This window comes from Mesocricetus auratus, unplaced genomic scaffold (genome assembly GCF_017639785.1).
Source record: "Mesocricetus auratus isolate SY011 unplaced genomic scaffold, BCM_Maur_2.0 Super-Scaffold_100006, whole genome shotgun sequence".
Lineage (NCBI taxonomy): Eukaryota > Metazoa > Chordata > Mammalia > Rodentia > Cricetidae > Mesocricetus > Mesocricetus auratus.
In genome coordinates, this window is record NW_024429190.1 from 32,040,293 (window position 1) to 32,184,471 (window position 144,179).

General features: G+C 46.0%; 2 protein-coding genes across 7 annotated transcripts; one reads left to right on the top strand and one right to left on the bottom strand.

Annotated features, from left to right (window-relative positions):
- Window positions 1-4,646: 4,646 nt before the first annotated feature.
- Window positions 4,647-9,894, top strand: Sod3 (superoxide dismutase 3). Of its 2 annotated transcripts, none has more exons than XM_040746569.1 (2): window positions 4,647-4,858; window positions 8,341-9,894. In XM_040746569.1, the coding sequence occupies exon 2, from the start codon at window positions 8,351-8,353 to the stop codon at window positions 9,086-9,088; it is 738 nt and encodes a 245-aa protein (XP_040602503.1). In that variant the 5' UTR covers window positions 4,647-4,858; window positions 8,341-8,350; the 3' UTR covers window positions 9,089-9,894.
- Window positions 9,895-15,017: 5,123 nt separating this feature from the next.
- Ccdc149 (coiled-coil domain containing 149) lies at window positions 15,018-107,099 on the bottom strand. 5 transcript variants are annotated; one of them, XM_040747071.1, is made up of 13 exons: window positions 106,664-107,099; window positions 74,258-74,419; window positions 71,464-71,502; window positions 57,766-57,873; window positions 44,038-44,154; window positions 43,157-43,329; window positions 42,423-42,495; window positions 41,024-41,108; window positions 37,651-37,795; window positions 31,058-31,134; window positions 29,532-29,564; window positions 25,724-25,840; window positions 15,018-17,308 (listed from the first exon to the last, which is right to left on the bottom strand). In XM_040747071.1, the coding sequence occupies exons 1-13, from the start codon at window positions 106,709-106,711 to the stop codon at window positions 16,875-16,877; spliced, it is 1,611 nt and encodes a 536-aa protein (XP_040603005.1). In that variant the 5' UTR covers window positions 106,712-107,099; the 3' UTR covers window positions 15,018-16,874. The 5 variants fall into 5 exon arrangements, with proteins under 5 accessions (XP_040603005.1, XP_040603003.1, XP_040603004.1 ...); XM_040747069.1 differs by lacking the exon at window positions 106,664-107,099 and adding an exon at window positions 85,361-85,380; XM_040747072.1 differs by lacking the exons at window positions 15,018-17,308; window positions 106,664-107,099 and adding exons at window positions 17,335-18,646; window positions 85,361-85,496.
- Window positions 107,100-144,179: the final 37,080 nt, after the last annotated feature.

Consider the following 144,179-nt stretch of genomic DNA (forward strand, 5'->3'; position numbering starts at 1 on the left):
ACTACTAAAAGCTTTTTTAATGTCCAATTCTGATTTTGGATTTTGACCTGTCTTTAGTTTTACAGGTTTTCATTTAACATATTCTAAGATTCATCATTGGGTATTTAAAATTTTGAGTGTTACAATGACTGCCTAGTGACCTTGCCTTTTTATCATTGTGCAATGTTTGGTTGTGGCCACAGCATTGTCTTGGCACTTATTTTGACCGATATCAATCTGTTAATACACACAGCCTCGTTACACAGTGAAGCTTTCTTTTATTCCATTACTGCCAACCTGTGTCTTTACAGTTGATGTTTCTCTCTAAAAAGCAGCCAAGAATTGGGTCTTGCTTTGTTTTCCAAGCTCAGAATGGGTCACCTGACCACTGCCAGTTGAAAGGGGTTCTGGGAAAGCAAGTCTTGGCTTTCCAGCTTGATAGGAGGCAGCAAGAAGATGGATAAATATAGCTGCTGTGTCCAACAAATGTTTATTAAATAAATATGAAACATGTAAGCTGAAGACTGTTTCTCTTTTCCCAAGCGGAGTGTTCTGTGCAATTATTTTGAGGAAACAAGCACAGAGTTAGACATGCGCATACTTTCCCACCCCATACTGCTCTATTGTTTACAACTGGGCAGAGCACAAAGAGATAAAGCTCTCTGTGGCTGCTCAGAACCCATGGGGAACTCTACTTGGAGGGATTTTGATCTCATGTTCCCTGGAAGAGTATTCCATATTCACTGTTCTTCTGGTCAAGAAAGGCCTTTCATTTCTGTTCTCCTATGCATAGAGTGTTTCTCCTCACAAGGTGGAGGGATAGGCGACATGCTCACAGCTTAAAGGGAACTTGCCAGGGTATCACATGCACCAGACTGCAAGCCACTCTTTACCCACAGGCAGTGGCACTAAGGTGGCCACCAAGTGTTGCTTAGCCAGCACCTGGCACTCAAAGGGCCGCTAATAAACGTTAGCTAGCGTTTTACCTCTATTCAGAAGAGTGGGGCTTGCTCTTCAACAATGAGCCTCTTTCCCCTCGGTTATCCAAATACGGTTAGACCAAATGACAGTTCCAGGACCGATGTGCAGAATTTCTGTTCAGCTTCTATTCCTCAGTGGGGGTTCTGGAAAAACTCCAGGCAGGCAAGAATCACTTGAGGTTTTCTCTTGTGTCTGAAGTATGCTGGTTGGGTAAACTGTCACTGCATACCACCTGGCCTTGGAGGGAGGTGGTCTGATCTCTCTGGCTTCCAAGGTTACTGAAACACCACTTCTTGATGAAACTTAGCTCCTAGAGATGCCATTTATAACTGGCATTCCAGAACGAAAGTGCAAAGGTCCCGAGCCGAGCGCTCTTCTCCAGGTGTGTGTGTGGGGGTGCTTCCTGATGTTTTTAATTCTGAGCCCTACAGCCTGCACCGGATCTGTCCTATTACACATTAACAGCCTGAGGGGTCAGAAATGGTTCGGTGTCACCCCTGCAAAGCTCCCTGCTCTTGAAGAGAACTACAGAATTCACAGCATTTGTCGCCTCTATGTACCGTCTTTCGTCTCTGCATCAGGCTGGTGGTAGTCAAATGTAATGATTAACAGGCCAGGATTTTTTTTCTATCTAAAAAATGATTTTTAATTTTGCAGTGCTGGAATCTGAACATAGGCCTCATGCATGCAAGTCAAGCATGCTTTCTCTGTTCTATCTCCCAACCCTTAAGAAAATTGCTTTTTGAGAGCTGTGTGACCCAGATTGGCTTATGTTTGTGATTCATCTGTCTCAGTCTCTTGAGTGACTGGGATCACAGGTGAATGTCACTGGGCCTATTTTATAAATTTAAATCCTGACTTGGCTATTTTCTAGCTTTGGATCTTGAACCCATAGTTTTTCCTTTTCTTAACTACACATCCTTATCTGTAGAGAAGACAGATTAATATCCACATTACAAAATTATTGCAAGCATTAGCCATGATACCCATGAGACTCTCACATAATGAAAGCAGAGCTCCAGGAATGGCTAGATGCAGGGACTCCACCAAGTCCCTGCTTCACTGGACTTTCATTGTATTTCCTTTGGCGTGGGCCTTGTCCTTAGACAGGCTCTCCCTTGATGGAGTACAGTGGCCCATATATCTTTCCATTTTCAAGTCGGGAAGGAGAGGAGATATCTCTTTTGATCCAGGCCCACACCTTTAAACCAGAGGCAGAGGCAGACTGAACTCTATGAGTTCTAGGCCAGCCTGATCTACAAGACTGTTATACAGGGAAACCCTGTCTCGGGGGAGTCTCATCGTCCCAGAATGCATCATGCCTTGACCATGACAAGTGGTGCCTAAGCCACCAGCCTAGCTTTGCATCTAGGAGTAAAGTTGACTTCTAAGGAGGAAATGAGATCATGATATCCAAGCGAAGGGGATGAATATTACAAGGATGGAGTAAGAAAAGGCAATTTTCTCCTAGAGTGCATAAAAATGAAAGTGACTTGGGGCTTTACACTAATCCTAGAATCCCAGAATGAAGGAATGCTTTCTCGGGTCTTGAAAGAAATAAAATGAGGTGCATGGAAGATAGTGCCACTTGAAACAGTAGCTAGGAGCTTATGCAAGAATTGTTTCAAGGACTGAATGAAAATAAGGACTTAACAAAATGAATGAAAAAGTCATGAAAGGAAGCTAGGATCTGGTAGGGTGGCTTGGGTGGTGAGTGGTAGTGGTGAGTGACTGGGTGGTGGGTGGCTGGGAGTGGTTGGTGGCTGTGGGTGATAGGTGGCTGTGGGTGAATGGTGACTGTGAGTGGTGGCTGGTTATGGGTGACTGTGGGTGACTGAGCGGTAGGTGGCTGGCTGTGGGTGATAGGTGGCTGTGAGTGAATGGTGGCTGTGAGTGGTGGCTGGTTATGGGTGACTGTGAGTGGTGGCTGGTTATGGGTGACTGTGAGTGGTGGCTGGTTATGGGTGACTGTGAGTGGTGGCTGGTTATGGGTGACTGACTGTGAGTGGTAGGTGGTTGTGGGTGGTGGGTGGCTGAAGGTAGCTGGTGGCTGTGGGTGGTGGGTAGCATCTGGTACTCTGTAAGATCATTGGTGGAGGACAACTACTCCCAAAAGCAGATGCAGAGCTCAGGACTGAACTTCTGTTTCCAGAGCTGTCTGCCCTCAAAAGTAGATGAGGTCGGATAGGCCAGAGTCCTCCAGCGCCAAGGAGCCCCCTTCGCATCTTTTAGAGTAGCTACCTCTGGACAAAGGCTTTCCTCTGGGTCTTTCAGCAGCGCCGTGATCTGGAAACATAGTGGTTCATCTGTGTTTAATTAAACACAGTGCTTTTAGGAGCCTCCACCTGAAGTAGATTCAATAAGCTCTGGGTGGAGCCCAGATGACAGGTTAGTAAACAACTCCCTCCCTGTCAGGCTTGGCGACTGGAGGTGTGGCAGCAGTGGGGGAGGGGTGCGGGAGGGTGGACCCTGTCCCTCTGTCTCTAGCTGTACCACTGCCACCTCTGTTTTCTTCCTAAGATGTGAACCACAAAGACAGGACTTGTGCAGCTTTGAGTCTCCGGTGTGCAGCCTGGTGCCGGGTAAAGGTAGGCACCAACAGCCATTTGTTGAAGGAATTCAGGGAGACAAGTGGCAGCAAGCTGACTTTTCCCACGGTGGGGAAGGACTTTTCTGGGAAAGAGAACCTTCTGTTTCTGGAAAGAGCTTCTGTAAAGGAAGAAAGTTCATGATAACAAAAGAAATAATGACCGTGGGGTGAAAGGCTCATGACAGATCCAGTCTGTGTACTGTTTTCAAAGGCTCTTCCTGGGCTGGGGCTCAGTTGGCAGAGTGTTTGCCTAGCCTGCATGAAGGCCTGTGTTTGGTCCCCAACAACACAGAAATATGGTGGTGCATGCCAGTAATCCCAGCATTTGGGAGCTGAAAACAGGGGGATTAAGAGATTCTATGTCATCCTCGGAATTAAGGCTAGCCTGGGACACATGTGACCCTGTTTCAAAAACAAACCCACCTCAGTCACTTTAATACAACAGTGACAGCAGTCATGTCACTGTCATGGTCATTATTTGACTCATTAATGTCATTATGAGCGTTAGACACTGGGTTTACTCTTTTGATTATCATGGGGATGGGCTATCCACATCCCATGCTTATTTCACAGATGCCAAAAGGGAGGGAAAGGGAGCTCATGGATGGGAAATGGCACACTACCATGCCTACCCCACACCTTGTGCGGTAGCACACTTCTGAAGAGAGCATCACACTCAGCTGCCAAGTACCCATGTCTGTCTTAAACACACACCAGCATCCAGCAGAAGAAGTCAATAGCTGAGGGAGTCAGGGGAAACAAAAAGGCCCTTCAATAAAGAGACCATTGTACACCTCTCCAAACAAGCTCTTTTCTTTCTCATTTCTGCTCCCCTGCTGCGTTCTGAAGGTCACTGCCTGCGTCTGCACAAGCCAGGGAAAGTCACCAAAGGCATACTTGGCAAGGGGAAGTAGCAGCGGGAAAGGATCTGGGAGTAGGGACAAGGAGGAGTGGGGGAGGAGGAGATAGGATGGGGAAGAGGAGCAGGAGAAGGAGAGGAGGAGGAGGAGGAAGAGGAGGAGGAGGAGGAGGAGACAGAAGGAAAAAGAGGAAGAAAAAGAGGAGGAGGAGGAAAAGGAGGAGGCAGCAATTTTATCACAAGGGACAACCAGGCTGACTTTTCTTCCCCTGGCCAGCCCAATGACATTCTTCCCTTTTGCTAACCACTCCCCGAGGCTGGCCTGGCTGCTCACAAACAGCCAGTCAGCCAGCTCTGGAGAGGCAGCCCACAGGCTCTTCCTCAGGCCCCAAGCTGGGTGCTGCTCCCCACTTCATCGGAGGGAAAGTGCTCTTTGAAGAGTTTGACAGGTGCGTGCCAAACTGAACTTAATTTCATTCTTTTAGGAGTGTGCTTTTTAAGAGCTGGAAACTAGGCTGGGGTAGCTGGCACTTGGAAAAGGTTCAGCCATGTTCTTGGGAGAGAAACCCACTTTAGTGATCAGCCTGCCTGCTCTAGAGTGGGGAGTAGGGCTATGGGAAGAGGGGGAGGAAGGTGACAGGGACAAAGCTTTCTGCAATAGCTGGTCCAAGAGGCCTTTAGTGCTATAAATGGCATGTAATGAAGACTGCCTTTGGACTCTGGGTGACTTGGGGATTGGAGTTATGGAGGGTGTGGATGAGCAGGTACCCTCAAAAATCACCTGCTTTGGAAAGTCATAAGCCCCAAGGTTTTGTCAGCTCCAGTTGACAGCAAAGCCTCCTTCTAAAGGAGAGGAGAGGTCACAAACGAGGAGTCCAGGTTTACCTGGGGTAAGGAAGCATGTTCTTTTTGAAAAGAAAATGTCTTTTAAAAATCTTCATTCCTAGAAAAGCCCAGAGACACTCTAGTTGGATTTTGCTCTGGGCTTTGAAGGGAGGGTTCTTGAAGTGAAGCATAAGCACAGAGCATGCCGGGAGTGACAGGCTGCCTCAGAACAGGGTCCCTGTCTAGGGAGAGCTAAGCCAGATGCACAAGGCTGCTCCTAGACTTCTCCACCCATTCCCCAGTGCTTCAATAGCAGCATCACACCAGGCCACGTCAAAGAGGGGGACCTCTAGATGTCACTTTTTCAATGTCCACTTAGGCCTTCCCCAGCTTCTCCCTCTCAAGTCTTTTCTGGGTGCCTCCTCCTTCCTTGGCCTCCACAGCTGATGGTCCTCAGGCTCAGAAAGGGGGCAGGCCCCGTTCAGCACACTGCTACACACTGAGCATAGGAAGGGCAACGGCAGACACCCTTAGAGCGTAAGTGGTAGTCAAGTTTTAGATTCATGGGGAGAGTTCCTGAATCCATTCTTATAATCACCATACTAAATTGTCCTTCGGTAACAGCAATGGAAAAGAACTCACACTCCATTCATTTTCAATGGCACCTATTCAGGGGTTGTAGAAGGCCCTGAAAGCACAGATGACCTTCAACAGCCCCTTGGAGGGATCATTAATCCCGTAGGGCAGGTTTTAAAATGGGAAAGTATCTCCTTTATAAATATCTGCCTTGACCCTCACCATGGCCTTCTGGAGCCGTACTGGCCTTATTGTACAGGTAAGGAGCCCAGGTTATGGACTGTAGCCCTACAAAGTCACAGTACAGTCACTCTCTGTGTCCTTGGGCTATGTACCTCAGACAACCTCAGACAGAAATTACAAAACCCAAACAGACAAAAGCTCACCCTACGACTGTACTGAACATAGACAGACCTTTCTCCTTACAATGGCTGTTTACACAGCATTGGCCCTGGTAGCAGTAAGGCATACAGGCAGGTTTTAAAGTGCACAGGGCCATCTGAGCTGTTTCTGCACACACATCTTGCTATCTTATGCAAGGGACTTGGGCATCCGTGGATTCTGGAACCCATGAGGCATCCTGGAATCTATCACCCACATATTGAGTGAGCCAGCTATGTTGTAACTGAGATTGAATTCTGTACCTTTCCATTATTTTGGGGCACCAGAATAGTTGAACTTTTTTTTTTTTTTTTTTTTTAGCAAAAACAAGTTGAGCCCTTGTGAATTAGAATCTCTTGGGTGAGGGATGCCTGGGTATATTAGTTTTAGAAACCAGAATCCAGGATGAGGGCCTAGCCCAGAGTTAAGCAAAGATGGGCAGTTTGGATCCCCAGAAACTATGTAAGAAGCCGATGGGAGTGGTGGTCCACCTGTAATCTCAGTGACAGGGAGGAGATGGGAATCCACATCCAGCTAGCCAGATAAGTCAGAAGAACAACAGCAAGCCTCAGGTTCATTGAGAGACTGTCTCAATATATAAGGTAGAGTGCCATTGAGGACAAAGTCTGATGTCAACCTTGGGCCCCTACACACACACACACACACACACACACACACACACACACACACACACACAGAGGGGAGAGAGAGAGAGAGAGAGAGAGAGAGAGAGAGAGAGAGAGAGAGAGAGAGAGAGAGAGAGAGAGACCTGATGTGCACTCAACACTAAACCAGTCTCCTGGCCTCTTCCAAGTGCCAGACAGACCTGAGCTTCCAAACTTCTGTCCAGATGACCCCACCATTGCACGCACCCTAGCCTGCTTCCTCTTGCGTCTGTTACCTGCAGGCACCCACATGTTCTCTTTGGGGCACCTCAGCCTCTGGGAACTCCTCCTCCTCTTTCTCCCTCTTGCCACAGCTGGCACACCCACGCCATTCTCTGCTGGCCAATTCCATTTAGTACTAGCTTTCATAGTTTCTGCCTTTGCTTCCTGCCATGGCCCTGGAACTAGTCCCAAGGCTGTGTCTCTCTGGCTTTGGGTTTGTACCTAGACTCTACCCATTGCCTTTTCCCAGTCTTTGGTTTCCAAAACCCAGCCCTCATCCTTTCTCATGTCAGATTAGAACTTAAACTTTTTGAAACTGATATGTATTTGTACATATTTATGGGATGGATGTGATATTTTAGGCCTGTACACTAGCCCCACCCCCACCAGGAGATGGACATGGCTTCTCCAGTGTCCCCAGACTTCAACCTTAGAATTGTGTTGGGAAGGCTTGAGGACCTGCTTGTCTTCACCCTTGTTTGCATTCAACAATTAGGTATCCTGCTGCCTGGTTGGGACCTAGGAGCTGGACAGGACTAGAAAGGCGGTAGGGACAGTTTAGGGACAGTCAGAAACATAGAGACTCAGAGACAGACATAGGTTGAGGACCGGTTAGGAGACTATGGCTGGAACTCAAGGGAGAAGCCACGAAGAAAAATGAATTGCTACTACCAGAAGCTCCAAGTCAGCTGGTGAGTGGTGGGGATCAGGGTGCAAACACTCCAGAGAGGGGGTTCAGTACCAACAAAAACCAAGATGGTAGGGACAGTCCCATGCTTGCCTGCCAGAAAGACCTGGGGAGAGCCTGCAGGAGATCAGGCAGGGAGCTGGAAAGGGAAAACTGGATCTGGAAGGGCAGTGTGATATCCCTGGCTCCCCACACTCACCCCTACTCACACCCTTCCTCACTCTTGGTCCCTAAGACTCCTATCAGCTATTGGCTGTGGAGACAGGACTTGGAGGACTATCATTTTGTGTGACTCAGATCTCCGAGTTTCTGAATGTAGAGGTGTGGCACGTCTGTAAACACAGCCCATGACTCTGTGCCTGGCACCCAGCAAGTCCTGGAGACACATTTGCTAAACAAACAAACAAATAAATAAATATGGGAGATGGCCCCAGAGAAACATTGGCTAAATAAATAAACCAATAAATAAGCAAGCATGGAAGATGGGTTTAGGATGTGAGAGTGAGGTCCCCGAGACTGAACATTTCAAGTCTTGCTTTCCTCCCACGTGTATGGGGACTTTTGGCAGGTGCAGGACCCCAGCCATGGTGGCCTTCCTGTTCTGTGGCATGCTTCTGGCAGCCCTTGGCTCTGTCACCTGGACCTTGCCGAATCCTGCGGAGTCCAGCTTTGACTTAGCAGAGATGGGGCCTGACCTGGCTGAGAAGATAAACGAAACTCATGCCAAAGTGTTGGAGATCTGGAAGGAGTTGAGACGGCTGAGGGAGGCGGAAGCCACGGAGATGCACGCAATCTGCCAGGTGCAGCCATCAGCCTCGCTGGCGTCCGATCAGCCGCGGGTCACCGGCCTGGTCCTCTTCAAGCAGCTGTCACCCAGCTCCAGGCTTGAGGCCTTCTTCGATCTGGAGGGCTTCCCCGCCGAGCCAAACGCCTCCAGCCGTGCCATCCACGTGCATCAGTTCGGGGACCTGAGCCAGGGCTGCGAGTCCACCGGGCCTCACTACAACCCGACGGCGGTGCAGCACCCGCGCCACCCGGGCGACTTCGGCAACTTCATGGTGCGCGACGGCCGCCTCTGGAAGCACCGCACCGGCTTGAACGCTTCACTGGCCGGCCCGCACTCGATCTTGGGCCGCGCGGTGGTGGTCCACGCCGGCGAGGATGACATGGGCCGCGGCGGTAACCAGGCCAGCCTGGAGAACGGTAACGCCGGCCGTCGGCTCGCCTGCTGCGTGGTGGGCACCAGCAGCTCCGCCGCCTGGGAGCGTCAGGTACTGGAGCGCAAGAAGCGGCGGCAGGAGAGAGAGTGCAAGACCTCTTAAGCGTCACTCCCGGCAGCAGAGCCCAGCCGTGCCATGCAGAGATGCCTCCACGACCCCCAGTCACCTCTGCGAGCCCCACACGCTTCCTCGCACCCCTGACACCTCTGTATGGCCCCAGGTCTCTTCCTTCCTCCCCCACCGTCACCTCCGCGCTCCCCAGATGTTCCCCACGTGGACCAGACACCGTTCCTCTGTGTCCTAGGACACCTCGAGTGACCCAAGAATCTTTTCGTGCCCTAGGCACTTCTAGAGATGAAGAGCTCCTTCGTGCACCAGATAACTCCCTATGATGGAGGTTCCCTCCGTTCTTGACACTCCACTTTAAGGGCCCTCTGTGTCCCGATAACCACACAAGCCCTTAGCATCCCCTTTGAAACAGTCTTTGAGTCTGTTTGCTTCCCGAGGAAATTCCCCTCCCCCCTGCCGAGATCGCAAATGCTCCGCCACTTTCCTTTCACTCTGATGATCTCCAAGCCAGAACCTTTGAGGGCCCCCAACCCCCCCTACACGGAAATACTCCTCACCCCACTTCCGCTTGCCTTCCTTTTCTTTCCTACCCCCCCTAACACAAGAGACTTCTGTCTTCCCTAGCGACCTCTTCTTTCTTCCTTTTGTTCCTCCTAGGCGCCCTGAGACCACCCTGCACACAAGCCTAGGGTGCCAGGTCTCAGCGCTCCTCCTGCGGTGCCCTGGGTTCTGTTTTCAGCTATTTCCCATAGGGCGCCTGCCCCCCATGGAGAGCAGCTCCTGCGACGGTATTTGGCAACCTTTGTGTTGCACATTAAAAACACAGCAATTCAATCCTACATTGGCCTCGGGTACTTTTTGGAGACTTCTCAGCTCTCTTCTCCTCTCCCCCTAAATATTCCTGGGTCTTTACAGGCCTTCTCCTGCCTCGCTAGTCTTTTAGGGAGAAGGTTCCATCATCAATTGTTATGCCCTTTGGAGGACTGAAGAGTAACAGCCATTCAAGGACATTTAAATGTACTTGTGTGGCTTCTTTACAAAATGATGGAGACACAACCCAGACCCAGAGACTAGGACGGGGAGAAAAAAACCCATCTGCTGTGAAATGAGTCCCAGGCTGGAGGTCCTAGCCTAGAGTGAGGTAAGTGTTGAAGTACCCAGGCATGCCCCGCCCAGATATTAGAGAACAGTCTGTGTACGTCTTCTATCTTTACAGACCCAATCTGAGTATCAGCCCACCTCCCGGCAGGGGCTTCCCAACCTGGCTCAGCAAGGCAGCCTCCACGTCTCCCAGACCTCAGCTGTGAGACATATTGAACCACAGACAGAAACCCTTCCCCGGGGCTGTTTCCCCCAGTCTCCAAAGTTGAAAGTTGTGCAAATGAGATGTCAGTGACATGGGAATCCATGATGGAGGGGAAGAAAGTCCATCTCCAGCCACAACCTCTCCTTTGCTGTCTTGTGACAGCCAACTCAGAACCCTGGGGGAAGCTAGGCTGGGGACCAGCGGGTGCTTCTCATGGCTTGCCTTCTGTTCTCCTTGGGCCCCCGGAACACGCTAGCAGACCCACTCCATAATTATTCTGTCCATTCATGGAATTAGCAAGTATCCTGAACTCCCAGAGCTAAGAAACACTGGGAAAAAACAAGAGTGCACGTTTCAGGTTACTGAAAGAGCCAAGGAATTCTAGTCGGCGTTTTGGACTCATACTGAAAACCTGAGTGAAGCCCAGCTCGGCACATGCTTCCAAGCTGTATGACTTGAACAAATCACAGAACCCACATAAAATCTGGTCGTCACACAGGGTTGTTTTGAAGCCTAATTGGGTGTTTGTGAGGGGTGCTTAGCAGAATATGCATTTTTAATACAGACCCAATTAGTCCATTAACAGCTGCTGCTAAAGGCAGACAAAGCTATCCCTAACAATGGATCCAGACACCTTGTAAGGTATCGAGTGTCTTGCAACTACAAGGATTTCAGTAAAGGAGGGGTTGCCACCTGAGGTTTCTAGGAAACATTTCCACAGCCAATCAACCAGAGGCCATGGGAGATAGCTCTGCCCTTTCAGCTTTAGCGGGGAGGGGACTGAAGGAGAAGATTGGGAGCCATAAGGCAGACATCTGGTTCTTGGCACAAAACCTTGTGTGCCACCAAGACCACCCACTGGACTCTACTTGATCCCTGGCTTCTATTTTTATTTCCTTCATCTTACAGATCTGGCTTATGGATCTGTATATCTTATACAGATCTTATATTTGCTGTTTTGACTTCCTGGCCGGCTTGCTAATCAGTTTGCTGGTTTGACTCACTGGGTTTGCGTTCATTGCCGGGACTTAAACCCACACTTGTTTTGATTTCTTTCTGTAAAATTAGAAGCATTTGATGTAATGGCTGCACCTACCCACAGCTGGTAAGGCAAGAATAATGCTCGATCCCTCATAGCTTACACACAATGAAGACAATAATTAGGGATGCTATCTTTAGATGTTAGGATAAGCTGTTTTTCAGAATGGCAGGGATGTTTTTAATTTTTTTTCTGAGTGGGGCTTATTAATGCATATACATAAAAATACTAAAAAACTTAAGAAAATGGAGCAAATCAGTGAGTGCTTTAGCCAACTTTAAAGCCTGCAGGAAATAAACCGAGTTTAGATCTGCTGTTTAAACAAAATGCATGAAATCTTTACATTCTCCATAGCTTTCACTACTGCTATATGATTAAAGAATTTCAGGTGACAGATTGCAAGGGAGACGTTGCTACAGTATGCTAGAAGCAATGCCCAGCCTGGGCTTGGCCTTGGTAAAGACTGGGGAAGGGTGACACAGATAATGCAGACCATTACTCCTCCAGTCAGCAAAGTTAACACTTTAAAAAAATCATTGCATGTTTGTGAATGATGTGGAGATGAGGGCATGCACTTGCCATGATGCATATGTGGAGCTCAGAGAACAACTTTGTGGGATCCATTACACAGGTTCTGGGCCTTGAACTCTGGTTGCCAGGCTTGTATAGCAATCACCTTTGCTCACTGAGCCATAGAGTCCACCCTCTTTTCCTTTTTCTCCTCCTCCTTCTCTACACGTGCGTGCGTGCGTGTGTGCGTGCGTGCGTGCGTGCGTGTGTGTGTGTGTGTGTGTGTGTGTCTGTGTTTCATACTCTCAAATACCCTGGCTCTGGAGCTCACTGTTTTGGCTAGTCTAGATACCTGACTCCTGAGAGTCTGTCTCTGCCTCCCAGAGGCTTGTATTGCAGGAGGCTGCCACACCCACCCAAATTTCACCTGGATTCGGGAATCCAAACTTTGATCCTCAGCTGCACAGGCAGCTCACAAGCAGCACTGGACCATCTTCCCATCCTCCAGGCTTCTTTACTTCAGGTCACAGTGGCACAAGACCAAGTTCTATGTGACACACGATGATGAAGGAACCCAGTTCACTTCTTTCATTAGACTAAACTACAAAACAGCAAGTATTTTTTTTTTTTATGAGACAGGGTTTCTCTGTATTGTTTTGGAGGCTGTCGGTCCAGCCTGGCCTCGAACTCACAGAGATCCGCCTGCCTCTGCCTCCCTAGTGCTGGGATTAAAGGCGTGCACCACCACTGCCCAGCAACAGCAAGTATTTTTAAAAAGCAGTACCACGTACTTCAGGTAACTTAATGTTGAATGTGTGTGTCCAAGCATGTGTGTGGAGGTCAGAAGACAATCTGAAGTGTTACTCCTCAGGCACAGTCTATTATTTTTGCTGTTTTGAGACAGGGTCTCTCATAGCCCTGGAATTCACTAACTAATTGGGATGCCCATGTCCATTTTGTCTCAATAAACTGGGCTTACAAGCGTGTGCCAGGACCCCTGGATTTTTGTGGTTTTGTTTGTTTTTCCCACTTCAGTACTGGAGCTCAGACTCAATTCCTGCTTAACAAGCAAGCCCTGCACCAAGGGAGCCAAACTGGTCTCAGCTGAGATTTCTTCCCCACACATTCCCAAACTCACACAGACTGGCCAACGTGAAACTTTTCAGTGTTGTGTGGACTTGCCCTACCCAGCCAAAAGAACACATTTAGTGAGAGGTGTAAATTACCCCCATGCTGCGTCATGGTGTTTTGTTTTTGTGCAGCCATACTCTGGAGAGCCCAGGCCTTCTTACTTTCCTTGCTCTTCCCTCTAATTAGATCCTCTCCCGCATTCCTGTTGGCTCTCCCTGATCTTACACTGCTCTCTGTTCAGCTGCCTAGGGGAAAGGACTGCATTAAAGTGTGATTTCGTGGCCACCCTTTGACTTTTGGACAGCCTACCTGCTGCCTCCGGAGGGAGTGTTCAGAATTAGGAAGGAAGGATGCTTCCAAACACACCTTCCAGAATGCTCCAGCAGAGACCTCCAAAGAGGAGGGCAGTACCCAGGCATTCACTGGGCTACACAATGAAGCCAGGGAAGTACCTGGATTTGAGAGGGGAGTTATAGGAAAACAAGAAGAACAATAGCAAGTTGACATTGGAAAGTGACAGACGGGGAAGAATTATATTCATGAGCAAATAAAATGACTTTTTCATGCCAGATAGTAAAGCTGTAGCAGGTAATAAGAATCCACTGTGTGGAATGCCACCAGCGGGGCCCTTTCCAGAGCCTGGCATTGCGATGGATGATGGAGAGTGTTATGGAGTCAAGAAGGAACCTAAAGTAGTTTGGTTGACTTAGGTTAACTGTGGGGAGGAGGCTCTAGCAGGGACCTCCTGGCCAGTGGGGCTCAGAGAGATGCTGAAGAGGGTGACCTGGAGGGGTCATCAAAAGGAGACAGGCAGGGCTTGGGAATGGAGGAAGAAAGGATGGAAAAGGCTGGTTTCTCAAGCACCAATTCATTTCCACACCTAAGGACTAACAGCACAGAAAATGCAGAGTGCAAGCATGTGCTCTTTAAGGACTATCATCTCGGCCTCACCTCTCTACCCTGCGCTCTGTAATCTGCTGGTCAGTTAAGTAATGTGGAAAACTAACAGGACAGACACACGTATGGAGGAAACAAGGGTGGAAGGCAACATGGTAGACCACAGTCAGGGAGGTGAGAGGACATGGTCTTTTCCTAACAACAGATGCTCTCCAGCTTCAGATCCACCGACGTGGTGGACCACAGTCAGGGAGGTGAGAGGACATGGTCTTTTCCTAACAACAGATGCTCTCCAGCTTCAGATCCACCAACGTGGTGGACCACAATCAGGGAGGTGAGAGGACATGGTCTTTTCCTAACAACAGATGCTCTCCAGCTTCAGATCCACCGACGTGGTGGACCACAGTCAGGGAGGTGAGAGGACATGGTCTTTTCCTAACAACAGACGCTCTCCAGCTTCAGATCCACCAGCAGCATAATACCGTGCATTATTAAGGAAGAACAGAAAGATATGTAGGGGTCAAGCCTATTTAATTTCTCATTCTGCTACCTAAGACATGATTTTGTTTTTGTTAGATTCTCTTTCAATGTCTTCATATCTAGGGACAACCCAGAGGGTATACCTTCATGAACCTTTACCCTGTCACAGCAATAATACTTCCTAGCTAGGTGCTTAGACATAGCTGTGTGATATTGTGTGATGAGAAAGTATGACAGAAACCCATTTTCCTTCCCCTTTGCCAGTTAAAACATGTTTATACATACATGGGAGAAATATCCTTGTGTTTTTGAACATGATGTGACAATAGGTGATGTTGGAAACTGTTGCAACCATGAATGCAACTGACTTAAAACAAGCAAAGACCGGAGATGGACACTCAGACCCCTGGAAAATCTTGAATGAAGTAGTACCAAGACACTCAACTTCAGAAGTTCTGGCCATAAAATAGAATTCATTACACTATTGTTTAAGTTTCTCTGACTATGAGCTTTTGCTGGGAATAAAATGACGGAGCAGGATGGTAGAGTTGGGGAGAGGATGCAACAACTAACTCTTAAAAAACCAGAGGAATCCATAATTAGTTGCTGAAACGCTCTTTATTGTCTACAGAGTGAAGAACCATGTTGGGTGGGCACAGCAGAAGTGGGGATGTATGTTGTCATGGTTACGTATGCAACAACATCAACTTATTGGCTCTAATTCCATCTAATAACACAGGTCCCTCCCAGACTGCACACAATGAGCTTGTTATGCAGCCCTCTTATCCTGGCTCCCTAAGGCAGAGACCCTAGGGCTCACTGCAGTTTCTTGCCCTATTAGATTGTGCCAGAGTTTACTATAAACCCCACTCTCCTGAAAGTGATGAATGGCCCCGATGATGTGTACCTGTTGGATGTGTATCCAAACCAGAGTTCTAGGGGGTACAAGTGCTTCATCTGGCTGGTTTTCGCTTGGGACACCTTGTTTCTGGTGTCCTATGGAGCAATACTGACTATATGTAGCCAAACACATACAGCCAGCTGAGGCCCCCAACCAGCAAAAAAGGCACCTTCAAGATTATTGGTCTGTGTTGAACTTGCAACTTCAGGGCCTCCTCCTTTATGGGGCTGGCCTTCATGAGGAGGGGACAAAGGGATAAACAGAGTATTGGGGCCATGTCTGAAGGTATGTCCTTGTCCCCAGGAGTCCCAGGGCACAGACAGGTTTTAGGGTAAATGGGAACACGTGCTATCCCTGAGCTTCCCTTTCTAGCTGAAGTTTCCGAGATCAATCCTGGCTTTCACAGGTGGTATGAGCGTGGGGATCCCAGCCACCCCACACACCTAGGTACATAAACTGAACTCAGTGGCCTGTGAATCTCTGTAGCTCATCTTCACTCTGAGGAAGCAGCAGGCAGGCGGGCTACTCCCTCTTGGACCTTACACTTGGTGTATAGTTCCTTCGTGGTCAAGGCTGTAATGAATTCATCTTTTCTCCTTCCCTATTAGGCCACAACTTCAGAATCCCATGTTCAAACTCCAGTCCCTGGTGGCCCAGACACAACATTCTGTTGATGGAGTGAGTGGTTCAGGGTTTCAGGTGGTATAGGAAAATGGGATGAGGCTAAGCAGCCAGCTTTGCCCAGACCCCAAATACCCACATCATCAGCTACTGTTTCTGATATCATCTAAACAACAATAAGAACAGCCACAAAAACAAAAGGTCAGAATACCACTAGAAAGTCCCTCCTCCGGGCAGCTCCCTGTTATCCGTCCCTCCAGGCCAGCGAAAGCTCCAGACCATTCTAGAACACTCAGATCTGTACTCAGTCAGCAAACAGCCTCTTTAACCTACAGCCCAACTTTCCCAGCCTGCTCTGGTCCCTCCCACCTGCCACTGTGAAACACTGGGTGCCAAGAACACCCATTTCTGAGGGATCTTCAGACAAAGTGCAGCCATGGCCCCATGAAGACATTTCATCCAATTACATCTTTCTTTCTAGCCATCCAGTTACTTCCAAGACTGAGATCTAGGGCAAAACCCCCAAAAACAAAAAACAAAACCCTTCCTTTCTCAGCTTGTCCCATCATTTTGATGGACAACATTAAATGCTAATAGAAAAACATCTTCTCTCTAATAAAACAAATGCTGACAGCCAGAGGATGTGGAAAGGCAGCCATATGGCAACTCGGATTCCTGTGCCCGGCCATGTTCACAGCGGCATGTCTTCGGCAGACAGAGGTGACACCGAGAGGCTCACAGACCAGCATTTAATAAATCAGACAGAGTCAGCACCATTGGGTGCTCCCAGCTTGTAGCAGGATCGGAGCATTTTCTCATTTGCAGACAGGAAGGTGTTTTAGCGGAAAGGGGTTGGATGCCTGTCCCGAAGCTTCAGCCTTTCCTCACTGTCCCTGGTGCCTTCATTGTGTCACCGTGTCAGTCTCTCTTCCCCTCAGGTTTGCACCCTGCTTCTCATGTCTCCGCTCTCCGAGATCCCGCTGTCAGCTTCCACACTAGATGCTTTGGCTTCTGGCTGCATGGAAGACAAGTGTTCCTGGACCTGAGTTGTGGTACACTCTTCCTGGGAGGCCAGGCTAGGTGGGGACAGGCCCGGCTCACATCTCTGTTCTTCCATGGGAGGCTCCCTTGGGATCTCCTCCAGGTGTGTAGCCTCCTGTCCATCGGTCAGTTGAACAGTCCCCTTTCCCATGGTGTTTGCTTCCTCTGAAGGGAGCTGGGGTAACGGAGGGTGATGAAAGTGCGAGCACTGGTTCCTATTGCTCGGCTGTGTTGGGGAGCTGACAGCAGGCTTCCCCGCATCCTCGGGCACTGTCAACGCCTCGGCAGCTGCACAGCTTTCATCGGGCTCCTGCTTCTGAATCTCCCCTGAAAACGACAAGGGACAGCATCAACCCTCTGGCAGCAGGTTGGCCGCACCTTTCTCTCCTGTCAACTCCCACCCAGCCACCTGCCCATGGCCTTTAAGAACCAATGACTAATTACTCTGCCCTCTTCCAGGCAGGGCACTGGAGCTCAGGGGATGAAGGACCCATGTTTAGAAGCCAAGAAAGCACCTTTTTCAAGCGTCTCCCTTATTGTCAAGGGGCCTCCTAATGTCCATGGAAGACTAAGTCTGAGGACAACAGTGTTCCTTTGGAAGTTGTAGGGATACCTAAGCACTTAGAGGCAGAGATTCCAGCTGCCTTCAGAGCAGGAGGAGAGTTTGGGGAGAGTTGGTGTCATTCCCACTCTCATTCTCCCTGTCTAAGGGAAATACACCATGTTTGCCCAGCTTCAGATAAAAGGCTATGTGCAAACAGTTTCTATCTCCCTCCTCAGCGCTGGACTCTTAGCCTTAAATACCTCTATCAATCAGAAACTCTAGAGGTGCAAAGCAGGAGGGATGAGCACTGGGGATGAGCACCGGATGCTGTCACCTTGTCCCCATTTCCCTATTCACTTGCTTTATGATCACAACTTGTCTGGCTCAGTTTCTTAGGTAAGTGAAAGAGAGGACTCTAATGCCCCTCCCTAACTTAGTAATGATGGCATTGTGTGACCAGGGAAGAGTAAACAGCTCCTAGTACCAGGACATGTGCATTTAATACTAGGCTGTGAGTTTCCCATAAGACAGTGTGCTCTAGGACCTAGGAAAAACAGTGATGAAGGAAGGACAGGGCAGATGCAAATCTGGGTGAGTCTAGATTGAGCATAGGTGTGGGTGTAAACCCGAAGATCTTAGGAATACTACCTGGTACTCCTGATTGGAACCGCAGTAAAACAACAAACAATATAGTCAGGCCTGCCACCAGTCACGTACAGGGATGCTCTTGGGCTGACTGCTGGTTGGGGGATTTAGACTGTGGAAGATTGGCAGGTGGCAGAACACATATTCCTTCCATTTTCCCACATCACACCTTTTGAGGGAGCCTTGCTGATTCCAGGTCAGTTCTGACACTGTTCAGTTTTGTTCTGTTTGCTTGTTTTAAGGTCCTACTCGTCAGGTCCTGATGACCCATTATGCTGTCTTAGTTTCCGAGGTTGGCTCACATACATGTAACCTTCCAGCTGTGTGACATACCTGTGATAGGTTTATTGTCAACTTGTCTGGGACTTGGAAGATACACCATCCATGTGCTTGTGGGGCCTCTTCAGAGAGGACTGACGTGTGGGATAGTGACTGGAAAGGCGAGACCTGACCGGAACGTAGGAGGCACCTTCCAGCTGCCAGACCAGATAATAATCAGAGTCTGAGGAAGGCATTCTGGTGGGAGTTGCAGCTTACATCAGCTGATAGCAGGCTCTCCAGCACAGAGTAAACACCAGCAACTCTCTGGAAACTTCCAGGCATTTCAGCTCCGGGCTGGGACTACTTGGTGCACTCTGCACCAAGAACCTGGTCCTCTGCCTGTCTGCTGTTGGACTACCAGTTCCTATAGTCTAGTAAAGCCTATCCAATAATCCCTCTATCGTTTACATATGGATCTTTTCTTGGTTCTGCTCCCTAGAAAACCCTTCCTAACACTATACCCCTTAGTTCTCTGCACAAACAATTCTGTTTCCTCCAGCTCTAAAGTGCTGGCCAGCTAGGACTTACTGTGTACGCCTTACTGCTAGGAGCTAGCTGCTCTACAGACATGACGTACTTCATCTTGTCAAACTTTGGTCCATGAGATCGGGAGCCTCAACTGACTCATCAACAGTGTCTGAACATTCAAGAACATTTTAAAACAGAATTCAACTTTTATTTTGAGTAGAAATACAACATATGTGGGGAGGACTGGAGAGGCCTGTCATTACTATAACAGACACTGAGGAAATCAACTTAAAAAACGAGGCATGACATGTGTTGGGGTGGGGTGTTAGTGAGGATTGAACCTAGGCTCTTACACAAGCTAGGCAATCTCTCTACCGCTGAGCCACATCCCCAGCTCTTGGATTTTGGCTCACAGTGCCCTAAGGGCACTAGCCCATGATAAGCTGTCATTGCTTTGTGCCAGGCAGCATGGTGTAGTAGAAACACAGGATGAAACAAACAAGTTCACCTGGGACCAGGAAGGAATATAAAACAGTGATGGGGATCGGTCCCACCAGCCTCTTCGAGGTGTGCCCAAATGCTTGATGACATTGTTCTAGACCCCACCTCATAATCGTTCCACCGTTTCCCTTTCCCGATTTTATTAATGTCCTGGGTCTGTCTCCAACTCCTCCTTTGTGAGGTCTGTAGGCTCAGATCCTACCTTCTCCGTTCAGCCCCCCTCTGTCTCCTCTGTGGCGGGTGTTTCCACCAGACACAGCCTTCCCCCTGCCTGCCTCTGCTTGCGGTTTCTGGAATAGCAGTTTCCTTCTGTTTCCAGGCTACTACTGGGTGCACACAGATTAATGTCATGTTTTGTGTCTTGTAAAGAATGACCACCAACTTAGTGGCTTTAAAACACACATGTATTTTCTTCCAGAAAGTCAGATGTCCTCAGTCTGTCTCCTGGGCAGATCAGGAGCACAGTCCCTGGGCGACTCTAGGGCACATTTCATTCTTCACTTTCTCCAGATTTTGGTGACTTCTTGGTTTGTGGCAAAATTCTTCCAATGCCCCTCTCCTCAGACACATCACCTGGCTTATCTATGGGGGCCATGCCTCTCTTTTGCCTCCATCTTGTGAGGTGATCTATTTAGGATCCATCTGTATAATCCAGGATCTTCTCACCTTACTACCCATAGATGAATCCCATCTTCAAAGTACGTTCATCATGGGGATAAGGCCAATGGGTCCATTGGAAACCCCTGAGAACATCCTTTAGTCCTCTACATAATATACCCTCTGTATGTTCTTTGTTGACCTGTTGTCTATTCCTGCCTCTCTGAGGATACCTTCCTAGGCATCTCTCTTTCTTCTTCTTTCTTCATTCCATTCAGTTATTGGCAATCTAACTCCTGCCCATGAGGACATCCCTCATGCCTGCTCATCATGTTTCCCATAGGAGATGTAGACTCAGGATTCTAGAGTCCAGTTGGACCCACCCAAGCCCAGCCCTACTACCTGCCTGGAGACTGCTGTTACATTCTAGAAATGCTTCCCCCCACCACACACACATACACACGTACACACGCATGCACGCACACATGCACTCACACACCCACACACACATGCACTCACACACCCACACACACATGCACTCACACACGCGCGCCTCCTCTCATTAGCCATATCTGCACTTCTTTGTGATCACACGGACTTCAGGACTTCAGACTTCATAGCCACATGAGTGTGTGTCCTTATCTTTTTCACCATTTGAGAAGTGTAAAGTCCCAGCTCTGTCCTTTAGCACTGCAGATGGAATCCTGTGTCTCTCCAGATTTGTGGGTTGAATCCACCTCCCCAATTCCAAAGGGAGCATTTGGAGGTGAGACTTTGGGAGAGGTTATGGATATGGCTAACTCATCTCATAGGAAGAGGAGATCAGAGCCTTCTCTTTTTCCAGCATGTGAGCACACAGCCAAGAGGGAAAAGAGCCCCCATCAGACACAGAGTGTACTGACACCATGACCCTCACAGCCTTCAAAACTGTACTCACTACACAATGCGGCCGGATTGCTCAGCTCTGTTCTACAAACCCATGATGACGGAGACTCAGGGAGATGCCTCTGGCAGCTCTCACACTCATCCTTCCCTGGCATCAGTTGTGCCTTGGCTGTCTAAAGCCTCTCTGCACCAACCTTTCTGGGTTCAGGGACATGTGTCCCTTGCATCTCAACAAACAGGTAAGTGACACAGGAAACAAGGGTACCCAGCCCTGGATTTCAGACAGGTGCCAGATATGTTAACTGTGTATGAGGATAAAACACAGGTCTGAGAGGATTCCTTCTTCACATTAGACATGTTATATATTTTAAAACACAAACTACATAGTTGGAAATGTTAGGTAAGCTATATCATGAAAAGTAGGTATAGTCTGATAAGACTGAGCTAAAAATGCAGCTTAGAATTTCATTTTAACACAATGCATGAAAGTATTGATGGATATGAGTGGTAAGGGGTAGGAATTTTGAATACATCTATTTAATTAAATACATATTTATTTGGGGGCATTTAGTTACCCAGTATGCATTTAAAGGTTTAAGAAACTTTGAAGTAGCTGTAAGGTTGACAGAATCTATTTGTAGATTTCAAAACAGTTGGTAGAGAGGCTTTTTCTTGTCCCTAACACCTAAAGCATGGCAATATCTGAGGTGGTGAATATACCAACTGCTCTGATTTGGTCTTTATGCATTATATCCAAGTGTGACATGTCACATGGCATCCCATAAGTCATAACTAAGTACAGTCATTATGTGTCAGTTTAAAATATTTTTTAAATGCCTGAACCCTAGCTAAAGCAGAACTGAAGAGCCCCAGAAAGAAAACTGAGTCAGGCACTCTTCAAGGCTTAAGTGATACCACCAAGATGAAGAGGATGGCTGGCATAGAAGGAAATGATGCTGTGGGGGGTAAACACACTAGAGTCACCAGGAGGGGATGATGGGCTTCACCTGAGCAGGGCAAGCATTGCCTCTTGTCCCCAAACTTCTTCCATCTAGTTCTCCTGATACCAATTTGATTTTTTTTTTCACATTAAAGAAGCCATCTCATTTTCCTCAGCCTTTTGGATAACCACAGAGGACTCTAAAGACAGACTCTTCACCAATTTTTTTCCTCTCTCATTTTCAAGTCTATGTATTCAGTCATGGACACCTTGGGTCACTCTTCTCTGCAAGTCTCATCCTGGAAAACAAACCCAGAACTTGTCCTTACAGTGAAATGCATGAACATATATATGGGTAAAGCAAGCCTGGACTTGAAAAAAAATGCCTGCTGTGATCTGTTCAACAGAGGTAACAGTGTGTGCTATCATCCCCAAGAGAGTCATGCTCCAATCCACCTGCCACACCAGGGTCCTCCCTACATCTTTGCCATTCTGATTGGGTCTATGGACTTGCACCTGGGAGCTTGTCAGAGCCGCAGGGTCTTAGGCTCCACCCCGCATCTACTGGTTTCAGAATGCCTACTCATAAGGTCCCAGGTGATGGGGGTTCCCATTATAGTGTGAGAAGCACTGGGACCTTGATGCACAAATCTCTCCGTGTCTTCCTCCACATGGAAAACCTTCAAAGGCTTCAGATTCTGGGGAACACAGCCCAAGCTTGCAACCGAGTGTTCGTGCATTTATGAGCCAATACCCATTTCTCTTTGTATCTGACATCCCAGCTCCACTCCTTGTATTCCTCCATCCAGCTACATCCGCCCCTTTTAGTACTTTAGTCTTCCTCGGGGCCTTTGTTGATTCCCCTTGTCCCTGGAGCTCTCATCCCCTTCTCCATTCCAAAGGGAGCCTTAGGGGGCAGCCAAGCCCCCACCTTCTCCATGACAATTAAATCTGGCCACAAGCTCTATTCTTAGTTATGGCTTCCCACGAGGCGGCCTAGACCTCCTTTTTTCCCCACCTCAGATTGTTACTTATAACTAACTACCTTAAGTACAAAGTCTTGCCTGATTAATTTTTTAACTTTGCCAATGTTCTATGGCAAAGACTCAATAAATAACTTACTAAGTGCTTGAATATATGGACTTATACATGTATTCATGAAAAAGTGAATCTATTAGCATACATCCTAAATACCATGCATCACTTTGTGAAGGAAACTTAAATTTATAGTATTCATTTTAGGGTATATTCAGGTAACTACCCTAAAACTTCTCAAAATGGTACTTTCTGAGAAGCGATAGAGATATCTAACTCCTACAAATATTTGGCTACATCCAAGGCAGCTCGGGGAAGTGATCACATCAATTTCCAACTAACAAATGAAAATTCTTACAGTGGTTGTAGAGGGACGCGTGAAACACTGAGTCAACACTGATCACGCTCCCAGCAGAGAGGGGAAGCGTTATTCAAAGGGAGCGAATTATGGTGTTTCCTACAGCTACATTTTTCACCAGTGTGAGATGAATAAACTCCTTCTGGAAATTACTCTCATGAAATTACTTCTCCTGAGACAGTTAATAGTAGATTCTGGTGCCCCCGAAAAATTAATTAACCTTCCTCAGAACAACCTCACCCCTAAACCATTGGCAGTGTGTCTTTACCGTGGGTCAGCTGAGACCTTTGCCTCCCTCATTTACATCTAAGGGAAGCTGGTCTAAATTATGCCAGGGTCTTTTGGTTGCTGGTGCTATTTCCTCGTATGATATTCCAATTCCGTCTCGATGTGTGAATCTTGTCACCATCCATCTCTCCCCTCCTCACCCCTTCTCCTCCTCTTCTCCCTTCTCCTTCTCTACCCCCTCCTATTGTAATGAAAAGCCTTTGAGGTTACCAGGGAAACATTTTTATTTTAAACTTTTGCTCAGGGGATGACAGGAGGTCCCACTGTCATCAGAGCAGCCACAGCAAGGAGATAATGGACACCCAAAAAGGATGAGGGACTCCAGGAGAAGAAGACGATGGACACTAGTTGTGGTTCTGCTGTCTGCTCCTATTTACTTTGCTGGACAGCACATATTGGGACCAGAAACAATATAGGTTCTAGAAACAGACATTGTAGGTACAGCAGGATTTTGTGTTTATCTAGAGGGCACTCAAGCAGCATGCTTAAGTCAATTATCAGTACACACAGAAAACTTCTTAAACATGTGACAGCTGTCATGTCTTCACTAGGATCTCTGATCCTTTGCTATGGGAACCAAACCTCTTTGAATGCTAAGATTCAGGGTGTTAACTCTTAAGCCAGCCATGGGAAGCTTTGCTTTTACTTTAATTACAGACTCACAACACTGACATTTCCATAAAAGACTTATGAATTAGCCAAAAGTTGGGAAATATTATTGCAAATAATAGTAATTATTCTGGGCTGCTGTCACAAACAGAATTAATATCATTAATACTAATTAGTCACAATACACATATCAATAAGGACGAGGCAAATGCTTCATGACACAGTGGGAAGAAAAATATTGTTTCTTTTTCTCTAAAAGATGAAAAAGAAATAGTGTTGTAGAAAATATTGTTAGTCCCCCAAAAATGTATCCCCCACTCTCAGGCCCAAGAGGGACATTTGTCATCTTTTGTTGGCTGGCTGGCTTTGTTGTCCTCCCGCATGTGGCAGCTTTCAGTTGGAATTAATCAGGCCACAGCAGTGATGAGGCCATTGGGACACTGACAGCCTCTCAGAGAGCATGTCCTTGTTCCCACCCAGAGCTGGCTCAGGATAGACAGGAACAATGCGCGCTGATGAAGGAACTCTGGAAGCTATCATTCTGAATCAGTCCCTCACCCATGCTGCCCTTGTGAAGATCAAGACAGCTCCTTCCAGTACAGTAGGCCCAGGCCACCCAGAATAGTCAGAGGCTTTGGCGCCCCACCAGGACACAGGCTGCCAGCATGCCATGACCACTAGCCACAATACAAGGCCACAATGTACTGGAGGCCGGCATTGCAAAGAGCACATGCTACAGGCTATGACGATCCAGTTTTGCTTTCTGGCCAGTGTGGATTCACCAGGCTAATAATGCTCTGAGTTCTAAGTTGTGAGCTGGCCGGCTTCACAGTACAAGCTAATGATAGAGCTGGTCAGCCCATCTTGCTAAAGGGTTGTTCAGTCATCAGGGGAGGAGGGTGGGCTAGATCACACGGTAGAGCTGAGATGTTAAGTCAAGACAGCTAAGTGTAACTTGGAAACTCTGAGCAGGGTGAAAATGGGACAGCAAGGTATCACTGTGGGTTGATCCTACAGCTGATGCATGAGGATGGGAACTGAGCAAGGACAGGTCACATGGTGGGGACCTTCAAATGACACAGTGAGCGCCCAGATTGAGCCACAAGTGGGAGGCCCAAGAAACCCCCGAAGAAGGACTTTGGCTGTGTGGATAGGGAAGAAATACTGACAGGAGTCAATGACTATAAGGTTTCAAGCCTGAGTCACAAAAGAAAAGAAAAAAAAAGAAAGAGGAAGCAGGAAGAACTGGTGATGTCACGCCAAAGAAGCCCACAGACTGCTGGGAAAGTTCAGGATCTAAAATAAATTGTAGCTGCAAATATAAATAGAAGTATGTGAGTGGGTGTGTAGGTATGTTTATGTGTGGTGTGGTGTGTGTGTGTGTGTGTGTGTGTGTGTGTGTGTGTGTGTGTGTGTGTGTGTATGTAGGTATGGGGTGAGGATGTCTTTATGGAATCGCACAGTAGTTGTAGAATGAGGTGTTGCTGGCATTGACATTCACTCTGTAGAGAGTGCTGACAGAAAGAGAGAGCAGACCTGAGAGACACTTACCGTCCCTGGTGCTCTCCTTGTTCTCAGTGGGCTGTTCCACAAACTTCAACAGTGGGGACCTTGACCTCTGTATGGTGGGAAGAGTCTGGTCAGTGAACAGTATAGTGTCCTTGCCCCCTATGAGGAAGATGGAAAAGTTGGCTTGTCAGTCACTGGTTTAGCTGGGTAACATTTACAACCTACCACAGTTTTCATTGTTAACTCGATACACTGCGAAATTGCCTGGGAAGAGTCTCAATGAGCTGTTGCCTTGATCAGGCTGGCCTCTGAGGTATTGTTTTGACTACACTAATTGAGGTGGGAAGACCAGCCCATTGTGGGTGGCATCACTCCCTAGTCAGGGGATTTGGACCATGTAAAAGAAAATGAGCTGAGCATAAGCATGCACACAGCCTTCCTCTGCCCTTAAATGGGGATATGACTAGATGGCTTGAAGTTCCTGCCATCTTGGCTTCCCCACAATCTAGAATTGTAAGCACCCTTACTCTCCTAAAATGAAACTACGACACTCTTGCACAATGAGCCAGCTATTTGGTTAAGGAAACTCCTTCAGTTGTAGGCAGTACAAGTAACATGGTCAGCAGATCTTTCTCTAGTGTGTGGATAGAGCACGGATCTTCCATCCACGATAGAAGACCTTTACTCATTCCCCAGTGGCTGCTCTGAAACAGCTGTCCACAAGTGCTGCCAGTAAAGGGAAGCCTGCATGGTTTCGAAGAACTGAGCAGTTGGCTGGGACAACAGTAGCGGTAGCAGCAGGAAGCTTGGGAGGGACACTACATTAGTGGTGCTCTGGACATAATCACCTGCTCACTGGGTGACAGCGAGGGTGTCACTTTCCCTCTCTAAACGTTGAATTTCTCATCGTGGGCAGTTGTAAAGAAGAAATGAAATGGTCAGGAAAAGGCCTTGGGTGTTTAGAAAGTATTCAGCAAACGTTATGTGCTGAAATCATCAGCACAGGCTCCCACTCACCTGATAAATGTCCCAGTTGCATCTGGTCATGTTAACTATGGGACTGTCACAAAGCAGGTGGTGTCAGGTCCTCCACATTACCTTAGCTGTATTACCATTTAGAACATACACTCAGCTTAACCTACGACCTATCAGTGTGAGCTCCCCTAAGAGGGTAGAGAGGTGTGGAGCGGATGAGAAGGCGGGAGAAAGGGCACCACATCTGCATTGCACAAGGCAGAATGGGTCATACAGATGAGCAGCAGTGGGGAGCAGCTTCACACGTAAGCATGACAAACAGACACACTGGCACCAAATGCATGGACGAACAGTGCCATTATGAGGTTGCAAGAGTCCATAGGCATGCTATGATGCCAAGTCTGGGCTTGAAAGGCTTAAGGGTTCTCTGGGTGGAAACCATTGGGCCGGAAACAAAAACTGCAAGGTCATGAGACCAGGTTGGATTCCACTCTGGCCTCGAGTAAGATTTTCACTGAAAGTCCACGATTTTACTTGTTCTCCCATTCATCAGAGCCCAGAAGGCCACTTGGGTAAAAATAGATATCTTCACCTCCTTTGGAGAACCAAATAAAGTCAAGTACTGTGCTCCTTTGTCCCTCCTGCTTTTCAGAAAACTATCTTATTAATTTGTGTTAGAGAGTCCTCCACACAGCAGGTACTTGCTAAATGCCTGATAAGGTCTGTGTTGCCAACTGAAGTGTCTAATGGATCCTGGAATCTGGCATGCTTGGCACCTGCTGCCATCTTGGGCAAACGGCAAGTGATTGGTTCAATAGTCTTTGGATTCTCTGTCTCCTGAGTGTCAGGCCAGCTGAGAAACTGCTTGGAACTGACCCTGAGGTTCTGCTAGACACATCCACTGTCTCTGGTGGAATAAATCTAGAAACTTCGGTGCTACCATCTAGAAAGGTTTCCCAAAGAGCACTGTGGCTTTCTGGTTCAGGGTAATATGGGATGTCCTCAGAATGACATCCACAGTTGGTCCCCTTCTAGAGTGCAATCTGGAAATGCCTTCATGAATTCCTGGTTACTGGCTTTAGGAACCCTAACAGGCAATAGGAGTCTTGTGGTAGACTTCTTTCCCTTATCTCCACAGCAGCACAGTCCATCCACAAGCCAAGGTCAGGACTGCATCTCATGCCCATCTATCTCCAGCATGTAAACTGTCAAATACGTTTACTCTCCAGAAAGATCACAAATTGACTCCAAGTCTAGCAACCACTGTTAAAATCTCTATAATGGGAGTGGTATATCTAACTTATTGGTAGCAAGCTTGTCTAGCTGTATGTGTTCTTGGATTCAATCCACAGCACTAATGAACACGGTGTGATAGTGAGTGCCTGCGATGCTAACACTTGGAGATAGAGGGAGGAGGATCAGAAGTTCAAGGTCATCCAAAGCTACCACAACAAGTCCAAGGCCAGACTGGGCTCCATGAGACTGACTCACAAAAATAAAACAAAGTGAAACTAGATGGTTCTGGTCAGGAGAGGGAAAAGGGGAAAGAGGAGACTCACAAAGCCTTCTGCCCTATGAATTCTTTCCCACAGCCCACAGATGTTTTTCTGCCTTCTGGATTCCTCCTCTCTGGTCTAGAACCCAGTATCCACTTACATCATTTGCCTATGCATCTTGGCTCAGAACTGTGGTCACTCAGCATCCATAAAAGATGCATGAAACTCACGAACCTAATACCATCTTCTATGACCTATGTGTCATCTAACTTCCCCCTCCCCCATTTCCTGTTCTAAAATGAGTATATCAGACTAGCTTAGGAAAGGGGAAAGTGTTCTTCCACATGTCAGCTCTAACGACACGTCCATATTGGATGTTGGCCAACATATTGGAAGACTGCTGCCACATCAGCAAGGGAAAATGCTGTGATAGATTAGCAATGTCTGTCACTAGCGTGAGAATGGAGTACATAATACACACCGAGTATTTGTTACCCTGAAGTTTTTTGTTCTTAACTGTTTCGAACGCTACCCATCATCTCCCTAGTGCTTCTATCTTGGTCACCTGTGCAGCACTAAACCCTCAATACTTTGTCTTCTGCGTCACTGCTTAATGGAGATTCTTCTTACTTCCTTAGGTAGACTATAGGTTCATGGGGAGCGGGGGCACATTGGCTTGCCATGGTATTCATAAAGCTGAAGCTCAAAATAGGTACCGGCCCATGGATAAAGTGACTTATATTGGAGAAGACTTCGCTTGTTCCCTTTGAGATGCTGGCAAATAAGACAATTCTCTGAAGCCAATAGGACTCAGCACCTTCCATCGTGATTTAGCTACTGCCTGGGGAGAGGATGAGAAAGAAGAACGGAGGAGGGAGAACACATTGCTTCTTGCTCAGCCCTGTGGTAGGTTAAATGGAGACATGTAAAATCAGGAGGAAGGGCACTGCTGTGACTCAGACAGGAAGAGCCACCCCACTCCCTGTCCTTTCTCTCCAGGACTGCAAACACCCAAGTCGAAGCTACATCCACACATCCCTTCGCTCATGCCCCAAAGCAAGGCTGTTGCAATGACAAAAACTATATCCAAAGGGGAAAGTGCCACCCCCTGTCCTGTGGCCCCATTTGCATCCGTGTGGTGGCCAGAAACTAGAACCCCTATGCCCACAGCATTAAACCCACTGAGGCTAGTCCTTCAAGCAAACAGCACTCACAAATGTTTGCTTTACACTAACTGGGTTCCCTATTTCAGTAAGCTATTTTATCTAGAAAGTTCACAGAAAGGTAGACAGCAAATTTCTACAATTCACATACACAGATGGTAGAATGTGTTCCCAATTTAGCCACAAGAAGCCCCAAATATTTGAAAATGAACATACTCCCAAATCCAACTGAAACATTGTAGCTCAGGCCTTCGGCAGCAAAAAGAAGGAAAAAACAGTCATTATTGCAGAACAGCCATTTGAAGTCCCACCTGACCAAACAAATACCAGACACAGGAAATTCCCAGCATTGATTCACCCATTCAGCTGCCATCTTTTTACATAAATCACACAAATGAAACAGTGAGAAAATTCACAAAGTCATTCTGAGCGAGGGGGGAAAAAAAAAACCAAAGCTTTGGTACATGCACAAAAACAGCAATTTGACTGCACAAATAAATGACAAATTTGTCTGTCTGCGCTGAAATTCAATGCAGTGAAAGAAAGGCCTCCACAGAAGCTGAGGTTTGAACATTATCAAAAGTGGCTGATGCAAAAGGACCATTCAAATCCCCAGGACGGCACTCGCCACTAATTAGTTCTGTGAGGTCTTTTGACATCCAGTTCAAGGAATCTCTGTGAAAAATTCCAATTTATGAAACACACTCGCAGGCAACCTAAGGCAGCTATTCAGATTTCCACCAAGGAAAACGTGATGTTGTCCACCTCCTCTCCCGGGGCAATTTTCATTTCTCATCCGTACAGGAATGCAGCCCACAGGAGCCGAGGGAAGAGACTGCTCCGCACTGAAAGGGTAAGGCACTAAAAATACCCGGACAATGTTCCTTCCAGGGAACCAGGAGGCGGCAGAAAATGATAAATATAAGTTTCCAAACAGCGTAAAGACAAGGCGAAGAACTGACGGGGTCTCCTGAGAGGGGTATTTTACTGGGATAAACGGGATAAGTATAGCTCATTAGAAAGAATCACCACGGCTTCTCTCACATTGGACAAACGTGGGGAGAAAAATCTCCTCAGGAAATTTTTGTTTTCAAGCTACATAAAACTGCTGGGAGGGGGAAGGCAGGAGAAGGTGGTTGTGAAGTACATCTGGGTTGGAGAAATTGTTGGCGCTTCAGTTTTAGTACTGGTGATTACACTGAACAAATCTTTGTGTGGTTTTACATTCCATTTTAGGGCTGATGATTAAATTGCACAAATCTTTGTAAGATCTGATATCCGGTTTTTAGGACTGGTGATTACACTGAGCAAATCTTTGTATATTCTCCCATTCGTTTTAGGAGGGAAGGTTACATGGAACAAATATTGATGACTACTGATAAGAAATGAAACAACTCATGGGCTTTTGCACACACACACACACACACACACACACACACACACACACACACACATACACACACTGGTTTGAGAAGTTAGGCTACCTAAACTTCAGTGCCCCACTGATGAGATTTTGAAAATTTATTGTCTATTTCTCAATTTTTCCCTTCCATGGACCTGCCATTGTGTGATTTCTCAATTTGAAACATTTGTGAGTTGTTTCTTAATGGTCTCCAATCAAAGGGCCTCAAACAGGCAGAATATTGTTGCAAATTGTGTGAGAGAGGTCTTTTAAAAAGTGAACAAAATTCTAAATAAGAAGAAAGACAAGAAAAAAGCCACACCGTTCAGTTTCTGCTTACCTGGAAGACTCCACAGACCAGACACTTCCAGAGTTCTTAGCTTTTTCTCCAGCTCTGACACTCGATTCCCTAGGATCCTGGAAAAGGCAGGAAGAGGAGACTGCGTTACCTGTCAGTGCTTAGGCCCGGGTGGTAGCTAATGGGGGAGTTGATAGATTTAAGAAAGGTGCTAAAAATAGATGAGTGGGTACACGTGAACACGATACACAATGTATTGGAAGTTCATGTGGAACTTGAAAATCAATGGGAAATGAAGTGAAACACACACACACAGACACACAGACATACAAAGACACACAGACGTACAAAGACACACAGACATACAGACACACACACACACAGACATACAAAGACACACACACACAGACACACACACACACACAGACACACACACACACACACACACACACACACACACACACACTGACTATTCAGTTGAGTTCTGTTCCACAAGGCAATTCCCTGGATGTTAAACAATTATTTAGCACTGCCCAAAACATCATAAGGAATTCTCATTTGAGAACTGTTCATTGCTAAAGATGACAATTGATTTCGAATGTCCTTAGTAGCAGCAGACCCTCATTCTGGAACCAGTAGGTAAGATAGAGGGGCAGACTTGGAAATGTTTCTTCCGAGGCACTAAAGTAAAAAGATCAGCTTCTGAAGACCAACACTACCTCTTCTGATGCTGATGCCCTAGATATCAAGAACAATGTCTAATGCAGCGTAGGTGGCCAAAAAAAAAGAAGTGTGTGATTAAACACAGGCTTTTTCTTTTTTCACAATCTGCAATCGTCTATGGAAAAGGTGAATGATAAGAATTTCAAAAGAGTTTTCAGTGGGACTATGAGATAGCTCTGCAGGTGAAGGCATCTGCTGGCAAGCTTGACAATCTAAGTTCGAACCCCAGGACCCACACAATGGAAGGCGAGAACCAACTTTTGCCAGTTTTCCTCTGCTCTCCACACACCAGACATGGCACATGTGCACCCTACTCCCAATGCACGTAAGTAAATAATCTTAAAATGAATTTTCAGTGATTTGGGAACCACTACGATAATGAGGTTGTTTTCCAAATGACCGTTCGCCTCACTGAAATGTGTAGTAGAAAAGATCAGACAGTGTGCTTAAAAGGCAGGCTTTGTGTAGATGCATAGGTAAACATCCATTTGTTCTCCCCAGACTTTAAACATAGCTGAGACATGATTAACTCTCATCTAAAACCTTGCTTTCCAGTGGTCTGGAATTGGAAACCAGTCTTTTATTTTTATTTGGGGGATTTTCTTGGCACTGCTGTGCTGAAATGACATGAAAATCTCCTTAATAGCAAATTCTCAATTCCTTTCAGTGGGGAAAAATTAGAGCAGCAAAATTATTCTCCTACGTCTCTTTCTATTCCAGAGATAGCTGCACACACCCACATACATTCAGAGCCATGAATATGCATATAGCTGCACACATATACAGCTCGGTTCATCCAGATTTTACCTGAATCGACCTGCAGCATCTTAATCCTCCCCTGGAGTTCACAGGGGAACTGGCATTGATCTACATGACTTCCTACACCTAGTCACTACAGCCCGTCTCTCCCTCTTTTCCTCATGTCTTGCACTCTGCATGGTGCTCATCAACTACTTCAATCTCGCACCATCTGTTGGGTCTGTTTTGCTTTCACGCCCTTGACCTTCCATAAACGCCCTTGTTCCTCATCTGCTTTTCAATATTTCGCCCAGAGCTTCTGATCCCAGCTCTCTTCCTCACAGTTGATGGGTCTGACAGGCAATCACAACAGTGCTTTCGCTTGTTTCTTAATGAGATCACATGTCTGCAGCTGCCTCTTAGGACAAAGGCTAAGGCTTCATTCCTCAGTGATGCTGAGGGAGGCCCTGAGCTGGGTTTACAGGCAGAATGCAGGCTTTTCTCATGCGGTTTCTGGATAACCCAGCCATTTCTCATAGAAATGGAAGGCGTGAAGTGGCTGGTACCCGCCTACATTCTACTCCCATGGATCCTGCCTGAGTTTTTCAGTGGTAGCTGTGTTCTTTGGTCTGATACCAGCATCTGGATGCAGGGCTAAGGGTAGTCGAAGATCTGGAGAGAAGTTGTGGGTATGGCAACAGCAGCCATAGAACCATTAGTAATTGTGACTGCAACTCTTTAAAAGTCTATGCTCATGGAACTATGGATGAACAAAGGTAATGTTCAAAATACAACCTCAGATGCTTTATATGACCAGAAGGGATCTCATGCCTGACTCCATACATCGACTTAGGGAAGGGTTATGGGAGCTGGTATAAGAGGCTGTGAGAGCCACAGTGGTTGGCAGCTCTTAGGATGGAGAGAAGGGTAAGAACAAATATAGCTGAAGAAGGTTGACCAATACAAAACCAGCTCCTGGGATCCACCTCTGTGCTACAGACTGGAGGGGAAGCTGAAAAGAGAGGACCCTGTCCCTATTCCTAGACACCAACAGTCTGTTAGCAGACACACATGGACAATGTGTTGGGGAATCTAAGGACAGCTGATGTGTACCCAGAATTTGTTCCAAGTCAGGTGTTATGCCCTTGAACATCACATACACTACCCTAGTTTTTTGTTTGTTTTGTTTTTTTGTTTTTCTGCAACATCTGGGTAGGTGGTCCTTGATTTATAGATGAGAAACTTGAGGCTCATAAGACAATGACTTACTCAGGGTCTCACAGCTGGTAATCGGAGGGACTAGAGAAAAACGAGGGCTGCAAGTATACAAGTCTAGTAAAAGCTGAGAGAAAAACTGATACTCTAAGAGAAAGGCAGAATCAGAGAGGCTGGCAGGGCCTCTGATGGAGAAGGAGCCTACGGTCATGCTGAGAGCACTCTGACTTTTCATCACAAGCTCTGGGGAGCTACCAAGGTCTTCTAAGCAGCAGAGAGTTTAGGAAGTGGTCCTCTCATGAAGTTGAGAACAGACAAGGATTAGAAGCAGAGGCCAAAGATCACTTGGTTGGAAATCATCCAGGAAGATGAAGATGTGCCCAGCAACCAGGGGGCATGCAGGAGAGCCAAAAGACAGGGAAGAGGTGGAGCGGAGACTGAGTTAGAGAGCACAGCCACAGGGCAACTCTTGGAAGAGATAATCATCACCTGCTCATAGTGCCAGGGAGGAGACCCACTCTTGCCAGTGGGGTGAGGCAAGACCCAGAGAGTGGCAGGGAAAGGAACAGGGGCAAGGCAGAGCCTGGAAGTCACTGGGAGAGAAATGCCAATGGGAAGGGTCTGCTTCTTCCACGAAGTATGTGGGAGATGTGGCCTACCCCCGGAAGGGCAGGGACAGGAAGATGAAGGGCTCGGTTCCCAAGTGAGAAGCTAAGACAGACTAACAGATCAGCAGACAGAAAGGAGATGGGTCTGCTGGGAAGACAGCCAGGAACACAGAGATACAGCCAGGGCAGGAGCTGAAGGCATACCCAGGCCTGGGAGAGGGGATTTATGGTATGGATAGGATGGGAGATTTTGTTTTGTTTTTAAGGTAGTTACAGATTGCTTTAACATATAGTAGAGATTTTGGTATATGTCCCCCACCTTGTGACCCTTAGTCCAAGAAAATCCTCCAGATATCAGATCCCATAGTGACTTTGTAGCATGGCTTCTGATAACATTCCTGGGGATAAGGTTAAAAATCAGCAAAGAGATCCCAGCAGCTGGCTAGTCTGGTAGAACTCTTAGGTGAGGGTCCAGACGATCTACAACCTGAATGGGAAGCTGTGGCTCTCTGCACTACCTGTCATGCCCCACCTAGGCCCTTTGAAACTCTGCTGTGATCCAGGACATCGCTGTTACATGAGGTTTAGAAAATTCAGTTCACTTGCCACCAGCTAGGGAAGCATGAAAGATGCTACTGAATTAACCACCTGGCAAGGACAGGCAGGTACATTGATAACCATCCCCTCTGCTATGGCACCAGCACCAGCGTGTTAGGGACGGGAGCCTCCTCCCTTCTTTAGTGATAACCAGGTAATGGCTAATGCATCATCAAGAAGCACAGCCAACAAACAGCCAGCCTTTGAGCATCACTCAAACGTAAAGTCCCATGGTACTTAGCAGTCATCAAGATGGTTCCCACAGGACCCTCCGCCTGAAGGGGGCCATTGTCAAAGCCAGGAGGCAGAGCAGGAGCTTCCAGAAGGGAAGGTGTTTAGTTAAGCACTACCTCACCTTAATAAAGCCTTTTTTCCCCTCCCTCCCTCCCTCCCTCCCTCCCTCCCTCCCTCCCTCCCTCCCTCCCTCCCTCCCTGCCTCCCTCCCTCCCTCCCTCTCCCCTTCTCGTTCGTTATAAGGCTAAATCATGAAGGGTACTAGTGAGCCGACCAAATTCACCTTCTGCACTCAGTCCTTCATTTATAATCCAGTTAACTTCTTTATACACCTATGGGAAGTATTGAACGGAAGGCCTTCAAAGCACCACAACCTGGCACATTTAGCATTCCTTTGTGTACCAATATGATGCTACCTACAAGGTCTGCTGTTACAGGGGAGAACAGCAAGCCAAAGAACAAAGGCACAAAGGGTGCCCCTCCCTTTTCTGTGATTAACAACAAAGGCACAAAGGGTGCCCCTCCCTTTTCTGTGATTAACAACAAAGGCACAAAGGGTGCCCCTCCCTTTTCTGTGATTAAGAATAGCTGCTTTTTCGTTTTGTAAAAAAAAAATCCATAAATATGTGAATACTTAGGTGTGTTTCCATGTACTGTGCCTTTGTTTGCACGATTTGAAGGTCATGAGAAACACGAGACAGCTGATGTGTGTGGAGACCCATGGTTATTTAACCACGACTCAAAAAATTATTTTAAAATGGGTAAATATGCAAAGGTATGCTAAAAAACAAAACAAAACAACGACAAAAAACCCTGTGATGAATGGAAATGTCAGCCTTCATACAGGGAGAAAGTGGTTTGCATCTGGGGCCTATGCCTGTTGCAGTGGGGTTCAAAGGAGCCCAGAGTCCCTGGCCAGGGGCTTCCCAGGAGGGAGGAGCAGGCTCACTGCTGGCTTCAGGGGATCCCCAAAGACAGCCTGCCCCTACCAGATTCCCGTTCCTGCTTCCTGAGAAGTAGCTGCAGCTCAGCATGGCTGTTTCATTTTGCAAGGCTGTTGCAAACATCTCCTGTCAATAAATTACCCTGTCACCCAGGGAGATTGCCGGCCTCCCTTTGATGCTCTTGCTTTCTCCCACATACATCTTCATCTCTGGTACGGTCTTCTCCACACTCCATCATTTCCCTTTTCTCTTTTGTTTTCAGAACACTTTCAATCATTTTCTTGTGGCCTCTTCCCTGGGTGTCCCTGCCTTTGGCAGCCCCAACTCTCAGGCCCCTCCCCTCTAAGTCTAACATCTGTTCTTGCTCAATTCTTCTGCAGTGTCATTGTGACTCCGAGTGTGAGTCTTAGGAGCAGGACCACCTATAATTTATCTGTGTGAGATAAAAATGTGGGAAACCCCCGTGGGAAAATATTATCATGAAATTCAAGATGGCGGTAGTAGAATCTGGCCAAATGCCAAAGCCTTCTCAGGGTAGATTACATGCCACAAAGCTGGCCCTGCTGGGATTCAAGTGTGCTCCTGTGTTAGGAGCTGAATTTCCAAGCTCATAGGTCAATGCTAATCGCCTTTAGGAGGTGTTTAGAACGAGACGCTGTCAGGAGGGTAGAGGTCCCCACCACAGCACCAGTGGTTTAAGAGAAGCCTACCTAGGTGAGCATGCTTGTCATGTCTCACCAGGCGGTACCTGGGTCATGTTCAGATGATGGCATGAAGACCATCACCAGACACAGCGGCATGCTCTTGAATTCAGCCCCCTGAATTTATGAATATTACCTAGTCTTAGGTACTCAGTTATAGGAACAGAAGTGTGGACAGTGTAAACAATATTTATTGCTTTCATTTCCTGTTCTTACCATTCTCAGGACATTTTCATCTTTGCTGTCTTGCTTCCGTCCACTATTTTAACCTACTTTAACTTGCTCAATTTGACACGACATAATCCACACTCACTAAAAATCACACGGGGTGCTCCACCTTGCTGACTTTTAAACATCTTTCCTCAATTATCTGACAGAGTGATAGGAAGTTCCCCTCAGGGACAGCAGCCCACAGATGTTAACTATTGCTTTCCTGGTCATCAGAGACCCTCAGAGTCAAGTCATGGGGTTGCAGGGACACTGAGGTAACTCCCACCTCAAAAGGAGAGCAAAGGAAGAGGAGAGAGAGCTGGCACTGTCCTGTGGAAACTACCAAGAAACTGCTGTTAATAGCGCACAGCTCACTAAGAAATCAAGATTCCTGCTTCGTTGACTCTGGTGGATAACCCGGATGCCAGTGCAAAGTAGAAGCATAGTTCTGGTTTCATGGGGTTCCCCCGCCACACACACACACACACACACACACACACACAGAGAGAGAGAGAGAGAGAGAGAGAGAGAGAGAGAGAGAGAGAGAGAGAGAGAGAGAGAGAGAGATTTCAGGGATGCTACCTTCTTCCCAGAGTGCCTGTGTTTTACCTCTGGGAGTCTCATCCCCACTCCACTACCCCCCTGTCTGAGGACCCACTGTGCACCTGTTGGTTTGCCTCTGGTGCTGAATGACCATGTTTTTCTCATGGATCGTCTCCAGCAGGGCTGTGGCCAGAGACTTCAGGTCAGCGATGGACTGTGGAGTAGCTGGGAGGCTGCACCCGTGATCTTCAGAGAGCAGATCCTGGACTAGGGAAAACACAATGTTGACAGCTCAGTCATGGAGTCTGCAACATGGGACTGCAAACCCATGTCAGTTCTTCCTGGACAGTGGGGTGTCCCAAGATTTGACACGACACTGTGTTTTCCTGAGAGCCTATGTCAACTACCATGAATAAAACAACACAAAAGTCAGTGTCAGAGTTAAGTGGAAAAGCCTCAAGGAAGTTTGACCCCTGTAAACCAAAGCATCTATCTGGTCCTGCTGCCATTTAACCCCAAATAAACACACAGAGACTTATATTAACTAGAAACTGTTGGGCCGATGGCTCAGGCTTCTTACTGACTAGCGCTCTCTTAATTAGTAACCCATTTCTATTAAACTATGTATTGCCATGAGGCTGTGACTTACCCGTAATCCAGCATGTTACTCTTTCGGCAGCATGGCGTCTCCCTGGTGGCCTCTCTCTGTCCCTCTCTCCAGCATTCTCCTCATCTGGTAGCCCTGCCTATACTTCCTGCCTGGCAACTGGCCAATCACTGTTTTATTCATCAACCAATAAGAGAAACATATATACAGAAGAACATCCCCCAACAGACTACCTTTAAAATTTTTTTTCTTCTTTTTGTCAAACTAGGATGGAACCCAGGGCTGTGCATCTGCTACACAAGTGCACTCTCACTGAGTCACACTCACACCCAAGTGCATTCTCGCTGGGTCATACTCAGACCCAAGTGTATTCTCACTGAGTCACACTCACATCCAAGTGCACTCTCAGAGTCACACTCATACCAAGTGCACTCTCAGAGTCACACTCACACCAAGTGCACTCTCAGAGTCACACTCATACCAAGTGCACTCTCAGAGTCACACTCACACCAAGTGCACTCTCAGAGTCACACTCATACCCAAAGGCACTCTCACTGAGTCACACTCACACCCAAGTACACTCTTGCTAAGTCACACTCACGCCCAGTCTTTTGCAGCTTGTTCAGAGACCAATCACATTTTCAGGTGCCAGTGTGTGAAGACATTTTTAAGGTAACTCACTGAGACTCCAAACTGTAAAAAAAAAGACCCCAAACCTAGCAAGTGTTATTTATTTCCATTTTGTTATCCATAAGGTAAGTCTCAGATGGGTTAAAAACACATGTGAAAGGTCACACTGCCCTGCAAATGACAATACTTCCTTGCCCTTCAGGCTGTCTGATTACGGCAAAAGTAATGTACCACTTTAAAGGGGTAAATCAATGGAGAGAAAACACAAGTGACCACCACCCTGGTACTCCTCCTGACTGTGAAAAACACAATGCTTTTTCAAATATCATTTCCTGTGTCACGACATGTGTGTACACAGAGTCATTCAATATCCTTCTAAAATGGGGGAAATACTCAACAACATTCCATCCCATTAATATTCCCTAAAACATACAGATGAACCCCTCACTTTAGTAGTCCATCTAGGTTTGTAAAAATTCATTTAGCTATTGCTAGATATTTATGCCATTTCCAGCTAAAATACAGAATGTATGAAGAAATTTCTTACAGCAAAAATGTTCCTGTGTGTCTAATTTATTTCTTGCTAGTTCTTTCTAGGGGATCTGTTCAGGTTTTTCATAACGGGTTGCCATGCTCACACATTTTGATTACCAATCCCATAGATCATGTTAATAAGATTTTCTCATAGGTTTTGCTAGAAGCCTTGAGTCAGTGGATAACTATGCCTGTGATGTTTGAGTGTGACTGACACTTTGTGACATAAGAGTCAGGACAGAGGTCCACACTCTAAGCTGGTGTGGTATCCAGGGATAACTATTCTATCTATCTATCTATCTATCTATCTATCTATCTATCTATCTATCTATCTATCTTCTATCTATCTATCTCCTTCTATCTCAGTCTCTGTCTGCCTCTCCATCATTCTGCCTCTGTCTCTCTCTGTCCCCCGCTCCTCTGTGTGTGTGTATATGTGTGTTTATGCATGTGTACATGTTCATGTGTGTGTGCGTGCATGTGTGGATTTATGTGGAGGCCATAGGCTGACATCAGGGCTTCCCTTAATCTCAGTCTACCTTTTATTTTTAAGTCAAAGTCTCACTATGCATCCCTGGCTAGCCTAGAACTTGCTATGTAGACCAGGATGGCCTCAAACTCATAGAGATATCTTCCTGCCTCTGCCACCTGAATGCTGAGATGAAAGACAGTATGCCTGGCACAACCTTAGCTTTTGACACAAGGTCTCTCCCTGAACCTGGACTTCACCAATTAGGCTCCAGAGGCTGGTCAGGAAGCCCCAGAGATCCTCTTACTTCCCACTCACCAGCGCTAGGACTACTAGCGTGCATCACCACAACCAGTTTTTTACATGGGTGCTGGGGATCTGAACTCAGGTCCTCACACTTGCACTGCAGACACTTTGCCTGCTGAACCACACAGATGGGCTTTTCCACATTTTTATAGGGTGTTATAGCTTCCCATTCAAAATCACTTCTAGGATGTTCCTTTCTAGTTGAGTGTGGAAAAGAAGTTGCTTGGGCAAGAACCTCAATTGCTAGGTCCACTGCAGATGCTGTGTTTTTTAAGGTCAGTTCTGCTTAAGACTGGGCCAGGATAGCTGCCGGTCAGCGCTGTCCGCAGCTGAGAAGCCGGTCTGCGCAATCTTAGGCTTAAGTCGAGAACTGACTGCAGAATATGAAGTACCAGACTCAAGCTTTCTGCTATTTATTCCCCCAGACTGCTCCTGGAAGATCATTATTCTTCATTGGAATCGACAGGAAGGACGAACAACGCTGCAATCAATAAAAGCTTCTTTGAAAACGGCATGCGTTCCCATGATCCATGGTGCAATGATCTATGCAGTAGGGGGCTCTGCCCTTCTGTCTGCAGAGGCCAGGAGAAATACACTTAAGGAGGCTGGACATCTAGAGGCTCTCAGGTGGTGATGGGGAAGGAAAAACATTTTCAAGAGGATCCAGTCATTGGAGAAGCTCTAAGGTGATGGTTCCTAAGGTGGGGTCTCCTACTACAGCAGCATGGCCTGGGCACCCCGCAGATGTAGACTCTCAGGTTCTACCCCCAAGACCTGTCAAAGCAGAAACCTGGGTAGGGGGTAATCTGCATTAGAAGGACTCAGGCAGCCTGATGCAAGTGGCAGTCAGGTGCCACTGTTTTCTGTCCCACAGACCCAGAGGCTTAGATGGGTCATGGACTGCAGCTCTCTGCTCAGAAATTGGTCCATCCTGAATATTAACTCCTACCTTGCTTCGCAGACAGGATCCCAGTCAGGGCACTACTGCTGGACTTGCCTTGGCCCTTGGAGTTTTTCCGTCTCTCCAGAGCATTCTGCAGCAACAATGGAAAAACCAAAAACCTTTGTCAGAAATGGCAGCGATGGAAAAACACCTTGTTAAGAGAATACCCCCATGTACTCACAGGAACCCTGGCAGACTCCAAATGGAGCCTAAAACATAGAACTCTTAGTCCTTGGGATTTTAAGAGGCTCCATATAGAGAGTTTGTTTGGTTTTTAAGTTACTGCCAAGGGGAAGGCAGTAGCTGTAGTCCCTTGTATTCAGAAGTGTTTAACTCACCTTCCCTAAATGGGGTCTGAGGCAAGAACCCAGCCTAACACGTGGAAATACTTGTTACAGAAATCATTTTAGAACAACCCTGACATGAAGACTACATTGGCTTTCCTGTACCAGTGGTGGTATCTGGAAAGATATGATGCTTGGATTGGAAAAGAAAAATCGTGGGTGATGTCTGCCTTGGACACAAGATTAAGTATACATGCTGCCATTCTTAGGATGGACTCTTGCCTTCACATGATATATAGTAGTCAGCCATTGTTTAGAATATGAACACAATACACAAAACGATATAAATGGTTGTAAATTTATAATACTAAAAAGCACACACTTCCTTGCTGCATGTTTATATGTAGATTGATGTAAATGAAAGTGTGACTCCTGCCAAATGGAAAGCCATGGTGATCTCTGAGAACAAAAGCCAATGTCAACAACCAGGACAATGAGCCAGCTCTCCCTAGCATTCAGTTGGTTGTAAAACTTCACCCGCTGGAAGGGCCATCAATCTATTTTTCAAAGCAGAGAGACCCAGGAGAGTTTTCCAATTATAACACTTACAAACAACACTGCAGAAATAGATATTATCAAACCAATGGAGCCAGAATTAGACTAAATGACAGTGAGGCAAATTCAAACATTCTACCCTTCCAGTGTGCCTCAAACACTAGCATTTAGGCTATGATGTTCATCTTTGTGTCTTCTCTCACCAAAACCACTTTCTTGGGGATAATTATGAGATAAATAGAAACTGACAACTGTACATTTCACAGAGGAAGTGGAGAGGACCCCTGAGTTCACAGGGCTGAGGCTCCAAAGTATAACTACAAGGGTTTCAGAGGTTTCGCAATGCCCTGTCGGGACTACAGACATGGAAGCAGATATTGGGAACAAATGGCATTGGGAGTTTACTGTGGTTGGTTTTATTGGCTATCTCAATTAGGGCTCTTGTTGGGCTCCATTTGGGAGGACAGGAAAGTGATGGAGTGTCTTTGAAACATAGAAGAGAATCAAACTAGGATGACATGAAGATGCCCAGTGGAGAATCACAGGCATCATCTTGACTGTGTTACCTTGTACTTGGCAATGTTTGACTTCAGAAGGCTGACCTCCTCATGGAGCTGTTTCAGTCTCTCTTGGAGATATCTAGAAAAACACACACCCATAACCAGGATGGGCATGGGGGTAAAATGAAGCCCACTGAATGATAAGAGCAAAACATAAAGCCCAGATGTCATTTGCTTGTAACGACTTCTTTCTCATCCTGGAAGGCAGGTGTAGGAAAATGTGACCTTTTATTAAATGGAAGTGATCAAGGTCAGACATGCCCAAATCGCAGACATCCCATTTTGAAACAGCCCTCTTGGAGATCCCCTAAGGGATAACAACATCCTTTTCACATAATTCTCATTAAGATGATTCCACCAGGGAGCAAACCAGGAAGAGAAGGCGCCAGTCATAACACGAGTCAGACACATCCACATGCTGAAATGTGCCTGGGGGCAAAGACACAGCTAAGGGAATTTCTCAATTTATTTTCTTATTCTTTCTCCTCTCCTTGACAGCAGCCACAAACAACTCTTCCTGGCTCTTCACCCTTGTGGCCCAAACAGAGAAAGTGTGGGAAGCGAGGGAGGCTAGATAAGTGGGCGTCTCCTCCTTCTCTTCTTACTTTTACAACCAGCACATGCCATTGCTAATATTTGGGGGCTGTGACTTGCTTTGCATTCCAAATGTGGCTGTCTCGACTGCAGGCAGGGGCTTCAGGAACCCCCCAGACTGCCTCCCTCCGGTGCTCAGCACTTGCCTGTTCTCCATGCACAGAGCATCCACGTCAATGATACGGTTCTCGTGACCGCCCAGGATATGGTTGAGCTCCTGGTTCAGCCTGTCCACCTTGTCCTGGTAGGAAGCCCGCTCTTCCTTCACATCCTGGAGTTCATCCACTGACGCCTGCAGGTCATGTTCCAAGGACTCGATCTGAAAGCCAAGGAGTGTCATCACAGTGGTTCTCAAATGTGGACTTTTGGGTCAGGGGTGTAGCTTCCAAAAGCCTGGCTGACTTGGAGAGTTTATGGGTACTACCCAAGTGCTAGAATCACCCACATTGCAGCTGGGTAAGGGCTGGAGCTAGGGGGCACCTTCCACCCCGACACTTAACATGGGTGGGCCAGATGAACCTGCTCTCCGGGCCCTGCGCATTGCTCTCATTCACAGGCAAGGAAAAGGCAGGCTGATGCTAGAGTCTTACAAAGACATGCTGTCCCCAGCCACTCAAACCCTGGGTGTCCTGTGTCCAGCTAGCCAGAGAAGAAGAAGGAAGTTTGTTCCTGTAGCTGTTTCCCATGCAGGGCTCCGCACCCTCTGAAATCCTGCCTACGAAACATTGCTCAGCATCTTAGTGGAAACCCCTAAGTTAAAGGTCAGTCTGTCACATTTCCTCCCAACTGCCTGTGCAGGTAGATGGTGGCAAGTCTCTTGGCATGCACTGAACAACAGACATTCAGTGCTGGATACCCCTGGCTGCGGTCAGACACTCAGCATGAACCCAGGAAGAACGGAGGAAGTCAAGCTCTCTCAGCATCCCCTGGCTTCCTCTTGGACTTGGACACAGGAGTATGTGTGCCCTCCTTCCTGTTGTGAGGCCACATGCAGGCATCCCCACCCACAACAGAGCTCAGCAGTCACCTGTTCCTTAGCTCGCTCCAGCTGCTCAACCAAATCCTCCCGCTCATGGGCTGCGAAATGCCTCATGCCAATTTCTTCATCTCCGAGCCTTTGTTTAGCAATTGTCATCCTCAGCAGCTGCATGTTCCATTATCGGAAAAAAAAAGCAAAAGGAGAGAGAAAGAGAAAGAATTGAATGAGTACATCCCTCCAAACCTCCAGGACCTATCCAGACATTTCTGGAAGAATAAAATTCTTGCAAGAACTACTGGGAGAAAGTATAAGACAAACTGCTTATCCATATTATGAAGTTTTAAGAAAGAGAAAAGTTCTGCTCTAATTTTTGCTTGTTGATACACATGCGCACACGTTCAGTGTAAGGCTGGGGTACCCAGGCTTGATCCTGGAAGGTGGATGTTCTATGGGGCACTGCCACAATGGGGAAGAAACTCTTGAACATCATTTAGACTTAGCAAAGATCAAAAACAACCCCCTAGGACTGGTTAAGATCTACTGAGAAGACAAGCCCCATCTATTGAACCACCAGGCAATGCTATGAAGAACTTTAAAATTGCTATTCAATGTCCAGTAAGTGCTCCTGCCAACATGGTCTGTGAATGACCCCAGACATGGACTAGCTTCTTGAGAAAAAAGATAGTATACTGCAGAACACAAGTCTTATATATATGCAGTATGACCAAGTATGTGCTAAGAACTTAGATTTGAGAGAATACACAAAATGACCAAATAAAGTACCCAAATATCTATGTTTGGGATACCCTGCAAAATATCTCCCAGCTCCTGCCTCCCAGGTAAGGCCACAGCGGGAACTATGGGAGAGGTCCTAGGATAAACGCATACTCTTAGGGCATCCATGCCTGCCCATCACAATGCGCTTATCCTAAGAAGGTTCATTATGCATTGACTCATCCCTATAGCTGCATGTGGATGGGCTGGCATATGCATGAAGCCCTCGGAACACGTTGTCCCGATCATGTGGATGTGGCAGCCCAGCATAGCTCACTGTGGGCATGCTCTTTCTTGCTCCTGCTTGAGCAGTAAGAGAACAGTGACCAGCACGAGGGGCTAAGCTTCAGCATTCCTGAAGGAGATGGGTCAGGTGAGAGATAGAAAGTTAGTTTAAACCCAGGCAGAATTACCTAATTGAAATTATGACAGCAGTGAACTTGAAAAGCAGTGATAACTGCAGAAAAGCAGGCAGGATGCAATGACCCTCCACGGCTCACTGAGTCTCACAATATCTACCGAGTGCTGGGAGCCAAGGCCTGGCAGAGGGTGGAGGATACTCATATGCAGAACTCCACTCCTAATGGGATCTGCTAAGTCCATCCTTTGGGTTCATTCACAGCGTGTGGATTTTTGGATTTTCCTACTCAACACAGCTTACTTATTTTCACCCCCAAATCCATGTTCAAGGTCTTCTGGTGTCATTGTTGAATCTTCACAGAGTGGGAAATACATGAGGACCTGATGTTCAGTGCAGATGAGGTCAACAAGGCCACCTTCTGCCTCCCTGCCTCACACCATGGATGTCCTGTCCATGGCCTGCTTGGTGCTGAGTGGGGTTTTTTTTTAAATAAAATTCACATATTTGTGGGACTCAATGTGTTGCATTCACACATGTGTGAACTGTATGATGATCATGGCACGGTAATTAATACACATTTCACCTTCCACATTTATCATTTACTATGAAATGCTTGGGAACCTAACTGCTCTGAAATACACAATGCATGGTGCTTATTAACCATGGTCACCTACTATGCAATAAGGCATGGAGCTTAATTCTCCCCTTCAAGTGTGACTCAGCCAGGATGCTAACACCTATGCTCCCATGCCCACCCCAGTCTCAGAGAAACACCGCTCTCTTTTCTACTTCTGTCCTGTTTGATTTTCTGCTTCTGTGATGAAACACTCTGACCAAAAGCAGACTGGGAAGGGAAGGGTTGGTTTTGGCTTACACTTCCAGGGACAGCCCATCGCTGAGGGAAATCAGGGCAGAAACTCAAGCAGGAATGCAGAACCCAAAACCAGAGCTGCTGACTGACTTGCTCCTGGCTCCTACCGAGCTAGCTGTCTTGTGCGACCCGTGCTCAAAGGCTTAGGGATGATGCGCTCCACCCCCACCCCAGCGGGATGAGCCCTCCCACATCTATCAAGACAGTCTCTCATAGACACGGCCACCATCCAGTCTGATTGAGGCAATGCTTCAGGTGAGGCTCTCTCTTCCCAGGTGACTAAAGGTTGTGTCAAGTGGAAAATAAAAACTCGCTAGCGTAACTTCTCTGTGACTACCCTTTTTAAGATTCTGGATACGAATATGATCCTGATGTCTTTCTGTGATTGATTTACTTATTTATTTAGCTAACATGATGTCTTCTGGATTTCATTCATTATGAAGACAGAGTGGTATCCTCTGGGCATATGTACCATATCTTCTTTATCCAGTCCATTGGTGCACACTTAGGTTGGCACCATACTACGGCTAGCCTGAGTAGCATATCAATGAACACAGGCACGAATGTATCTTTTTGATATACAGATTTCATTCCCTTGAATACATACCCAGTAGTGCAACTGATACAGTTTGGTGCACATACGTAACATTTTTAATTTATTTATAATTTGAAGCGCTACAGCATTTCTTCCCACAGTTGTACAAATCCATACTCTCACTGGCAGTGTGGGCAAAGGTCTCCTGATGATGGCTTCATGCACACTGCTGGTATGCTGTCTTGTATTTCTGAGTGCAAGAAAGAAGGCTACGACGTGCCTCACAGGGAAAAGTTGTGAATTAAAGCTCCCTCTGGGTCTAAGTTAAAGAATGGGTGAGTTTTGTGCTGATAAATTAAACATCTCTGTTAAAGTTTAGGTTGCAAGCATACAGAAAACAGTTGTGATGAGCATGGGCACAGTAGCTGTGGCAGAGGCTGCAGGAGCCTCCCCGCCTCCCCTGAGGCCAGTACCCTCACACTCAGCATTGAAGTGGCCTCATGGAACACGTGGACACACAGCAAAGCCGAGAAGCAGCATTTGTCAAGCCCTAGAGACTGGATCATAAACACACAGGCTTTTGGCAGGCGGCCACAGGAGGCTCAGGCTGTGACTTGACGACTCGAGCCTTTTCCTGACATGCTAGATAGACAGCCTGAGCTAGAGGTAAAGAAACCTCACTTTCCAGTCACAACTGGCCTCAGTGCACATTTCATTTAGCGCCATACAATTATGTTTGTTAATGCCAATTAATTATTACACATGCCTAGTGAGGCCCCACTCCATAGAACAGAGCTGTCTTCACACTGGATGCTGGTTAAATGTCAATCAACATGTTAGCTATCATTTGGTGTTTAATGTGCAGATAATATTACTCCCACATTGCAGGGCTGAACTGGTTGAAACACATTTAAACTGAAGCTCAAGTTGAGTTGTTAGTTGGCTCTGAAATTTAAATGCAGTCAGCAGAAGGGGCCTGGTGAAGCTATTGCTGTGGCTTCATAGAACCAGGGACATCAAGCCTGCCTTCTACAAGGACAGCTCATAGGCTCTGGGGTCACCTGTTTAGGGCTTCCCATACTCACACCCCCAAAAATGAGCTTGAATGTCTCCATGCCTCTGTATTCCCTGCTGAGAGCACAGCACGGAATGGGAGAGAGTAGAGGCATAGTCAAGGGACACTGGCTTAGGGACCACACAGGTGAAAAGGAATGAGGGATGCAAAAGAAAAGAAGTCATTCTAAAATCTGAGTGATTCCCCTCACCCTTATGCGGAGAGTGACTGCATTTAGGTATTCAGTGTTCATAGACTATATTTTCCCAGCTATATATGCAAGGTTGGGATGTTTGCAATCATCAATAGTGCCACAGTTTGGAAGCATGCATGAAACTGTTTGCCCTGGACTGTTTGTGTAATTTAAGGACCATCCAGGTAATCTGAGTTTGCCCCATGTTGATGATAGCCAAGGCCCTGAAGAACAGAAAGTGGTCCTTCTCTATGGCATTAGCTTAGTCCAGGAGCAGAGAAAGTATGTGACTAACTAACACCAGCTGCTTGCAGAATGGGTATCATCATCACCATCACCTTCATTACTGTCACTGTCATTATGATCATTGTTATCATCACCACCACCACCACCACATCATCATCATCATCATCATTATCATCATCATCATCATCATCTTCTTCTTCCATTCAATAGCTCCTAACAAACACCTAGGGAAATATGCTGTCTTCGAGATGGTTGAAGCTGAGCTCTAGACCCAGGCTTACAAGACAGCACGAGGGGGTGGCTGTCTATCACTGGAAGTGACAATAAGTACTGCTCCCACACTAGCCATCCTCAAACAGGGCACCACAACAATACAGCTAGTCTCCCAGTGCCAAGAGGACTAGTGCTCTCTGAACGCCCGCTCTGTCAGCAAGGGACACCACCATTTGCTGATTTAGAGAGAAATAAATGTTTATGAATGAATTATGGACATGAGTCTTTGGCTGGTCACAATGCCCAGCTGCAGCTCAGATGTAGCTAGGAGACAGGGGAAAAAAAAAACAATGTAGCAGGAAGACTCCAGGTCATTGCCAGCTGCCCAGGCCCTGCCAGGCTTAGCCTATGTGAGGTCTCCCTTGTCACAGAGAATCAATCCTTCTTTGACCTCTTCCCAGGTTTCCCCGTCATGGGGGAAACGTACATTGTTTTCATTTGCTGGAATCCAGTTTGTCCAATGGGCACTGGGCAGCAGCTAGGGTGGGAGCCACTATTCTCTGAGTGTTACCTGTGTTCAGATTCTTCTTCTGCTAATCCTAGCTATGCTCCCTGACAAAGTCACCTAACTTGCCAAGCCACATGTGATTTGTGGACTTAAAAGACAAAGATTAAGATACACCAGTGTCTATGCAAGAGTTTGTCAGCCGGCATGGTGACACACACCTTTAATCCCAGCACTCAGGAAGCAGAGGTTGGTGGGTTTCTGAGTTCAAGGCCAGCCTGGACTCCAGAGTAAGATCCAGGACAATCAGAGCTACACAGAGAAACACTGTCTCAAGAAAACAAAATAACAAGATGATCGGGCCTGCGCTCCTCTCTTGGGACTCCAGAGACTGTCATCCACACACTACTGTGTGTCAGCTAATGCGCTCCCTCCTTGGGCTGAGAAAGCAGTGCGCTCAAAGCTTCCTGCCCAAAACAGACACTCGCAGCAGCTTTCTCCTGCACTGAGACGGGTGCAGAGACCTTGCTAAGACAGGGAGGCCCACATGACCCTCCTTACCTGCCCGATGCCATCTCCTGCTACCTTGTGACTGCACTTCGCCCAGCCTGCCTGCTTCCCTTCTGGTATCCATCCCAAACCCCAGGTACTTGTGCTTCCTGTTCCCCTCCATGGCCAGTCATAGACCTCCCCACAGTCACCCCCGTTGTCCTTGCCAAGGCTCAGGTTAGAGACTTCCCTAGATGTCTCTTCTCAGCTAAAGCTATTCCTTCGCACGTCCCTTGCCTGCTTTTGTGCGTGTCTGCGGGTGGCACCTGCCATCAGCTCCACGGTACCGCCTGAAAACTTCAGTGTCTGCAACAAATGCTTCTCAGATCAGGGCTGTCCCTCTGCCATGTTCCTCACTACCCAGAGGCAGATCCTGAAGTCCCTTCCTTTCAGAGAGGTAAAATCAGTCTGGGTTCTGGTCTCCTTGACCCCCTGTCCCCTACCTACTGCTGTCCATGGTGCTGAAATGCCTTCAACCCTGGGGAAGATCCATGTTGTATCCAGCTGGTGATGATGGTGTCCAGTCGACTGAGACCAAGAGAGGCAAGGTCACTGACTTAAATGGAAAACCCTAGAAATGACCAAGGTGAGGTCAAGGGCTTGTCCTCTGCTGTGACATTGTCCTGCACCAACCCACTCAAACAAAGCACATACATTTTTACAGCTAGCATGTGTTATAACTGCCGGTGAAATCCTCAAAAACTCTCTATTCTCAATCCTGTCCCTGGATATTTACATTTCATCCTCTAGATATCCGTCCTCCTTCCTTCAGGTGTCTATGCTCTGGGCATGTGAGGGCAGTACTTCCCCGAGTACCCAAACCATTAGTCAGCTAACCTCATATTCTGCCTAGTGCCTGGCGTCTCTGACATATTGAGATTGTGTCCAGCCAGTACACCACTACTCTCTGACCTTTAGTATGGAGCACAGATCATAGCCATACTATCCTACTGACAGTGTGGTGCAATGGTGAAACTCCATTTCCCAGAATCTGGAAAGGGACTCATTTGTTTGTTCAATTGAGGCTCTGCCATTCCCAGAGCATATGTGTTAAATGAACTGAACCCATGAGCTACATAGAGACCCTAGCTCAAAACAAAACAAAACAAAATATCTGCTTTGCTCCAAAAGAGAATGTCTCATAGGATGCCCCCTTCTGGAGATTAGTCCAACAGCCCTCCTCTGTGAAGCACCTAGAACAGCTTGTACACAGCTTTCCCAGCTACATCCAAGACCATGACAAACAACCACAGCTGAACACACTTTCCTGTTTTTTTTAAACAAACAAAGTATACTTTAATTGGTCACCTGCTTGCTCACTGGCCTGACTTTATTGGCTTGGACTTCTCTGTTTTGCAGGATTCATCCAACCACTCCCCACAACCAGCAGTCACAGAAGGGCTCTGTGGTTTTATGGGGCCAGCACCAGATCAAAAAGAGAGAGGCACTTAGGGCTGCCAGTTGGTGAAACAGAAAGCTTATTATTAAAGGCAAAGCCTGCATCTCTCCAGGGTCATAGTGACAGCTAAAAACGCAAGCTTCCTTGCCTCTGCCCGTGCCACACTGGTTAGGGGTCTGCCACCAGCCATGTACTGTGGTCTCTAACATGAAGTGAAATAAAAAGCACACAGGAGCCACCACTGCTGTCACTGTCCTGCAGGGCCTGGGGATGACTGTTGTGGGTGCATCTTACAGGTGCTCCTTTAATAGGGTGCACAGCACACAGAGAGCTTCCAGAAGCCCTGCATAAAAATGACACTTGCTGGTAGCCACACCTGGGTGTTGATGAGGGACTGAGCTTGGAGGTCCGGCAGACTTTCACTTGGATCATGGTCTCTGCTGGGGCACACACTGAGGGCCCTGGAAATAGTGGGGACCATAGGAGGGAAGTGTGTGACTGCTGCTGACACTCTGGTATGAGGGGATTCTCAGGCAACACTGGCCTGTGACATGTTAAAGGTAACAGCGCCCTCCAATCCAGAGAACTTGCTGCAGGACGGAGTACACGTTCCCTCATTAAAGCTCGTCACCCCGCCTTCTCATCTTCTCACACTAGACACTGTCTGATGACTTTATGTGTTTTGTTTTCTGTCTGTCTCCCCAATCAGCGTTTAAGTTCCCTAGTGGGAAACTCTGTGCTTCCTCAGCCTCTTATGCAACTTTAACTGCTAGAATACAGGAAGTCACCAGGTGTGTGGCGGTCAACACAGAAAGAAGCCTGGCCACCATTGGTGGCATCTTACAGGTGAGGACACAGAGACCCCAGAAAATGACTGAATGTCTTCAGACCACTCACACACTGGCAGGCAGAGCAGGAACGCTTGGGTCTAAGCATTCCCTAAGACGGGACCTCCTGGGTTGTCTCTGCTGTTGCTCTTCAGCCAGATCCTTATGGGAGGCAAATCATTCCAAGGTCACAGATACCAGTTTGGTGGAATGCTGGCTAGTTTCATGTCAACTTGATACAAGCTGTAGTCAATGCAAATGGAGGGAACTTTGATTGAGGAAATGCCTCCATAAGACCAGGCTGTAGGCGAGCCTGTAGAACATATTCTTAAAAAATGAGTGATGGTGGATAATTCAGGCCATTGGGGGTGGTGCCACCTCTGGTCTGGTGGTCCTGGGTTCTATAAGAAAGGCTTAGCAAACCCTGAGAAGCAAGTCAGTAAGCAGTTCTCCTCTGCGGACTCTGCAACAGCTCCTGCCTTCAAGTTCCTGCCCTATTTGAGTCCCTTTCCTATTTGAATTCCTGTCCTGACTTCCTTCAGCGATGAACTGTGATGTGGAAGTATAAGCCAAATAAACCCTTTCCTCTTCTAGTTTCTTTTGTCATGGTGTTCCACCACAGCAAGAATAATCCTGAATAAAACAGGTGACTGATGTTTGCTATGACATCAGTCCTTAAGCCAAGAAAGCAGGCTAAGTTCCAGAAGCTGGGCTTTCTCTGCCAGAGAGACAGGGCCAGCTCCCCTCTCAGACTCAGCCTCTGCAAGCTTGCTGCTGAAGTTTTAGATCCCCTTCTTCTGACACATTCCAGCCCCTTACCCTTCTCTCTGTTCCTGTCTAGGAGAAAAGACAGGCAAAGACCGGGGTGTTGAGGCCATTCAGAGCAGGGTCAGTACAGTTGCCGGGGGACCTTCCCACATAACTGGTTCTCTTCTCTCACACATGAACACAAGGGCCCTACATCGCCCACAAGGATTTTCCCAAGGTGACGAGTGGTGCCTGGAGCCTTTCCTCCCCAGAGTCCTCGCTGACCTTTAAACACTGAAATTTTTAATCCCGACACTGAGGAGGTGGAGACAGGGAGATCCCTGGGCCTTGCTGGCTAGCAAGTTCCAAACTCAGTAAGAGACCCTGTCTCAAAAATTTTAAAAAAAGGAAAGTGATTAGGGAAAACACCTGAGAGTAATCCCTAGCCTCCTCATACATACACAAACATGTACAAGTTCAGGCATGATCCTGCAGCCACCCACACATGTGTGAACACATCCATACACCCCCCCCCAAAAACTCTGAAATTTTGAGGAAGGGGAAGTTTCTGGTGTGTCTTAGCTGTCACGTCTCTCATTTATATGGGTTGGGAGTTTGCATTTATCTGGGTATATTCTTGCTCCTCTCCCCAGTTCTCGGGTACCAGTCAGAGGAAGGTCAGGGAGTACTGAGTTCCAAGCCCTCCCCAATGTGTCACAAGATGCCTGCCCCCCTCAGTTTATGCAAACACTAAGCTGCCATAGCTGCTGTAGTTGCAAACCCTCCAGAAGCCGTTCGGAAGTGCTTTATGAAGTGTAGGGCGCCAAGGTTCTAGCTGGACAAATAGAAAAGTCAGTGGCTCTGAAATATCCAAGGCAGGTCATTTCCTGTCACCTCAGTGCTCATGTGTGCCTCATACCCACAGTCAGCCTGCCTGTGGCATGGTGAAGGGTCACTGTCAAGTGGTGACCCGGAGATACTTCCCACAGGCACAGGTGGTCAGCAAACACGACCCTTGACCCCTGCTGGGTCTCCAAGAAGCAAATACCCATCCCTTAAGTATGCTGAGGAGAATGGGACCGACCACGTGCAGGGTTGACATGGGTATCCTCTGGCCACCAACGTTTGTCCTCTGCCCTTGCACCTATCAGGCCTTCCCAGGGACTTCCAGCTAGAGCTTCTGTTTGTCCCTTGTTGGGACATTTTGATTTTCTAGAACTTTTGTTCCAGTTTCTGAGTTCCTCACACCACACAGTGTGATGATATGAAGTGCAGATTCTGTGAGCCACTTTCTCCTTCTGTCTTACTTGAATTCCTTTGCCCCACTGCCATCTTGGCCAGTCTTGAACCCAAGGCCCTCCTGCCTCTGACTCCCAAGTGCTGGGATCACTCATGAGCCACCACACCGTCCCTGTGCCATGCCTTCTATGCCCTTTATCTCTCCACAGCACTGTGCACTCTGTCAATGCAGTCATCTACCCCTTCAAGGCAGATTTGCTAAGGAGGGCTCTGTGTGGGGAACTAAGGATCCTAGACTGGAGCATGGGTGGGCCTAGCACTCATCTGCTGAGCATAACCCTGGGCCTAAAGGGCCACAAGTAACAGTGCGAGAAGCAGAGACAAACACAGTAAGGACACACAGGACTGACATCCGAAAGCTGGCAAAATCAGTTAATTCATGATCTGACTGGAATGGAAGTAGACAGAAAGGGGAGTCGAGGGGAAAGCCCCAGAGAATGTAATAGGCGCAAAGATCCCATGACTCAAGGCAGATAGGCCAAAACCTGCACGAAGAAGATGACATCAGCCAGATTGTGGCTGGAAAACCAGAAGTGCAGAGCACAGGTGCCTGGCACACCATGACAAGGACATGGCCTGCATCTGGATGATGAAAGAAGAGTGGAAGCCACACATGGCATAATGCACCAAAACAACAAAAATAACAACCATCAAAATCACCACCACCACCACCACCACAACACACACACACACACACACACACACACACACACACACACACACACACCTCCCACAAAGGCTTAACCCAGTCTCTATCACACCGCCCCAGCTACCTTTGAGCAGGGCCTTCAGTTTCAAGAAGTTTAGTGCCATTGTGGGATGAGCAATCTTATCAAGGCCTAGAGGTGGACTTACAGAAGGGTGGCCATGGCCTGAAAATAACATCGGGACCTGGCCAGCCTCGAAACTGCACATGCAAAGAACAGAGTGATGACTCTGGGGCTTGCTGCCACATCCTTGTTTTTTTGAGAGGAGGAACCAGATACTGCGCAGGGGTCTGGTGAACAAGATAACAGACAGATTACTCCACAGGTCATGAATAGTCACTAAATCCAAAACCTTGGATACAAGTTGACACATGTGCAGATCACAGCATTCAGACAATGACTAGGAGGAAGAAGCCAGGGTTAGGCTCAGATATACAACACACACACACACACACACACACACACACACACACACACACACACCACATCTGCCTTTGCTTCCCTTGAAATATCAACTTCCATCGACACTTCCTAAAATTTATGATTAAAAGGCAAAAGAAGGCTGAGGAAATGGCACCGTGGTTAAAGTTCTTGCTGCACAAGCAGGAGGACTAGAATGTAGACCCTCGAAACCCACACAAATGCCAACGAGTGCAGTGGCTTCCCTGTAATTCCAACTGCAAAATGAAGAGACAGGCTATCCCCCGAGCAAGCTAACTAGTGAGATTAGACACATCAGCAAACTCCGGGTTTGATCGAGAGATTCTGCCTCAAAAGACAAGATGCAGAGTTGTGGAGAACAATTTCTGAGAGCAACCTCTGGCTTACAAACACACACACACACACACACACACACACACACACACACACACACGGGAAAAGGCAAAAGATCAAGATGTAACAAACTCAGGAGTAGCTCAGAATGATAAAAGGAAGTAGGGAATAATATACTAATAAAGAAGCATGAATTAATAATCACACTTTCAAACTGTTTCATTGGGTTTATGGTGTCTCCAAAATCCACTTTGTATTTTTATGAGCTTAAAGAAAAACAACTGCACATTTTACTAGAAAGACCATGCTCTCTTGTCACTGCTGGAGGAGGGAACTACCAGAGCTGACCTTTGATCTCTGACCTATTGGGTGCATCTACCACATGGGAGTCTGCCGAGTTTCTAGGGTGCTAATGAGAACCTTCTCTGGGCATTCTTTCCTACCCCATTTCACAACCAGGTAAGAGAGCCTAACTTTTCAAATTTAGGTTAAATACAGAGGTTTATTTATTTATCTGTGTATCTATTAATTAATTTGTTTATTTTACAGTAAGTAGATGGAAAAGAGTGGAAGTGCACATCTTTAATCCCAGCAGAGGCAGGCGCATCTCTGTGAGGTCACAATCTACATATGAATTCCATGTCAGCCAGGACTATACAGTGAAATCCTGTCTTAAAAACAGATAAATGAAGACTTTGTCCATTTAAGAAATATTTTTGTTTATCTATTTAGTTAGTTTAATATGCACTGTTTGCTGTACGTCCTGGAACTGTGAGCGAAAACAAAATGTCTATGTGCACTGCTCTCAGAGACTAGAAGAGTGCATTGGGTACTCCCCTCTGTCACGCTCCATGTGTCCCTTTCACATAGCAGCTCCGTGAACCTGGGCCTCTAGTTTTCTTCACTCGGCTGGAAGCCATCAAGCCCAAGGAACTTCCTGTCTCTATCTCAACTCAGAGCTGGAGTTGCAGATACATTCAGGGCATCTGGCTTGTTAAACAGATGCCAAAATCTAAATTCTAGTTCTCAAACTTGGGCAACAAGTACTCTTAACTGCTGAGTCATTTCTCTAACCCCATCTTCCATCACGATAACAAAATACCAACGGCTGGATACGTTATGAAGTAAGGAAGTTTTCTTGGCTCACATCTTTAGAGGACTTCTAGTGAGGGCCTTTGGCGGCAGCACAGTATGGTGGGTACAGAGGATGTCAGCTGGAGAAGGAGAAATGACAGAGCAGAGAAGGGTTGGATGCTCCTATGACATCGGCTCTTGAACAACTAGAAACTTGATTTGCTCCAGTAAACAGGAAGCAAGTAGTCCCCTCTCGTGGGCCTCATGACCCAACTTACTAGACCCCACTTCTTAAAGGTTCTAGCTCCTTTCAGGGCTGTGACTGGGACTGTGGTGGGTAGTCTTGTTTGACAGATGGGCATGACTTAAACCACCACAGAAACAAATGACTGAGGATAGTTATGAGGAATTTCCTAGGTTAGTTTAAATGAAGTGGGAAGACTCACTCTATGTAGGCTATGGGTGCCTACCGACTGGGGTCCAGGACTGAACAAACAGAGAAAACTTAGCACAGTATCATCTCTTTCTGCTTCCATGTCCTGCTGCTGCCATCATACCTTCCTGTCACGATGCTTCCTCAAGTTGTTTTTATCATGTAACTAACACAAGGGCCAAATTTCCAGTACACAAACAGGGGTAGGTGGGGTGCAGGGATGACACCATATCCAAACCATCTGGGCTTCCCATCTAGCCGTCAGCACTGACCTCTCTGATCTTTCATTGTGGAAGAGTTCCCTCTAGGCAACTGACTCCCAGGGAGTACTAAACATGTTTTCCAAAATTAGTGAACATCTTTCAAAATGGTGCCTTCCAATAACCACCACCAACTCCTCATGAAAGAGAAACCTACCTTCATTTGTCAAGGAATTTGATAACACCAAGAAAACGTCTCCCCAAGAAAGCACCCCTAGACACACACAATATAGCATTTCTGAGTCAAAATTCAACGCCCTTTCTGTTGTAAACACTGCCTCTGGCAAAGGGCTGACAATGAATCTGTCCATGCCAGGCAAAATGGAAAATTATTTGTGGGAACAGAATTTAACTTGAGTAGTTTTTCTTCTCTTTTTCAATTGTGCTTTTGTTCATAGCTTCAGCTGGGAGAGAGTGAGTACACACATTTAGTTTGGAGTTTATGAGTTCATATTTTATAATTAACGTTGCCAACAGGGGAGTTTGATTAATGCCGAGCTTTGGATTTTGAGCAATGTTCCATACAAATTGCCAAATTTAGCAATAAAGTAAATTGGTGATGTGAACATCATTAGTAGAATGACTACTTAAAATTCAAATCATCGGAGCCACAAATCCATTATTTGTGTAGAAGGGAGGAAGTATCACATTTGGTTTTATTTCGCCTTCAACCACATGTTGTCTACCACCAAGCTGAATATGACAAAAGTTCTAGAATGGGTTGGAACAGTATTTTAGAGCAGCTCAGAAACACACACGCGCGCTCACACGCGTGCACACAACACAGGGGCTGTGATAAAGGCAAACCTAAACCGTGAACCTCCATTATTGCGAATATAAAAATCTTAGCCGTCTTTTGAGCAGACACTGCAGTGCATTGCCTGATGTGCTACGTACACAGAGACTTCCAGTGCACACTCACACAGTGACATTTTCCCGTCAACATTCACAGTACCTTATTGTCACCCTGGACCTCGCCAAGCCTCTGCCGGAGTTCTTTGATTTCTTCTCCCAGATGCTTATTCCTGTCCTGAGAGTCTCTCAACAGCTGTGCAAGGTTGGCCTGGAAATACCAATACAGCACGACAGCAATCAGCAAGGAGGTATGAACAAATGTGGGCTTTCCTCACTAGTAGATGCCGCCATCCAGCCCAGCTGGATCCCACAGAGCCCAGTGCCAGTGAATGTGTGTGAACGCAGCACGCGGGTAAGCCACACGGTGACAGCTCAAGGAGCAGAGGATGAAGTGGGAAGCTAGCCTCCATTATGTAGTGAGACTCATTTCCAGAATGGCTCACAAACGGGGACAGGTTACAGGGGAGCCAATCATATTTGACTATTTCAAAACTTTCCTAAGGGCTTCTCACTAAAATGTCTATCCTAAGGGGTGGCTGTGCCAGCATGAGGACTTGAGTTCAAATACCCAGCACTTACATAAAAAGCTAGGCAGGCATGGCCGCGTGCAGATAGGACCTTGTGCTGCCAGGGAGGAGACAGGAAGGTCTCTGGGGCTTGCTGGCTGCTAGCCTAGCTTGAAGCTCAGTGAGACCCTGTCTCAAGGGAATAAGGTTGATAGAGCAGGACCTCTGATGTCCTCCTCTGGCCTCTGCACCCTCACAAGCATATACTTGTACATATGTAGCCCCACACACATACACATACACACAGGTAAAACAATGTCCATTTTCAAATTGTATAGCTTTCAGTTCTCCATTAGGGCCAACAATGTAAGAAAAGCCTCACAGTCTCATTTAGGTCTCTTCTGCCCCTTCAAATGCGTTCTTCTTTGCTATTTCAGGGCCCAGAATTTGTGTGCTTATTTGTGTGTGTGTATGTGTACACATGTGTGTTTGCACATGTAGAGGAAGGAACTTGACATCAAATATGCTCCTCAGTTGATTTCCACCTTATTTTTTTGAGACCTTCTCTCACTGAACCTGGAGCTCACCAGTTCCACGAGGTTGTCTGGCCAGTGATCCCCAAAGATCCCCCTTGTCTCTGTCTCCCCAACGATGGGACTACAGTTGTATGCTGCTGTGCCTACCTTTTACATGTGTGCAGGTGATCATACTCAAGTCCTCATGCGTTTGCAGCAGGCATGTTACCCAGGATGCCATTTCCCCAGGCTGAATGCCCGGAACTTTGGTTGCCGTTCTGAGGCAGCCATTTCCAACATCGGGACCCAGTTGCAATTCTTTAGTCTCCTGGGCTGTCTCCCATCTCATTGTTTCCTGATGGTGGCTCTCGCGGTTCCAAAAAACCCAGGTTATTGCTTTGCACCCCAGTCTTCAGAACATCACCCCACCACCACCGCCGCCACAAGCTTCTCCTCTCACAAACATCATCTAATTCCTATCTGGACCCGGGGTACTACCCTGTTGGAGGGGCTCACCTAGCCAGCCAGCTCCATTCCTGTCTCCAGAGCAGCACTGCTGGCATCTTCTAATGCATCTCCTCTTGGGGCTCCCCTGAACTCTTCATGTTTCCCTCTGCTCAGCCTTCAGCTCGCCCTTGTCCCCTGACATGCAGAAACCTACTGGTATTTTACAAACCATAGCTTGTTCTGACTCTCACCCGACCGACCATGCTCTCACCCACCTTTAAAAGACAACTACTGAGCAAGGTGGCTAGTCACACAGTGTGTGTGCGTGTGTGTGTGTGTGTGTGTGTGTGTGTGTGTGTGTGTGTGTGTACGTTCATGTCTAAAGCCTCAGAATGAGAGGATGAAGGAAGGAGAAGGCTGGAGCCTCACAACAATCCACTCAAAGAGGTGTCCATGGAGATAAGTCCCCAGATTCCTTCATGCCGAAGTTGAGGACACCCAAATCCAGAGGCATAAATGATAACCCACTGTAGTGGCCACATCTCCAAGGCCTTCAATGCTACACTTAAGAGAATAATTATATTGGGTAGAAAAAGGCAGAAAGGGAAAGAATATAAAGACAAAATTTTCACTGTCCTTGGGACCTCCACAGCCCATTGGTTGCGACTGTCATCTTCCTCTTCTTCCTAGATACCTGACTTCCATTCTCCTTTTTCTTCCATGCCAGGTCTCATTCCATCTTGGTGCCCAAACCCTCTGTCAACTCCTTCAGGCTTTTGCATAGAGGTCACTCATCCCCACAGGACCCCCCCCCCACTCCTGGACCATTGGATTTAACACAGCCGCCTTCCCCTTTGCTCCCGTGCCTTTGTCTGAGGCACGTGTCATCTCCTAACATGCCATATAATTTACTTCATGGTTTATTGGTCGCTGTTTATTTCCTGACTCCCTCTCTGTGCTAAAGCATAAGTTCCATGAAGGGCAAGGAACTTGGTTCTCTCTCCTCCCCTCTCCCTTAACACAGCTAAAAGGGGAGATGAGACGCCTTGGCATTGGGAGTAAGGAGTACCAACTACTAAACCAGGGCCTAGCATGCAGCCTTGCCTGGGACAAACCCTCAGACCCCTGCACTCCGGGCTGCTTTCCCTAATACAATCTCCATTCCACAGTGCAATTTAAATCTTCAACCCCATATATGCATGGCTCATAGCTTACAATATCTTGCTTCCCATTTTCCCAGAATTCTGCTCTCCTGAGATACAAAGTTGATGGTGGATGAGGAAAGTTAGACTCCCTTTTGTAGACACAGAAACCAGGAACCATTGCTCCCAGATGACTTTGGGAAGTTCCCTGGTGGGGAATGAAAGTTACTTCCCAGTTTTGTCACTAGCTGCATGGGGAATTTTTCTCTATCTGCAGAAGGGACTTAACACTGAACTTTCCATGTGGTGACCTAAAATGTACACAGTAAACAGAGAATGCTGAACCCCAGGCTGGGCACCCAGTGGATGCTGCTTAAAGCCCCCACCCTATGGCAAGTACACAGAAGAGTTGTGGGGACACAGCAGGCCCCTCTTTGGCCACAACTGGATCTTTATGGCTCCGTGCCTGCATTGTTCATTGTTCATTTATTCACGAGGATGTTTTCTAGGTATCTGCTTTGTGCTAGGCCCTGTATTAGGCCTGGGGATGTAGCAATGACCCCAAAACACAAAACTCTATGCTCTCGTGAACTCACATGTAACTGATTACATGTTATACTCCATGGTACAGAATAAGAGTGGCTCACTTGGTCAGGTATTAAGCATCTAGAGAATGAAGCACAGGAAACAGAGTGTACAGAGGAGGTCACCTTTAAAAAGAAAGGGTGGACCTTGTGGGTACCTTGGGGGCAAGGATCCAGGCAAGGGAGGGGTATTCCTCACCTCATATCTCAGAACTTTTGGTGGGGGTGGGGTGGGGGCTGGGGGGTGGTCAATTCAAAGACACAGGACAGACTGGGTCCAGGTGGTGAAAGTCAAAAATGTTCTTGATTGACAGTCCGTGCTTCCTTCCACTGAACTTCAGAAAGTTCCCAGACATTAGCTCATGGTTCTTCTCAGGGAGCCGGCAGCAGCATCCTCCCAGATGGAAGGGCAGGCAGCTGGCAGGAAGGGTGGTCTCAGGAGAGGTGGTGGAGGAAGGAGCACTGCCACCTGCACCCTTCCACGAGCAGCAACCAAAATTCAGCAAGGGAGCCAAAGCGCAAGGATGGCCACACCCTCAGACTTCCCCTTTTCAGTCAACAGTGGCTTGATCCCCTGGTGGGGAGGGGAGAAGCTAACTTTCAGGGACCACTGCCACTGAATTAGCAAAGCCTGAGTAACTCATCCCGGGCAGCAAGAAGAGCAGCATTCTTCAGTCCATCCCTGATCAATGCTTTGGGCGATGCAGCCAACATGAATTATTAGGAAAATAAACTTAAGAAAACCCCGTGTTTTAAAGCCATGCCCATACGATGGCTCTAAAACACCTCTGAAAGCTTGTTCCCAGTTTCCCTGCTTATCGTGTCATGAACCAGAAACAATAAGGATGCTTTGTGGCTCCAGAGCTAGGGATTAAGTGTTGACCTTGGTGCTCCGGGTGCCCCGGGACACTTGGATATAGAGCAAGGCAGAAACACGGGATAAACAGGCAAGACCCCAGAGAACACTCGGGTAGAGGTTTGGGCGGCAACAGGGAAGGCATTCAGAGAAGTAGAGCCGTGGCTACCAAACCTTACTTAGTTTGCAGCCCAGCTGAAAAGAATGCAACCACAATACAGTCAGGCATCCCGCCATCACCCACAATGCAGTGGTGGTGGTCAGTTAGAATCACAATACCTTTGGGGCTGTGAGTTCACAGTACATCTATCTCAGCCTTGAACTTGATCTCAGGGGTAGAAGTGGAAGGGAGGAGCACCCTTGCCTTAATGCAAGTGACTGTAATTTTCTTTTATACTTACCAGATAGGGCTGTCAACACACAACCCAACTCTATTCAAGCCCTCCACCTTCTCAACTCTAAAACAGTAACTAAAAGTCAGAAAATGACTATTCTGCTAGGGTACCCAATTCCTTGAGAAACACCTTAAAGGTGATGGGGGGGGCCGCATTTTCAAGAGCTTGGAATAGAGGAGCAAAGTTCACACAATTCTCCTGACCAAAAATAACACCCATGACTCACACCCTCGCTCTAACAGCCCATCAAGAGAGCAGGTGGTGCCAGCTTCTAATAATCAGCTATGCAGAGCGCTTTGTCTCCCTGTTACGGACAAGGACTCTGTGGCCATCAGTTTGGAATAGCAGTTTGTGAAGGAAATAGCAGGGAGAGTGTGGCAATGCGCTAGGGTATCAGAAGGAAGGGAGGCAGGCCCAGGAGACAGCTTCTTTCCATCTCCAGGGCAGATGGTGGCCCAGTAGAAAAGCTCAAAGAGGCACACAAAGGAACCTATTTTAAATATTCATATCAAGCTAAAGAGGGTTGTCATATTCTCCTTGATAATAGGAAAGAGTACACAGTGGGCAAACTATAGACTCCTCACCCTGAAGTCACTCTACGGTCCGGGAGTGTGTCTACTACAGTTGTGGCAGTGGACCAATTGGGGGACTCAGCCAGTAAAGGTGCCTGCTAAGACTGACAAGTGAGTTCAGAGGGATCCTCGTGGTGAAAGGAGATAGCTAACTCCCAAAAGTTGTCCTCGGACCTCCACACATGTGCTGTGGCACACATGCACACACACAAGTAAATAAATAAGATAGAATTGTAATTGTGATGGAGGAGGGAAGAAAGATTTGGTAGATTAAAACAGGGAAAGAGGGTGATGCAGTGTCTGATTGGTTAAGAGCACTTGCTGCTCTCCCAGAGGCCCAGAACTTTCAATTGCCTATCACACCACTTCCAGGGGTGTAGACACACTCTTCTTGTCCCATGAACACCCTTACACACATGTCCATTGGCATGTAGACACAAGCATACATATAACATATAACTCAGTAACAAGTAGGGAGAGGTAAGACTTAAAGGCTATTGGCACTCTCCATTTTGGAGACCCTTGCCTTTAACAAGGGGAAGTTCAGGCCCCAGGAGAGGATGAATGGTTGACGGATGGATGATTATCGCTGCGCTGGCTAATTTTTAATTCCAACTTGACACAAGCTAGGGTCATCTAAGAGGAAAGAATCTTCATTGAGAAGAATGCCTCTTTAGGACTGGCCTGTGGGCAAACCTGCGGTGCCTTTTCTTGAATGATGAATGATTTGGGGGAAGGGCAGTTCGTTGTGGGAAGTGCCATCCCTAGGCTGATAGTCCTGGGTGCTAAAAGACAGCCAGAAGGAAGGATAGGAGGGAGAATTGTGGTTGGAATATAAAATGAAATTTAAAAGAATAAATGAAAATCATACACACACACACACACACACACACACACGATACATAAATAACTGATGTATGCTAGAAAGTCCTATACCATGCCTCTCAGTTTACAGACTTATCAGAATAAGAAGTCAAACATAACACAAAAATAAGATGAGACAGAAAGAGAAGCAAATCCTTGACTTTCTCAAGAAAGAAGAGGAAGAAATGGAGACCAGATTCAGAGAACACTGCTGAGTTGCATTGCACTGGGAAGTTTAAATCCTGGGCCCCTGGAATCCACAACTTCCATAAGGCATAGTACAAGATAAAGCAAAAATATATTAAAATATGTACCCACCCAATATTTGATGAAACATGGGTGTTCTTATGGCCTGTGATGGATGGCAAATTTAATTGTAGCTTCCACTTTGCTGTCTTGGTCCAGAAGCAACTCCTATGTTTGCAGTGGTTGAGTGAACCATGCTTAGCAAAGGGCCCCTGCTCATAGAGCCTGCCAGAGCTATAACCTCCATCCCACTGGCAGCACTCTTATTTACAACAACAGCTACAGGGAGTGCATGCTGGGAATAGTCTGGGGCAGCACCAAGTTCAGCAGTCTCCGCCACCCTCACAGATAAATGTTTCTCCGGGCAAACCTGTTGAGTGACTTTAGGGAAGGCACAGTTTAAATAAATATTTGCCTGATCTAGGACATTATGATTTTGCTTCTGCTTGCTAGTGGCTCCCAAAACAGCTCCCAAGCATTTTTGAGTGAGCCTATGAATCAGGGGCACACCCATACTCCATGTCAGGTCAGTATGAGGATCTGCAGAATGTGATAGCCAACACGGAGCCACAGTCCTGATGCAAGGGCTTGGAACAGCTGGACCTGGGCTGCCTCCTAGCTTCCCAAATGTAACAGTTAAGTCACTCCTTTCAAAGTGTTCTGAAAGAACACCTCAAAGCACTTGAAGTCTTTGAAGGAAGTTTTAGGTTCCCCGCATCAAACCAGGATTCGTGTACAAAGTCATTCTGATTTGTGGGCCCTGGGAACTAAAATAAGCTTGACCAAGAAGACTTTGCTGAAATAAAAGGCCCCTCCTTTCCCACACAGGGCCCACTCTACACTCCATTTTCCCCAGAGTTGTCATCTCGTGCATGTCACTGTATAAATAAGCCATTCCTTTTTAGAGGCAAGAAAGCAAAGACTCCCTGGTGGGCCAGGGAGATGCCTCCCAGGGTACTTGTGCTCAAAATCAAACAACCAAAGACAAAGATATTAAAGATGTGTTTGACTGTCTGTTCAACGAAGGGTTTAAGGAGGAGGAGTGTGCCACTGTGACCCAAAAGAATCCTGTCACCTAAGAAGATTAACCCAAGATCGTCTCAATTCCCCTTTGTCTCCTTCACAGAAAGTGCTCGTTTAGCAAAAGAAAAATATTTAAGGGGTCATTTGTGATCTTCCCATGATCTCTCCATGCAGTGCAAAGGGGCACACAGTATACAGTTCTGCCTGGAGTAATGGGAAGACGTTTTCATTTCAATATCCCACGAGAAGCTATTAGTGCTGTCGCTGTTGTCTTGGTTTCTTCACAGCCTCTTTAACGGGTGATTTGCCACTGGAAATTGAGTTGTTTGGAAAAGAATTCCAAGGTCCAAAAGGAAGGCATGACAACTATATTCTTAGAATTTACAAGCATGAAGTTCAAGTCTGCGTCTTAAGCAGATTATGAAGGAAGGGGGAAAGACAGACAAAATTATAGTCAGTGGCTGGTGGCCACCAGAGAGAAGAGTAGCTTATGTAACAGGTTCCCAAACCTTGGCACAACTGACACCATGATGGAAGTATCTTTCAGACCATAAAACTCAGCATGGAGACAGCACCACCTGCTAAAACAAAAACAAAGTCCTAATCCACCAAGTCCGTAGTTATAGAAAAGTCTCTAAGTGTACTAACCTTGTTTTTTGGCTTCTATAGTTTTCTTTCTGTCTGTTTTTTACTACCTGAAGTCAGTCATCCCAGGATATTGTTTTTTCTTAAAATTTCACTCTAAAAAAGGCTTGGGACTACACTGAGATCGATCCCAAATACCCAGTATCATCACCAATCAGCTACTAAAGACTTTCTATTGACTTAAACCTGTGTCCAAGTATTCTCCTATGGTGGATAATCCACCACAGCTTAGTGTAAAAAACCTACCTCCATTTCTGGTTCCCTGCTACTGCTTGGCAGAGGCTCTAAACAGGACTTTCAAAATGGGATGGACTAAAGGTCTACAAATCAAAAATAGAACCAAAACCCTGAATCAAATTGTCACCACACAAAGAGTCTTCTAGAATCTAGTATTGCTCTGTGAACCTGTTGTGTGGCCTTGAATAATCCCAAGAAAACTATACAATGTCTGGCATTACCCAAGCTTTCACCAACTACTAGGTAAAGCACATAGGTGGCTATTCCTGGTTGTCAACTTGACTAAATCTGGAATTAACTAAACCTAGAATGGCTGGGAAAACCCAGGAGGGATTTTTATTAGTTAAATTATTTTGCAGTGAGAAGACCACCTTTCCTAAGGATCCTTTGAGGTGGGAAGCTCCGTCTCTAACCTGGGCCACACTCTGCTGGCAGCCTGTATGAAGGGCTTGAGAGAAGGAAACTCTTGCTCTTCGCTTGCCCTTACTCTTGCTGGCAAGGTTATTCTTTCACTAGCATTAAAGCCTACTTTGGGATTCCAGCATGCACTGAAGACCAGTTGAGACATCCAGCCCCATAGACGGAACAACAACTGGATTCGTAGACTTTCCATGGGTTGGTAGCCACTGTTGGACTAGCTGGACCACAGCCTGTAAGCCACTTTAAATATATATATTTGCCTGATCTGGGACAATATGATTTTGTTTCTGATTGGTAGTGGCTCTCAGAATAACTCCCAAGTATTTTGATTATAAATTATTGATATATAGATTCATTCTATACATTTTGTTCCTCTGGAGAACCCTAATACAGCACATTAGAAGCCTTCCTACAGAAGTCGCTCAAAAGGACTTCATGAACATGTCTCATTAGTATCTCTATCTTAATGAAGAGTCAGTGGTAGCTGAGAGAGGTTATACAGTTTGCCTATGGTCAGCCAGCTGGTAAGTAAAGGATTATACTTGAATTCACTGGACTGGAAAATTTTTATCTAAGCCTATGGCATTGCCTTTATGAAAGGGGCATCTCACTAACACAGCCTCAGAGCATAGCAGGATGTACACATGTAGGCATGAACATCTCTAAGGTCTCTTAGAAAGCACGCAGCACTACAACAACTAAGGATATGTTACTATTTTCTATCCAAATATGAGAAGAACCCTCAATACATTTCCAGCTCCTAACAGGCAACCCGTGGAATGCCAAGGACCCTCAGGTAGGCTGCAGAGGATCTATGACTATGAAATGGTAGGCAAGTTTTTGTGACAAGCACACAAGCTTCTTCTAGAGTGAGGGCCCATCACTTTGGACATGTTTGTAGATCTCGGATTCACAAAAGGATGAGGTGCACTGGTCCTTCCTAAGGAATGAAAAAATGGAGAAGGTATGACAAGGTTTTGGTCATAGCATCTGACTTCCAAAAAATGAATAGGTAAGAGCCTAGTGAGGTCCTTCCAAGTCAGCGATGGCTATCACAGACACAAGGATGATGGGATAGCAAGACACAAAGTGGGTATCTTCTTTCGAGTGTGCACATCTCGTGACCTCCATGCTGCCTCTGTAACTTGGCAATCATGTCTGGTTCAGTGTCATCTGTTCATGCCAGGTGCATTCACTATACCTTCTGGCTCACATCTGGGATCAATACACAACGTGTGCTAGGAGGCACCAGGTCAGGGGTGTGCCTCTCCCACTTCCTGTTCATGAAGCAGTTCAGGAAATGAACATGCCTCCCCTTAAAAACACATGTACTACCTGTTTTGAACTAAATGGGAAATCACCTTGGAACCAGGGTCTAAAAAGCAATGGCATGTTCTTCCCTGTTCTGAATGGTGTGATATAGCTAAGGCACTTTAAAATGACCAGTCAAAACCATTCACTGGCCTAAGGACTAACACGAAATAAATTTTAAACTATTTTAAAGGGGAAAGAGCCTTCTTCCTATTGCCAAGACAATTCCCCAATACTATTTATTGCATCCAACTTACTCAGCCAGAACATACTTTTGAACCACAGTTTTCTCTCCTTTGCACAATTACTGTCTACCATCCTATATTCAATGACTTTGTTCATGGGCTTACTCACAGGATCACCATAAGACTTAACAATGAGTGTATTATTGGTCATTCATACCAAGATACCTTGGGAAGTGAGGGGCTGATGGCAGGACAAGAGGTGAGATCAAGGAATGGTGACTTTGACAGCACCAAATTCAACAAGCTCGAGGGCTCTGCTCTGGCTCTTTCCACCCCAAATCCTCCCTGTTAAAATAAGCAGTAGGCCCCCGCAAAGTGCTCACTAAGACCTCCCTGAGATCCACAGTCACCAGCAGCAGCTGGAATGCATGCTAGCACTCAACCTCTACTTCAGCACCAGCTCGTCCCATGACTTCTACATCCTGTGTGTGTGACTTCCTTGCCCTCTCTAAGCTTCTAGTTCCACTCTTGTCCGACGGCACTGACCATAGCCATAGCCTGCCTCACTTGACTGGGCAGGAATTAAATGAGGTCACCCACAGGAACTGAGTGAGAATGGATGGACAATAAGGTAGACCATGCTCAGTATATGTTACTCCTAGATCATTTCAGTAAGGTACATACAGCAGGTGACCATCACCCTGTGTGCCAGCACCCATCTCATGGGCACAGCGGGAGCCTAACCCAGCCTGTCTAACCCTGAAATGGGCCCTAGGCCAATCCTGGCCTATACCCTTCACTGAGACCCAGGGAACTGCCTTTTTCTTAATGCTAAAATGGTGGGATCCAATAGTTCTAACGTCATTAATGGCCATTCTGAGGAGAAAGCAGAGCCACCAAGAGAAAGAGTAATAAACAAGAGAGTTGACATGGAGGACAGACCTAGGGTCACTAAAGCTGGTCTCCCTACTCCATGGTGAGCTGTATTTTTGCCTCCCGTGAGGACTGGACAAACAATTCTGGGGAGGGTCCATATCAGGAACCATTCTTTAGCCAAAGCTACTTTGAACTCCAAACGCAACCAAAGGCTACCAAGAAGGACATCATGTTCTGTAGAGAGCTACAGCCATGGACAGTTAGCATCCTAGGAGAGAATGACTTTTATTTAAAGCGAGGAGAAAGAGAGAGGGGGAAGAGAGAAAAACAGAAGAGGGAGAGAAGGAAAAAGAGGAGGAGGAAAAGCAGAAAGAAGAGGGGACGAGAAGGAGGAATGGAAGGGGAGGAGGAAGAAGAGGAAGAGGAAGGGAAGTGGGAGAAAATGGAGGAGGAAGGGAAGAAGGAGAAGGGAAAGGAGGAGGAAGGGAAGGAGGAGGAGGGAGAAGAAGAAGAGACCTTCACTAAAGCACTGAGCTGAGCATTCCGCTTGTACCGTATCCTCTGTCCCCCATGGACACTCTGCACAGTAGGCATCATATTTATCCCATTTTATGGAGGAGAACGCTGAAGTACCCAGAGGTGCCTTCTTGAGGCTACACATTCTGGAGCACACCATTGCTGACCCCTAAAGGCCCTTCCATCCCAGATGACCGACCTAAGCCAAGATCGTAATAACCCTCAGAGAATGGGAACATAGCTTCCATGGGCCAATCTAGAGGAAGGGGCTTGACCTTTGGGTATTTTGCCACTCCTGCAGGGGACACAGCCATAGAAGGAAGCTGACCACAAGAGGAAGGGGCCCCGACAGTTGCCACATAAATAGAGTTCTCAGGTAAGCTGAGTTTGAACTTTAGGTAAGTAGTGACTTACACGTTAGTATGTGTGTCCCCAACATTGCATGGCATGTATTTTTATCCGAAGAGAGCATCAGCTATCTGACTTCAAGTCTACCTGGGTACCCTGCATTTTTATTTGCCTAACATGCCTTGGGGGAGAGAAGAGGTACCCACAAGCTCAGGAATCTGCTGACCACAAAGCCCTTAGCCTGTACCATCTCAGAGCTTCTGGATCCACAAGGTCATCCCATCCTTGCTAGCTGCACAGCTGAGAATTCTCTCACTTGCACCCCATCCTGTATCTCTGGGGCTAGTCAGTGATTTCCAGGCCGGGCGGAAGGATGCTCAGCCTAATCGTCATCATCAGATTAATTCCCAAAGGGTTGGGAACTGAGCACCGTACTAAAAGCCACAGTGCTTGTGTTTGGCACCTTGAACTTGTATTTTTAGAACGGTAAGGATGCAGCTTGACAGACGTACTGGAATTCATCAGATTCTCCTCAGTCGATGTAAATGTGTCATTATAAAGTCGCAGAACACGAATGCACTTAAAACTGGAAAACTCCTTCATGAATACTAACAAACTCTGAAATCACAGGGAAGACGACTGCCTACAGCTATCGAAAACACCCAGCCAGCCAAGATTAAGGATTTCAGTTTTTAAACAGTAATGATAAACTCCCATGTAATTTTGTTTAGAAAAAAACATCAATTAGCCACACAGAAAAATTAGACTTTAGATCAAACACGGAGCATTATAAACTAGTCACATAGAGTAGGAAGGAGTGTGTAAACAAGCAGCATGGACAGGTGGATGTGGACAGTGGTGCTATTTAAAGACAGAAGTCGTGTGTGTGTGTGTGTGTGTGTGTGTGTATGTGTGTGCATGTGTGTGTGTGTATTTGACACTGTTCACCAGCATCAGTTATTTCAAGATAATGAACTTATGAATTTTATGTGCAATACCTTGTATACTAACAATCAACTGTGTTCACTGATACCTGTTAGTTACAAACACAGCTGGGGACAGGTGCTTGCTGTATCTTAGTTTATACCAACCAGCTCTGAGGTCCCATTCAAGTGAAGAGGCCTGCCATAGCAGAACGTACCACCAGTAACATTGCCACCACCTGGGCACCTCTAACACACGTGTGAGGCAAATTAGAAAACTGCAACCGGAAAATGAGGCCTAAGAAAACTGTCTTGGGGAAAAGGTCACTGTTTTTCTCACACACACAGGAGTGAGTTCAAATTAATCCACAAATTAACAGATTAATCAATTTACCGTTAACGAGCATTTTAAAAAACAATTTTTAAAGAACTTATTTTGAGATGCCCCATTTTGTCATCTAACAAATTTACATGCTCTCTTTTAGCAGTTTAATGAAACAATTTTCACAAAATTCCAATAAGACCTGTGTGGGGAGAGCAGGAAGACTTAATAACACATTTCTCAGTTTTATCTGAAAAAAGTAACCAATAGGAAACATTTGAACAGAAGGGACAGAGGCAGAAGGATGGCCCCACGCAGACATGAAAAGCACAGCTAAGGCAAGCAATTAGAATCGTGTGGGACAGCCACAGGCCTGAACAGGAAGCCCAGAGGAGCAGAGGGGAATGTTCAGGAACCGTCATGTGTATGCACCACGAAGTAAGAAAAGGGATGGGTCAGTAAGCCGGGTTGGCTACATGCAGAGAAAAAGAAGAAAACGGCTTGGGAGCTTTGATAGAAGACAAGTTTAAAGTCTGAAGTGGGGAGACCTCAGCAGCAGAGCACCACGTCTCCTCCCGGCTAGAAGGAGCAGCCACCTGAGCACTCAGGTCCCAGCTTCCGGGGGAACGCCCCAGTCCGGGGGTTCAGTCAGCTGGTGTCTCCCCACACCTTGTTGGGCTGTGCTCCGTATCCCTTCTGCCTCTCCTGGTCCCTCTTACAGCCACATCCCCCAGCATCTTAAGATTCTAGAAGAACTTAAAAAGGAAGTTTGCTTTGACAGTTGGGGATTCCCAATTCTTTGAACTGTGCCAAGGTGACAGTCACCCTGACTTGAAAGTTGCCAGATACCAAGAAGAAATCTTACCTGCTTCCTCTTTTCAGGGGGAAGTGATGGATCTCCGTCCTACAAGGAAACAAATACCACATTTTACTTCCTAAGAATAAGCCCAGCCTCACCACAGAATCTCAACCCTCAGTTGGACTGAACTGTGAATCTAAATTCAGACCAATCCCCATCAGCCATGCAGTTAGTGAGGTGAGGAAGCAAGCTTGACGACTCTTTAAAAAGAAGTACCACTTGATAGAGGACCCCAGAGAATCGGCTCCAATCAAGACCAAACACATATTTCCCAAAATGATGTTTCTAAAGGAGAAATCTAGATGGGTCAAAATTCCATTAGAGCAGAGCAAAAACTGAGCATAAAATAGAATCTCATTCGGTTAAAGTTCTTTGAAACAGAATAAAAATAGTGACTGATACACAGACATAAACACATGCACACACATGTATACACACACATAAGATTCATGCATACACACATATACAAGAACACACATGTACAAATAAACATGCACACACAGACATGTTTCATATGCATACACATAAACATGCATACACACATATGCACACACATATACACATAGACATGCACACACAGGCACACACATGAAAATACACATATATGCAGGCACACACATATGCATACACATGTAAACACATATGCACAGGGACACCTATGCAAACACAAATACATACTCATAAACATGCACATGCACATATACAAACACACATATAAAACACACAAAAGGCACACATGTATTATATGCACATACGTACACACACCTGCATATTAATTATGGGCAGAATAATCAAGGAAGGGAAATCTGATTTGCTCAGAAAAATAACAGTGAGAAATTTTAATCCAACTAGGCATTTTGACTTATAAAAGTTGAGTTTTCCCATTTTTGCCTTTGGGAACATAAATACCTCAAGAGAACAAACAAATTCTCACCAAATGAACACTTATTATTATTATTATTATTATTATAGTTTTAACAAGACAGTCTCTCTATGTAGTCCAGGTTAACCTCAAACTCCCCATTTTCCCACTTTAGCCTGCCAAATACTGGGGTTACATACACAGCTAAATAAGTCCTCTTACAATGACACTAGTCACATATCTATCCAAGTTATTTGAACTTGAAGAATATTTCTATTTTTACTCCAGGACAGTTTAGTGATCCTAGGCAATGATGAAATGTTAACAATAGTGCTTGCACTTAATAGAAACTGGGCACACACTTACAATCTCAGGACCTGGGAGGTGAACACAAGAGGACCACAAGTTGAAGGCCAGTATGAAACACGTAATGAGTTCCAGACCAGCCTGGGACACACAGCAACAGCATGTTGACAGAGAGGGATCACGTCAACGGGAGGGGAAAGAAGCCAGGGTGTGAAGTTGCTCTGCTCCTCTATTTCTAGCTAACTTGCATCCTTTTAAAAAATCCATGAGAACCCAAGAGAAATCAAGTCATCCAGAACAAGGGATGGTCACATAGTCCCTACCATGGGGACAATGCAAAGGCTCTACGGGTGACCTGATGGCTATTCTTGTTGTCAACTTAACTACATCTGGAAGTAACTAAAATCCAAATGGCTACGCATACCTGTGAGGGTTTTTTTTTCTTAATTAAACTATTTGAAATGGGAAGATCCACTCCTAATCTTTGAGGCAGGATTATCCACCTTTAATCGGGGCCAACCTTCTGTTGGCAACCTATATAAAGGACATGGGAGAAGGAAGCTGGCTTGCTCTTGCCCTCACTGGCAAGTCCATTCTTTCACTGGCATTATAGCCTACTTCTTTGGGATTCCAGGATATACTGAAGACCAGATGAGATACCTAGCCTCATGGACTGAACAACTACTGGATCCTTGAACCTTCTCTTGGTAGACAGCCATTGTTGGATTAGCTGGACCATAGCTTATAAGCCATTCTAATAACCCCCCCCCCCCTGTGTGTGTGTGTGTGTGTGTGTGAGAGAGAGAGAGAGAGAGAGAGAGAGAGAGAGAGAGAGAGAGAGAATACATTCTGTAAGTTCTGTTCCTCTAGAAAACCCTAACATAGGCAACTTCAGCATGTGTACAAGGCCTTCATTGTGACGTGCTGGATAAAGAGAGTCTATTTTAGACAGCATTGCACATGTTGCCCGGCAGAACTCCATGCTGAGCCAGAACAGAACAGCAGCCACCATGGGAGCTCTCAACCCCCATTCTACAGCAGTCATCAGCCACCTGTGGGGTTTGAGCCCATGGAATGTGACAGGACAATGAGGAACTGAGTTTCATATTTTCTTTAATGCCAATTAACTTAGTTAAGTTGGACAGCTGTGTACAGCTGGCAGCTTCTGTATTAGCACAGATTTAAGATATTAATACTCTTTAAAATGACAAGGAAAATCCATTATCAACAGACTAGTAAAGAAACAGCCACAGTAAACACATATGGACATGAGTATCTTCACATGTGTTAGATCCTGCAGCCTGGAAGTACACACATATGGAGCAGGTTGTAGAGGAAATAGGTGGTATACACATTTCTACTTGTAAACTTTGGTTTGGTTTGATTTGGGTTTTTTGTTGTTGTGCTTGCTTGCTTGAGACAGGTTACCAAGTTTCTAGTCCACTATGTAGCCAAGGAAGGCCTTGAATTCCTGATCCCCCTGCCTCCACTTCTGAAGTTAGGGTTACAGGTGTATAACTAGCTGCCTGGTGAACTGTTGGAAAGGGGTCACTTTTGAAGAGAGCACATTATCACATGCCTTTTTACTGTCTTTAGGGAGGGGACCAGACGTCCCTCCAGTGTCAAACTTACAATCAGCTCTCGATACTTCTTCTTCAGGGACTGGTGCCGTTCTCGCAGCTGGTTGGCCATGAGTTTGTACTGGTCCCTCTCCTGCTGGCAGGTGTCCAGCTCCTTGGAGAGGATCAGCAGGGCCTCTTTCTTGCTCTCCAGCTTCCGCTTACACACCAGGTACTGCAGAACAAACAGCCACTGGTCAGAAACGGCAGGTGGGCTTCCACACCGCGCTCCCCAGCCCCTCCTTTTTCACGGTCAGGGATCACACAATTTTAGACACTTACCAGTCCCTCCCTTTTCACGGTCAGGGATCACACAATTTCAGACACTTACCAGCAGCATACATACAGAAAGGCTGCCACATTGCCTGGCAAACAGGTCTCTTAAGACAGAGTCAAACCTTAGCTGTCCATGAACTTTCATGAGCAGGGACAGATACAATAGTTTTTTTTGCAAATAAAAAATAGTTTCTAAAAAGTGGAACTATAAGCCAGCAAGGTGACTTAGTGGGCCACAGCATTTGCCATCAAACATTAACGACCTGAGTCTGATCACCTGAGTCTATAATGCAATGAGAAACTAATTCTTAGGTGGCTGGGCCATCCCAGCAGTGTGAGTGAGAAAACTCATTCTTAACTTCATCCTTACACATGTGCTGTGGCACACATACACCCACCACACACATGCATATGATAATAAAAAGTAGAACTATTTTTAAGATTACATATAAGGATAAATAGATGTCTGGATCCCAGATTTATCTAACATGGCATATATATCATATAAAATTACATATTTTTAAATCTTACAAAGTGATACACACAAAGATATGTAATGAGAAATTTGTAAATATTGATAGGAATCATCTCTCTTGCTAGTAATTTCTTTTCCTCAAGTTTTAAAATTTCCCTTATTTTTTTCCACCTTTTTTCTAAATTTTTGAGGATAAGTCCATGTGCTGTCGATCATAAAAACAACCTCAAATATTATGAAATGTCTTTGAATCATAAATCACTTCACTCGATCCTTCCCAACCACGAAAGCAAGCAGCCATTTTCCCCTGGAGATTTGTTCCCTAACTCGGCGCTGATCTGTAAACCCTCTTCTAGGATCAAACACAGGCACCCACCCATCCATCACCCGAGACTGACTTCAGGACTCAGTATCTTTGCCACACTCTAAATTCTCCCAACAGCCAGACCACGGGCCGTGACTCCTGCCTTCGAGCAACAGCGTCTTGTATCTCTGCTTCTCCTTCCTGCCCTGCACCAGGAATGAAGCTCAGCCAACAGTCCCACCACAGTGGTCCGTGCGAGTCCAGAAAAGATTCTACTCTTACTGGATGTATTATACTGCCTGGCGTTATTCACATATGTGAAATGTGGCACTAAATACCTTTTGAATTTTCCCCATAAAAGACCAAATTCAGAGCATTCATGAAAACAATTTATAGTTTCATTATGCACCCTGACACGAGCGCTTTGTCATCGCGGGGCTCACGCAAAGCTGAACAAGAGCCGGCACTCCCAAACCATTTGAGCCAGTGCTCTTTATGGACAAAAAGCATTACTCATATATAGTGCTTGCTCAGAACTGGCTTTGTTAAGTTCAATTTCAAATAAATGAAAGGAGAAAAAAAAGAGACAGTCTTGTGCATTAGCGCATTTTTTTTTCCCTTTAAAGAAAAAAAGTAATTGCCTAGTTTCAAAAACAAAGGGGAAAGAAAAGCCGTTCTGAGAAAGGACACTTCACCTTGGTGGAATTTTATTCCCCCGAGTAATGAGGTTGGAATCCTGCCTTAAAACGCACTAGATTATGAGATTCTGACATTGTCTACATGATGCAAAATGGTCCCGTTGCCACAGTGATTTCTCAAGAGTCAAGGCCCTGACAAGTAAGTATCAGAGGTGAGTGACTTGGACCCCTCAGTGTCCTAAGGAAGGCACTGAGATTTCACAGGGGAAGCATCACTACACACCACTTAACCCATCTGCCCTTGTCCTCTTCTTTCCCCCGAGTCAGCAGCCCCAGTTGCTGGGGCTTTGGATGTCAGTGGCACAAGGATTCCATTTATGGGATTCACATCTGAAGCCCCAGAGATGTCCAGTGTCTTTGACTTTAGGGAAGAGATCTCAATTGTATCATGACATTTCAGTAGGTAAGCTTGTATAGAATACCCATCTCAGGATTGGGCCGTAAAGGCTACCTGTACTGAGAAAGCAGAAACTCAGGTTCCCTGCCCTTGAATGATCCAAGAGAAAAAGCATTTCTCTCCCAAGGCACAGTCCAAGTTGGAAGCTGTGAAAGGCAGTAGAAAAACTTCGGCTTCAGGCTCTGGAGCTCAGTAGAAGCCAGACATGGAGAAGTGCTGTGAAATGTTGGCACAGCTGCTGCACTCACGAACTAGCTAGGGTTACCTGCATAAGAGCTAGCCAAAAATATCCACGAACTTTCCATAAGGCAGTGCTAATTTACACAGTGGTATACAAAAGAGAAAAAAAGAGAACATGAAGGTATGTTGGAGAAGGTCTGGGGGTGAAAGTAATTGGGGTAGATAGGATTATATTACAAAAGTATCATATACATGTGCATATAAATCATATACATATGCATCATATACATACATGTTTTCAAGGAATGCACAGGCAGTCATACAGAAAATGAAGCCACTCTGAGAAAAGGGTGCTCCAACAAAGTGGCCACTCAGCCGTCCTTTCCTCTGCTTGCTGTAGTCTAGAGAAGTAGTTGTTAGTCCACGCTATTTGTTTTTATCAGCAGGATAAACCTTAGGCTGAAGCCTCACTTATGAAACAGCCCAAAGTGGATCTGAGCGCAGAGCTAACTGAGTGAAGGCTTGTCTTAGCAATCTGCATCCACAGGCAGCACTGAGGACCAGGAACAAAATGTCAGCAGTTCTAAGAGGTAAAGGTTTCATTGGGATGGGAGGACCCAGGCAATCCTGGCATGTGTAAGTGGAGAGCAGAGGTTGAACAGAAGCAGGTAAGTTTTCATTGTTCTCTTTCTCTGACTGCAGATGCTCCAACTCCTGCTGCCTTGATTTCCCCACCACAATGGACTATGCCTTAAACTGCAAGCCAAAATAGGCACTTTCTCCCCTAAGTTGCTTTTGTCAGAGTATCTTATCACAGCAACAGAGGGAAACAAAGCAGTCGCCTTGTGTGATTTTCCTGCTCTTTCTGTATAATGGCTTAGTCTTGAGCTATACTTGCTCTTAGAGACTGGTTACTTTCCGTATCTCCCCTGGGACAGTAGAGACTTCATTGTATCCATTCCATATTCCCAGTGCTGAGAAAAATACATGGTATACAGCAGGTGCTCAATAGATGTATTCAGATAGGTACATGTACATACATATGAATAAGGTATAATGCTGTAAATAAGATAATGTATGAATTTTCTCCTTTTTTATATGCATATATGTAACACATATAGAATGAATAAGAAGAATGTATGTACATAAGACATTGTTCACGTGGATGGAAGAGGACCCTTCACATAATATCTAGAGCTGCATCAGACCCTGTGGTATACACAGCATTGTCCCTATTTAACAGATTTCCTGACTCTGAATCACTAGACCAGGCTCCTTAGTGTACAGATGAGGAATCTGGAAGCTCAACATGGTGAAGTGAGTTATCTAAAGCTGGCTAGACAAAGCTAGTCAAACTGTATTTGTCTCACTCCAAGTTCAAGGCTCTTTCCAGATAGCAAATCACTTCAAGTGTCGAGAGAGAGAGAGAGAGAGAGAGAGAGAGAGAGAGAGAGAGAGAGAGAGAGAGAGAGAGAGACCATGAATTCAGAATAATGCCTGAAGGTTTTGATATGACCATAGTAGGCATACATAATGATGTGAGAATATATTTGCAGGTACTAGTCACTCACTGCAGTGCCCTGGACTTTGGTAAGGGGGATAGAAACTTCCCTCCGAGGGACAACGCAGGGTATAATCATGGTGGAAATCATGAGCTGCCAGTCTTAGCTTTGCTACTTCCTAGGCACGTGATCAGTGTCCCAGCCTCCCTGTTTTTCTGAATAGAGATTGAGACAGCGCCTCCACAGGGGTGGCCTGAGAATTTAAGAAGTTAGCATTTGTGAAACATCTAATGTGTTAACTATAATTGCTGTGACTTCCACTCAGACAGCTTGGGGTGAGACAGGTGGGAAAATCTTGGAAGTGAAGGTGTTCACTGGAGGAGGAGTGACATGTGACATGGAGCCTGCAGGTCAGGGAGAGGGGGTGAGAGGTTATTGTGATAGACAACAGGAAGCAAACAGAGCTCTAGCAGAGAAGCAAAGGTAGAGGTCTTCCTAAAGACACTGGAGTAGCACAATGAGCGGCAAGGATGGGTCTGGCCAGGGGGCCTGTCTGGGGGGAGGACAGAGAGATAGATGCGGCCTAAGAGCGCAGATTTGGCTGAGCAGTTCAGATTCTCTTCTCCTGGGAATGAATGAGGAACCTAGGGTCTCTAACTAGGGGCAGATCATTCAGAATCTTTTCATGGGGGAAAAATGCTATCCTGCCATCAGAGGGGGTAAATCATATTGGCCTGCACAGCATGGGACCAATATGCCAAGCGGCCCACAATGGAAGGAAAAGGCACTGGGGCTCAGGACACCAACATCGTTGCATTCTGCAGTGTGATCTGCCCCAGCAGGCCTCCAGAGAACTGTCTGGCTCTGCTGTTTCTTAATGTGGTCAGCCATAGAACCTGATATGAGGATCATATTGGTGGGCCAGTGAGTCATGTGACCATCCCATCACACTACAAAGGCTGTGAGCAGGACAGACTCAGGAAAACACTCCACTCTCTAACCCCTTGTGTGGAGCCAGGGGATCCACCTTTATTCCCTTTATGCCTTCGCTATTGATTGTTAGTCAAGTAATAACTCTGTTGGCCAAGTTCATAGTTGGAATAGGAATGGCAGATTTTTCACTCTCCTTCCAATTTCAAGACAGGAGACATTCCATTTATTTTCAAGAAAGGAGAAGGAGCAAAGACATTGGTTTTTGAATGTTTGCCATGTGTCCAGCATTCCTAGAAGCATTAAGGACATTTTCTGACTGTAATAGTAATAGTAACCACCACTGTGGTGAGCTTACCACTTCCCATTCTATGTTGACTGCTATATTTGTTCCCTGTGGTTGGCCTCTGTAAACGGGCAGTGAGATTAACCCCTCTTTAGAGCTGAAGATTCTGAACCCAAAGGGGCCAATCATCTGATGACTGCAGAAGTAGGAGGTGGCAGAGTTGCGCCATTATCTGCACACAGAAATTAGGGAGCTGTGGTGGAGAGTAACGGTGGCAGACTCTAACACAGGAATCTACTGGAAGAATATTGGCACTTGTAGACTTGGCTAGTATAAAGGGGGAGGGGACTGCGGACACCAAGGATAAGGCCCAGAACACCCAACACCAGGTATCATTACAGGGGAGTTTGGGTCAGAAATTGCCAACAGGGTGAGCTGAGCTCCACTGTTTGAGTCCTTTCTGTACAGCAGTGTCTTTGGAGCTCTTGTCCACAGTCCTGTGGTGAAGGTGGGGTTTAAATGAGTCCACAGACCCAAGATAAAGGATAAATAGGTATTTATTAGGGAAACACACAAATAATAGTAAGTAACTGCCACGGTCTTCCTGCTCCAGGAGATGCAGTCTCTGCTCTTCCCATGCTCTCACCACAACCCAAGAGAGCACGCCAGTCCTTCCTCTTCCTTATAAAGGGTCACATTTGCACATCTGAAGTCATGCCCATAGGATGTGGCCACAACCACAAGTTCACTGGCAAAACAAGATGCCACTACACTGTGATAGGCAAACTGGCCAATGACAATAGTCTCCAAATAAATGAGCTCTGAGGAAGAGAAACGTATGCTGGGAATTGAAAAAATGGCCAACTCAGGGAGGACCCATTTTACTGACTACTTCTGAACCTTGCAAAGGCTGTGGAATCTTCTTGTGGCTCGTGAAGAAAGGTTGAAAAATAAATGATGGTTATTTGCTAGAGATCCCTTTTATTTTCATTGACCTCTGAGCTGTTGTCGATTGGGTACAGAAACATGTGTCACCTGATGACAGTTCTGGGCTGCTGGGACTCCTACAGCTGCAGGTGGGTACATGCCTACCAGCTGAAGGGAGGAATGCCACACACCAAGTAGAGCAGGCAATCCAAGAAATGCGAATGGAATGAACTCCATAAAATATGCCCCGTTTCTGGCATGTATACTAGATATCGTGAAATATTTTTATTATCCACTCAAAAATAGATTTCTTTTGAATTGCATTTCAATTACTTTTTTGAAGCTGAACTCGTAACTCATGTGTGATGTTAATTCACGCCCACAAGTGAAGGTAGTTGTACTCGTCACCTTAAGAACCCAATCGCACAGTTAGGGCCATTGAGTGGCTTTTATCTACCCATTTCCTGTTATCTGCAATAAAGCAAATCATAATTGCTACAAGGAAGACCATAATAATTAAATGGCTATCTGACATACTACATTAGGATTTGGACAGCTTTATGACTGGCTAACTGCGGCCGGGAGTGGAGGTAGCTCAGTGTCAGGGGAGTATGTCTGCCAAGTGACCCTTTCCACCAAATAGTGACTCTTGGTCGTAGTGATTTTTAGCGAAGGCATCAAATTGGTTTTCCTCCACTGTGCAAGAGCATGCCTGCTACCCCAAGGAAGCCCCACAGAGAGAGCATTGCACACACAAGCTGGTAGGAATAGCCCCAAATTTTATCTGACAACTCACTCTGCTTAGAGGTACTTTGTCCCCTAGAGCTGTAGTTTGGACCTTAAATGTCCCCAAGGGCCCATGTACTTCCTTCCTGGCATAGCAATAATAGAAGGCTGTGGATACTTTTAGAGACAGGGCCTGATGGGAGGTCTAGGGTCATGGGAGCATATTGTTTGAAGGGACAGTGTAGGGCAAGATGCTCTCCTCTCTCTCTCTTTGAGTCCTGGCCGTGAGGTGAGCAGCTTTCTTCCAACAAACACTCCACTATCATCATCCTAAAGTTGAAAAGCACTGGGGCCAACTGGCCAAGGATGCAGTTTTCAAAATGCCAAAAGGACCTTCTCTCTTGATACATTCTCATAGGTATTTACTGCAGTAATGGAAGTTGGCAACACCAGGTTACACTCTACTCTCCATTCTGTTTTCTGTTCGATGCCCTCTTTCTCCCCTACCCCATCTCCCTTGAGTAGCCCAGTAACCCCTCCTTCCTGCCCAACAAGAAGCACCAGGTAAGCACTCAGCAATCAACACCTCCTCCAACTCCAATAAGCCAGCTCTTTGTTCCTTTGTTCTGAAACTTCTGCTTGGCTCTGCCCTGTGATGTCTTCACAGACTCTTACTACAGACTCATCTGCATTTCCTACCTGCCCAGTCCACTTCCTAAATCCTTGGAAAAGTATAAATCAGGCTTTGTCACTCTTTTAAAAAACCCTTCCTTCCTTCCTTCCTTCCTTCCTTCCTTCCTTCCTTCCTTCCTTCCTTCCTTCCTTCATCCTTTCACCCATTCAGAGACAGAGAGTATACACATGTCAGAGAATAGTTTGGCTGCCCCCTTCTACCACGTAGGACCCAGGAATTGAGCTAGGTCATCAGTCTTTACAGCAAGCACCTTTTCCCTCAGAGCCATCTCAACGGCCCACCTACCATTCCAAAACAAAACAAAACTCTGAATGTCAAAGCACCTGTCCTGCCACATCCCCTCAGTATTTGGCTGTCCCCTGCCTCTGACTTGACTGCAGCCACTCGTTCATCTGCTTGACTTGTCCCCATTAAAGCCTCCCACTATTACCCACCCCCACCCAACTCTCTCTCTCCGCCCCCTCCCCCCTCTCTCTCCTTCATCTTAGTTTATCCAGTGCTGGGGAAAGTGTCCGTCCCCAAAGCCTCTTAACCCCCAAGCAGAGGAAGAGTGGCTCCTGGTGGCTGCACAGCATTCTGAATGCACCTCAATGAATGAGAAAGTGGGGACAGGTGTGCCCAGGCTCTCGCAAGCCACGTGTGCACATGTGTGACACAGTGCCTGCCTACTTGCCTAGTCTATGCCTTTGGCCTCTGCAAACAGGCCTTTCACATACAACATTAAATTCCCAAAGACAAGCGCAGGCTCTAGCCCACCGTGGGAGCCCAGAACATACTAAATAATAGAGATGTAACCTCAGTTCCCAGTAAGTGAATGTACACATACACTGACATATAGATACAGACATTTAGTGTTAATTTACATATTTTAGTGATAGTCATTGATGTTCTGCCTAAATCTCTACCAGCTGTGTGCAACCCATGACCCCAAACACTGCTGCAGATGTTGCCCAACCCAAATCACAAATTTGGGATTTTATGGGGAGGTTTTGTGATTTTCCCCCTCCTTTGGCTTATAACATGGTCGTTCTGTTCTGCAAGGTGAACCTTGTTGATGACAAGATCATGTAGCAAGGTCAAAAGGCTACTCACTAATGAAGTTTTTTATGTTCCAGGGGGAAATATACAGTTCCACAAGCAACAGTGTATACTTGGAGAGAATGTGGGAGAATTCCTACAGTCATTCAAATGAGACTAGTGTTTTGACCTTGTATCACTTAACACAGTACTTCCCTTTATTTCTATGGACATGAAGTCCCTTCACACCTATATCCTTCTAAGCCCTGCAGATTTCCAAACAGGCACCAAGGAACACATGTGTCTTTAACTTCTTAAAGAGTTGAGCATCCAGAGTAAAAGACCATGTGGGACTGCCACAGTGCCCTACATCTTACTGAAGACTCTGGCTGCAGAATCCCAACCTCCCATGTGCTTCCTGGAGCCTTGGGTGCAAGCCCTTCCTGCCTACCTAAGCCTATCCACCACGGGTGCATCTCCCAAAGCATGGGCCCTTTGCTATGTTGGTGCTCACCTCTGTAGCTTTCAGCTAACGATCCAGCGACCCTAAGCCAGTGGCTTAATGATTCTAATGCCATCCTGGAAGATGACTTTTTTTTATGATCCATCTTCTTCAGACTGGCCATCACATTTCCCCCTCCCTGGGATTACTTTTAACAGGCAAACTTTGATGATCTGAATGCCCCAGGGGATGTGCTGGAATTTAAGTTAAGTGAGATTTCAGGTAATTGGAAAAGTTTATAACGTGAACCGCAGTAGCTGGGGGGTATGTGAAATTCCCTGACAGTCTTGGTTAACTGAAGTGGTGAATAACGAGGTGTACCTGCATATCTGTTTCAGTCCTTCTCTCCTTCCGGCTTCTCTTCCCTCCCGCCATCTCACTCCTCTCCTGCCCTGCCTCCTGCTTCCTTTGGGTCTGGAAAAGATGAGGAAGAATGCCAGGGAAGGAGAGTGCCTATCCTTCTGCCGTCACAGTGAGCCAGGACATTCATCTTCCTTTGCTGAAGAAAGCACATTTTGTCAAACTCACTGCTTCCCCAGAGTGATGCTGCTGTCACCAGTGTGAGGATAATCCGACCTTGCCTGGGGCCACGATGCTGCCTGCCAGTGAGGTGTGTGGTTCCAGTTTGTTACAGAGACAGAACTGCAATCATCCAGGTAGCCATAGAGACTTTCCCATTCTCAGCTAGGATGCCGAGTGAGTGGGGTCCTGGGACACACTGGATTCAAGGACAGCCTGTGCTTAGACCCTCATGTATCAATTTACATGTCATATTATGCAACAGTCACACATGGACTGGAAGAGAGAATGTTCTGGCTACCTCCACATGGGAGAAAGATTCAATTCAGCTCCTCAGGGCTGAGCAGCAGAACCTGTGGCAGGTGTTAGACTGACTTTAAAGGCTGGGAAATGACAGTGGCTTGGCTTCCCCCGGAATGGGAAAGAAATAATAAAAAAGACCCTAGGCCAGGGGCGGTGGTGCATGCCTGTAATGCCAGCACTTGGGAAACTGAGTAAAACAGGATTCTGAGACGCAGGCCAACTTGGGTCACAAAGAAATACTACTTTCCCAGACAGGGTTGGAGGCCTGGGATGTAGCTCGGTGGTAGAGGATATGTCTAGCAGATGAATAAACAAACAAACAAACAAATACATCAATCATTTCTTCTCAATCAATCTAACACTTCTCCTGGCAGGACTAAAGCACCCCCTTTGGAAAATATCAACTCCTAATTACTCAGACTTTCTCCCAACAGGGGAAGCCAGAGGGGACCTGAGAGAGGGAGTTCTCACTCCCTCAGTCCCTTCAGGACTCTGTCTCCCAGGCAGCTGCTGACAAAGGGAACCCAAGATGAATCAACATGAAGGTGAGCTGTATTTGGGGTTTGGGGAACACCATGTGGGTCTCATGGCCATCACCCTCCCAAGAAACACAAGGAGCTGCTCTCCAACCCAGTACATACATACATACATAGATATATATGGTCTTCATCACTCTGGAGCCTGGTACCCACATATGACACAGCCCCTTGCATCCATCATTGATCGACATCTCCATCCCAAAGGGGATGGTCTACTATCCGCTCTACAGAGGAAGGAGGGGGGAAAAAACTACACAGGGTTTGCTCTTAAGGAACCCAAAACACTAGCAAAGCATTTACAGCTTGTCCGAGGTAAAGGTGAGATTTGAATGCAGATCCGACCCGTGACTCATGGGCCACACCACCCAATCTCACTCACAGGAGAGTCGCAAGGATTCCATAAAACAGTTCCTCTAAAATGAAACATTGAAACTCTAATGCCACCAGCCATTTTCCTTTAATAAATAGTGTTAAGGATTCAGCTGCCTTAGTAACGGGCACAGGGTGCTTTAGCACCTGGGTCATATCCACAATTCCCAATAGTATACATTCTGTCATCACAGTAATCAAGAGAATTGTGTCCGAACCACTGAAAGAAAGAAAAGTCTCCCTCCTTAGATACAGGCTCCACCTTTCTGTATCTCCTGAGGGACTGAACGGTCCCAAGAGTGGACCAGAGAGCTGGAGTCAGAACCTGCGTGGGAACAGCTTCCGCCCCCATCCGCTCATACTGGCGCCAGGTGCATATCCTCTAAAGCAAGGAGGTGCCCCATCCCAGGCCTCCCCACACGCGGGCATCCGCAGCCTCGAGATCCTTCAAATCAACCATGCAAATCCTTACCGCTTTAATTACCCAAGTAAGTAGAGCTCTTGCCACCATCTGCCAGGATTCCAACCAATCGTGATCATTACAGTCGTTTTCTCTGGATGAGAACCTCATAGACATCCCTAAAGGGCCACTTGGGCCCTGAATTTCCGCCTGCAGGATGACGGTGTCCCCAGCCGAAGCCTGAGGCGGGGAGCTGTTTGCTCCCTCCTCGGGCGCCCGCTCATCTCTTCCAGAGCATTGCTAATTTGCTCTCCCGCTTCAACCTCTCCGTGCTTATTTTCTTCCCACCATCTCCAGGCATGACTGATTAGGGAGAAATTTTCCTCAACAAGAGCTGTCAGTTCAGAACCAGCCCACAGCAAAAACTCAGGTGGAGACTCATTCTGGGATGCGGGGAGGGGATTCAAACCCCTGGCATTTGCAGAGGCCAAGCTGAAGTGTACATCACCACCCAGGCCTATTTCTCCAGTTGTCGACCATGCGCATGGGTTGGTGATGTTAACAAAGGGGCCCTGTGGGTGGCCTGAGACTATGGCTTTTCAGGAAGATGGAAAATCTTCACTGGCACTCAAATCACCAGTGGAACTCAAAGCAACACTGGGCCCGGTTTTGTTTTCCTCCACAGTCTGTTTGTCCCCCATTATTACCACTTCAGTCCCTACCATTGATCAAAATAGCATGTAAATGTCAATAGGGTGTTGTTTTAACCTGCAAGTATAGTCTGAAGGCCTGACGCTTAACAAAAGCATCCCTGTCACCTCGCCCAGGCAGCACTGAGCAGGTAACATCAAGGTTCACATATTTCTCCATCAGTAGAGGAATTTAACATCACTAAGGTCAGCACAAACAGAAATATCAAATGGACTGCTGATTCCATAGCCAGACTGACCGTTTCTAAAGGAGATTAAAGGCAGAGATGGAGAGACTTCAATGGACACAGCAGGAGTAAATGTAACAAGGCCCTGGTTTGGGGGTCAGACGCCCAACCCCTACCCCTCAACCCTAGCGGAACCGTCTCAGCCAGGAAATCTGTCGCTTGCAGATCCTAAGCTCTTCCATCTATAAAATGGGGACCACGCTTGCAGCAGCTTCATACGACCGTGGGAGGCTAAAGGCATCAGGAAAGCTGCTGTTTAGCATGGTAATCTGGTACCTGGCCACTTACTAAGAAGCAGTCTTCTCTGTCCTCTGCTGCTGTCTTCCTCTTTCTATTTCAAAGATGTATTTCATGTGTCGGCTTGTTTCTGTGTGTGCACAGGCGCCCTCAGAGGTCAGAAGAGGGTGGGTCCTCTGGAGCTGGAGTTACAGGCAGTTATGAGCCACCAGTGTGAGTGCTGGGCACTGAACTCCAGTCCTCAGGACGAGCAGCAAGTGCTCCCAACGGCTAAGCCAGGCCCTCTTCTCAGGAACAGTGGCTAACATCAGCACTGGTCGCTCTCCACATTGTGGCAAGGGACAAAGACCGAACTATTTCAAAGGAGTGCTTGGTCTAGACTGTTAGGGCCATAGCAGACAGGGGTCTGGGTGGTCTATTCACAGGCACTCATGTGACCCTCGAAATGAGGCCCTGTGAAGTAGATACTGTGATTGGCCCATAAATGTACAAAGTAGCCGATAACAAGATGGAGGCAGAATTGTTCTCTGGAATTCCATAGACAATTCCTTAAGGAGGTGGGACTCTTTTCTTCATGTTCTCTTCCTTCCTGCAGCACACTGGTCCATCAAATGGACAATCTGTGAGTCACCACACCAGTGCTAACCTGTACTGGAAGGAGAAAAACAGTACACCTTCAATGCCCAGATGACTGGCACTGAAGATGTCTGGCACTCTGGGTGGGAGCATAAACTGAGCCATCGAGTTCCTGCTAACACTTGGTGTCACCACTGACAGCTGACATGGGCTGTCCATGACACAAAAAGTGTGTGAGTACTCTAGGAATGAATTAAAGGGCTTTAAATGCAAGATCATTTCCCTTCCAGCATCACATTGCAAAAGGGAGAGATGGCTCAACAGTTAGAAGGGCTTGCTGCTGTTCCAAAAGACTCAAGTTCAGTTCCCAGCACCCACACTGGACAGCTCAAAAGCATCTGCAACTCCAGGGCATCTGCCACCCTCTTCTGGCCTCTGCAGACATAAGAGTCATACAGAGAGGCACTGAAACATACACATAAATAAAATAAGAGTTCAGTATAGTAGGGTGACTTGCTTACTTGCTCATTTTCATTGGTGTATTTATTTACATATTTCCCAAAGATCTGGAAGAGTGGGAAACACAAGCTTCACAACCAAAAAGCCCGGGGTTCAAATCCCAGCTCCTGCATTACGCACACATTCTCTTCTGTCCACTCACCTCTCAGTCACTGACAACAGTGATGATAGTCATATGTTGATGGTGACTACAGCTATCTTTCATGACTACCATGAGGCATGAGTGACAGCACATACCACCATGGATGCCTTTTCTCTTTCAGAAATGTATTTTATGTTTTAAAAAACTGTTTACTTAAAAATCATTTTATGTGTAAAAGTGTTTAGCCTACTTGTATGTTTGTGCACCACGTGTATGCCTGGTGCTCATGGAAACCAGTAAAGGGCACTGGATCCCCCAGAACTGGAATTAGAGATGGCTGTGAGCCACCATATACGTATTGGAAATTGAACCCAGATCCTCTGGAAAAGCAGCAAGCACTCTTCACCCCTGAGTCATCTTTCCAGCTCCCTCTTCGAGAAATTTCTGAGAAAAAAGTCAAAATTTTAGCAAGCATCCTAGAATCTGCTCTCCTGTAAACACCACTGTGTGATCACTGTGCTATGATATCAGATGCCCTTTCACACATGGGCAAGGACTGGTACTAGAATGTTCCACAGAACCCAGGTGTACTTAAAGAATGATCAATGGAAGGCAGAAATCTCAGCTCACTGTTCCTGAAGCCTGTTCCAGAGCTCCTGGTGTCACTACCTGACCTATCTGATGATGGGAAACAATGAAAAATTTCTAAAACATAAGTTTAAAGTCTAACAAATGAATGGTTTCTCAATAGCATAGAATCCTGTACTACCATTGGGAGTGATGGCAATGATGAATGATGAGTTAGTGACAGGGAATGATCTGATAGTTACCACTGAGTAGGAAAAGGAACAAGTAATAAAAATACCATTTGGTGACAAAACATAGAGCAATGGTGACCTCTGAGAGGTGTGGAGGTGAGGGACATGTTGCATAAGGACATAGAGAACCTGTTGGAGAGCTTGAAATGTTCTGGATCTTTATACAAACGTGGCTACTGGAACACAGTCCAAGAAGGAGTCACTGAGAATTCTGAGTGCTTGTGAGAAAACTCCAAGAGAACAAGACAAGAGTCCTGGGACCTCAGTTTCTTCAGAACACAGAATTGTCTTGGAATGTGTTTTCATGCTCCTCCCAGGTGTAGCGGATAGGAGACTTGACTTCAACCTTTGTTACTCATATACCTTATGGAAAAAAACATGTTTTTGCCATGGGTAGCTTGTTTTCGTATACTTTACTCAGGTGACTCTTCTTAACACTCAAAGTATAAATTGTCTGATGCTCTGAATAAAGTTAGATGTTGCATGAGAGTTTAGTCTGCCTCATTTTTAGGCCCAGCTCTCCCACACTCATGCTGCCAATTAGAGCAGTAAACACATGGCCACATGGATGCATATACACGTAAAAAAATTCATCTCTCTCCACATGCTTTCACTGCCTGCATGTTAGTCTCTATAAAGACACAAAGCTAAAACAGCATATACTACAAGCTCATTTTGTAGAAATAATAACATGAGAAATGAGGGATCACACTAACATGTTAACGCATTTAGGCCTTAGTAAATTATAGGTTTTTTTCTCTCCTTAAACACATCCATATTTTGTAAATATGAAGTATACAGAGAATATTACTCAATATTAAAGTTAAAACCCATCATTATTATATCATCCCTATATAATAGCTTTAGCCATTTGCCTTTCTTCCCAAATCTTTCCTCATTCAAAAATCTAGGTCACCATGGCCAAGTCTTCTATGTTGCCTGAGGACACTCTACATGACCAGGGAGAGGCTAGCCCAGGGTCGGGAAGTAAACTCTGTATATTATTAGGTCATCTGGTATATCTGCTTCTAGCCCACACCAGTAGAGAAGATGTTTTGATGCCCCCTTCAGGATGTAGTTACAACTACAAGGCTTCTGACCCCATTGTTGCTGTTGCTAGCCTATGTGGATCCAGGCAGGAATCTTGAGTCAAACCCAAAGTCTTGCTTTTTAACTCAATGTTTGGGGTGTAAGTTAAGTGAGATGGAGCCAACATGAGGAAAGATATTTTCCAGAAATCTGAAAGTAAGGAGAGAGGGGCCTGAATACAAGGCTTCCAGTACAAAGCATGCACAAGTAAGTGAAAAACAAAAAAATAAAATGAATCTTTTTAAAAAAGCAATTGTGGAACTTGATTGCAGAAGAGTCAAGCCTAGCTGGCAAATGACCTTTGGAGCAAGCTAATTCCAGTCAAGAGCAGAAGAGAAGCCTGGTGACTACTCAGGAGCAGGTCAGATTCCATTATAGAAATAGCTCTTTATAACCAAATGATTTCCCACCCACAGTCTCTGCCTGCCTTTTCCTAGCAATATCTCTGACACAGTAAAATTCCAGCATGGAAAGAATGAGGGCAAAGAAATGGGGAGGAAGGAAGTGAGTTATAGTAAACTCATAAATCCTGAGAGCTTATCAAAAGTGGCTTGACTTACCACCTCTAAGAGATCATAATCTATACTTTGAAAATCAGAAGCCCTGTGGGATGAAAATGAATAGAAGGAGACTTTGAGGAAAAAAAAAAAAACAGACGATTGTGTTGTTCTCATAAAAAGAAAAAAAATGATGTCCTTATTTTGATTCAGTGGTCTTTCAATTCAAGTGTTAACGACAAACCATTGAGATTGCCATCTCTTCTGAATTTGTTCACTGAGACAGGGCACTTTGAGGGGCCCAGTGGAGATTCTAGGATGAGTCAGCCTTGCTCTTGCCTGCAGCGACTCCAGGCTGAAGGCAAGGCAAGAGCAATCCCAGCCTACGCCTCCACAGGGACATTTGGCGAGGGCGAGTTTTGCCAAATGGATGCTGTGGTATGGCAGGCAGGAAGACAGCTGTAGCAGTGGGTCATGGCTCTGCACTGCTGGCTGAGCCTTGAAATGCAGGGAAAAGGAGCTGTGCACGGGTTCTGGGCAGAGCCTGTGGAAAGCTCAGGTGAGGGGAAGCAGTCCTCACACAGAACCGGAAGTGGTTCTGCTTGCCGGGAATGCTAGATGTATGGGAAGAAAAGCACAATACAGAGGTGATCTATTTGGTTCGGATGAAAGTAAGAAATGCCTTAACCGACAGCAAAGTCTGGGCCAAAAGGAGCTGCAGAGACTCTTCTGAGCAAGGTAAAGTCACAGTCAGACTGCTCCTTCCATCACTGGAGCTGGCAGTCATGGCCGAGATAGAAAGGTAGAAGAGACTGGGGTACAGGAAGGGTGATGATGTAGCGACCAGTCTCCCCATTTTAGCAGCCATGGCAGGCTAACATGTGCTTGCATGACCTTGCCACTCATGTCCTGGTCACTAAGGTCAGATGCCTTCCTCGTGGCAAGGAACCAATCAGAAGTTAGCTGGTGGGGCTGTGCTTAATGACTCTAGGTGTGCTTTAAGGACAGTGCACAACAGTGACATGCAGAACACAGCAACTGCCCTGGGAGGGCCTATGGGCCATAACAACCAGTTGACCAATCAACACAGGGCAGGTCATCCAAACCTGGAAGTGCACCAATCCTGAGACTGTTTCATACCTCTAGACACTCCCCTTTCACTCCCTTTAAGGTCCCTGCCTTGAGGTTGCTTGGGATCTTTCTCCAGCCATTCACCATGGTGGCGGGGTGAAGGGCCCGAGCTAATGGGGTTAGCTCATTAAACATCTACAATAAAAGACTCTTTGCTTTTGCATCGAAATGGGCCTCTTGGTGATTCTGGGGTTCAGAATTTTGGGCACAACAATGACATGTCTAACACAATCCTGGAAGGAGGTTCCTGTTTGTTTTCTGTAAGCAAGTGGTGTGTCTTCTTTCTAAGCACTAAACTTGACTTTACTTGGCAAAGCCAGAAATCAGAGTGGTCGGCAGATGTTCTCAAGACCAGACACAGGCTGTGGTGGAAAGGGGCAGAATAACACAGGCTTGAGAAGAGACTACACTCAGGGACAATAAAGGGGGTGCAAAGTTGGACGTTAAGGGGCTGGTATAAGAGATCACAGACTAGAAGTTTCCTGGAATATCCAGAGCAGCCAGCAACACCCTGCAAGGTCTAGAAAATCTGTGAAGTGAAGAGGTTACAGGCTGGCCCCAGCATACACATCAGGCTGGAACCAATTATAAAGCAAATTGGAACAGGCTAGAAAAAGGGAGTCCCTCACCCCACCCAACCACCTCCAATATTGCCTTCATCGTGGATTTACAGATGGCAGAGCAAGCAGGCATGTCAATCTGTGCCCCATCAGCATGAATTTTCAATGGCATCGTGTTGACAGCTGCAGCTGACACATCACCTCCATTTGCAGAGGCATCTCTGAGGCCCTGGGGAAGGATTCTCCCGCAGCCTGACAAAGATGAGCACTCTGTATGGGAGTGGAGCTTGAAAACACCCTTTGTACAGCTTTTCACTCCGTCGTCTTTTCTGAGAGACGCCAGGCAGCTACTGTTCCTCTTTATAAAAATCCAGAGAAAATAAGGTGCCCGAGCCATGAGGAGATTTGCCCAAGTCCAGGTAGCAAGCAGCAGACCTAGATGACTTAGGTGGGCATGGCAATCTGAGCCAGGAGACTGTCCAGGACAGAAGGTATGAGCTAGGGCCATTTGGACAGCAAAGGAGTGGAAGGCAAACTCAAATGGACTGAAAGTATATTTGAGCGAGGCTCAGGCACAGGAACAGATGGGCTCCTGTGTCTGCCTAGCTCCGTCCCTGTCAGCCTTCGACCCCATCAGCCATGCCTGGCAGTCATCTCCTAAAGCAGCCTCCTCTGCCCAAATGACAGATCACAGCACCATTCACCTCATGACCCTGCTACCTTCTCCACTACTGCCAGGGCACTCGAAGTGCGGAGTGTCCCCACCTGAAGTCAGATGAGAGAGATCTCACCAACAGAACCTATGTTCTGCCAGCTCTACCTTCTCTGTCTCCGGTCCCTCTGCCTAGAACACCATTCCTCTGTGTCTCCATGTGATGGTTAACACTGCCAACTTGACAGGATCTAGAATTGCCTAGATGACAAACATGAAGGATTATTTAGCATAGGTTAGCCTCTGGGCATGCCTTTGATCTAGGCTGTTTATTGAGGTATGAAGAGCCCAAAAGGAGGACAGCACCATTCCTAGACTTCATAAGAACGGGGAGCTGGCTGATGAATCGATTCGTGTCTGTATCCCAACTGAGGGTGCAGTGTGAGCAGCTACTTCAAGTTCCTGCTGCCCTGACACCCCTACACAATGGACTATGTCTTGAAGCTGTGAGTCAAAAGAGATCGTTTCTTCCTTCTTTCCTTCCTCCCTTCCTTTCTTCCTTTCTTCTTTCCTTCCTCCCAAGTTCCTTCTGGCAGGGTATTTTATACATCAACAGAGAAACAACCAAAAACTCCACATGCTGAAATTCTGCCTGTCCTTCCCGGCCCAGGAACCACCTCCACCTAGAACCTTCCTCCTTCCCCTGCTAAATCACCCCCATCTCCAAAGCATTTGTCACAATGCATATAATGGTCAGAACCTCATGCTTGGTCACCAGTGGACATCAGAGGCCAGCTATGCCATAGAAAAGGCTTTGTACCAGAACATACCCAGTAGTGCACTGCAGGATGACCTTTACCTGTGACCCAACCTGCTCCACAAGCACTGTGTGGGGGTAGCTCCATTTCATTGCACCAGCCATTCCTACCAGGGTCAACTGGGGATGAACCCCCACATTGCTGAGCCCCACCTGGGTGGCAGCCACTAATCAAACTATGGGTAGGCGGGCAGGGGCATCCATGTTTCGTTTTCCATAAATGAGGGTGTAAAACAAATGGTTCACAATAGGTCAGTCATGTCAGGGCCGTGCCTCAGCTTGTGCTCCCAAGCGGTCACCTCCAAAAGGCGTGAGCATTCTAAAACAGTCTCCTGGCTCTCCATTAGCAGCCGTGTCCCATCTCTGAAGAGCTCACTAACCTACAGAAGCTCCCTCACATATACAGAGAAGTTCCATTGTCTCTTGGGCTGCAGGCAAGTGCTGATGGGATGGCATTTTCAGGTACGATGCATGAGGAAGGAGAAGTTCCGGCTTCAAGCTCAATGGTCATGATGATCTGAGGAGGCCTCTTAGCCAGTGTTCTATTGCTTCGAAGAGACACCATGACTACGGCAATGCTTAGAAAGCATTTAATTGGGGGCTGTAAGTTTCAGAGGTTTGGCCTGTTATCATTAGGACAGGGAGCATGGCAGCATGCAGGCAGGTGCTGGAGCAGTAGCTGAGAGCTACATCCTGATGCACAGGCAGAGAAAGACTCTGGGTTTGGCTTGGGCTTTAGAAACCTCAAAGCCCACCTCTCAGAGACACACTTCCTCCAATGAATCCACACCTCCTGGTCCTTTTCAAATAGTGCTACTCCCTGATGACTATTCATTTAAATATATGAGCCTGCAAGGGCCATTCTTTTTTTTTTCTTAATTGGCTTACTTTTATGTGCATTGATGTTTTGCCTGCATATACGTCTGTGTGAGGGTGTCAGATTCCCCGTAACTGGAGTTACAGACAGTTGTGAGCTGCCATGTGGGTGCTGGGGATTGAACCTGGGTCCTCTGGAAGAGCAGCTGGTGCTCTTAACCTCTGAACCATGCCATGTGGGTGCTGGGGACTGAACCTGGGTCCTCTGGAAGAGCAGCTGATGCTCTTAACCTCTGAACCATGCCATGTGGGTGCTGGGGATTGAACCTGGGTCCTCTGGAAGAGCAGCTGATGCTCTTAACCTCTGAACCATGCCATGTGGGTGCTGGGGATTGAACCTGGGTCCTCTGGAAGAGCAGCTGGTACTCTTAACCTCTGAGCCATTCTTATTTAAACCACTCCACAGAAGGAATTGCATTTTCAGCCTAGTGTGAAGGACCAAGTAAGGCTCTAACCAGCTTAGAAGCAAGAACCTTACCCCAGTGAGCTCAGGTGTAAGGAGGTAGGAGCCAGAACGCATGCAGGATCTATTTGGCTGAAGCAGCAAGCAGGTTGGATGATGGATGGGTCAACACTGGATAATGGGAGCCACTGAAGGGTTCCAAATCAGAGAACCTTGATAAACCTGCTTTCAGCTTTGTTTTTAAAGTGGTTTAACTGGTGATTTGTACAGAATATAGACTGGCTTGAAGAAGATCTGATAGCCAAGAAAAAAATAGGATGTCTATTGCAATAAAATAGATAAAATAATAGACATGGTAGATTAAACGAGGTGAAATGAAATAGGAAAAAAAATCAACCAAATGTTTGTGAGTTAATCAGCCTTCTATTATTGTGATAAAATGCCTGACATATACAACTGAAAAGGAAGAAGAGTTCTTGGTTTCAAGGTAAGGTTGCCTGGTCCCGCTGCTTTCAGGCCTGTGTCAAGACAGAGCATCATACAGGAGCAGCATGGTGGAGTGCAGACGCTCACCACATAGCAGCCAGGAAACAGAGGAGGAGGAAGAGGAAGCTGGAGCCAGATATATCCTCCCAACACATCCCTCAAGTGGCTCACTTGCTCCAAGAGAGCCCCTCCTCCTCCTCGTTCTCATCCCTTCTCAATAATACCATTAAAGTATGAATCCATCCACAGATTCATTCATGGATGAGGTCAGAGCCTTCGGGATCCAGCTTCTTCTCAATGATGAGGTCCACAGCTGGGGAATTAAATTTCTGATATATGAGCCTTGGGTGGGGTTACTTCCTAACCAGACCATAATAGTTTGTTCCATGAGACCCATTTAGTCCCAGCAGGTGGTGCCTGAGGCCCCCAGGATAGGAACAGACCCTTCACTAAGCCAACTTCAATAAGGCAGCCAAAGACAGCACTATGTAGCACTTTCTTCCAAATTGAAACATTCCTTCCTGGAGGGAAGCAGGAAGCCTAGGAAAAGTCACAAGGTGGGGGAGGGGGAGGTTCAGAAAGTCAACAAGGCTAGAGTTCTCAGTAAATCACAAGACTCAAAAGGCCCCTCTCTACAGTCATACAAGCCGTGCGCAATGGCCCTGGGAGAGGACACTCTTCAGTGGAACTGTCTACAAGATGGCCAGAAAGCTCCATGGAGATGGGTTTTCATGAACTGTCATCACGCTGGGACAGGTTTTCGGGTGAAACAGCTGCTTCCGAGTCAGCCATGCTCCTGTAAGTGACTCCCAGTAACTCACTGCATCACCAAGCGAGAACGCAATCCTTTCTTTGATCTATCACCAGTGTCCTATGTGGGTAAACAGACAATTGCTCAAGCCTCCCCAGGAAAAGGTCAGACAGCAGCCCCGGTTTGAGTGATTGATGGGAAAGGAGCTGTGTGCAGGAAATATCATTTACTCTGGTCATTTTCATTGAGAGACTAGGCCACACTCTCCTTGCAGTCTCCAGCCGGTGTATTTTATTCATTGTGAAACTCTGTTAATTTTTTTCAACATAATAAGAGTAGAAATTGTCAAATTTAGAAGTACATATGTGAATTTCTCTGCACAGGAGAGAACATGAATCCTATTAGTTAAAAATAGCAGTTGTTCTCTATCCCCCCGCATGCTAATTTTAATAAACTTACTCTGGAATTAGCCTGCCACTACAAAGATAGCTGCTCATCAGAAGCGCTCCCAGTGAGCACTCAGCTCTCCTCACGAGAGTTCAAGCCCTCCCAGCAAGCTGAACAATGCAGGGTTCAAAATAGAACATGCACCCTCTCCTCGCCACGCCCTGTGGCCCCCACCTCCTGTCATTCTCAGTACCATGACACTCAAGCAACCCATCAAAAGCCATCATTCCACTCTATCAGCCCCAATCCAGCTTGCCGTGGATCCTACATGGGTGTCCCTTGGAAATGTTTCCCATTGTCACTGGGTTCAACGTCCACTCATTCTGCATTTCCTTATCTCTTCATTCTTTCAAACACTGACCCTATCTTATTGTCTATACTTAGGACTATGCTTCCCTACAGTGGACAAAGCTGGTTCTAAGTGCTAAGGTTACAAATTAAAAACTTAAGAGTTAACTTATTCTCAAGAAGTTCAGTGCTTTTAGGTCCAGTAGAGAGATAGACAACTACAGAATAGTTGGGACTCATTGATGTAATGTACATTCTACTAGTCAACTGCTGTGTGTTATTCAAACTCACTGAGAAGCTGAGTCTAGAACGGGAGTATACACACACACACACACACACACACACACACACACACACACTCTCTCTCTCTCTCTCTTATAGACCCAAGCATGTTTATGTCACCTGTCTTCTGGAACCCTCTGTCCTGGGTCAGACTTGCCCCAACCTCTGTATCAGAGAGAGGAAAAACAGCAAGAAACTAAAACATCACCTGCTTGAGAACACCTAGAAAATAAAGTACTTCCAACTGTAGTTACTATTGCTTATCCAGTAGAACAAAACAGCCTGCTGTTCAGCCATGGATGTTCAGCCATGGAAAGCTCATCTATGGGGAGAATGGAGAGGGTCTGCCCTGCTTCCCCCGTCCACCCTAATAGATGTTTAATGATGTCCTCTCCTCCTGCTACTATTTGTTCGCCTACTTGGAGGCCCAGCTGAGGGGACACTTTCCTTGGCGGAGGACTCTGGAGGGAGAACTCCAACAGGCTGTGCCTTTGTGAGCTGTCCCCGTTTGATTTTCTGCTGGGTGCCTGTAAGCTCCAGATTTGATGGTGTGTCCTCTTTGCTTGTTCTCTCAATTGTAGTCCAGTCTGTAAATGTCCTAAACTCCTGACTTAATATTTTACTGTCTGCAACTTTATCTACAAATTGTTACTTGTTCTTTTGTTTTGTTTTGTTTTTTGTTTTTTCCTTAATGTATCGTTAATAAACTCACTTATGCAAAACCAGAAGTCTGGCTATTGTAGACCTTTCTCCAGACCACACAAAACAACTGAGGATGTTGATGTTGGCAGAAAAGATCAGATCAGTGGTAGCTCACCCTCACCTATCTCCCCCCCCCCCTCGGTCCCCTTCCCACTGCCTGGCACCATGCCCTGAAGATGACTGAAGCTCTGTGACAAGTGAGTTCAATGGAAACAAACCGACCCCAGGTACTTTCATCAGCTTGGCCTTTAGCTGAACAAGCATTTGGCGCCTCTCTGTTCTAGCTACATCAGAGCACACCCTGCTGTCTGGCTTCTGAATCCACTCGTCACCGGATCCACCCTGGTGATTTCACTACAATGCGTTCTATTCTCCCAGCCAAGTAATCCCTGCCCCTTCTTGGAAAGTTTCCTCTCAGAGCAAACACCAGCTCGGGCTCACGCCCATCTTTGCTCATGATAGTCTTTGCCTTCTTTAACTAAAGGGAAGAGACCCTGTTCACACTCCACTTCCTGTAGGCCCACTCCTCTTCCCAGATCACGTACTACAGTGCTTAGTCCTCTTATCAAATAGAGATGCCATCTAATGCCGGTGAATGCTTCAAAACATTAACAGGGTAGGCTTGTCCTCCCATCTCCCCCCATTTCCTGTAGTCATGGCTGCTTCTCTCTGTGTGTGTCTGTCTCTTTGTAAGAGGCCAGACATTCTGCCTTTCTGTCCCAGTGAAGGAGAAGGCTAGGAACACCCAGGTCACAAAGTGATGGCCCTTTCCATTTTAAACTCCTTGCCCTCATGATGTCAAGGCATAAACGTCTCCCTCCACCAAGACCTCCCAAAGATAAAGTATATCCTACATCAAGGGTAGGGCAGAGTCAGAGTGTGAAGGAGGACTTGGTCTTTAGAAGGAATGCTGAGCCTAGTCTGGTGAGTGTTGGGGGAGAGGAAGTGAGGGCTGGAGAGGAAATGTCCATGTCTAATTTAGATACCAACCCGCTGGGTTGAAGAATGACAAAGATACAGAGTAAGGGTGTCAATCACAATGTCTATCTTGAATATCCACTGTCTCCTCTTCAAAAGAACATATATTTACTGTAGTATTTACATGTAATTTACATAGGGAAAGCCATCTTTGTAAAGTTTGAAGTTCTGTAAACTTTAATAAACGTATAGTTATCCCCATAATGGAGAATGACGATATGTCCATCAAATGGGAAAGTTGCCCCATGTCCCTCTTTCCCAACACTGCAATGCCCTAACAAACAGGTTTTCAATCCCTTCCCTTTCTCAAAGATTTCTTTATTCTTTAGTCTCTAGATATACCCAACTTATATTTGGGAAGATTTGACTAAAAGGTAGAGAGTATACAGACATTCTCAAAGATTTCTTTATTCTTTGGTCTCAGTAATAACCATCACTAGGTGAATATTAATGTCCCGACCATCAACTGCACACACTAAAGTGTGGTATTTTATGTACATCAACTAAACCTTAGTAAAGGCTAGAGAAATGGCTCAGTGGATAAGAGCACTTGTTGCACAAGCATGAGGACCTGAGTTCAAATCCTCAGTACCCAAACAAATAAGCAGCTGTTGGCATGGCACATACATGTAAACCCAGGACTAACCCCAGCAAATGTGGGGAGGAGCCAGGAAGATCTCTGGGGCTTTCTGGCTACCAGTCTAGTTCTAGGGTCAATAAGAGACTCTGTCTCGGGGAACTGTGGCAGAAAGTGATGGAGCAGGACATTGGATATTGCCCACTGACCTCTGTGCAGACACACACACTAACACACAGACATATACACAGAAACACTCACAGACACTGACACAGACACTGACACAGACACACACAGAAACAGAGAGAGAGAAACACACATAGACAAACAGAAACACACATAGACACACAGACACATACACTTTCAGAAGTGACTACCGCGGTCTGTTCCTTCCAGCAATGGAGACTTCGGGTGGCTCTGCACCCTGTCAGTTCTTTATTAGTTTGTTTTCCGTTTTTCCATTCTAATAGGAGTGTTGTGGTTTCTCCCTGTGGTTCCAATTTCCATTTCCCTAGTGACTGATGATGCTGAACATCTGTGCAGGTGCTTACTTGTCGTCCCTATCTCGTCTTCAGAGCAGCATGCCCTTAACTTTGCCCATTTGGAAAATTAGATTGCTTATTTTCTTATTTAGTTATAAGAATCATTTATATATTCAAGATATGAGATATATATTCTGCACATACCTTCTCCTAACCCATGGCTTGTTTTGCATTTACCAAACAAGTTTTTCAAAGACAGATAGTTTTTAATTTTAATAAAATTCAATTTATCTGCCTCTTTCTTTGATGATTTTTCTTTCCACGTCTGTATACTTTCTACCTTTTAGTTGAATCTTCCCAAATATAAGTTGGGTTTATCTAGATAAAGATTATTTTTTCTTCTATCCTTTCAGTCAGTAGTAACAATGCTCAAACCAAAGGTTTATGACCAGAAGTAATGCAAAAAGCTTTCCATCCATCCCTCAGTCAATAAAAGACCCATACTCTTGACTCCCGCTGCCCTTCCCCTCATTCTCCTTCCCATGGGCTGGGATATGACGGTAGCTGCATCTGGTTTCAACTACCCAGATGATGACCATTCTTTAAATCATGGTAGAACTACAAGATGGAAGACACCTGAGTTCCAAACTGATTCACAGATCAAAGTATAGGCCCACCTGGGCTGCAGTCTTATAACATGAAAGACACGTTGATGTATATCTTATTTAAAATACCACATTCAGAAAGTAGGTATCTTGGATTTTAGCAGATACATCTATTTTTCTTAGAAAAAGTGAAGCTGCATAGACCCAAGTTTTGTGTTCACCAAAACTGGAGTATGTTTTATCTTCACAGCACTTAAGGGAACCAAGCTAGTGGTGCCCACCTTTAATCCCAGCACTCAGGAAGCAAAGGCAAGTGGATCTCTGTAAATTTAAGGTCAGTCTGGTGTACATAGAGAGCTTCAGCATAGCTTCAAAAAAATGAGTTTTTTTTTTTTTTTGTTACCTCAAGGGTGAGGGAAAAGAAAGCAAGGGGTTCACAGGAGTTGCTCTTCCTTTCTTTGGAGAGTTCCCTGTAGGGGGCCATAAAATTGGCTTTGTTTCGTCTTAAGGTCAGAGAGTTCAAAACTATCCTTACTCTTCCAGGGTTAAAGTCATAAGACTTAAAGGACTAAGGTATGGCTACTGTAGGATGTTTGGTCTTATCTAAATAACAAGAGACTTGGTCTAAGGTGTGGAGACTCCTAACCCTCAAGGTCAGATAACAAGAGATTTAGTCTACTGAATGTTTAGAAAATTAAGGAATTAAGTCTATTTATTCCTTGTATCTTGATAGAGAAGTCTCTTGCCCTTCCCCCCTTTTTGGTTTGGGTATATTAGAATGTTGAAGAATAAACTTAGTGTGTCCAGTATTCACTGGATTGCCCTCCTGACTCTATTCTGTGTCTGTCTTTTTCCTTAGTATCTTTACCTGTCGTTTCTCAAATACACTCCCCCTCTCAGGTATGAACCAGGCAAGTTGGCTGGATCTGACTAAGGCCCCCTAAAGACGGGTTCCTACAGTTCCCCAGTTTATTTGGGGATCTTTTTGACCCCTATTCTCAGTCCATGAAGCCTTAGCAGACCTAAGCACACAAATCCAGGCCTACAACCACCAGGTCACTACATTGTTGAGCAATCCCTGCATGACAAGATGTTTTAAAGCCAGGCACTATAGTTTATATCTATAAGTCCAACATGGCAGGGGATGGGGGGGGGTGTCAGGCAAGAGGATCACCATGAGTTCAAGACCAACCTGGGCATAGTGACCCAAAGATCAGCCTATGCTGCAGGGTGGGACTTTGTCTAATAAAATGAAATAAGAGTTTGGAGTGTCCTGGGGTTTTATGGGACATTAGACCACAGGTTTTGATGTCCTCTCTGGACTTGAACTTGAGGTGATGGGAGGCTGGCTAAATCCAGGAAACAATCAGGCCTAAATATGGAGGGGAAAAAATCCTTTGTGTGCCAAATCAGGAACACACACACAAAAAAAAATCCCACAGTCAGTTACTGGACATGTTAAGTAGGACTTACCACAAGACTGTCCCACACCAAGTATGGTCACAAACAGAAATCAACTCTCTCACAGTCCTGGATGATAGAAATCCAAACCCAGGTGCCATCAGGTCTGTGTTCCTGAATATATCTCTAAGGGAAGGGCCATTATGGCCTTGACTAGCTTCCAGTGCCAGTGACAAGCCTCGGTGTTCCTTCACCTGATGCTAACTCCAAATTCTCCTCTGGTCACCATTTGGCCATCTTCACCATATCCTACTTCTGTGTGTCTCTGTGTCCAAATGTCCCTCTTCTCATAAGGACACTAGGTATTGGGTTAGAGTCCATGCAGTAGTAGTAGTCCATGAAGTAGTCCCCTACATCCTGACTTTAGTACATCTGCACAGACCCTACTTCAGAATAAAGTCACATTCATAGGTATAGAGGGGTTCAGTTGGACACACATTCTGGGGGACACAATTTAATCCACAGCATTAGCCAACAAAATTCCTTCTGAGTTTAGCCATTTTAGTTCAAGGTTTTGATCCTTTACACCAAGCAAAAGGCAGAGCCAAGTATCTTAATTTCTCAGAGTCTAAGTTAACACTAAAACTAAAATGCTGGGTCTTCAGCTTAATGGGCCACAGGCCTGAACTCTAGAGACTTGGAGCTGAGAAGAGAGTTCACTGTGTATTACCACACACCCAAATTTTAAGCTGTGATTAGGCTAAGAGATGATTGTCAACTTGATTGTATTTAGAAACACTGAGAAGGTGGGTGGGAGCACTGCCGTGGGCATATCTGTGTGGGCATTTCCAGGGAAGAATGACATAAGGGAGGAGACCCACCCTGAATCTGCGCAGAACCATCCCATACCATGGGCCTGGACTGGTAAGAGGGGAAGTGGAGCAAAGATCCAGGAAGGGGCTTGAATTCTCTTCTCTCCGTTTCTTTAGCCACCAGCACGTGCACTGCTCTATTTGACCAGGTCTTCTCTGACACAGTGGACTGAGACCCCTGAAAGTGTGAGCCAGAATAAACCTTCCTCTGCTTAGTTCTGTTTGTCAAGTAATCGGTCACAGAAACCGGAAAGTGATGAATACAAGTCACAGGTCGCGTATGTGGCTGCTTTTGTGGTTTCTCTAAGGTGGAAAGCTCAGCACATGTGGCAACGAGAGGGCATCTGCACCTTCCCAGGCACTGAAAGTCCAGCTCTGAGCATCAGCCATGCCTTTTTCACACACATGGGGTGTTTAAGACAGGTCTTGAGAAAAGGCAATCACCACTGGCTACACTGAAAAATGGATAAGTCAGCCTGATATCTGTAGGCTTATTTTAAATGTAAACCATGTCCAAACTAGTGGAGAAACCCAAGTGAAAGACAGTCCCATGTTGTGGGATATTTGATCACACTGTGGACTCCGAGATTGCATCATTTACTTAAGGAACCTGCTTCTAGCTGTGGTGTGGCTCAGCCCTAGCACACGCCTGTAATCCAAGAGCTTTATGCTTGAATACTGTAAACAGGATTAAATAAAAATCAACATAGGTTGAGAGCAGAGCAAGCGACCAGTTGATAAGAAAAACCATAGAGTGGGTAGAAGTCAGGAGGACAGATAGAGAGACACACAGGAAGTAGAAGTTGGCAGGAGGACATCTGGTTGGAAGAGTTTTTGTTTCAGACAATGGTAGGAGAAAGCTCTCATTCTGGGACAACAAAGGAGGAAGCAGCTGGGTGCTTTCTTTGCGTTCTGAGCTGGCAGGTTTTCACCCCAGCATTTGGCTCTCAAGTCTTTGAAGATAAACTAGAACAATAGAGACTTAGGTAAAAACAGCAGCCTAGGGCTCCAGGTAAGAAGAGAAGTAGTGGTGGGACAGAAATTACAACTTCTGCAGAAAGAGACAGCATTTCCTTACAAAGCTCATTTAGGCCTGGTCCCTAAGTCTCTTGGTAATGCCACCAGCCATACTTCCTTGAATTCTGATTGACTAGGTAGCAGGCCCAATCCACACAGGGGAACCCTGATGGCTAAATAAGTAGCTAGGTAGTTTCCTGGGCATCTGGGATTTCAAGAAAGGCAGACTTGGGGTTGGGTCTCTCAGCACTTTCCAGCAGCAGGTGGATTTGTTTTCTGTGGCCAATGTGACAAATTTTACCAACTGGGACTTAAAACAATAACAACCTACTCTCCCAGTCAGGAAGGCCAGATGTCCCAAATCAGAGTGCCAGTGGGCACTCCTCAACTTGTAGCTGCACCCCTCTAATCTCTGGCAGTTTTCATATGCTTTTCTCTCTGTGTCTGTCTTCCTTTAGCCTTCTCCCTATGCCTCTGTGTCTTGCAAGCTCTTTTTCTCACTCCTTTCTGAAATAAAGACACTAGTCATTAGATTAAATGTTCACCATAAATTTAAGATGATTTCATTGCAAGGTTCTCAGCTTCACAGTATCTACAAAGACCTGTTGTGGGATAATCTTTTTGTGCACTGTGAAGATGCGTCTCTGCCTCAGGCACCTTCTTATTGGTTTAATAAAGAGCTGAATGGCCAGTAGTTAGGCAGGAGAGAATAGGCAGGACTTCTGGAGAGAGTGGAGAACTCGGGAAAAATCAGAGGCATGTGGAATTTCGCCAGCAAGACAAGGAGGAAATCAGACATACAGTATAGTGAGGAGGTAACGGAGCCACATGGCAGAACATAGATTAATATGAACTGGTTAATTTAAGTTATAAGAGCTAATTGGGAATAAGCCTAAGCTTAGGTCAAACATTCATAATTAGTAAGTCACCTTGTCATTATTTGGGAGCTGGCTGGATAAAGAAAGACTACAAAGACTTCCAAAAACAAATATATGAACAGGGAGCTAAAACTCAGACATATCTAGTGTTTGGGCAGCACAATTCCATCCATGGAGGTAGAGTGGAGACCTAGAAATCTGCACTTTCATGAGCATCCAAAAGGACTCTGATGGGCAGGCCTTATTTTGAGAAATCTGATCCATTTGTTGCAGATTCAAAGATGGAACAAATATGGATCCCTATCTTAGGAGACATACCTTTTATTAAGAGATGTAGACAGATTATAAAAAGCACTGCTTCATAATGCCAAGCAAGGACCCAGTACAAAACATACCTGGGTTCAAATCATGCCCCCTCCAGTTACAAGCTGTAAGACTTAGAGTATGTTCCTTGGCTTGCCTGAGCCCTGACTTCCATACTGTTTAAGAAGTGATTCCTACATATGTTGTTGTGAGATTCAGAGAGCTAAGGAAAATATGACTTCCTGTGCAATGACTGACATGAAGGGCATAGTCAAGAGACAGACCTTAGCTACTCCTAAGGCAGAAGGCAAGTTCTGCTCATGCTTACACTGCAGGTCTTTAGCATAAATCCACACAAAGTAAATTCCACTGTACTATAGCATGTGGCCTATGGTAGCTATGAATGTAGTCACAAAATTATGGACTCACTTAAAACATGAAAAGCTTTTGCAATTTTTTTTGGTAACCCAATTGTGTGATTCTTATATGTTATGTTATTAACAAGATGAAACTCAGTTGGGGTTGATGAGACAACTTTCAAAAGACCCATTTCATGAACTGTGAACTTATTCACAGATTTATCAGTTACCCTATGTATATGGAGCTCCAAGTGTAGGCATTGAAGAGCCAATTGAAAAACACAGTCCAGCTAGGTTACCATGGCCATGAAATGTAGTCAATACAAAATAAACACCAGCCATTGGGAGGCACCCTCAGGGGATTTGATTACACTTCCTTTCTTTGTTTATTGAGTGACTTTCTTTCCAGACCACACCAGTAAACCTCATGTGTCCTTTAGGGCAGGAAGGAGATTCTGAGGTGTCTTCTGAACAGGTGACCCCTGAATTCTAAGCATGGAATAGTGCGTCTAACTTCTTGTTTGTTTTTATTTGTTTGGGAGAAGAGGGTCTTATGTAGATCTTTGAACTCACTATGTAACAGAGGGTGGCCTTGGACTCCTGATCCTGCTCCCTCTACCTCTACAAAGTGCTGGGATCACAGGTGTGCATCCCTCTGGCCAGCTTCGGTGCTTGACTTCCAATAAACACTTTCAACACACATCTACTAGAACAGGGAATAGTGTACCTTCTGAGTCAGAGCCCAGCACTGAATTTCCTCCAACCTCCTTCGCCTCTATGAATAATTCTTGATGGGCCCAGAGACGGATTCTCAGTGGACCTATTCCCTGACATAAAGCCTAACAGATGGAGGAGACAGAGATAGGCTGAGACATGATGTATCATCATCCTACTGGAGGTTCATCCAGTGCTAGACCAATGCTAAACGAGCTAAACTAGGGCAGAGGCCCCAAGTGTTGGAGCTCTGCACACACTGGGCGTTAAGTGGCTAGATAACTGGAGGACCCACCCACACAGATGGTGGTGGTGAGAGGTTGCTTGTTTGGGAAAGGGAGACATCACTATCCCTCTCGTCTGGAGAAGCCAGAAGCCTGGGCCGGGAAACAAACTCAGGGTGGATTAAAGAGGAGGCGGCCTAAGAGTCTGAACGCTCACTCCTGGGAATGTTCCAGGAACTCGCTGGGGAGGGTGTGGTGTTGTCTGCTTCCACAGGTCAAATCACCTCTGCACCTGTCTCATTCCTTTGAGAAACGAACGGCTCTGCTACCTCACACACAGTAGGAGCAGGAAACAGAAGTCAAGTGAATGGAGTAAGTGAATGCATGAACCAACCGTTGCAAGGTTGCCAAACTCATCCACCCAAACCACTGTTCCAAGTCATGCCATCTGGCCCAGTCGTTACCCAAGGGCCCGGATTGTCCCCCAGGCGTCACCTTTCCAGCACCAGCAATCATCCAATCGCTTGCCTCCAAACCAGTGGTGACTAGGCAGGCAGGTGGGGCTTGTCTTTCTTCTCCCGGATCCCAGGGCTGCCTAGGCTCTCCAATCCTAGGCCAAACCCTGGCGGGCTAAGCGCCCCTCCCCAGAGCCTGGCACCAGATGGCGCGGGAGACCGCGGCGCCCCCACAGGCCCCAAAGTGCGGGCTGGACCGCGCACCTGCAGGTTCTGCGGGGGCCACCTGGTACCCGGCCTCTCCGGGGTTGCGGACCCGCTGCAGCAGCTCGGGAGGCCGACCCGGAGCCCCGGCCTCACCTCGCTCACCAGCCCCTGCCAGTCGCTCTCGGTCCGATCGCCATCCATGTCCCCTCCTGCGTGCGCGGGCCGGCTGCACAGACGCCTCCCTTCTCCTCCTCCAGCTCCTGTCGCCGCCGCCACCCTGGCCCCGCGCAGCCGGGAGAGGGCCGGGCACCACCGAGCCTCCGCGCTGCCGCCGCCGCCGCCCGCGCGGCTGCCTCCACGTCAGCCTCCGCGGAGGAAGGGGAGGAGGAGCCGGGCCCCAACCACTGCTCTGCAGCAGCCCGGGGCCGGCGCCCCGGGAAACCCAGGCCACCAGCCGAGTCTCCTAGGGAAGGGAGCTGGCCTGTGAACCTGCACACAATCCCAGACCCCATCATTCCCAGCCCTGCCGTGAGGGAGGGAGGGAGGCTGGTGAACAGGTGGGTGTCACCCTAACTCAAAGAAGCTAAACTCCCCCATCCAGCCATCCTCTGCCGGGTCAGGCCTCCATCACTGGAATCGAAGCTCCTTCAAGAAAGGGCCTTCCTTTTCACTGAGGAAGGTTTGGAACAATCTTTGCACTCAGTAGATGCTCTACATATTTTTGTTGAGCACATAAATGAACCCCTCCATGCTGTACACTGATACCTTTTTTAAGCTACCAACATTTGCTCTTTTAAAAAAAAAGTATCAGATGTCATATTCAGAACGCAAATGCAAAAATTGAAAATAAAACTTTAAATTCTGAAGAGGGCCAAAAAGCTCAATGGTGGGACTTGGGACTAGTTGAGAGTGATGTTCAAGTTTGTGCCATCCAAGGATCTATGTAGAAGAGGTGGCAGAAAGATTCTAAGGGTCAGGGACAGTGGACGACTTCAAGGAAACAGTATTTTGCAAGCCCAACAGGACTGATGTGCATATGAACTCTCAAAACCTGTACAGGCTCAAGCCAAATACCAGAGCACCAAGAAGCAAAGGGGCCACAAAGTCCCACCCCTAAACAGGAAGCTATTTGCAGTTGATGGCTACTGGGAACAGGAAAAATCCGTTTTCTTAAACAGAGTGACATTTCAATCAGACTCCAGGGCAGACCCCATGTTCAGGAGTGGTTGGCCAGCACAGATAGAACTCCGTGGGTTTCTGTTTGTCTGTTTGTTTGTTTGGTTGGTTGGTTTTTTAATGCTTTTGTTTTGTTGTTGTTGCTTTAGGAGAGAAAGAGAACATGAAGTTGGGTGAGGGGAGAAGGTCTGGGAGGATGATGGGGGATGTTTTCTGTATATATGTTTATCTTGCTGGTTGATGAATAAAACCTGGATTGGCCAGTAGGTAGGCAGGAAGTTAGGCAGAGCTACCAGATGAGAAGAATTCTGGGGAGATGGCATAGAGAGAGGTTTCAAGAGAGACACCAGGTAGCTGCTGAACAAGTAACATGTTGGAGCATTCTCTGGTAAGATAAGATCACGAGGAAATACTTAGATCAATAAACATGGGTTAATTAAGAGAGAGCTAGCCAATAAGAAGCCTGAGCCATTGACCAAACAGTTTATAATTAATATAATCTCTGTGTTTATTTTGGGCTAAACAGTTGTGGAATCAGGCAGAAAAGAAACTCCATCTTCAGGAGGACTTGGGGAAGAGGAAAGAATATAAAAGTATATTATATGAAATTCTCAAAAAATAAATAAAAGTATCTTTATAAAGATAATTCCATTAAACTTTCACTAGAAGGAAGACTAGAAGAAGCTGCAGACAGACGGGAACCTCAAGTGGATGCTATGTGACCCCCTTTTATTTGCCAACAGAAAGCTTTCCACACTTGGGGAAATACAGCTTGTTCAAATGAGTAGGTAGCCTGAGAAGTTGTTAATCCATTTGACAACTGCAGAAGCCTCATAGGCAACATGTATTCACAAGTTCCGTTCCTATGGGTAGTCCATCATTCCTGTGATGCTTTCCCTTTTATCAGTTAAGAAAACTGAGTGCTGCCGGGCAATGGTGGCACACATCTTGAATCCCAGCACTCGGAGGGCAGAGGCAGGTGGATCTCTGTGAGTTCAAGACGAGCCTAGTCTACAAGAGCTAGTTCCAGGACAGCCTCCAAACCCACAGAGGAACCATGCCTCAAACCACCCCCTCCCCCAAAAAAAAAAGAAAAAAGAAAAGAAAACTGGGTGCTGAGATCTGGAGAAATGGCTTTTGGCCCCAGCATGCTGTAAACCTCAAGATGAAATACCATGCTTGAGAATGGGAAACACTGAGCTCTGTTCCTGGCTTTTTTTTTTTTTTCCTGGTATAGTAGATTGTTTCCAAGGTGGTAGCCTTTCTGTCTCTTCCATTATCTCTCATTCTGGGCTCAGTCAATTGACTGCCTTTACCCAGGCAATGCTCGCAAATGTATTATAGAATCAAATCATTAAGCACCTTTGGGATGGGTGCCTGTGAGTGCCTCCATAAAAACAAGTCCAGAATGGCTTAGTGGTTGTCACATGACTCTCTGGAACAGCCATCCACCAACCAACCATCGTGTGTGAGGTCCCCGTCTGACACAGGTGCAGGGGTGAGCCCAGCTAAGACAACAGGAGAACTGCCCAGCTGAGCCTTGCCCAACTCGATGACCCATAGACCCATGCAGTAAATAAGCAGTGTGTACATCAGTGTGTTTTGGGCTTGTCTACTGTGTATCAGCAGATCAGTGGTATCGATGATGGTAGCACTATTGATGAAGCCAGGCTGGATGGCTGAGCTCTCCCTATCAGCCCAGAAAAGGGTGTTTGTGCCTGACACCATAGCATGTTGGGGTCTCATCCACAAAAGCTTCTACAATATACTAACAGAGGAGGGATTATGAGAAGAAGCCTGCCTACCTGAGAGTTCTTTGTGCCTGAACTCATCCTGAGAAGGGTGAAGAGCACTGCAGTCCATGATCTCTGTCCTGGCAGTATGCAAACTGATGTTCTAGAGAAGAAGAAAAGGGAAAAGAAAATAGAGAGAAAAGAAGGAAATGAACCAGGTACTGCAAAATCTTCTAGTCTCCTCTCTGTCCCAGGCCACCTAGCTCATTCTTGCTGCAATCCAAGAAGTTGGAAAAAGGTCATCCCTCGGTAGAACCGCCTGGGTTAATTAACTCAGTGCCAAGCACTTACTCCTAACAGCCTGTCTCTTACCTGAAAAGCAAGGTACTGTCTGCCAATATATTGCCCTCTGGCAAACCATCTGCTTCCATTCTGACCTGTCGATGAAATAAAATGTTGAGAGAGTCGGCAGATCTGGGCCATCTGCCTTGCTCTCTGCTGGCCTTCAGGTGGGAAAGCCTCTTCTGGATACCTGGTTTAGCCGAGTCCTTAAGCTCAGCTGCTCCGGGGAGCCATCACTGACATTTTAGGCAGCAGGATGGGTGATCAATGAACTGCTGAGAGCCAAGATGCCTTCCTTTGGAAGCCATGGACCTTTAAGCCGACTGCCCATGGTTTGCTTTCTTTCCCTGCAATAACAGACAGGGATCAAAGTATTTAAGGGAGAAAGTGGGGAGGAAATCAAAATGCATGGGTCAGGCCTCTACCCCACCCGCTCCGCAGCAGGCTGAGAAACCTTCCACGAGGTTGCAAAACACCATCCTGAGTTGCTGGGGGTTTCCTGGAGATTGCACGTGCCAGCTCCTACCAGCTCCGCCGGTAAGATGTGATGGAATCACAGAGCAAGGCAGTGGGGCTGCAAGCCATGCTTTTTTATCTCTTTTCATTTATGTAGCCTGACATTGAGTAATAATAATAATTAAATCCAGTTTAAGCTTTTAGGCACCTATACCAGAAGGCCTCTAGACACCTCATCAACAACAGCCCTTGCTGGTGCAAACAAAGCTAATTATATTGTGGTTAACTGCTTTCAAGGAAAAATAAAATAAAAATCAAACCACTTACAACTGTCTTCACCTAAGACAAAAGCAATCCATTAAATGTCCTACCCAGTGCCGGTGCACGTGGGGCCAGTTTAAACAGGTGACCTTCTGTTCAGCTTGACACCCCGGCACAAAATACAGAAACACAGGCTTTAGCTTCCGTTTTCACACCCCCTTAGTTTTCTGGAAAAAAAAAAAAAGATCTCTCAAGACCCAATTTCTTCATATGTATTCATAGCCCCAAGACCAATTGTATTAATTTATTTCTACCACCTAAGTTGGCAGGAGTGCTTAGATGTCTTTGAAGGAGGCTTCTCACTTTTCAGAGTCTGAGAGAGATCAGATGTGGAAACTCCAGAATAGTTCAATGTAAGAAGTTAAGCCAGTACATACTAACAAAACCAAAAGCAAAAGGAGATCCTGGGGAGACTAGGAAAGAAAATAAACCGGCTGTCAGCTGAGCGCGATCATCTGGCCCTATCCCAACAGCTTCAGACACCGAGGGGAAAACCCGGGAGCTTTTGATGCTTCCACAATATTGTCGGTTTGGATTCTGGCTGCCCATGCGAAAAATGTCAGAGTTCTCATTAAATGAAAAGGTGGTTGTTCTCCTGGAGGGATTTTTGGGCCCTTCCCTTCTGAACTGCCAAGGCACTAGTCAGGGCTAGTCCTCTCCCTTCTCGTCGCCTTTCTCCTGTCGAAATTAAGAAATCCAACTGGGGAAGAAGATGATTCGTAGTGGTTGTGGGTTGTGGGTTGGTGCCCGTGCCCGTGTGTTTAATTGGCTCTGCAGAAGTTAAGGATGGCTGATATCTCTTGTTAGTGAAGACAGGGTCGTTTTGACCCGCCCTACCAGGAACCTCCACAGGCTGGTTGCTCCTGATTTTAACTGGAGACAGAGAACTAATAGGTTCCTTGCAAGGGCTTCCTGAAGAGCCTTGAGACCTGAGGTCCCCTGGGCCACTGGCCTCAGTTCTGTGGAAAAAACAAGGCTCTGCCGCTTCCACTGCTTAGGGACACTTTGTGAGAGACCCCATTCATCATTTCCCCGCAGAGGGCCAAGCAGCAAAGGGGTAGATGAGGGATTCGGGCCGCTTCCTCGTTCTCAGCATGCTGCGTGTGTTAGCCGGTGGAGTTCCTGGGGCCTCCCTGCCACCTCCTCTAAACCCTTCCTGCCCAGCAGCAATCATGCACGCTCCCGATCCGCCTCCAGCCCGGCTGGCTGCCAATCAGCCCGGCAACGGGGGGTGGAAGGAAGTTCCACTTCCCGCTGAACCTCGCTGAGGTGCTCCGAGCCACTGAGTGAGGCTGATGACCGCCTGGCAGGCTCCGGGACGCAATTGTCACCCGGAGCAGTCGCACGCCTGGGCTGATTGGCTTGGGCGTTGCGGGAGGCAGTAGCAGGGAGAGGAGGAGGAGGAGGCGGAAGAGGAAAGTTGAGACTAAGGGGGCTGAGAAGCCTGGAGGAAAAGGAAAGAGCTGGGAAATGAGCTGGAGGGGGCGAGGGACCCAGGAAGAGGCAGGGCCTGCGCGCCTGATGAAAATAAAGAACCTCAGGAGGAGAGCCGAAAACCTCGGGCGCCGGGGAAAATTCAACCCCAAGCCCTGTGGAAAATGGAGAGAGCCCCAGACACAGAAGGAGTTAAATGGAAAAGTCAGACAAAGTCACTTGGCGCTCAGATCACTCAAATATGTTGTACTTATTGATAATGTGTTTCATCTATTCTGCGGGGGTTGGGGACCATGATTCAGCACAAATTTGATGTAAATTTATGGAAATAGAAATGCAGAGAGACTGCAAGCTCCAAGCTGCTGGCAGGCTGGCTGCATGGCCCTCAGCGAGGGGAGGTGACTGCTCTCTGTACTCGGGGCGCTGAAAATAGAAACGAATGACTTGGGAGCCACTGGCCTTTCCTGTAGGCCAGGAACAGGACTGACCCTGTCGCTTTGGAAAAGTTGAGGAAAAAAAGTTTAAAAGCTGATGACTGTCCAAAATAGGATCACCTCCTTTGGCCTCCTGTCTGGCTTCTGTCTGAGGGTGTGGGACCGATTTTTACCCAGTGGTTACAACAGGCTTATGAGAATAGGAGGGGAAGGGAAAGCTAACTGCCATTCTCAAAAACCTACTGTGTGCGGAGAATTAGTCAGTGAAGTGACAGCACATTTTTCCCTCTGCATTGTCGGAGAATCATTTGACAGAGAGGGTGAAAGGTGGCATTCCATAGAATTGTGTGGAGCTGGTAAAAGGTTTTCTGCCCATTAGGCTGTCCTTTATAATCGCAGTTGGGAGATTTCTGTCCCCCAACCCTCATAGCAGGTCATGACATTTGTCTATTAATGTGACTCTACCAAGTAAATAGCAGTCTCTCTGGCCTGGCTGTGGCCAACATTGCGGGCAAGCTTTCATAGTCTAGGAATTGCTTCTCTGGGCCAGACCTTGCTTTGTAGTTTGCAATTGAATTGAAATAGGAGAATCAACACACCAAGGGCAGGCAAGTATCTCAGTGACAGAATGCTTACCCAGCATATAGGAGCCTCAGGTGTCATTCTCAGGACTACCAAAAAAAAAAAAAGAAAGGCACCAAGATGTACCCGCAACGCAAAGGATATCATTTTCTGAAACTTCATCCCTTATTGCTTAAAATACATATTTATTTTTATTTTATGTGTCTGAGTGTTTGCCTACATGTATGTAAGTACATTGTGCTATGCCTTGTGCCCGTGGAGGCCAAAGGGGATGCTCCAGGCCCTGGAACTGGAATCGGTAAGCCATTATGTGGGTGCTGGGAACCAAATCCTGGTCCTGTACTCTTAACCGCCAAGCCATCATTGTCAACCTGTGGGTGGTGACCACTGGAAATACCCATCCTGATGGTCTTAGGAACTAAAATACTGCTCAGTTGTAAAATGATAGTTATGAAGTAGCAAGGAAAATAACTTTATGGTTGGGGTCACCACAACATGAGGAACCGTATTAAGGGGCTGCAGCATTAGGAAGGTTGAGAACCCCTCTTCTAAGCCACTCCTCCAGCTCCCCTCTGCCAAGGAAGGCCTTCTGGGAGCTTGAGCTTCCAGGATTGGTTTGGTCTGGATGCAGGCAAAGAGGAGGCTATCTTCAAGGCATGGTGAGGCAGATGCTGAATAGAGTAGGCTGAATATGATTCTGTCACATTTAGAACATGTGTGAAGCAAAAACTGTCAGTCCTTGGTGACATTTCAAGCTCATTGGGTCAACTTTCTTTTGTTCTCTAGTAGAACAAAATATGGCAAGCATGATTTCTACATGCTTGGAGCACACCAACAGGATGATTGCAGGCTTGTAACTTTCTCTGATGTTGCAGCAAATGTCTTATCTCATTCATGTCTTATTGAAGCACATATATGAACTTTCTACATCTTCACATGGCACAGTGGTTGCCATTTGTTAAGCACCTTTCTTCCCATCAGACAAAACATTAGGATGCTGTGCTGGATAGTTTTTCTTTGTTTGTTTCTGTTTTTTGCGAGACAGAGTTTCTCTCTGTAGCTTTGGAGCTTGTCTTGGAACTCACTCTGTACACCAGGTTGGCCTTGAACTCACAGATATCTGCCTGCCTCTGCCTTCCTGGTGCTGGGATTAAAGGCATGCACCACTACCACCCAGCATGATGGTTAGTTTATATGTCAACCTGACATAAGCTGTAGCCATTTGGAAAAAGAGAACCTCAACTGAAAAAATTCCCTCAGCAGATTTCCCTGTGGGTCATTTTCTTGTTTAATGATTAAAGTGGATGAGCCCATTGCACAGATGACAGTGCAATTCCAAAGCCTACTACCCCCAACTAGACCACACCTCTAGATGTTTCCATCACTTCCCAATAATGTCATCAAGTTACCCATGGACAAACCCATTGATGGAGACACAGACATTGTGATCCAGTTACCTGTTCATGATTGGAACTACCAGCTAGGACCCAAGCTTTAGGATATACACCTCTATCCAAACTACAAAGGTAGGTGTCCTGGATAGTTTTATGGCAACTTGATACAAGCCAGAGTCATCAGAGAGGAGGGAGCCTCTATTGGGGGGGGGGGTGTTTCCTCAGAGCTATTGCACCTTCTGGCTGGTCTGTGGCCCTATAGGGATAGATGCTTTCTTCCAGGCACCTGTGGACTGTTGAAGATTTGGTGCCCTGTCTGCATTCAGAAGAGGGAAGCAAGGATCTTAAAGAGCTGTAGGTGACTTCACCAACCGTGCACAGCTAGTGAGAAGTGCATCTGCACACCTTACTCTTGTGTTAAGCAAGTGTGTTAATTTGCAAGGCATGGTGTGACCCTGTGCTGGGTGGTTTTAACAGACCATTTGGTTGTTTCTCCTTCAGTTCGAGATGCATGAAGTTCAAAGTTCAAAATGTTGAATGAGTCAGTTCAGAGGCCTCTTTTCATGGCGTGTTGTCTATCTCTACTCTCTGTCTTCACATTATCCTGTGTCTAAATTTCCCTTTTTAATAGGGACCCAGGCCATATTGTATTGGTGCCCACCCTATTCTAGTATGACCTCATTTTAACTAATAACATCAGCAATGACCTTATTGCCAAAGAAGGTCATTTTGGAGCATTAAGTGTCAGGACAATTCAGTGCGTGAATTGGGAAGGGTGACACAAACCAACCCATAATGCATACTGAATTTTCAATGTGATGTCTCCCTGTGTTTCTATATCTATTGTGTCCTAATGAATGCTTAGCCATTCCCAAGGCTTCTCCTTGACCTCAGCCAGAAGTTCTAGTAGGTAACTGAATAGTGTTTATTTGCCCTCACCCCATACAACGCATTTATATTTGTTCTACCAACTCATTCTGACACCTGGTGGAAGGCTGGAAAATGGGCATTTTGGACTAATTGTTGTTTTGTTTTGCATGCTTCTTTGATGTCTTCAAGCTCACTGCTGATCCTACAGTCAGCAACTGGCCATGGGTCGGCCTTTGTCTCTTTAGTCATTCACTGACCTGCGGCTCACAAGACCCTGAACCGCCACTAACATCTGCCTAGCTCCAAGGAATCACTTCAAAGGTTCTCTCTGCCAAGTACTGTGGAGGACTCTGCCTCCAGAACTTGTCTCTCCCCAGGTCTCAGACTACATTCTGTGTCTGCAAGATAACCGTCTACTTTCCTGCACACCTTGGAAATGCAGTCACCTTGGTCTTAGAAGCAGCGTCCTCAGACTTGGAAACTCATTGGACCAAAAATGTCTACAACTTATTTTTCCCCTTAGATTTTCTTTTTGTATTGATTTTCCATTTTTAGCACAAGATTGATCACCAGCAAAATACTAATTTACATACAGATTCTGCTAAACTCAGCACCCTACATACTTGGAACTTTTTTGTCCATAAACCAATCTTTTAAAGAGAGAGCTTCTATTATCAGAAGCATCTCTTGGGGACACCCAGTTCCCTAGGGAACAGATCCAGGAGGGGCACAGCCAGGTGGAAAGAGCCCAACTGACTTGCAAACATGGTAAGTGAGGTGCCAGTGATGTATATGGGCAGGTTAACACCATACTTAGTTCAATGGCTAATATCTTGAAACTGACAAGCCTTGGTCAGCTATCTTATAAAGTCACTCAGCTGGAAGGTGGTGGCTCACGCCTTTAATCACAGCAGTTGGGAAGCAGAGGCAGGTGGATCTCTATAAGTTCAAGGCCAGCCTGGTCCACATAGTGAGTTCTAGGACAACCAGGGCTACATAGACAAACCCTGCCTCAAAAAACCAAAGAGAGGTGGTAGGGGAAGAAAGTCATTTGTCATCATGTCACATGAGATAGACATTGCTTAGGTACTGGGGATAGGGCAGGGCACAAGGACCCAGAGCCTGTCTGCATGGTAGCTACAAGACGGTGGGGAGGCACATTACAAACAACCATGCAAATAATTGTTTAACCATCCAAGTGATAAGTCTATCAAAAAACAATGAGGGTTGTTATGACATTGTACAATATGGAAAATTTAAGTCATTGAGAGGAAAACCCAAGGATATGTGAAGTTAGCTAGCACGAACTGGCCTGAGGAGAGCCTTGACCAGGACAGAGAAAAGGTGGGAATAAAAGGATTGGGTGAAACACGTGTGACCAGAAGACAGAGAGTAGGGAAGAAAGTGGCAATAGACTACATGGGAAGGAGGACAAGCTTAGGCCAGGATAAGGACATTGGAAACCCCAGGAGCCTACAAACAGTGTATTGGGATTGAAACCAGACCCTAGTACAAAGAGACCCAAATATATAGTAGCCTGACCAAAAGAATTTAATTCATGTGCGTGGCTGTTGTGTTTGAGGAGAGCCATGTGGACAGGGCAGAAGCTGAGCTCAGGTCAATAGATGTAGTCTTTGTGTGTTTTCAGACCTGGTATCAAGCATGGGAAAGGCAGAGAGCCTTCCAAAGATGCTGGTCCCAGTCACCAAATTGTGCCACCCTTGTCTCCAAGGATCACGGAGCTAAGCATGCCCACTGTACTCTGCCCTTGATGGAGTCTTAATTATAGAATATATGACTACAGTGAGGTGTTCTACACCATGGATCTACCCCTGGATCTGGTTTTGACTTAATACTTGTCAGAACAGAGTTTGGTCTACCAGGCTTCCTTCTTAACTATGAAGTCTCCGAAATCTGATCTCATCACCTTAGGGCTCAAGAGCCTTTGGATCAGACAGATGTTGTTGCCATGGCTGCAAATGTTTCTTTTTGTTACAGGCACAGGCTGTCCTAGAGAGCATATTTCCTAGACCGCTTTGCAGTGGCTTACAGCCATGTGACCAAGTTCACAAAGTGTCATGGAGACTCAAGAATGACAATAGAAGTAAAATTGCAGAAACTACATTACCTTGTGTGATGACTATGTCCCTGGAAGTCATGTAGTTCTATGTCCACAACATTGGGGGAATTGTGAGTCAGTCAAACGCTTGACTCCAACTTTTGGTAGAAGGAATGTTAAGTTGATGCCTTGAAGGAGCTTGGGTACAGAAGAGTTACTACAGTCAACTTAGCAGAATACACTCTGCCCAAGAGCCACAAACACTGGCCACAATACCCATCACACACGTAAAATGAGTCCCTTTTTCTCCAAAGACACACAGCATCTCATCCTGTAACTGGACCATGTACAAGTCCAGACCCCATCATTTAAACATGGTCTAAGCTCAGATGAGGCTCCTTGTGTACATATTTTTTAAAAATTAACACCCTTATGTATCATTCATCTTGCGCATCTGTAGCTGTTATAGATACATTTTGTCTCCTGTGCCAGCAGCACACACTAAAGGACAGGCTCTAGATAACTTCTGTCAACCCTCCTCAAACACAGGACAAGAGAAGGAAGGCATCCATGGTGCACTCTGTGCTGTTCTCTGGGCATCTTTTCAGCTGTTTGTCCCATAAAACATGGCTTATGCACACTGGACTTATCAGTTAGTTTCTTTCCCTTGCAAGTTTGTTGCTCAAAATCTTTGGATGCTAATTTTCACTTTTTCCTCTAAGCCAAAGCTGACATGTTCTTTGTAAAAAATACTGGGGTTTGGTTTTGGTTTTGGTTTTGGTTACTGTTGTTGTTTTCCCTATGCATCAGTATAGAGTCAGCTCTTCCAAGAACATCTGAACATCGTTTTGGTAGAGTCCCACCTCTGTCCTGGGCCTTTGTTAAGACCACTATGGGACAAGGCCCACAAGAGCCATTGCATAATGACAAAAATCAACAAGACACACCAAAGATGTGCAGGACTTTGGTTGTCCTGGAAGACAGAGGGTAGAGCCCCGGATCCTTCTGGGAACCGAACAGGGGCTCATGCAGCTTTTTGTGAGTGTTGTCTGGGACTCTTTTCTAATTTTTGGAGCCTTTTCTGCCTTGATATGCTGTAGTGGAGTCTTGCTCTAGCCTCCAAAAGCCACTGGGAAACCTAGGAAGTCATTATCGATCTCACTCCTCTCATATTGTTTTAGGCAGCTGGGAGTTGGGCAGTACCCTCAACCCTCTGCCTGGATGTCAAGTTCGATGAACACATCTCTATCTTCTGCGTTCTCACAGAAGCAGCTTTGGTGAGCATCCTCCCGCTGTGTAAGATCGAAGCCCCTTCTGCCAGTTTCTGCTCACATTTTCCTGCTCCCATTAAACCTTCAACAATCTCCTTGAGGCACACCCTCCTACCTTTCCTGCTCTCACAATGATCTTCCAGAATGTGCCTGCCTTGGATCCCAAAGGCCTACTTCAGTTTCCAGTTATAATCATCTCCCACTTCCAGATTCTGAATTTCTGCTCCACGTTCTCTGTTTCTGTGGCTACTCAATGTATTCTTATGATTCCTAACATTGACTCAAAGTAGTCGTTGTACCATACACATAGATTATGTGGGTCAAGCTTGTGTCTGTCCTGAGTCTCAGCTGGAAATACTTGAAGGCTGGAAGTGACTTCAGACAGGGAGCCTGGGTCACTGAAAGGCCTCTCCAATCAAACATTTGTCACACTTGTCTCCCTGCAATGTCCAATCAAACATTGCAGGGAGAACTCAGAAACTAGCACTGGAGTCCCAACATGGGGCCACTCCAGTCAACCAGCTCCTAGCAACATGGCTGCCTCTGAACAGCCAAGCTTCTTGTACAACAGCATGGTTCCAATGTGAATATTCTAGTAGGCAGGCAGAAGCAGCCTAGCCCCTAAGATTCAGACTCAGAAACCTTGCACAGACACTTCTGTTGAGATTGCTTGGTTGCAAGAAGCCCCAAGGACCTGGATTCCAGAGGAATGGAGAGTCTACCCTCTCTTGCTGAAAGAGTGTCAAGTTACACTGTAGAGGAGTCCCTGGGACTTGAGAGTTTTGATGCTGTCTTTGGAAAACAGAATGTGCCACATCCTGGAAGGTCATTACTGACTAAACAGACCCCTGTTCCCTCATAGTGCTGCACTGATGAGTCAACAGTATCATTTGCATGAATGAAGGACCTTATGTTATTAAAAAGAAAGTTGAAACATAAGGCAAGAAGCCAAATTCAGCCCCAATTTAACATTCTCTGTATTACAAATACAGCATAAATATATGTTTTCCATAGCTCTTGCAGAGCAAACAGCTGCATTTATTTGCGTCCAAAAACATGGAAAAGTTCCAAACTATAAGCAAAAAGGAAGGAACTCAAGAAAAACAACTCCAGATTCTCTAAGTGTGAATCTTCATAAAGATGCTTGGAAGGTTGATTGAAGCAGGTGTAGAGACCTTCTAGCCTGAAGTGTGCCACTTACAAATAACCCCCTGCCAAATAATGGTGTCACTCTCAGGAAACTACTCATACATTTAGCTTGATAGTCAAATGTCTATTAAGCTTCTTCATCAGAACTTGAGTCACCAATCCTCTCTCTAATCTCAATCTCTGTGTCAACTCTGTCTCTCATCTCTCTCCTCCCTCTTTAAACACACATACTCAGAGAGAGAGAGAGAGAGACAGAGACAAAGACAAAGACAAAGAGGCAGAGTCTCTGGTATTGCCCTTTATAATTCGCACACACACAGAGAGACAGAGAGAGAGAGAGAGAAAGAGAGAGAGAGATCTTTAAAGATCTTTAAATCCTTTACCATATATAACTCTCTCTCTGTCTCTGTCTCTCTCTCTCTCTGTCTCTCTCCACACACACACACACACACACACACACACACACACACACACACTTGATTTAGCTAGAGGAAAAAAAAACCACCCTGGTAACCTGTTTGCATAATGAAATCTGTTTCTCCCATGTGATTGTGTGTGGATTCTTCCCCTTTGCCCATGAATAAATCAGAGTATAGAAGAAGGATGGGACTGGAGAACCTTTATAAAACCACTCACCTCTCCCCCACCCCATCACATCCTAGTCCCAATCTGGGAATCTGAATGCATCAGATAAAGAATTCCTCCCTAAGATTTAGCATTAGCAAGAGAGAGCTTTGAAAGGATTCTATTACCTCTTTATGTCTTTGCACATAAACCAGGCCTTCTCTGAAAAACTCAGTTCAGATGTGATTTGCAGCGGAAATTCCTGCTTGTGGTTAGGTTTTAAGAGATGAAGAAGGGCAGCCCCACTGAGGGCTTCCTGTGTGCAAACACTGTCCCTAGTGTTTCTCCAGAGGACATACAAAAGAAGTTAAGGTTTTCTCTGTGTGTAGCCGGAGCAGAAAGTGAGGGAGGAGGAGGTGATGGAGAGAAAGCTACAGAAGGCAGATGTAGGGAAGGTGGATGTAAGTTTGTTTTGAAAGATGCCTTGGAAATCCGGTGAGTGGATGGTGTGTGCAAAGGAAGAAAGCTTGACAATGATTGTATTTCTCTTGTTTTCTTTGTGAACTTACTGACTCTATGACCATCATTAGGATAACTTGACCAGGACTGGGTGACCAAAAGCCTTTGTCTCAACTCCTTCAGTTCCTCTTGCTTTCTCTATTCCAACCACACCAGCAAGGTCCAGTCTTTCTCCTACCTCGGGGTCCACTGTGGTTTGGAGATGACGTGTCTCTCCCAAAAGACTCATGCACTGAACACTTGGTTCCCCAATGATAGTGCTCTTGAGAAGTGATTGGATCATAGGGGTATGAACTTCATCCATGGGTTAATCCACTGATGAATTCATACTAGATGAGCTATCACCAGGTAGGTCTGGCTGAAGGAAGCAGGTCACTGACAGTATGGTTGTTATTTTCTTCCTTTCTGTTGCCTGATGGCCATGAACTACTCAACTCATGAGCTGGTAGCTTTCCTCTACACACCCTTCTGCCATGCTCTTTCTGTGTCACCACATGTCTAGAAACAATGAGACCAACTCACCATGGACTGAAATCTCTTTAACCGTGAGCCAAAATTCATATTTCCTCCCACAAGCTGTTTATGTCCAACCGTAGCTACCAAAGGCTGCCCAACATAGGACACTTGTATTCAGACTGTTCTTGCCAAATTCAAGAGACTAGATTTCAGTTGTTTCAAGTACCAACTGGTTGTTGACATGTTCTGGTTACCCAGGAAAACTAAGTAGATATTGCCCTGGTCTTCACAGGACAATGGCCTCTCCCTGCCACTCTTCAGTGTTTCCAGGAACCGAACTGAGCACAGATGGTGAGAAACACAAGAGCAAGCTTCATGCAAAGGGCTGGCAGCACACACACCGTGGTGAGGTGGCCCTTATGGTGAACGGAATGATCTTGTAGGATTGCTAACTCAACCTGCCAGGTTGCTACAGTGTCACACGCTTGGCTGGCCTGTCTGCCTCATTTAAACAAGGAATCGATACCTGTATCAGAACAACACTCCAGCACTTACCCACAAGTACAGGGAAAACCAGTCTCAACGAGAGCAGAAACCTCAAGATCTCAGTCCCATCAGGCTTGGCCTAAATGTGGTATTTTAGGACTTCTGTGCTTTCTATCCAACTGCCTGGGGCCCCTGAGCTACTGATTCCCTAAGCTGCTCATATCTGTGGCCCTTTTGTTCAGCAAACATCAGTCCACAGAGGTTCATGGGTGAGAGCTCCAATAGTTCTTCCCAGAGTGGAGAGACCGAGTCTGAGAGATTAGGAAATGTTTCAAACCCTCTTCTCCCTTCTTCTCATTAGCCCACCAACACTATCATTTCCATAATCATCTTTATAATTATTTCAAGTGGCAAGGAGCAACATCCCTACCTAATGAAAAGTAGGTGGGAGAAAAAAATAGAAACTGTTGATAGGTGATTGAATAGCCTCTCACAGTAATGCGAACACTGTGTGATTAGGGAGTTCGAGAGACTGGACCTTGACACATCTTTCCAGCTTAGACTCCCCTCTCCAGCCCTTGCAGGGTTTCCTACATCCAGTCAGATTCCTGTCTTTCTGCCCTAAGAATTCCGTGGTGTCCTACTGCAGGGCCTTCTCTCAAAGTCACCCAGAACATCGTACTCCCATTAAAGGATCCTCCACATATCACCTCCTCTGGCTTTCCAGGATTTATGATACTTTATAATTTGTATCACCAATATCCATGTGCTGTGTAATCACATGGTCAGTGACAGAGCACATCTACCACTCGTTCCCAAAGATAATAACGGACTTGAAAAAACCCTATCACTCAGTGATATTGTAGTCATAGTAACATCACAGTATTTGTGAAGACACGAGTATAACAAACTGACAGCTTTGCCAGTTGGATAAAGACACAGCAATACAATTACAGAGAGTACAGAATACTTGGTAATAAACACTTGTGTTGCTGGTTTATGTGTTTACCCCACTGCATTCTTTATCATTATTTTAGAGTGCACATCTTACTTATTTAAAGCAGTGCACTGTAAAACAGTATGCCGTACTCTTTTGTTGGCATCAGACTTAACATTTTTCATGTTTACGGCATATCTTCGTTGCATCATTTTCTCTTACGCTTGATTTCATCATGTCCTGTTTGTTCATCGTGACCCTGGGAGCAACAGGCTATGTATGCATACAGTGTCACCTAGGCATTCAGAACTCTCTACCACCCAGATTTGTGAAGCACATTCTCTGATGTTCTAACAATGACAAAATATCAGTACATTTCTCAGAACGATGCTTATCTTTGGATAATGGATTACTCTCTCTTTGTCTTTCTACCCTTCTTCCCTGCTGTGTGTGTGTGTGTGTGTGTGTGTGTGTGTGTGTGTGTGTGTGTGTTTTCTCTGCTGGATTACAAGAAGCTTGAGACCTTGCCACAGTCACATTCTTCTCTGTATCTCTAACTCCAGCTACTGAAATACATGCTTTTAACAGAATAAAAGCTCAGGAGCTGGAAAGGGGGCCCAGATTTTAGGGGCATTTGATACTCTTTCAGAAGCATATGCCTTGGGGATTTGTGATCCTCCATGCAGTTTCCAAGGTCACGATACCACCCGCATCAAGTGTGCTGAAGAGGAAAGGCAATAGAGGGTTAGACACAATTGGGTACTGGCCAAGAAAAAATGATTGATTAGGGTCTCTTGTAACTGAATATTGTAGGTGAAAGTTGCCCCCATTTCTGGAAAGGAGAGGCAAGATATTTGGGGTAACACCCCCCACACACACACACACTCCTAGCATTACTCCGCAAAAACCTCAGCGAATGACTACTGAAAACCTGGTGCTAAGCTTCCAGTTTTGTGTTCTTTTAATAGATGTTCATTGAACTCTTTGTAAAAAAGGTTTATTTTGTTTCCATTTGTGTGTATATGCCTGTGGGTATGTACAAATACATGTGTGCGGGTGCCCCAGGAGGCCAGAAGAGGGTGTTGTAAGCCACATGTGGTGCTGGGAAGAGAACCTGGGCTCTTCTGCAAGAGCAATAAATGCTGCTTGAGGAGGTTATGGGACCTCAAGGAGGCGCAGCCTTGCTAGAGAGAAGCACATCACCACTGGGTTTATCGATTCCATCTGCTTCCTTTACCCTGTGTGTGGATGACCAATATGACCAATCATCTTCCTGACCCTCTTGCCATGTTATGCCTTCCCTACCACGACAGAGCATATCTCTCTGGAACCACAAGCCACAGAAACTCTCTTTCCCTTCAGTTGCTTTTGGTCGCTGCATTTTATCACAGCAGCAGAGAAGTAACTAATATAGAGCCACTGGCCCAAGTAGGTACCACCCAAAGCTGAGAAAGCCTCTTGCTCAGTGGACTTACTATACTAGATTCTCTGTGTAATTATCTCAGGACACACACACATTGCTCTCTATAATGCCATATATTATAAAATTACATTCTCTCATCTGAAACTAATAGGTCCTTCAGTATCTGACTACTGCTTGTCTCTCCAGTCAAGCTGGTGCTTGCTCAATATTTGTTCTGCTTTCATGTTTTAGGGCTGTTTCACTCCCATCATCTTACATATACATGGAAGGGGAAATGTGGCATTTGTAGATAGTGTAAAATGTGTTACACACAATGTCAGGCTGGACAGGCACAGTGATACAGCAGTGAGAAACCTAGCATAACCTCCCAGTGATTTGGCAAATGCTGGGGTTATATTTTTCTCATACAACATACTCATTGTGTGGTTGTCTGTCTGTATGTGTCCATAGGGGAAGGTGTCTCTGCTCCACATCTACACTGAGGTACCCACCCTGATAGCCTTTCTACCCCCCTCCCCATAGCCACAACATCTGGGACAGATGATCATTGCAACAGGAGAGGAGCGATCATCAAATACACACACACACACACACACACACACACACACACACACACACACACACACACCATTGGCCAGAATGAGTCATATGACTCCAACTAATGGCAAACCAGTTAGGAAGTTGGTAAAGAAAATGTAATATGTGCAAGCATTATCATCTTTTCCACTCATGAATCTTTTTGAAACTATTTATTTGTTGAGACTCATTAAATTGCCCATGAAACTAGACTTGATCTCATTCTATAGCCCAGTAGACTTTGAGTCTTAAAGGTGTGTACAACCAGGGCAGCTTTTATACACGGGGGGGGGGAGAATGCCTTCCAGGTCCTATACCGATGTCTCCTGTTTCTGAATTCCAAAGACATTGTGTGGCATCTTTTGTAACACGCGTTTCAATCTCACATGGAAGCTATAGGAAGATATATACCCATAATTGCTATCCATATGAGACAGAAGTCACTCTCTACAAGCCCCCTCCTGTCTGCAACCAGTAACTCATTTCAATGCTCATAAAGCCCCTGGAGGGAGCTCCATTTCCATGTCCAATTCACCAACAGGGAAACTGGGACACAAAGTGATGTGGATTCCAAGAGGATCCTAGCACCGGCGTTTCGGTTCTCCAGCACCCACAAGATTATGGTTCCCCAGGTCGAACTTCCTCATCAGTGAAGAGCAAAATAGAAAACCGGTTAAGTTCTTCATTTCTCATGGAGTCAACTCCAGTCTAGGCCCTCTGCTGCTTTTCTGAAAGGCTTTGTACACCGTGGAGCCTTATCCAGTGAAGGTCTTCAGCGGGACTGACTGAGCCTAAGTTTCCCCTCCTGCGCTGCCAGACAGCTCCTGCCGCCCCAGGAACCATCTTAGGAGATGTGACTTTTTTTTCCTTCTTAAAAAGCTACTGGTCATCACAAAAGATAGCATGAGGTGTTTGGGGACATCTAGGGAGCAGCCAAGCAGAAGCAGCAGAAGGTAAGACACTCAGGAAAGACTCGAACCACTTTGTTTATATTGCGTTTGATTTTGTGCTTAGGAGACTGTTAAATTGAAGGAGGGAAGTGTGGCTGCTAAGTCTATTTGGCCTTCTTTTGAGTCCCTAAACTCTGTAAATAAATCCAGGTCCCCAGAGACGACTCTCCTTGGCTTAAATGTGGATTCCTATAAGCTGTAATCCCCTTCCCCCGGCCATGAGCCTTCTACCAACTAAATTTAGAAAAAATTAAATTACAACCCAGCACTGTGGCTCCCAAAATGAAATGTATAGGGCAGAATACCTGAAAACACCAGAGAGAACGTTGCTCAGAGGGAAGAGCCGGGGACCCAGTGATCAATCTCACACGTCCACGCTCAGAGAAGCAAAGGTCCTGTTCATTTAGAGAGAAAATGGGACCGTGCCAGCCAATTTAGAACCATCAGAGCAATGATTGGGGAGAGGAGCCCCATCTAATTATGCCTCTGTGCTCCAACCAGGCATGAAAGAAATCACAGTCAACCTGTTTCAGAGAAAGGTGACTGCAGTGTACCTCGTCCAATGTCTGTCTCACACACGAGCAGCCAGGGCCAGTGATACGGGGGAGAAACTACTGGGAACCGGCCTTCTCTGATGACTAACAAAGAGAGGGCTGTTCTTGCATTTGTCCTGATGGAAAAATTGGTGGGGTCTCAGCAATTAATAAGGAACTAGCAGTCCCAGATTGGATGTGCTATCCTAGAAGTATGGACTCGTATGTACTTAAAGGGGAGGGGACAAGTGGCACTAGAAATCTATCCTGGGGAAAGAGGGGACTAAGTGGTACTTTGTTATTAACCTACCCACAGGATAGCTCCGTGCCACCCAGCGAATAGTAATAATGCCCATGTTGTTTTAAAATGTGCTGCAGACCTTTAACCAAAGTATTTTCTGGATTTTGTTTAAATGTCTGTTTTCTTAGTAACCCAATACAGATCTCTGATTTAAAAGTCAAATGTTGGGCTGGGGAAATAGCTCAGTGGTAGAATGTGTGTGTGTTTAGTGCATGTAAGGCTTTGGGCTCAATTCCTAGCATTGACAAGTAAATGGAATAAAACAAAAGTCTTTTTTATAAGAAAAGGAGGCAAACATAACAGGATGTTTCTGCATTTTTGAAGTTTTTCTTGTGTGTGAGTGCTCTGCCTGCATATCTGTATGCGCATAGCATGCACACCTGGTGTCCACAGAGGTCAGAAGAGGGTGTCAGACCCCCTGGAACCAGAGTTCCTGATGGTGGTGAGACACCGTGTTAGTGCTAGCAATTGAACCTGGCTCTTCCGTAAGTGCTCGTAACTGCTGAGTCATCCTGCCAGCCTCAAGGAAAACATTTGGATATCAAGTTTTTTTTTGTTGTGTTGTATTGTGGCCAAGTAAGTCTCATATATCAGTTAGCATTCCTAGTATTAATTTTTTCAACAAACATTTATCAGTCCTAAAGTAGACAGAGTATTGTCCTAAAATTTGAGATTAGTAGGGTGAAAATCTCTTCCCCTCTAAGAGTTTATATTTAGAAGAGAATCAACTGATAATATGCAGTTGACAAGTTAATAATCGTTCAGGTTCTTATTGGAAGAAGTAGTATAATGAAAACCAAGTACAATGAAGTATTTAAGGGTATTTTACTTATCTGTTGTCATGTAACAAACCATCCCCAAGTTTAGTGGTTTTAAACAACTACATTATTTTCATGACTCTCTATAGGTAAGAAAGATGGGAGGAACTCAGCTGTGTTACTCTTCTGTTTCATGTGACAGGGGCAGGGGTCAGTCACTTGGACTAGAAGAACTGGTCTCAAATGCCATTCATATGTTTGATACTTGTGATGGTTTGAATAGGAATGGCCCCTGTAGACTCATGTTTTGAATACTTGGCCTATGGGGAATGGCACTATTAGAAGATGTGGCCTTGTTGGAGTATGTGTGGCCTTGTTGGAGGAAGTGTGTATCACTGTGGGGATGGGCTTTGTGGTCTCATATATGCTCAAGCTGCACCCAGTACATAGTCACTTCTGCTGTCTGAGGTTCAAAATATAGAACTCTCAGCTCCTTCTCCAGCACCATGTCTGCCTGCAGGCCACCATGTCCCACCATGATGATAATGAACTAAACCTCTGAAACTGTAAGCCAGTCCAAATTTAATGTTTGCCTTTATAAGAGCTGCTGTGGTCATGGTATCTCTTCACAGCAATAAAACCCAAACTAAGACAATATTTCAGTATTTCTCCCTGTGTTCCCTGTCTCTCCAGGGAATATACTACCATTTTCTGGTCTATCTTTGTCGTCTTCACAGTGTGGTAACTGGTTAGAGAAAACAAAACTAGAAGCTACCAGATCCCTAAAGGCTAGTCCTGGCACTGGAATGTTGGCACCTCTTCCATGTTCTTTTGGTCACAGAAGGTCAACAAAAATGGCCAGACTCTATGATGGGGAAGGGGACCCGACCTACAGATGGACAGAATCAATTGCAACCATTATCAGATGCTTTCTGCTGGAGAAAGTGACTGTATTCAACACTGTGATGTTAGGAAAATGACATTTGATTAAAAATTTGAGCTGGGCAGTGGGCAGTGGTGGCTCATGCCTTCAATCCTAGCACTTGAAAGGCAGAGGCAGGCAGATCTCTAAATTTGAGGCCAGCCTGGTCTACAGAGTAAGCTCCAGAACAGCCAGAGCTACACAGAGAAACCCCATCTCACAAAAAAAGAGTAAGGGGTCGATCCAAAGTAAAAAAAAAATGGAAATTGGTGTGTTCCCCCTTTCTCTAGACAGAAGAAACATTAAGACAGGCCTTGGGATAGACTATACTTAGTGTTGAGGGTTAATCTTAAAATAAAAGATCTCAAAGATACCAGAAAGATGACTAACGAAGCATGAGTATTTGAATATATAAACAGCTGATGGAGACCTAGAGGTAGACAGAGAGGATCGGGAGCCTTGACGGTCACGGTTAGATCTTGATATTAATTCCATCTGTGTTAAGACACTCTTAGGCAATGCAGAAGGACTTAGGCACTAATGGACCACAGCATAGTAAGGATCACAGGATATTTTAAATAAAGTGTTGTTGCACTACTTTGTTTTTTTTCTACAGCATCTACCTGCTAAAGTTCATGAGCAGGGTAAATGGAAATCTGGGGTATTCCAAGGATGTAGATTTGTCCTTCAGTAAAAGAGGCAGACTCACTTTCTCAAAAATGATTGAGCGGCTCTTAAATCAATTACATAGTGACCCTGAGTGCTTGAGAAGTAACTTACAATTAACCAATTCCTCATAACCAGTTTATGATATAGACAATATCCTTCCATTTCCTAAGGGATGAAACTGAGTCATAGTGAGCTTAACTGGGATAGCTAAAGTACACAGGTAGAGAGTGACAGAGCCAGGGCGGAGACCATGCTGTACCTACCATAAGGGCCCCATCCAGAGTGGGGGAGGAGTTGTACAAGTAAATGGTTACAGAGACAGGCCCTTGAAGCAAGAAGTGCAAGGAGAGACACAGCAGTGAGCCACCAGTGGTCACAGGGTGTGTGGAATTAAAGGTTTGGTTCAGTAAGAATGGCAAAAGGAACGAGCTATTAGGATGGGAGGGAGCAGCTGGAGAACCGGGTGCTAACTGAAATTAGATTTTGAAAAGGTGGAGCTCTTGATAATGCGAAGTCTAGACTGTGGTTCTGGATATGGGCCGTGACTTAGCTACTGTCCTATTCTTATGATGAAACATCATGACCATGGCAACTTATAAAAGAGAGCCAAGAGAGCATTTTGTTAGGGGCTGGCCTACGGTTTCAGAGGGTGAGTCCATGTCCACCATGGCAGAGAGCGGCAGGCAGGCATGGTGGTGGGGAAGTAACTGAGAGCTCACATCTCATCTGCAAGTTATAGGCAAGGTGGGGAGGTCGGGTTTCACCCCATGTCCACCCCGTGACACACCTCCTCCAACAATGCCATACCTTTTAATCCTTCCTAAATAGTTCGCCAACTAGGAACCAACTATTCAGATATATGGCCTATGAGGCCATTTCATTTATACCACCACAAGATGGGGTGAGGGAAAACCTGGTTGGAAGACAGGAACTGAGAGGCTGTCTCCTCACGCCTGAGAGTGATGGGGAGAAAACTCAACCAGCCAAGCCAGGTACTTAACTCCTCACTGTATGGGGTACATCTAGAGACCTCTGGGAAGCACAAGAAAAAGGGGTTGATAGGCCTCCAAGAAACTTTGAGGTCTGCTGAGGAGAAAGCAGGGGACCATGGGAAATAAGAGGTCTGGAAGGACAAAGGAGGAGCACGCCATGCCTCTTCCAGAAAAAAATCGGTGACAGTTGCTGAGTGTTGATGAGACAGTATTCTCAGAGAAACAAGGCTTTCTTGGTTAACAGACTGGAGACAGTAGAGACAGACACTGATACTCAAGCAGGGGTTTGGAAGTGCACTTCAAGTCACATTAGGAGATGCCCAGAGTTGGCAGGGGACACAAGTCAGTGGGGAATGGTACCTGAGGTGGTGAGAGCCGTCTTGAAAATCTCTTCCAGGACAGAACTGCTTCTTGGGCTTGGTCTCTGATATTAACTTTTGGTAATAGGTAAGTGGTGCCATGGCAGACGAGAGGGACACTGATGGGCCTCTATCCAAACTCCATTACCCGTGGTGCCAATGACAAATGGAGAAAAGCCTTATTAGGTGCAACAGAAACAAATGGTGGCCAAAATTAAGCAATGTATTGGAGGGAGGTCAAGGGACCCACAGAACTGACGAAGTCTGTAGGACCTGGATGGGAAATGGGCAGGAATAATTAGAACTTGGACGGCATCAGGAAGCTCTCGTCTTGGTCATTTTTCTGATGCCGTGAATAAATACTTGACAAGAAGCAACTTAAAAGAGGAAGCGCCTGCTTCAGCTTACAGTTTGAAGGGCTACCGCCTATCATGGAGGGGAAGACAGGACAGTCGGTGATTCCACAGTGGCAGCAGTGCTCAGCTGAGACACCTCACTTCTGAGATCGCGGTAGAACAGGACACATAGAGATGACAGGAAGAAGCAAGCAGGACTACAGAATTGTGGTGCCTCAAAAGAAAGTCGCCCCCAAAGGGAGTGGCACTATTAGGAGGTGTGGCCTTGTTGGAGGAAGTGTGTCACCGTGGAGATGGGCTTTGAGGTTCCTTTTGCTTAAGCTTCCCTCAGTGTGACAGTCAACTTCCTGTTGCCTGCCAGATGCAGGGCTCTCAGCTTCAGGACCATATCTGCCTGCAGGCTGCGATGACCCCCATCATGATGACAATAGACTGAACCTCTAAAAATGTGAGGGGCCACCCCAATTAATGCTTTCTTTATAAGAGTTGCCGTGGGCATGGCGTCTCTTCACAGCAATAAAACCCCTTGAAAATTCCACAAATGGCCAGGTGAGATGGCACAGCAGGTAAAGGCACTTGCTATCCCTGGTGACCTGAGTCAGACGCCAAGAGCTCACATGGCGGAAGGAGAGAATTGACTCCCAAAAGTTGTCCTCTGACCTCCGTGTGTGAGTTATAGCACATGTGTGCACATGTGTACACGCACGCCCAAATAGGAAATTTAACTTTTTAAACAATTAAAGTTTCGACAATTTTTCCAAATAGCGCCACCAACTGGAGATCAAGTGTTCAAACACAAGAGCCTACAAGGGGAGATACTTCACACTCAAACCAGCTCTGATTCTCTCGGCCAATCAAGAGATTTGTTGTTTGCACAATAGATTGTTTCGTATCTCCTTACTGAAGAGGAGAGGAAAAAATAGAGAATTGCACACTGGCTCTCACATACAGCACCTCCACTCACAACCATTGGTCGGAATTAGCCTCACGACACTCCCTTGCCGTAAGTGAACAGATACAAATGGTAGAGTACAAGGAATTAGGTGATGAGTCAAGATTTCGGTTCTGGAGGAAAGAGAGGGAGGTTGTAATCTGTGTGAGGTTTTCAGGCACCAAATTCATACTCTTCCCTAATCACTAAATTGCCCCCTTAAGGTTATCTGCATGGCGGGGAGCAGGTGTTAAGCTTTTTACTGTAGTAACAAATTATATGAAAGACATGATTTAAGGGAGGAACGATTTACTTGGGCTACCAGTTTCAGATGTTGTGGTCCATGGCCTCTGTGTTTCTGGTGAGGCAGCTCATGGCAAAAGGATACTCTGGAGTGAAGCTGGTCACCTCCTGGTGGCCAGGAAGTAGAGGGTGCAGGAGAAAGCTTATCTGACAGGCTTCTTCTCAATTTCCCATCCAGCCTCCATACTAGCAGACTGCATTTAGGATGGTTCTACAAGTCCACTATCTGTAAATAACCTCACAGACGGGGCACTGTGCCCTTTGCTAACAGTCCAATCAAACTGATAATCAACATTAGGCATCATTGTGAGTATTCAGTATTCTTATATGAGCCTTCTGATTCCTCTGCAAAACTACTTACACAGAACAGTGGTACTGTACATGCTTGAAATCTCTTTTTGACTGATAGATTGATTGATGTGCAACATGAAGTTCAATCACAGTGACATAGTCACAGTTCACTGGGACCAAAATCTCCAAGTAGCATCTATTCAGTTCACTCAGGTCCTAAGAATGCATCTATATCACGCACCACTCAGAAAGAATATGAGCTTGGGGATACTACAAGGGGGGAAAGGAACATAATTTTCCCCCTTTGGCCATTAAAATAAGCTTCATCTTACCTGGAAGAAATAGCATTAAGTGACTAAAAAAATAAATACCTTTTAAAGACACTAAACTATTGCCAGGGTGGAAGTACCATCCTTTAATATAAGCAAATTCTGAGAGCTCCTGTGTGCTGGCTTCCGTTGATGCCCTAAATGACTTGAGCAGATGATGATAATGATGCTAGTGATGAAGGCTATTTCAGGCAAGTAACGCTTGCAGCGTCATCAGAGCTCAAGGGCAGGTCCATTATTGGTCGTGGGTCCTGCCCCTACTGCTATGCTTCCTCTACCATCAAACCTTCCTTTGTCCTTCAAGAGGTAGTTTTCCAGACATTTGCTGTGAGAACTGGATGCTGAGCCGGGAGACAAACACGAGCAACTTCTGGGACCTGCTTCTCACATTTTATTGTGAGTTTCCACGCAGGTGCTTGTTGGGATCCACTCCTAGGACAAAACCTGAGAATTTGTACTGGCTAAGTAAATAGCCCCTACACCCTGACAAATCCATGCCCATCACAAACCTCAGAAGGTTATCTTCTCAGTTTCTGAGATGAGATAAGACAGGACATGCTCAGTGCGGTGTGGCTGTAGACACAATGTAGCCTGACTGGAAGTAACAACTTTGTAGATTGCTCAGTGAGGGTGAGATTGTTCTGGCTTAGATTGGGATCTAAATTCAATATGATTGGAGTCTTCCTAAGAAAAATAAATACAGCTCACAGACCCAGAGAAACATAGTAGAATGCTATTTGATGGCTGAGGCCAAGTCCGGAGTGACAAATCTACAGCCTGACAGACACCAAACACTGCTGGGAACATCAGAAAAGAGGAACAGGCAAGAAAAAAGTCTTCCTTGGCCTTCCGTGTATGTGTGGCCCTGCTGGCAAATTCATTGTGGGCTTCTGGCCTCCAGCACTGTGAGAGAAAAATTACCATTGTGTTAAGCACTCTGGTAATGCGTTCAGTAGCCCTAGGAAGCAGATGCATCATGTAGTGCTGATACTGTTGGCATGGGAACCATAACTTGAGAACCATTGTTTCAGGGCTTTCTTATGGGGGGAGCATAAAGAATTCAGATAATGACTTTGTGTGAAAAAGGGCATTCTAACATGGATGTTTTTCTCTTTTAATGTTGAATCTGTAGTGGACATATGTTGTCTGGGGGTTACCTCAAAGCATCCTGGATTTTTTTCCTGAGAAATGTTCATGCAAATGATTATTTTACAGATTACTATAAAGCGGGAGCCTTCTTTCTGTGGTCTGATACAATCAGTGGCGGGCATGTGACCCAGTCTTGTCTGCATTATACTCTCTGTTCTGGGACTTTGGGTTGGAAAGTCTTGCAGATGCACAGATCTGGCATATGCTATTCTCACTGCTGTGCCCAGACACTGGGATGAAATGGGTGTCATAGCTGGGGTGCCTTTTGTTAATCTTCCACCTTCAGGTTGATTCTCCTGTCTCTTGAAGAGTCTGTGAGTCCCCCAAATCCTTCCAGTAAATCTCTTTTTGTTTAATTGCAGCCTGTTTTTAATGCTTACTACAAATAATGTAACACAGATTATCTGTTGTCTTCACGTGTCCCTGAGTTAAGCTGAGTTGTCATTGTTCTGATTTGGATATGAAATGCTGTCTTACTTCCTCACAAGCTCACATTTGAAAGCTTGGTCCCCAGTGCAGCAGTGTTCGAGGTGAGGTGATTGCAACATGATTCAGTTGAGGGCTCCGCCCTCATGGATGGAGTCATCCCATCTGTTGATGGATTCGTAGTTTAACAGATCTTAAGGGAGGGACTTTGTTATAAGCACGGGCCCTCTCTCTCTCTTCTTCCTGACCACAATGAAGTGAGCAGCTTTGTTCCGTCCTGGGTGTACTCCCACCACCAAGCTCCTGCGCTACACACCAACACAGGCACAAAGCAAAGCCTCAAACGGTGAGCACCAAGCTAGCATTTCCTCCAGGAGGCTGATTTTTCTGGGGCATTTGTCATGCTGATGGAATGATAACACAAGCATCCAAGGGCTTTTCCCAGTTATGAAGGTGAAGTGAATATTGTGACAAAGAAAAGGTGCCTGCTAAATACTTTTTTTAAAAAATAGTCTTTTAGGGCTGGAGAGATGGCTCATAGTTAGGAGTGCTTGTTGTTCTTCCAAAGGACGCAAGTTCAGGCAGACTCCACATCAAGTGACTCACAACTGCTTAAAGCTCTGGACCATCAGATTCCCTCTTCTGGCCTCTGCAAACACCTGAACATATGTGGTACATGTGTACACACACACACACACACACACACACACACACACACACACACACACACACACACACAGGCACAGATATAAATAAAATTATTTTCTAAAATGTTCATTTGCTTGGTTAAACATATTGCACAACAAGTAAGAATGAAAATGTTGGTTGATTAACTAGAGAGAGATCCCTTGAGGAAGGGTGATTTCATTGAGGGCATCTAAGAAGACAGAAAGTAAATCTGTATCCCAGCACTGGGCAAGATGTTCACAGCCACCAGCTGACTGGGTTAGGTGATACTAACCTTTATTATTTATTATTACAGGCTTGGTGATTAGCCTAAAGGCTCACCTCGAATTTGTGTTTATATGAACTCCAGATGTAGCCCTAAAAGAGAAGTCTTTGAGTAGTATCAGGTGTGGTCCTGCCTTCCCTTTCTGAGCTAAATTATCATCTCTTGCTGATGTCCCTGGCCTCAACCACCTGAGCCACCTTGTAATGCTTTTCAATTGTTGATGTCAACAGCTTCCTCGATACTTTGGAAGTCAGTTTCCCATGCAGGGCATTAAAACTATGTTTTGTATCCATTGGATAAATTAAGCTAACTTTTCCCTTTCTTGATTAATAAATGGAAATAATCCCAACTCACATGCACTCCTTGTTTGTCAAACTCCTTCCGCCTAAACTTGGACACTTAGTCAGACATCTTGAATGGAATTCCCATGAGCCTCTTCTCCAAATCCCATCTCCTCTTCCATGAATGCCAAACCATGGTTGCCTAAGTCTCTTTGATAATCTTCCTGCAACACAGGAAACAATCAGATTTTGCTGTAGGTTTCACAGAGCATCGCAAAATGCCCCTGTTTGAAAATGAGAAGAATAGCAAAGTGCCTTCCAAAGTTCAGTCTGAGTTTAGAAAATTCATTACAATGAAAAGAGAAAAAGAATTTTTCTTTATTGCTGATAGTTAGTGGCATTGATGAATCACGGCAGAGCCATCCGCAATATGGCCAAATAACTTCACTAGAGAGGGTTTTATATAGCTACAGCTAAAATTCAATGAACTGATTCAGAAGACTCAGTATAAAATATAACAGTGGCTTCCAGTGCCAAATCAATTTGGGGGCTCTAAGGGAGAGAGAGAGCCTTCGTTCCCTCCCCTTTCATGGATGTGACTTTAACTAGACTATAAATTCAGAGGCAGAGGAGTGGCAGGCAGTGGGTTACAGCAGGTGATTTAAGAGGCCTACCATGAAAACTCAGCAAGTGGTGGCAAACACCAGCACTTACAGAGCACGTGACTATGGAGAATGTCCTGGAGAAACATTGAAAGGCTTAAAGGATGTGCTGGGGGGAAGGTGTTCGTGCATGTACCTGTGTATGTGTGTAGAAGAGAAAGGTGAAGGCTGTCTTCCTCTATTGCCCTCCACAGGGTTTCTCACTGGAGCTGAGCTCACTGATTAGCTAGGCTGTCAGGCAGCAAACAATTGGTCCTACTGTCCTCATCTCCCAACTCAGGGACAAATAGGTGTGTGCCCCCATGCCTGGCTTGTTACATGGCTGTTAGATCCAGACTCAAGCCCGCATGCCTTAGCAATAAGCGTTTTACTCATGGAGCCAACTCCCCAGCCTTCCTCACTCCAGACTTCACTCTTCCAAATCTTCTGGCTGTGGAAGTTTTGTACTGTCTTCCACAGCGTTTCCTGGACCTCCGAAGGTCCAAGGACTCGGCCGTCACTTATTCTCAGTATTTTGATCATCACCCACTTTTGGAAAGGCTTCTCTGACCAAAGCTGAGAGCCACACTAGTCTATGGGTAAAAACATAAATATCTAGAAGGAAGTTCAGCTACATGTCCATTTGGCAGATTGTCAGTACCTGGTTTCCCCATAGCATCTGTGGTATGCCTAGTCATAGGCTATTGAGCAGTTCTACAGTTCCAAACATGTATTCCCTACCACAGATTAGCCTCAAATCTAACCAGATGGTGGTTGATTGGCCCTAGAACATTTGTACCAATATTGCATGGGTGGGCATATTATGCTAGGCAGTTAAAAATGTAGCACATAGAAGGTATAGCTGGGTGTGGTCATTGATCACTCCTCCCCAACTTATATTTAGCATCTCCTGGCACTTTGAAAAGCTAACCAGCAGGGAGGAAGCTTCCAGCTCTGTCTCGTGTCCAGAATCTTACTGTCTAGTTTTGGTGAGCATTTCTAAGAACAATGGTAATAGTCAGTATTATTTGGGGGAGCTTCTGGGGCTCACTGGTCAACAACTCATAGGGAAGAATCCCACCTCTGGTATCAAGATATGGGTTTGAAAACCTGTAACTTCTGGGAGCAATGTTAGCTACCCATGCAGAGTGCTTCTATTCAACCTTAAAAAACAAATCAACAACAACAACAAAAAAAACCATAGTTTTAGTTAGGTTATAAAATAGTAGGTTTCATTCATTTTTTTAGTATTAGTTGACCTGCCCCCAACCTCCACTTTTATCTAACCTCGCTACCTCCATTCTCCTTTAAACACCCCCTCCCTTAGTATCTCCCAACCCCTCCTACTTTCTTATCACATGAGGCTTGGCTTACTATCTGTCCCGTGGGTTTTATGTCTACTTGGCATATACTGGGGTCATTTGGGAAGAGGAACTCTCAATTGAGAAAATGTGTCTATAAGATTTGTCTGTAGGCGAGACAGCTGAACCAAGCTCGTGGAAACTCATGAACTCTAGACCTACAACTGTGGAGACTCCAGGGAACCGAACTAGACCCTATGTATGTGGGAGACAGTTGTGAAGCTTGGACTATCAGAGGGGCCCCTGGCAGTAGAACCATGGTATAATCCCAGTATATGTGCTAGCTTGTTGGAGTCCATTCCCTATGGTAGGATGCCATGCTTAGTCTTAATGCATGGGAGAGGGGTTGGCTCCTGTCCCAACCTATTGTGCCAGACTGTGTTGATTCCTCATGGGAACCCTGGTGAAGAGGGTTGGACTGGGGATGGACTAGGGGGTAGGTGAGGGGGGTGGGAGAGGAGGTGAGGGGGGTAGGAGGAGGGGTGGGAGGGAGAACTGTCGTTGGAATGTAAAATGAAATAAATTTTTAAAAAATGGGGAAAAAAAGATTTGCCTGTAAGCAAGTCTGCAGTATATTTTCTTAATTAGTGATCGCTGTGGGAAGGCTCAGCCCTTTTGGGTGGTGCCATCACTGGGCAGGCAGTTCTGGGGTGTATAAGAAAGCAAGCTGAGCAAGCCATGGGGAACAAACCAGCAAGCAGCACTGCTCCACAGCCTCTGTATCAGTTGCTGCCTTGAGTTCTTGCCCTGACTCCCCTGGAAGAATAAATAAATCCTGTCTCTCCAAGTCGCTTTCGGTCGTTCATGGTGTTTTATCATACCAATAGATAACTAACTCAACACTATACCCCTATACCCCTGCCCCCTTTAAATTAAATTCCTCCCCATCCGACCTCTCTCTCTCTCTCTCTCTCTCTCTCTCTCTCTCTCTCTCTCTCTCTCTCTCTCTCTCTCTCTCTCTCTCTCTCTCTCTCTCGGTTCCTTTCTGGGTACCTGGACTTAACTACTCCAACTTAAACACAGCTATCAAAAATTAAATCTACATATAAGAGAGAACATGGGGCACTTGTCTTTCTGGGCAGAGGTTACTGTTGTTAAAATGTCTAGGTTTACCCAGTAACAAGACACAAACGGTGACTCAATGATCCTAAGTGGAGTTTTATTGGTGGACAGGGAAGGAAAGGGGGGTGAGAGGTAACCAACCCGTGCAGAGCTGAGAGAGAGATAAGATATGAGAGAGAGAAAGAGAGAGAGAGAGAGAGAGAGAGAGAGAGAGAGAGAGAGAGAGAGAGAGAGAGAGATGAGATGAGATGGAGAGGAAGACAGAGAGAGCATAAGTAGGCAGGGGTCAGTCCTTTAAAGGGGTCCTTTGCACCTGCGTGGTTCTCACAGCACTCTGGGCTGGCCAGAGTGCTGCCTGAGTGCATCCTTCCAGATAACAGGGCAGGCCAGCGTAATGCCTGAACCTTTCAGTTACCTCACCCAGCATATTTTCAGTTCCTATTCATCTTCCTACAAATTTCAAAAGTCCATTTTCCTTGAGTTCCAAATAGAATGTCATTGTGTATACGGGGCCACATTTTCCTTGTCTGCTCTACAGCTAATGGACATCTCTGCTGATTCTAATTCCTGACATTGCAACAAACACAGATGTGTAGGTATCTCTAGGGTAGGGCATAGAGCCCCTTGAATAGATGCCCAGGAATGGTACAGCTGGGTCATATGGTAGTTCTAGTTTTTGCTTTTGGAGAAACTGTCACACTGGTTTCCATAGTGACTATTTCAGCCTACACACCCATCAGACACCATCTCCCAATACTATATCATCAAGGAATTACAGCTCTACCACATGAATTCTGAGATAAACCCCTGAACTATATAACTAGCAAGGCATTTACCAAAACTGTTACCAGGGCCTATGCTTGGGAGGAAGGAGGGGAAGCCAGGGCCTGGGATTATGTAGAGGGAATTGGCCCCTGTGGTGAATGATTAGCACATTTGTGGGTATCACTGGTATCTAGTTGGTCCCCAGACTGCAGGCTACAAGTGACAGATCATATGTGTGCCTTCTCATTTAATGCATTCTTATCTTCCAGATCTGCCTGTTGCCAAGAGTTTCCAGGGCAAGCTGCCCTAGATGCTTCCACTCAGACTGATTCATCCTCACTCATTTTTGGAAGCTTTTAAACTCAGGGGTGGACAGCATGGCCCTTGGGAATGTGCTTTCACGCATTAGCAGTTGATTTTAAACACCAAATATGCTGCTGTCAGTCATAGAGGGACATAATAATACAACTTCAAAAGTTCAGGGTCCAAAAGAAAGGGCATTATTAATGGGGAAAATTTTAAAGTCATATTAAAGAGCCTCAAGTCTAGTGGAAAAAGCCAAGAAATGGGAACAAAATTAGCATTATTATAGCTTTTCATGGTAACTTACCCTGGGTTTTTATGGTGACTTTATAAAAAAGGGAGGAAAAAAGGGAAAATGTAGCTGATCGTAATTTATCCAACCAAATACATTTCCCATCCCCAGCGCACCTGCGATCCTGACTGCATTTAAAGTGTTTTCTTTTCAGACCCATTCTGTGGCCATTCACACCTTGCAGTGTCCTTGGGTAGGCAGCCTTCTGTGTGGAACAGTAAACAGCAGAGCCCTCGGAGGTCTTTCAGGGAAAGCTTCAACTTAAGGGCCAGGGATTGTTCCTATTAATTTACATCTTAACAATCCAAATCTTTACAAAGCCCAAAATGGAAAGGCACCATAGGAGACTGCCAAAGGTGACAGCCACAACAGCCTTGACCTCGGGTGTCAGAGGACATGATGGTCTGAGAGGGTCAGGCCTCGCTCCTCCCCCCACTAATAAGCTACACAGGCCTGACCGAAAGAGCTGATGCCCAAGACCCGGAGGAAGTCTTCCCAGTTCCCGTTCGTGTTTGTTGTTGCTGCTTCATTTTGTTCTTGCTTTTGAGACAGGGTCTGTCTGTGTAGACCTGGCTAGTCTGGAGGTCACCGTGCAGACCAGGAAGGCCTCAAACTCAGAGAGATCTGCCTGGCTACTTCTTGAGTGCTGAGACTAGAGACCGTCACACCCAACCTGAACTCAACTTTAAGACTCTCACAGTGACACTCTGGTGAATATTACAATACACACATGTGCACTTCACACAAACTGTACATATTTATGTGTGCCTGTCTCTGTGTGGACATGTATCTCTGTATATTTCTGTGTCTGTGTGTCTGTGTGTATATGTGAGAATGTGTGTGTGTGAGAGAGAGAGTCGGGGCGGGGGAAGGGGAAGAATGTGTGTGAACGATTATGTGGGGAAATGTGTGTCTGTGTGTATGTGTGTGGTGTATAACATGGATGAACCTTGAAGACATTAGGTCAAGTGACAGACCATTCACAAAAAGACAAACACCAGGCTGAGCTGGGTGGTCCACACCTGTAATCCTAGCACTTGGAAGATAGAGGCCTGAGGATCAGGAATTTAAGGTCATCCCTGACTATATCATGAGTTTAAGGCCAGCCTGGGCTACATGAAACCCTGCCTCAAAAACAAATGCTATATGATCCTACTTGTATTTTAAACCCCAGAGTCCTCAAAAATCACAGAAACGGAAAACAGAATAATGGTCACTAGAGACTGAGGCAAGAGGGACATAGGGAGTTGCTTCTACATGGTTTCAAGGTGGTTCTTGAGATGAATGGTGGTGACAGCCATACACTATTTTTGGAACTGTAACCTCGAAAAGGATTCAGTCAATCTTTGCTTTTATCCGTACCCAAGGAAATGGCAGGAAACTAAACTGTACATGCTAGACTCTGGAGAGGCATCGGAAATCATTGAAATACATTTGTTACAATATTGAGAGGCAAAAGCATAAGCTTCCTGCGTCATCTACCAAATTAACTAGATGTGCTGCCTGAGAAGCTTCCATGCTTCCACTGAGATAACAGAAAACCTAGCTAACACAAGCCAACCCGCAGCAAGGACCTTTCTGAACTGGCCCAAGCTCACCCTCTCACTGAGCCTCTATTAACATGAGAAATGATTTTCAGCATGACTTCTTAGGATGTCCTGTTCTTTTAAAGGCTGTAGGCCTCTGAGTTTTCTCCAGCCTGTGCACTGAGTCTGTTACACTGCCAACTGAGGTCTGGTTCAGACCTGACCACCCCAGGCTATTAAATAAGTTGTTTAGCTCCTTTATTCTTGTATTCTCCAGCTTGCTCACACTTACAGTGTACCCCAGGCTCCCTAGACCATCAAATCAACTGGACCTAATGAGCGAGTGACACTGCAGATGCCACAGTAGAATGTAGAATGTTCAGTGGATGGGAAAGAAGCCCACAAAGAATTGGGGAGCTGCCACTCTGGTAAAATGTGTAAACAAGCCAGAATATGTCATCCAAAGTAAACACCAATACAAAAAAATCACATTGAAATTTAGACCTATGATTAAGAAGGAAATATAAACTTGGGAAGAGCTCAGGGTGTTCAGAGGGCACATATTACATGCTTGATAAAGCTGGTGCAATACAGCATATTGGGGAAACTGGAAGCTTCTAGGTTTGGATGGTCCCAGAGCATGAGAGGGTTGTTGAGTGAGATTACAGATTCAGCATGAGAGAAGAACACCATCTATACCCAATATTGACCTGGCATATGATTGGGCTATGGAAGAAACTGAGACCCTGATCACAGAACATCACGTGGCTATGGGCCAAGCTAATACTTGTCATAAGAAAATCAGGCAGACCCCAGTGACCTTCCATTATAAGGCAGAAAAGGCACCACTGGGGTTAGGAGGTGAGGGTTAGTCTGCACAGATCAGTAGCTCATGCCCCAATGCCGCTGATCAGTGTTTCGTTGATGCCGCCTCAGTCCACGCCTATTGTAATGCATGCATCATCCTCTGTAACTAGATGAAGGAGGGTAAATAAGCCGAACTCAGCCAACTGATTTAGTAACTTAATATGTATGTATAGGCCTGAAACTACCACCATACTACAGCAACGGGGAGAGAGACAGAGAGGGAGAATGAGAACTCAGTGGTAATAGGCTTACATGCCAAATGAGTAAGCTCTGTTCTATGGACCAACTCTCCCCCCAAGTACTTGTGCTTATAGATAAAGTTTTATTTAAACAGCCATCCTATTGACTTTCATATTTGCAGCTTCATTTCTACTGTGATAACAAATTTGTGTGGTTGCTACAGAGACCAGACGGCAGATAAGAGGTAAAACATTTACTACCTAACCCTTTACAGTTTGCCGATGTCTTACTCGCATGGTTGTTAAGGCACTTATAATCAGACTGAGAACCAGAAGGTTTGGGCAAGTCAGACATGGGTAGACCCATGAGAGTAGACATAAAGTGTAATGACTTTTAAGACTACTCTAGAACTCATAGGAAACATCAGCTGTAGAAGTGACAATAAGTGATCAATGAACCGATGACTCGGTCAGTACACAGACACAAAAGTCCAGCCTTGACCCTGTCAGTTTTTGTGCAATAGGTTAGTGACTGGAGTCACTCTGACTGCGACAGGAGCTCTTCATGGGTTCAATAGCCCATGTTCACAGCTACTAACCAATGTTCACAGCTACTAACAGATTACTATTCAGATGACTGCTGAATCTGTAAATGGCCAACAACAGAGAACGATGAACTCTACCTATGGTGCCATTTCTTGAGGAGTCCAACAGCCACTTTGAGGCTAATAGTTTATCTGATGCTTCCAGGAATGAAAAAGACAACTTCACCCTGACCAGGGTTGTGTCCTCAATATTGGTTTGCCTCAGACAGCATCACAATCAAAAGCTTTGCGAAGGTTGTCTCTGTTTCACTAGAAATGACAAAACGTTTGCTACCCCAGCAGTCTACAGTAGAGATGACAGTGAACCCGTGAACCAAGGACAGAATCTATCATATAAAAATAGTAAAGCCACCTGAAAACCAGTAAAGACTGGGGTTGTACCAGTTCAGTACTCTAACCACAGTGAAGTTAAACTTAAAATCAATAACAGAAACACTTCTGGAAATTCTGCAGAAAATCTAAGTGTTTTTTGTTAGTCAGTTTCCATTGCTTTGAGAGGAGTGGAGGGAGGGGGAGCTGTGCATGTATTTGGGTGAGAGAAGAATAAATAAACATTTTTTAAAAAGAAAAATCCCTGAGACAGTCAATTTTTAAAAGATTTACTTGGGCTCTCCATTTTGGAGGTTTTAGCACATGAGTGATTGACCTCACTGCTTTATGTCCGTGATAATATCATGACAGGAGTGCATGGTGCAACAAAACCATTCTTTTTGCAGGCAGGGAGCAAAGAAGAGATTCGGTTCCCATACTGCCCTCTGAGGGCACACCACTGATGACCTGAAGCACCTCACTAAGGAAGGCTGGCTCAGTGTTGCCACCGTTTCTCAGTGGGCTGGGAACCATGCCTCCAGAGGACAGACATGTTTATTCTTTTGAGACAGGATCTCCTGTCTAACTTCAAACTCACTGTGCAGCTGAGGCTGACCTTCACCTGCCGAGTGCTGTGGTTACAGGTGAGGGCCACCGCACTCAGTTTGGAGACATGTCCTTAGCAGCTCACATCTGATGGAAGCAGTCGTCTGTCCTGGGGAGTACAGAGCGGCAGGTTAGGAGCCAGGAAGAGCTTCTGCACCAGGCTGTTCGGTGAGAGTCAAGGTCAGTTGCGCCTCTGCTTCTCAGGAGTATTTTTAGCGGCAGATAAACAAACGGGAACAAATCCTGCAACGGAGTGCTCCTGTGCGGTCCCCAGTCAAACTAGGTCAGCCCTGGCCCAAAAGAGGCATTCAGCGCCGCTGAAGTGGAGCAGAAGGTGGCCAGGAACAGGTTTCTGGTCACCGAAGGGGCTAGCATCTTGGGACTCTGAGACGCCTGAGCTTGAGTGACTTTGAAGTATTAACTTCAAGTCCCCCACTTCTATGGGACTGTGTCCTCACCACAATCCAAG

Coding starts and splice junctions, on each gene's coding strand:
- Sod3 (XM_040746569.1), top strand. CDS start 8,351: ATGGTGGCCTTCCTGTTCTGTGGCATGCTTCTGGCAGCCCTTGGCTCT.
- Ccdc149 (XM_040747071.1), bottom strand. CDS start 106,711: ATGGATGGCGATCGGACCGAGAGCGACTGGCAGGGGCTGGTGAGCGAG. Junction 29,565..31,057: donor TGGTCTGTGGAGTCTTCCAG/GTAAGCAGAAAC, acceptor TTGCTGCCGAAG/GCCTGAGCTACAATGTTTCA. Junction 25,841..29,531: donor TGTTTCAGTTGGATTTGGGA/GTATGTTCATTT, acceptor TCTTCCTCATAG/GGGGCAAGGACACTATACTG.